The sequence below is a fragment of the Lygodium microphyllum genome, chromosome 17 (assembly GCF_053477565.2).
Source record: "Lygodium microphyllum isolate KBCC chromosome 17, Lygodium_microphyllum_v1.1.10, whole genome shotgun sequence".
NCBI lineage: Eukaryota > Viridiplantae > Streptophyta > Polypodiopsida > Schizaeales > Lygodiaceae > Lygodium > Lygodium microphyllum.
Genome location: NC_141151.1, coordinates 85,105,247 through 85,249,425, shown reverse-complemented (window position 1 = coordinate 85,249,425; position 144,179 = coordinate 85,105,247).

Below are 144,179 nucleotides of genomic sequence, written 5' to 3'. Positions count from 1 at the left end.
GGCATGGTATACTGCGGAATATAGTCTCGTAGAACTCTATGCATAGCATTCATCATATGAGCAACTGAGTTGATGGCACCTTGAGGCAAGGTACACATCCTCACAAGACCAATAGGTGTCCGCATAGTAGTAATATCCCTGCTTTCCAAGGCAAGCTGAAACTGATCATAACCTAAATACAAGTCACCTAGAGAATAGATGGCTCGTCCTGCAAAAGCCTCAGCAAACTCATCCACAACTGGACCTGTTCCCACATTCCTGATTGTCACTTTGTTCACGGGCTGCATATCCTGAATAAATCTCAAAGTACCATTCTTCTTTGGTATAGTAAACCACCTGTTAGAATAGGGCGTAGAAGAGGGTTCCAAAATCCCCATCTTAATCTTCTCATTCAGCAACTCTATCAGCTTTGGTAAGTGTGCCCTAGGCACAGGTATAGGACGTATATTCCATGGCACATGAGGGACAGTGAAGATGACCATAGGCGCAACCAATTTGGGACTAATGCAGCCAATTTCATGAGGAAAGAAAGCAAATGCCTTACCATGACGTCCAAGCATCTCTCTAAAACATTCTTTTTCCATTGGAAGCAAGAAATCATCATTTCCAATCTTCAATTCTGCAAGAGTTTTAGCTATAAATTTATGTCCAATATTTGCAAGATCTCTCAACATAGGCTGCTTCATAGCTTTTTCTATCTACTCATCACTACCAGGAGGAAGCGGCCCTACAACCGACTTAACCTTCTTATCAACTGTTTTATACTTCGTGTCAACCTTGGCATCAGTCAAGCACTCTTTTCTTTGTTGCAATTTCTGCAAATTTTCAGCAACTCTCAACTCTGTTGGCTGAAAGATTTCAGCCCTTTGCTCTATGGACTGCATGGGTGTAGCCTGAAACTCTGTATGCTGAAATTTTTCAGCATTAAACTCTGTTGGCTGAATGGATTCAGCCCTCGCCTCTATGGACTGCATGGGTGTAGCCTCATACTCCATATGCTGAATTTTTCCAGCATTTAACTCTGCTGGCTGAAAGGTTTCAGCCCTCTGCAACTCTGTAAGCTGATCAAGATCAGCCATAGATTCAATTTACTGCGTTTTCTCAGCCTCTAACTCTGTTTTCAGCATAAAATCAGAAATTTCCTGAAACATATCCAAGGTTTGCACATGTATGATCTTTAAACCCTTACATACATTAGTTTTCAGCATAGTTCCCATCTCAAACAATGTATCCGCATAAGACATCCCTTCATATAGCCCATCTACATGCTCTTCTGCTTGCAAAATACCTGCAATCTTCAACTCTTTCTCCTTACGACCAATGTACTGCCTGGCAGCTCTAGACAAATCTGAAATTTTTTGATAACTCACTGAGCTATCTGAAGAAAAACCAACTTTGGCTCCTTCTCGAGCTCCTTGCTAGACCGCCGTTGATCTTGGTCAGGATCTCTGAATTGGACCGCAATGTGGGAGGTATGGCCATCCAGCACAGGGGCGTAGCCATTGCCGATCTGCCCTGGGTGGTTCCATGCGGCCCACAGCCTGCCATTCTTAGCCTTTTCAAAAATATCCCCCTTTTCCTAGCTTTTTCCCTCTCCAATCTCAACATAGCAATCGTAAGGTTATTCTAAAAGTACCAAGTTTTTTATCTTTCCCTCCAACTTTCAAAATAGAAAGCCTTCTCTTTTACTACCTCAATGGTTTCTCCCATGAAACCATGGTATCAAATGCACCAATTTATAACCAACCTTTGAAATCAAATGTAGCAAAGGATTTCTGTTGTGATCCAATTAAAGCAAGGTCTATAAGTTCAACCATGGATGACATGAACCACAAGCATCAGAAAAATAGCACGATAGCATGATCTGATTCAATGCTTCAATGACCTTCGATGTCACAAAGCTCTCTAGTTCATCTCCCCCATCCGCCTCATTTGATTCCACGATTTCGTGCACTTTTCTTGGAGATCATCATTGAAATTATCAGCTTGATAATGTCCTTTGGCATCAGTTTTTCATATTTTTCTATCACACATACAACATGCATACAAACTGAAACACACACAAACACAAACACACAAGTGGAGTATGTACATTGGAGGCGGGTACTGAAAGGACGGATTATCTTAATGCATCAATCACACACAATGAATCACACGTGAAAATACTGATCACAAGCTTGATTCTCAACACTTTCCCTCAAGCTCAAGCTAGCTGTTGTACTCCAAGTAGCTTCCTGAAATGCACAAAATTCTCTTTACCAAGTGATTTGGTAAAGATATTTGCTACCTGGTCTTCTGTCTTCAAATGGAGTAGATCAATCTTTCCAGCAAGTACCATCTCCGTGATAAAATAACACAATATTAGTGAGTTTGGGAATCTCCCAATTCCCATTTTTTGAATACTAAAAAGGTGGCACCCGGTTAACATGCCCATAAGTTTCTCAAAACCATATGGTGTGACCTATCATTGGAAAGCGCTTGAAAAATGGAATCTATTGAGCTATAGAGCGCTCAATTTGGAGTTATAGTTTTCAAGTTATGACAAATCCAAAGATTTGACCACGTGTCCCAGCACAAATGCACAACAAAAATGGAGGTGTTTACAGCTCGGATGCACAGCAGCACGACACCGTTGACACGTTGTCGTATTGCTGCACATCTGAGGTGTGAAATCCACCAAAAAGTTGTGTGTGTGACATTTGTTACTTTGTACATATTTAGTTCTTGTGTTTGCATTTTGTTTTGCGTGGGCAGTATAGTAGAGAGAGAGGTCTTCTATTGCCTTTCCTTTCAGCTAGGGTTGCACCTGATAGATCCTCCTTCAAGAATGGTGGGCATGCGATGTCTTCTATGGCTTCAATTCCCGGGCGAAAAGAAGGAATGGATCTCCACATTTTACTCCCTTGGTAATTTTATCAAGTTGGGATGCTTTTCAAAATCAAGTGCTAAATACGTGCCCCTCTCCTTGTTAAAGAGCAAGTTGGAGATATGTGCAGATCTATGTGATGGATAAACAACTGCAATATGCTATTGGGAGATGTTATTGAAGGCAAAGGGCTATGTACTGGATAAAGATTTGTAAACATGGCATACCTTGAAGGCTAAAGACAGGTATTGAGATGGCATTTAAATGTCTATTCCTATTTTATAAGTTGCTAGTATTGCCATCAATGGTACCATGTTAGTTCAAGAGAAGGGGCTTATGGAAGATTTGGTTGTCTACAATATTCTGAGTGAGGAAGATAGTGGGTTTCCTCATGATCATTTTATTGATCTTGAATCTATCATGAGTAAGGTTTGGGGAACTCCCACAAGGCTTTTCAAATTTCCACAAGCCATCAAGCAGCACTTAGGTTTCAACAAAGGGCCTAGTTATTGCTTGTCATGCTTAGTCTCTTTAGTTGAACAGGTCATTGAAACATCGACATTGGCTAGTGGAATGGGGCTGGTGTCGAGAGCTACAGGCATTTCTATGTCAAAGCTGAAACAATCTGAACGAGAAAAATTAGTTCCCCTTGATGAGGAAGTTCACAAGAGGGTTGTTGGACAGGATCAGGTAAGTAGTGAAGGCAGTGGCAGATGCAATTCGGGGGCCGTTTCGCGAGACGACGGTGGTACAGAGCAGAGGAGATTGGAGTTCTCGCCTCCTGGCAGCAATGTTTTCTCCTCCGATTTTGTTGGGATTTCAGCAAACAGTTCGATGAGTTATCAAAAGACTTCTAAGTTGCCTAGAGCTGCCAGGCAGTACATATGTAGGAAGGAGAAAAATTTGAAAAATGCAAGAATTTTAGAGGATGATGAGCACATAGATGGGATGTACTATAGTATGATTTGTGCGGATACGATGATAGAGATGGAAAATATGCTAAAAACTGATATGCAGAGTTGTCACAGTAATGTATTAGTGCAATCCCTGGACATGTTTCATGAAATTGCAAATTTTGTGTCATAGATTGAGTCAGAGGCTGAGGTGGCTCAACAAAAAGTGTAGAGTGCTGAAGAAATTCAGCAAACAGAGTTTCTAGCTGATTATGATCAGCTTACAAAGACCCAGAGGGCTGAAAACTTTTAGCCAACAGAGTTTACTGCTGAAATATTTCAGCATCCAGAGTTTAGGGCTGTTTGTATGCAGTCCATAGAGCAGAGGGCTGAGGATATTCAGCCACCACTGAAGTGCAGAATTGCTGATTTACAGCATGATTTGGGTAATGCAGAAGAGCATAATGAAGCCAGGGTTGACACGAAATACAAGACTGTGGATAAAAAGGTAAAGCCGGTAGCTGTACCTCTTCCACCTGACAGTGATCAGCAAATAGAGAGGGCGGCCAAATAGCCAATTTTGAGGAATCCAGAGCATATAGGCCATAAATTTTCAGCAGAGACTCTTGCTGAATTGAAAATTGGAAATGGTGAATTCTTGCTACCCACAGAGAAGCAATGCTTTCAGGAGATGCTTGAGTGACATGGAAGAGGGTTTTCTTTTTTCCCGCATGAGATTGGATGTGTGAATCCAGATATTGTTGCTCCTATGGTGATCTTTACTATTCCTCATATTCCATGGAACCTCCAACCTATTCCAGTGCCTAAGGCACACCTGCCAAAGCTGATTGACTTGTTGAATGAGAAAATCAGGATGGGAATCCTAGAGCCTTCATCTGCACCATACTCAAATAGGTGGTTTACGGTTCCAAAGAAGAATGGTACTCTCCGATTTATACAGGATATGCAGCTAGTAAACAGAGTTACTATCAAGAATGTTGGTATAGGTCCAGTTGTGGATGAGTTTGCAGAAGCATTTGCTGGACGTGCCATCTATTCTTTAGGTGATTTATATTCGGGATATGATCAGTTTCAGCTGGCTTTGGAAAGCAGGGACATAAAGACTATGAGAACTCCTATTGGGCTTGTCAGGATGTGTACCTTGCCTCAAGGTGCCACTAATTTAGTTGCACATATGATGAATGCCATGCATAAGGTCCTTCGTGATTACATACCTCAGCTTACCATGCCTTTCTTGGATGATGTACCCATTAAGGGGTGTGCAGAAGAAGAGAAGAATGAGAGTCTAAATGAGCAGGGATGCAGATACTTTGTGGCTGATCATATTTCAGCTTGTGAGAAGATTTTGGCCAGGTTGGAAGAAGTGAACTTGACACTATCAGGGAAAAAATCTGTTTTTGGAGTAAATGAGGTTGTCATTGTTGGATATATGTGTGGATATTATGACAGGAAACCCTCACCTGATTGGAGCCTCAGTTGTGGTAGAGACAGATTGCTTGCCATTGATAGAGGTATGATTACGAGTTGCTCTACTCCGGATATAGCTATGCTGAGATGGATTGTATACATCAAGTCATTAAATCCAGAATTTAAACACATAGTAGGGAAGGATAATCCAGTGGCAGATATGCTGTCTAGAGCCACATATGATGATGAGGAGACTCTACTTGCAGAAGAGGATGATGCAGAAATTTTAGCCACTATGGTTGATCATGTTTGCCATGTCTATGATATTGTGGCTTTCATAGAAGAACTCTATGTTGGAGATTGGTTGCAGATTGGCAAGTACCTTAGTACACTAATCAAAAGAGATGAATGGACAGATGAAGAGTTCAAGAAGATCAGAAGAAAAGCCTATGGTTATTTTCTCAAGGACGGATTTCTTTGGAAGCATTCGAAGAAAAGAGGCGGATTACCTTTGCGGGTTGTCTGCGATAGAGAGACACAGTTACAGGTGATGAGGGAGTTTCATGAGAGTCCTTGGGCTGGTCATAGAGGAGTGTGGGCTACTTATGAGAAAATCAAGGAGAAATATTGGTGGAAAGGCATGTATAGAGATGTTTCTCACTTTGTAGAGACTTGCAGAGACTACCAGATGTATTCGGTAGTGCATCATCAAGATGAGCTTCATCCGACCTATCCGCTATGCATTCATTATAAGCGGGTAGTTGAATTGGTTACTATGCCTATGGTTCTATGGCAGATGAGATATATTGTTTTGGCTAGAGAGGATCTTACCAATCATGTTGAGGGCAGATCTTTGAGAAATTTTCTGCAGGTATGGCTGTGTGGGTAAGATCACTGCAGATCGCGGTGAATTGGATGCACATGAAGCTAGAGAGTTTTTCTCTCAACTAGGAATCAAGTTGGCTCTAACCACAGCATACAATCCAAAGGGAAATGGGAAGAGTGAAAGAGGGCATCCACCGAGATAGTGAAAGCATTAGCCAAAGCATGTAGAGGACGGATTGGAGAATGGCCGAGACTTCTATCATTTGCTTTGTGGGCTGATCGTACGACTCACAGTGTTACCACAGGATATATGACTGCAGAGTTGATGTATGGTCAGAAACCGGTTATGCCGACTGAGACTTGTGCTTTGACTTGGTCAGTTTTACATTGGCAGGAGGATTTGACGAGAGAGGAGCTCTTAGCTCTTCGGATTCGGTAGTTGGAGAGAAGACCAGAGGATATTCAGCTAGCTATTGACAGGTTGAAGGTTGTTGGACTAAGAAATAAGGACAAGTTTGAGAGCAGGCATCGCTTGCGGCCTAGAGCAATAGAAGAGGGAGACTGGGTATTAGTCTTTGATAGTAGCCTTGAAAATCAGCATATTGCACATCGGAAGATGGTGAAAAGATGGTTTGGACCGTACATAGTCAGACATGTCTTTGATAATGCAACATATGAGTTGACAGAATTGGATGAGAAAGTGCTTAGAGTGCCTATTGCACGAAAAAAATTCAAGATTTTCAAGAAAAGAGATGATGATGATTATGCATTGGAAGAATTTGTAAGAGAAGAGCAACGAGAAGAAACTCCAATAGAAGAGACAAATGATATGACAGATAATCTTGTTGATATACCGGAAATGCACAATGAAGATATTGATCTGTTTGTGGATCTTGATGATAATTATCATGGGTAGTTGGCCCATCCAGAGGATGTGCAGGATTAGAGGGGGTGGATGTCATATTGCTGCGCATCCGAGGTGTGAAATCCACCAAAAAGTTGTGTGTGTGACATTTGTTACTTTGTATATATTTAGTTGTTGTGTTTGCATTTTGTTTTGCGTGGGTAGTATAGTAGAGAGAGAGGTCTTCTGCTGCCTTTCCTTTCAGCTGGGGTTGCACCTGATAGATCCTCCTTCAACAATGGTGGGCATGCGATGTCTTCTATGGCTTCCAATTCCCGGGCGAAAAGAAGGAATGGATCTCCAAATTTTACTCCCTTGGTATTTTTATCAAGTTGGGATGCTTTTCAAAATCAAGTGCTAAATACGTGCCCTTCTCCTTGTTAAAGAGCAAGTTGGAGATATGTGCAGATCTATGTGATGGATAAACAACTGCAACATGCTATTGGGAGACGTTATTGAAGGCAAAGGGCTATGTACTGGATAAAGATTTGTAAACATGGCATACCTTGAAGGCTAAAGACAGGTATTGAGATGACATTTAAATGTCTATTCCTGTTTTATAAGTTGCTAGTATTGCCGTTAATGGTACCATGTTAGTTCAAGAGAAGGGGCTTATGGAAGATTTGGTTGTCTATAGTATTCTGAGTGAGGAAGATAGTGGGTTTTCTCATGATAATTTTATTGATCTTGAATCTATCATGAGTAAGGTTTGGGGAACTCCCACAAGGCTTTTCAAATTTCCACAAGCCATCAAGCAGCACTTGGGTTTCAACAAAGGGCCTAGTTATTGCTTGTCATGCTTAGTCTCTTTAGTTGAACAGGTCATTGAAACAGCGACATTGGGTAGTGGAATGGGGATGGTGTTGAGAGCTGCAGGCATTTCTGTGTCAAAGCTAAAACATTCTGAACGGCAAAAATTACTTCCCCTTGATGAGGAAGTTCACAAGAGGGTTATTGGACAGGATCAGGTAAGCAGTGAAAGCAGTGGCAGATGCAATTCGGAGGTCACGAGCTAGGCTTGCTGATCTGAACTATCCTATCACCAATTTTATGTTCATGGGACCCACTGGAGTGGGCAAAATAGAATTGAAAAAGCTTTCTGCGGATATAGTAAAGGGGCCGCTTTTCTGAGTGCAGTAAAATCATGCATGGGGGAAGAAAAAGCGGGGGGAAATTGAGAAGTTTTTGGGGAAGAAGAGGAAAAAGCCATGAGGACGAATGGGGCTCCCTTATCACTAAAAAAAAAACTCGTCTTCCGCAGGAATCAGTCCGTCGGGGGGAAAACCAGCATCATTACCAGATTCGTGTATGAAAAATTGGACAATACTTACCAAGCAACAATCAGCATTGACTTTTGTCATTGACTATGTATTTGGAAGGTCGCATTGCAGTGAGAGGAGTTCAATTGTCTGACATTGAAAAGAGTGCAGATCAAGTGCAAGAAAAATGGACCTTCTAAATGGTTTCTTCGTTCCCTTATCGAGTTTCAATTCCAACCCCGTCGATCGCTGGCACTGAGGTGATCGTGATACGTAGATGTTGAAGACAATGATGACAGAAAAGTATCTAACAACGAGAATGAGGGAAGAGAGAGAGTGAGAGAAAAGAAGGTGAAGCAGGGAAAATGCACTTTTGAATGTGGAGTCACAGTTGGGCGCCATAGTTAGACCTTCGAAGAAGAGAGGGAGAAAGCACAGAGAGAGAGTCATAGTTAAACCCAGCTGAAGAGGCTTCTGCAGCTGCAAACAATTCTATGAATTTGAATGTTGATGTTTCCTCCTTACTATCAAATACAGTTTTCAGAATTAATGAAATGCAACAAGAGACAGAACCAGCTCCTAAAGATGCACCTGAAAATAATCCTTTATGTACTACTGTGTATGTCGGATGGTTTTGTATCTTTCTACAGAGAAAGCTATTATTGAGATGACAGGAAAATGTCTTGGCAGCAGAGCAATTCGATGTAACTGGGCAACAAAAATTGGATGCCTGGACCTCGTCAAATGCAGTTTTCATGTAGCTCATTTAAAGCTATGGCTACTAGTTCTCTACTGGACTCCTTTTTGTGACCAAAACTTGAGATTTATTCCTCATACATAAAGTTCAGGTTTCTGAAAGAGGTCTATTAGAATATCAATATGTAGATTTATTGATTTTCTTACAATCTTGGCTCATGAAGACTTACGAGGACTTCCCAATTCTCATACTCTGCATGAGGGCTTTCTCCTCTTGTGTCCATTGATCAAATATGTGGCTAGTGGCTTGCACTCTTGCTTTGGTTCAACAGATTTACTCAGAGAGGGAGTGGTAGGTTGTACTTATGAAGATGATCAAATATTTCCAGCTATGAATTAAAACATTGATGGAAATTCTCTACTATTTCACACCCCGACTTATGCATTCAGTTGTTTGAAAAGAGTTCTACCAAAGGAGACTGTAGAGAAGGTTGAGGGCATATCAAAGGGACCAGAAGGACTTCAGTTTTTGAACAGCCAGTTTATAATTCAGATTTGTTTCTTTTATGAAGCTAAAGCTGTTGATGTTGAACAGGGTAGTAATTAAGTGTGATTAAGTGTGATCTCGCTTGATTGATCTTCTATCCTAAAGTTAGTCAAGGTCCTCTAGGGTCACAACTTTGCTTTCGAAACCCTTCGACAATGTCGCCAGTCCTCGTCTCCCCCACATGGGCTTTCATAGCAATAGAAGCTTCTTAGGAAGCTTCTATAGCTCTTAAGAAGCCCCCCCTCATATGGACTATTAAAGCCTCCCCCCCCCCCGGCCATACCAAAGTCCTCCTAACCCATACCTTAAATCCTCCGAACGGCTTATAGCCCCTTTTTCTCCCCATACCTTAAATCCTCCTAAGGGCTCTATAAGCCCTTTTTTTTTCCCCATACCATAAATCCTCCTAAGGGCTCTTTAGGTCCTTTTTTCCACAAAAGGATTCCCTATATCCTAAAGGGTCTTCTATACCCTTTTCCCCTCTTTTCCTGCGGACCTTCAAAAGGCCTTCCAAAGAGGTTTGATAAATTCCCTCCTCCCCGGGTTTTAAAACCCTTCTCCTAGGTTTTGCCCACCCCTGCAATCCAAAACCCTAAAAATCCTTTCTTGTGGCCTTTATCCAAAGCCCTATGACGGTTCTTATATCCCCTGGCCTTTGGGATTCTTCCAACTAATTTCGCGTGAATTCCACCTAAATCCCTTCCCCCAATTCACTAAGGGTGTTCGCGTTAGAAGGAGACGGACAAGATTGTAGCTTTGCGCCCAAGGCGAAAAGGCTGATTTCGAAATGGGTCCTTAGAAAGCCCAAGGCGCAACCATAGGAGGATCGTCTCCTAGCATCCACGTGGACATCTCACCACAAGTCCAGGTTTTCCTTTCTAAATTTTATTTTATGTTGTTATCGTGCGTGGATAATTTTTGGAGATAGGATGCATTTTTCATCTTAAATACTTTGGTTAATTTTGAAAGAATTAGCTCACGACAAAAGAGTTTGACCATTAGCATTTTTAATAAAACGAACAAATAAAGTGAGCAGGAGATTGATATGTGTTTCTAGCAAGTAGTTTTTGTGCATTTCAATGAACTGAACTTTGATTAATGTCCATATTTACGAAACGGAATTATGATAGTGCACTCTGTTTAGGCATGGAAGTATAAATTGCATGTCGCATTATTAGGACATATCTTCTTTGCAAATGAGGCATTATGGAAAGTGCTAATAACCCATAGGAAATTGCAAGGCATGAAATGATTCTTACATTGCATAACTCTAGTAAATTATCGTTTTTCAACTGCATAATTATTAGTAAGAGGCTGCTTGTTTTAGCATAAATCTTGTTCGCAAGTTATAGGATGATTGATCGGAATTAAGCTATAGTCTAACCTATGCTTGATCTTAAACCAAAAAGTTAGGGTTGAAAATCGACTTACACGTAGACAATAAGTCATGTGTTTATGGAAATGATAGTGTAATTATCTTCAAGAATTAAACAAGTTGGCTTAAACCTAAACACTTAAAAACCGCAAAGGGACTCATTTAGGAAGAGTTAATTCAATTCCAAAAAAGCTAACTAGGATTTAACACGTGACCTAGTCGCTCGTATAGTCACGGAATGTAGGGACATGAGTAGGACATTCTTGTGAGAAGTGATCTAGGGTTTTCCTAAGAATCTCTCGCTAGAAGGATGAAACTCGAAACCCTAGGACTGACAAGTCGGCCTAATGCCATCAGGAACAAACTATCTCGTGACTCCATTCGATGGATAAATAGTCCCATAGTTGATGTGACACTTGTGCAACAAGTGGTAGAGTCGCATGATCTTGTGATTTGATCACAAGGGAATGGCCAATTCCTCGGAATGAGATTGGCAGATTTTTACGCAAGTTATCTTGCAAGAGGATGAATAATCGTCCTAATATAGTATTTTCCTTGGGTAAAAGATAATTTCTTGGAAGCAAAAGACCAACTGATAAATTGAAATAATATTTGAACTTAAGGTATTGATCGAATAGGGTTAATAGGGTACGGCCCTAACCCAAGTTAGGGCATCTTACCAAGTCGCAAGTAATCCCAGATCGAGTGCCGGATGCATTCGGAAAGAAGGATTCACTCCTTAGCACTTGACCAACAATAACGACCAATGGAAATGATTGTGCTTGTTACAGATTTAAGAGCACTGTTTTTCTTTGTTTAATCAATGAATTAAAGGATAAATGGATAACTAATGCTTCAGGTTGAAGGCCTGAAGGTGAGAGGTAGCTTTAGTTACCCTCGAATGCCTGCATGACCCTAACCAAGGGGGTTGTTAACCATGCCGGGAAGGTGGACCGAACCCACCACGAAAGGTCTCTCCGTTAAGCGCTACTTGGAGCAAGAGGATGCTTGGGTGCTGGGGGGGATCTGGCGGTAAATCCCTCACCTTTCGGGCCCTACACAAGAGGCTAACATGACTCGAGATTGGATCTCGAGGCCCGCATACTAGTCTACGGGCGGAATCTTGGATTAGTGATCCCTGTGGATTGCTAGATAGCCTTCGGGCGGCGGATTGTGGATAAGCCTATGGGCTGGACTTTATGTATTTCAAAGATAAATATAATAACCTTTTAAAAAAGAACTTGTTTGACATTGCTTTTTTATGTCAAGTGATATTATTACGTGAAGGAACCAGTGCCTAACGGGATAATTAAGGAAGCTGATTGATACATGACCAACTAAATGTGTTAGGTAATTAAATAACTAAAACAACCTGAGGAAAGTGCGGTGGATGTGCCCATAGGTCTATCCTACGGATGGGTGGTCTCAGTTGGCCAAAAACTTTTCTCAAATCACGATGGACAGCCAGAAGATTGTCAAAGAACAGGAACAACAGATCATTGACCTAGAGTTGTAACGGATTCCGATTTACACTATTTTAGGGGAACGGAATGGGACTATTCCTTATGGCAGAGAGGTTGAGCTTTGCATCCCTCTCATTTCCCATTCTCCTTGAACCAAGTGCAGCATGAATCCGCTTCGGACCTGGCGTTTCTACGTAAAGTAGCTCGCTTGGGTTCGATGCTATTTGCCATTAGGAAATTACCAATAGGCAAAACCCTAATTCAGGTCGATCCTAAGTGGGAACGGCCGGAATACTTCTCCTACGTGGTAGACACGGATAGTCCTAGATTGCAAAACTCGTAACATTCCATGGGAGTGCCCGGGCGGAGCTTCCTAGACATCCTTTCCGATGGACTGCTAAGACGTGTCCTGAAGATAACAAGTGGACACATTACAAATCTTGCAGAGGGAATGCTGATTATGATATATGAGAGTAGCTTGGACTCTACTTTTCAAACCAAGTTTCGAGTTAGATGGGAAGGACCTTTTCTCATTATGCAGAAGTTTGGAAATAGCACTTACTTGCTACAAGATTTAGATGGGACTATTAAAAATAGTAGAATCAATGGGTTCTATCTAAAGAAATATATATATAGAATCCTATAACTCAAGGGGATGTAGGTAATGTACATAAAATAGGTTGCTTCTAGTTTATTGCTTTGTGGGGCAGGTTCAGTTTTTTGAAATATGGTATTGATCAGATGGTTGTAAATGATGGACAGCATATTCCACGTGTTCTTTGAAACCTATTAAAGGTATTTGCCAAGTTTGTGTTGAGATATCGAGCTCCACTCGTGATACGCCAGGGTGACCGTTGTGTATTTATGTCATCGACTTGTCAGTTGCAGACGCGGTTGGTACACCGCCCATGAATAATAGCTACATGATAGCTATCCTTATCTACTCTAGTTCGTGGCTCAGTTAGTATGCCACTTTAGTTAGTTGAGTTTGGTTTGAGACCCATATATAGGGTTCTTCTATTTCTTTGTACTTGAGTTCTTTTGGCTTCCACAACTAAGAAGAGGAAAATTGTTTTCAGCCTCCACCCTTGTGTGTATTCTCCCATTGTGCAAGCAAGAAAGCTACAAGTGAGACTCCTTCCTTCTCTCCCACAATCTTGACATGGTATCAGATCCTTGTTCGTGGTAAGGAGCTCAAGAAAGCAAGCCAAGCTCGCAGTGTTCTGGTAAGAGGAGCAATGTTGCTTTCATTTTCTGTTTTGGGAGCAGATCTTTGCAGGTAGCACAGCCGGAAAGTGCAGGAGTGCATTGTCTCAGGTTGAGACGCCCTTCGCGGTGAAGCAAGAGGGCAGTATATGCTACGGCGACCTTGTTTTTTTGATTTGAGGCCATTTCGGGGCCTGTTTTGGAGGCGGAAGTTTTCTGCACGCACTCAGGAAAAGGCCCAGTTTTATGCTATGCAGCCACTGTTCTACAGGTCGGTGAATAGTTACTGTAAAAATTGCATTGTATGCTTGTGGGCAGAGACATTGGGAGTTACAGAATCATCCCTGTTGCCTGTTGATGCAAAATCGTCACTAGGAAGTGACTGTGTGGTCAAATACCACTTTCGCCAGTTTTGCAGATTTTCCCTTGTGAGGGTGAAGCTGTGGTTTTTGCAGTGACAGAATTTTTTGCAGTCTTCTGTAATGGCATCTGATTCTCTTTCACAGATTGTCACTGAAAAGCTTGACAAGAACAACTTCCAAGCATGGAAGTTTAGAATGACGAATTTCCTTATGGGAAAAGGATATTGGGAATTTGTTGCAGGAAATGAAGAAGAACCAGTTCTTCCTGATGTTCCCAATCAACAGCAAATGCAGGCATTTAAAGCATGGCATGAGAGAGCCAGGAAAGTTATGTATTGGCTGTCTATCAGCATTTCAGACTCTATGATTGTGCATATTCAGGATGCAAGTACGCCAAAGGAGGCATGGGATACTTTGTCAAAAATGTATAGCACAAATACGCAAGCCAGGAAAATGCAGCTCAAGCAAGAGTTGCACAATGTGCAAAGAGAAAATATGAGCATCAACGACTACCATATGAAGGTGAAGAAGATTGCAGATGCACTTGCTTCCATTGGGTCACCAGTGGAAGATGATGATTTAGTTTCTGTGACCTTGAATGGTCTAGGAAAGGATTATGCACAGTTTCGGACATCCATTTCAGTTCGTGAAAGATTTCCTGATTTTGAGGAGTTGATTGCTCTTCTAATTTCTGAGGAACAGAGAAATGGTGGTGCATCTTCTTCAGGAGGAACTTCAAAAGAAGCTGTCTTCTACTCAAATGCTGGAAGAGGTAGAGGCAGAGGTAGAGGAGGCCGATTTGGAGGCCGTGGTAGAAATCAGAATATGTAGCAAACTCAAGAAAACCAGTCCTATGGAGGAGGACGTGGTAACTCTAGAGGCAGGGGGAGCCAAAGAGGTCGTGGTGGATGGCAAAGAGGTCAAAATGCAAACAGTAATGTTGAATGCTACTACTGTGGTAAAATGGGTCATATGGCTAAAGACTGCTATAAAAAGCAGAATGACATCATGAATGGAAAACTGCAACAAGGGAATTATGCATCTTCTAGTAGACAGGGTGATGACAGAAATGAGCATTTGTTCATGGTGCAGCACATGAACAATTCTGTGACAAGTGCAGAAGAAAGCAACGATGTGTGGTATGTTGACTCAGGTGCATCAAACCACATGACAGGTCATGCAGAATGGATGGAGGATGCAAGGAAAATGGAAAAACCAGGATTTGTGGAGACTGGTGATGATACTGCACATCCTATTGTGCAGATTGGAAAAATTCCCTTGTCTATGCAGGATGGGAAAAAGAAATACCTGTCCGATGTATTTCATGTCCCGAATATCACCAAGAATCTGGTTTCTGTCGGTCAAATGGTTGAACAGGGCTTGCAGGTCAGATTTAATCCTCATGGATGCTTTGTTGAGGATATGAAAAATAAAGGTCGCTTGATAGCAAAAGGAAAGAAGAAGGGCAGAATGTTTACGTTGGATGCAGACATGTCTGAATTGAGTGCAGCAATGTTTGCACATGGGACCGGTGTAGTTGCAGATATTGATATCTGGCATAAACGCATTGGTCATGTTAATGTACAGCGACTTAAATCAATGCAGGCCCAAAATATTATTGTAGGATTGCCAAAATTCAAGGTTGCAGAAATGCATAAGGTATGTGAAGCCTGTCAGTTTGGAAAACAGGCAAGGAAACCATTTCCTAGACATGTTCAAGAGAGTGAGAAGCCATTGGAATTAATCCACTCTGATGTGTGGACTACCAAAGCTGCATCTCTTGGAGGCTGTCATTATTTTGTCACTTTTATTGATGACTATAGCAGAAAAATTTGGGTGTATTTTATGAAAAAGAAAAGTGAAGTTTTTGGGCATTTCAAAACCCTTAAAGCTATGGCTGAAAAAGAAACAGGTCTGCAAATAAAATGCCTGAGGTCAGATGGAGGGGGAGAGTACCTCTCAAATGAGTTTGCAAAGTTCTTGCAGGAGCATGGCATAAAGCAGCAATATTCATGCAGTTATACCCCACAACAAAATGGAATTGCAGAAAGGAAAAACAGGCATATTGGAGAGGTATCTCGTGCCATGCTCAATGAAAAAGACTTGCCAGATTTTTATTGGGCTGAAGCAGTTGCTACAGCAGTCTACATAATGAACAGAACTCCCACTGCAGCAATACATGGAATGACTCCAGAGGAGAGGTATACTGGTAGGAAACCAGATATTTCTCATTTGAAAATTTTTGGTTGCATTGCCTATGTACATGTGCCAGATGAGCTGAGATCCAAGTTGGATCCAAAAGCTGAGAAGTGCATCCTTATTGGTTACTCTTTGCAGCAAAAAGGGTATAGATGCTATAACCCTTCTACTCGTAAGTTTACAGTGAGCAGAGATGTTGTTTTTGATGAGATGAGTAGCTGGTATAAACCAGTAAATGTGATTGATGATGTAGATGCACAAAATGGTAATGCTGCACAGAATTCACAGCAGCAGTCACAAAATATTAGTGGACCTGGAGCGTCCTCTAGCAGTGGTTCACATTCTTCGCCATGGACAGGCAGATTGAGATCAGGAGAATCTTCTCAAAGTAATGCAGATAGTGGTATGCAGGTATCACGAAAAGGAAAAGAGAAGGTTGATCAGCCCATGTTTGATGTGAATGCAGGTCACTCTTATGTGGATGGTGAATCCAGTGGCTCAGAACAGAGCATTGATGATGAGTTGGGTATTCCCTCTATTGTTACACCTGGAGTAAGGAAGACCAGGGATGTTTTGAGAGCACCTGGGAGTGAACCCACTTTGCGCAGGTCTACCAGAGTTAGGTATCCTGTGGATAGGCTGAAATATGATGGATTTACAGCCATTCACTATGCATATATGGTCAAGGTGATACAGGAACCAGAACCCACTTCTTTTGAGCAAGCCATGGGAAAAGAAAAATGGGAGAAAGCCATGGATGAAGAAATGGATGCCTTGGAAGCAAACGCTACATGGGAATTGGTACCTTTGCCTAAAGGTAAGAATGCAATTGGCTGTAAGTGGGTTTATAAGGTGAAGCACAATGCTGATGGTTCTGTGAACAGATATAAGGCAAGATTAGTAGTCAAGGCGTATGCACAAACATATGGCATTGACTATGAAGAAACATTCAGTCCGGTTGCAAGGATGGCAACCGTAAGAGCAGTCATTGCTATGGCTGTATCAAAGGGATGGTCTTTACATCAGATGGATGTAAAGAATGCCTTCTTGCATGGTGATTTGCAAGAAGAGGTCTATATGGAGCAGCCACCAGGTTATGTGCATGCTGTTCATCCTGAGTTTGTTTGCAGGTTGAAGAAAGCCTTGTATGGCTTGAAGCAAGCACCTAGAGCATGGTCTGACAAGATAGGACAGTATCTTGTCACTATTGGCTTTCAGATTTCCAAGGCAGATTTCTCACTTTATGTGAGAAAAACAGAGAAAGGTATTATGCTACTTGTCATTTATGTTGATGATTTGATTATGACAGGTGACAGTGATGAAGATATCCTTCATGTGAAAATGCTATTGAAGCAGAAGTTTGAGATGAAGGATTTGGGAGAGCTGCGTTATTTCTTGGGCATTGAGGTGATTAGATCACCAAGTGGGATACAGCTCTTGCAGAGGCAGTATGGATTGGACATGCTGTCCAAATATGGGATGACAGGCTGTAAGCCTATTTCAGTTCCTTTGGAGCAGAATGTGAAGCTGAGCGCAGATGCAGGTGAGCTTCTGGAAGACCCTACTATGTACAGGCGCATAGTAGGAAGCTTGATTTATATGACTATTACCAGGTCAGATTTGAGCTATGCTGTTGGATTGGTAAGTCAGTTTATGCAGGCTCCAAGGAAACCACATTTGGATGCGGCTAGACGCATACTCAGGTATGTGAAGTCCACATTGCAGTATGGACTATTTTATGAGACTGGGGTTCAGATACAGTTGCATGGATACACTGATGCTGATTGGGCTGGTAGTATTTCTGATAGACGATCTACCAGTGGATATGTGTTCTCTTTTGGGAGTGCTGCAGTCACTTGGAGCAGCAAGAAACAGCCTACAGTTGCCTTGTCGAGTACAGAGGCTGAGTACAGGGGTGCAGCAATGGCTGCATGTGAGGTAGCTTGGTTGCATAAGCTACTTTATGATATGCATCAGTCTACAGATGGGCCAGTTGTCATTTATTGTGACAACATGAGTAGTATACACTTGGCAAATAACCCAGTCTATCATGCTAGAACAAAGCACATTGAGGTGCATTATCACTATGTGCGAGAGAGGGTTTTACTAGGTCTTATTGATCTAGTTTATGTCAGCACAGAGGATCAGGTAGCTGACATATTCACGAAGGCATTGGGCGCAGAAAAGCTGCGCAAGTTCAAAGACCTGCTTGGTGTGCAGGAATTGGGATTGAGCTCGAGGGGGAGTGTTGAGATATCGAGCTCCACTCGTGATACGCCAGGGTGACCGTTGTGTATTTATGTCACCGACTTGTCAGTTGCAGATGCGGTTGGTACACCGCCCATGAATAATAGCTACATGATAGCTATCCTTATCTACTCTAGTTCGTGGCTCAGTTAGTATGCCACTTTAGTTAGTTGAGTTTGGTTTGAGACCCATATATAGGGTTCTTCTATTTCTTTGTACTTGAGTTCTTTTGGCTTCCACAACTAAGAAGAGGAAAACTGTTTTCAGCCTCCACCCTTGTGTGTATTCTCCCATTGTGCAAGCGAGAAAGCTACAAGTGAGACTCCTTCCTTCTCTCCCACAATCTTGATAGTTTGGTGTTGGTCCAAGCAAGAATGTGAAAGTTATGGTCTCTAGAAGGTCGATGTCTGAAGTAGACTGCATGCAGGTTTTTAGGACTGCAGAATATGCAAGCTGTTTGAGGGCAACAGATCAAAGAATTTGGCTCTGAGTTGTTCTAAACAGTTGTAGATTGGAAAGAGAGCTACAACTTTCCTTTTTGAAGCTTGGCAATCCAAGGTCTGGTTAGAAATTTATGAGTTGTTCTGTGTAGTGCTCTATGAAGCAAATTTTTAGGAAAATGAGTTTGTCTTTGTCAAATGTTTTGAAGCTTTCAATAAAGGTTTGTTCACATTTTATGTTCCAAACCAGGGGGTGGCTAATTATGGTGAGTGAAAATGAGCGATCGGGGACATGATGCTTCGTGAAGTCAAGTGGAGTAACACATACTAATATCATTGTTTTATCTTTCTAACACTTACCCGTAGTGGGAATCGTGTTGATAGATGGAAATCCCTAACTAGTACCATGCATGTTCGACACATGGTTGTGATATTGCAGTTTTGAGACACATGCTTCATGAAGGAAGAGAAGAAAATGTATTCTCGCTTCTAATTTTGAGTCCCCGAGTGGAATTTTACGTGGCAAGGGGCATGTTTTCCATCTAGCAATTAAGGGAAAGAAAGGGGCAACTTGAAAAATTAAGGGAAAAAGCAAAAACGTGAGTAGTTCTTTTTGGGGGGAAAAGAGAAGAGAAGTGTTCAACACAAGAGAATCAATTTGAGAGAGAGAGAGAGAGAGAGAGAGAGAGAGAAGAGAAGAAGAAGAAAATTGTAGCCTGAAGTTACTGAAGCTGTGGAGCAGGATGGTAGGGCTACAATCGATGGGCTAATGGGAGTTCTCAGTTTTCAGATGATGGTAGTAAGAGTCTTCCTTTTGTCTTGTTTTCTTCTACTACTTTGTGGGGGGCAAAGAGTTTGCATATGAGTTTTGGTGTATGGATATGAGAGAAAGACAGCATAGGGATGTTCTTCTTCATGATGAGAGTGATGTTTGTTAGTTGTTGAGTGAGGCTTCCCATTAGTAGAGAACAATGGAAGTGAAGGGCCTCTACATCTGAAAACTGGGTATGAGGCACGGAATATGTATTATGAGCAAGTGTTGAATGCAGGGTTTGAGTTAGTGGAAATCTGAAAGGATTTTCAACCAGGAAAATGAAGAATCAGAATTTGTAAATTTTGAAGCTCCAGTAACTCTTCATCAATGCAAGATTGTACTTTTGGAAGAGACAAGTTGTGTTTACTGTATAAAGCGTGTAGGAATTTAAGACTACAGAACTGTGCAAAGTTGTTTCAAGGCAATAGATCAAGGAATTCGACTCTGAGTTATTCTGAAGAATTGTAGATTCGAAAAAGAGCTACAACTTTACTTTTTGAATCTTGGCAATGCGAGGTCTGATTAGAAAGTTATGAATTGTTTTGTGTAACACTTTATGAGGCAATTTCTGTGCTCTATGAGGAAATATGTGAATTTAGCCACTTCTACAACACCAACTTGGTTTCCCATAGAAGTCATCATGATTATCCATTGATATATCAATGTAAACTCAGCTTTGATGCAGTAATGGAATGTCTATAGTAGTGAAATTCTTGAAGCGTTGAATGGGCACAAAAATTTGTTGTATAAAGCTTTGATTACCTATGTATTTGGTTTGTGTTTATGTGTGCTCTGAGGAAATAAGAACAGAGAGGGTCTACAACTGACACGCTTTGTGGAGTAGTTTGTTGCGTGGGGTTGCAATCCCTAAAAAATAGGAGTTGTGTGAATCTGAAAGTTCGTGTTGTCAAAGATTCTACCATGGGTGTTTCAGCTTCAGATTCTCTCTAAAAGTGGTAAAATCTAAGCTTGAAGGTTTGAACTGTTTAAGTGTTGAGTTGAAGTCTCAGTGAGGAGTGAGTGATTAGGAATTTCGGATCATGTGTTTAGTGGTGTCGTCTCGTGGGTTTTGTTGAGGTGAGATCCCTGCTCTTTATCCTGTGGTGTTGTCTTGGGGGTTGATAGAGGCCGACTACCCAATTCACCTACCAACATGAATGAGTTAGATGGCATGTAAACCAAATTTATTGTGTCATTGAGTAAACTCCTTGCATGAGCATCTTGGATATTGTGACATAGTGATAAAATAGGTCAATCCATTTGCTACTAAGTTTTTGACTTTAAAAAGTCAAAATGAGCCACACAAAGCATAGCAATGCTCTCTTTCACAACCTTGCAATCATTGACTTTGTTCTATTTATTTGTTCATGAAATTGTTTGAAATTGTTTGGATAACTTGCTTCTCCACTTTATAATCTTTGCATTTCTCCACAATGACTAGTTATGGCTCAAAGATAGCCTAGATAGCCTATCTATAACATTTGTATTTTCTGCAAGAAGAAATCCAACTCTTTGCAAGCTTTCTTTTGTTATCACTATTACCACGGTTCCCTAAGAAATCTTCCATGTTGCCGAAGCATCACTCAATGCTCCCATCATTGAGCTATCCACCATCTATGAGTGACCACTCTCCCAAAAACCATATAACTTTTCCTATTGTGCCATTAGAACTGTAACATCTCCTACCATTGAAGCATGGTGCAAGCATACATATAGTTGCATTCTTACCAAGTGGGTTAAGTAGTTTCCAATATCTAGCCTCTTTGGACTGTAGGAAACCAAAACATTTCACAACACTATGCACATCTATTTTTTGGATGTCCCAACATGTTGGATGGACCATGCTCCCTTTACATATCTTCAAGGCTATTGTTGATTCCACTTGTAAATTTTGCTCCCCTCCATCTCCTCTACACCCCATTGTTTTGTTAGTAGTCACTATTGAATAATGAGGTCTATGCTTGTTTGTTGGAAAAATCACTCATGGATCTAAATTAATCATTTTCCTTCTAACACTCCTTATCTCTTGTTATGGTTTGAACATCTCTGGTGTGCCTCTTAGAGCATTGCATTGCATGTGTTAGATCAATCAACTTTTGATTAAAGCCAGTTCCTTCTCTGGATAAAATGTTTTCTTTCAATCTTTGCAAGTTCTAAAGATCCTTCCTTCCATGAATGATTTATAATGTGTTCTTTGCAATATAGCCAATGCTAAGTCTATACTACGTGCCTCATACAATGAGACATACTTATAGTGTCCATGGACTACTCAGATGCTTGAGTTCTTACATTTTGATGAATTTGTTGTTGGCAAAGACCTTGCATTTTCATGCTACTACATGAATATTCCTCCACATGAAACCCTTATATCTGACCAGTGGAACCAACCCATTAGTCTAGGAAAATCTTCTCCTTTCTGTGAAGGGAGGTGAGCCCTGAAGAGGAAGCACGAGTGAGAGCAAGAGCTATGGTGGAAGGAGCAAGAGCAAGAGATAGACACATACAATGTGGAAACTCCAATAGTCACAATGTGTGACGGGCCTTCCCTTTATTCAAATGTCACTAAAAGAATAAAGAATGAAGTTACAGTGATGGGCACCCACTGCTTATAGTGTGCGAGAATGGGTACTGTTAGTGTAGTAATACACGGGCAGCTAGGCAAAGACTCCTTTACCCCCAATAACCTTCCACTTAAAGGTAAATCTGCCTCAGTGAGGAGTGAAAAAAAATAGAAAAGACAATACAACATATACATAGGTACAATAGGATGAGAAAAGATGTTATCTCATCCAATGTCTATCAACCTCCTAAGGAAGGCAAAGCGCTCTATAGAGAGGCTTTTCATGAGCAAGTTTTCAAGATTCTAGACAGTTGAGATCTTGACAAGGTCAATAGACCTATATTCACTAACCTCACGAGAATGAAGTGATACCTCACCTCAATGTGTTTCGTATTCGCATGGATGATCGACAGACTCATAGAATCCAAATGCAGTGTAGGGATAGCATATACAATACCAAGGTTAGCAACCAAATGAACCAACCAAATGGCCTCCTTTCAAGCCTTAGTGGCTGCAACATACTCGGCCTCTATAGTAGAAAGGGTTGTGTATCTCTACACCCTAGACATGCATGAAAAAACACCTCCAATACAATTGAACACGTAGCCAGAATTGGAATTCCTACTACCTGCATGTCTTGCATAGTCAGAGTCACTGTATCCCATGACTTCTATATCCTGACTACCATAACATATGCACATATCAGTAGTGTCGTTTAGGTATCTCATGATACCCTTCACGGCATCCCAATGCCTCTTGTTAGGTGTAGCCATATAACATGCCACAACACCAACTACAAATGCAATATTTGGATGGGTGGCTATCATGGCATACATAAGACTACCCACTACGGATGCATAGGGAATCTTGTCCATCTTAGCTCTCTTCTCATCTATCTACAGACAATTGACATGTGATACCTTCACATGAGAAGGCAATGGACAGCTAATAGGTGATGCGACCTGAAATGGGCCGGCACTGGCTATGGCACTAGCCGGACCTCATGATCATAACAGACAAACATACCCTCACGGCCTCGCGAACTAGGAGCATCAATCTAATGCTAAAGGACAAACTGCACTAAAGCCTAATCTATGTGTTTATAGTTTTGTAGTCCAACATTTCCCTTTCTATAAACTCCACAGCAGAGGGAGAACCCATACACATTGGCAATGCCATGATAATCACATACATGGGAGGCAACCTCTCGGTAGAAACACCACGGCCCCACTACAGCTCTCCTACATCATAGAGATTGGCTCCGTGATGCACTGCTCAACATATAAAACAAACGAAAAAACTCCACTCTTTCATTTCAAACCTGGAGATGATATCATGTTTCCTCACTAAATAATCCCCCAAGAACCGAATGTCTATCCTACAGCTTAGAATGCCTTTCCACACTCAACGTGGGTCATTTTCATTGAAAATAGGTGCTATGCATCTAGGTTTTTTATTCTGACACCATGGTTTCATGCACATGCAAAGTGAATGATCCTAAAGTGCTCAAACATCATTTTCAAATCAGCAACGTGCTTGTGCACAACCAGGCTTTCAATGCTTACTCACTAACGCATTGCGGTGATGTAAGAATAGCACCGAGATACCACTCGTGCTACTATCCTCTTAATAAAAATAACATGAACTCTATGTCATGGTATGCATCAGAAAATCAACAACAATCAGCATGCAAATCACACCATTCAAACATCCCAACCCCCTACGTTTAGGTATTGCTTTCGTTGCACAGGTGTAAAGGTTCATTTTGTCATATTTTGATGTATAAAAAGCGATAAATCACAAACTTTGACAAAGAGATAGGGCAAACTGAGGCTAAACCTCACGCTTTACCACTACCACACATCCACAAACAATTCTCATGTTTTTCATTATTTTTCCAAGACGTATTTCTAATTTTCCCCTTATTTTTTCCATTTTCTTGATTTATTTGGCCATAAAATATACTATTTTCTAATTTTTCTTATTCCACTCACTTCAATATACTAACATTCAATTTATCTTCCATATTTCCCCCATGGGAACACTTTTCTCTTGCCCGAAACGGAAAAACTACAATTTTCCACTTAAAAACCGCATTTCGGGTTTAGAAGAATTAAATAAAGCATGTAAATCATTGCAAAACCAAAATTTTCTGATGAACAACAATTACTCATAATGAAACAAGTCCACAAACAAATTTTCATCCAATAAGAACATAATTATCATCATAAACTATCAAAAATCCTCCATTTTCTTCATAAAAATGATCATACCGTGTTTTTATATAATCCGAGACACTTTGAATGGCTGCATAGCCAGCAAACAGAGCCTCCATTGCTCGCAATCCAATGCTATACTTCAATCTTCAGGATCTCCATCAATTTCCATCACCATTTCCTTTATTTTCCTTCATCGGTTCCTTCATCAAGATGGCACACATGAACAGCCCATAGAGAAGAGAGAGAGGGAGGAGAGAGAAAGACTAGAATCTATTCTTCCCATCCAGGCAGGCATTGCACGCATGAAGGGTGGCAAAATGATCAACCCATAGGAAGAAATCAAGGCCCAATGTCTGTTAGATGGGTTGTATTCAACTTGACAATCATGATGAGAGAGGAGGAGGTGCATTTTTCGCTGCGTGTTGTCACCATATCTCTTCTTCTCTCTCCACGATTTTCATGAAGGGGGAGGGGCGGGGTCCAAGGCTCCAAAGGGCACCCCTTTTGGTCCTCTCAAATGTCCACCTTTTCATATCTTGCCAATTTGTGGCCACTTTCTCGTCCTGACTCTGATTTGAGCTCTGAAAAATCTTGGGCGTCTGGCTTGACATCCCGCATTGAGTGGCAGCTCCTAACATCCCACATGGCAGTCGAAAAAATTATCAAAAATCCACAAGTGTCACTCGGGCACCTTTTAAAAGCCGTCTTTCACTTAGTGCTTAAAATCGTCCTAGGTGCAACCATCACCTTCGATGTTAAATATTTTTTTCCTAAATTTCAGATTTTTTGGCAAATTCTAGGCACATCCCGGGATCAAAACTCCGCTCTCATTGGAGACCACGGGATAGGGTGACTCAGCCCGTCGAATCCCACAACAGATCTGCACAAAACAACCAAAGGAAGAATAAAGCTGATACAGAATAAATACATACTAAAACACAACACAATACTCACCCTACCCCTTGACAAAACGAAGGCACGCTCCAACACGGCCAAACTAAAAAGAACTATCAAAGAGGTCGCCCTAAGTGGTGGTCTGAACTACCTACCTTACTAAGGACACCATAACCAGGAGCTCCTACTAGGCGAGGACTCCTATAGCCTGATAAAGAAGTATTGTCTTTTAGCACATTTATTCTTTTTGGTTTTTTTTTCACCATACTCGGGCATGTAAAAAGGAGGGAGCTGAGTGTAGTGACCCAAGGAGAACATGGCATCGGCCTTAGGTCCTATCTCGGTACCCAAGAACCTACCAAACCCTCGCAAGGAGACACTTAATCCTTTTTTGACACTCACTTTTATTTTCGCTCCAACCTTCCTTACTTTCTTCTTTTCCAGCAAGATGCCACCCCTAGAAAGACAATGCATCGACCCCGGGTCTGACTTGTCCCCAAGAACCTACTAGGCCTTCGCTAGGCGATGATCAACTGCTTATAAATTTTCATTTCTTTCCTTTTCTGTTTTTATAGAGATTAGAACTCCTTTTTACACACCTTTGTATATATTTATTTCCTTTGAGATATTCAGGGTTTTTTCCCTCTTTATCATCGTCATTATTATTTTTCTTCCGGCAGGCTTCTCTAACCGCCTCACAACTAACAAGAACTCCTAGAACGGCTGCCTAGTAGGCTAGCAGAACAGGGTCACTAGAACTACCTTCTAAAATAGGTCTTTCAATGCCTGGCAATGTCTTTACAGGAGGCAACGACTACTCAAACCTCCCTCAGACATATCTAACCTAAACCTGGGACTTCATGCCTTGGACTCCAGTCCCCAATAAGAAAAGAAAATCCCCTACAAGTATACAGACCCATATACCATAAAAACACGGTACTCATAAAGGAGAGATATCACCTGGATAGGGCCACGAGAAGCTTCCGTGCGACAAAGGCTCCTTCCAAGCTCTTCTTTGAACCTATCTAGCACAGGACTAACACAAGAAACCATTAACCGCACCTGTACTAAACAAACAACTGGCCCTCTTTGATGCCAGGAGGCATATTCCACGGTGGATTCCGTGAGGTTTTGCGATGGATTCTGTAAAATTTTATTACCAAGGCTCATACACAAGGTGGATTCTTTGTGCAAAAAGTCGATGGGGACGCCTATCCTTTTCAGGTGTTTTGTTAATTTAATGTGTAAGTGGATGATTCCATAGCAGGGAATTCTATAAAATACATATTTAAATTAATAAATGTTTATGAGTTTAGAGTGCGCACTCGTAATAAATTAAGGTTAGGATTGAGTTCTAACCAATTTATTTTTGTAGTTGAAGACTGCTAGGTATTCACTTTTATCGGTTTAACTGTATTATTTTCTAACAATTGTGAATGCTTCAGTAGATGTGTAGAGCAAGCAGCGGTGGCATTGGGAAGCATTGGAGGATAGCGTGTATTCAAATTGTCATCAATTTTTTATGGGTGTGTATCTTAGGCATGGTGTCCAAATTTTTGACGTGCTTATTTATTAAAGCGCTTGATATTTATTTATTACTTTTGTATGCGCATGGGCATATAATTTAAATATTTGTATTGGACATTGTATTTGGGTACCACCTGACTCCTTGGGCGCCCAATAGCTTTAATTCTTTAGTGGCACAAAAGCAATCACAAAAGCTAAAGCGTGCTAATTGTAAATTGGGCTATTTTTTGAGCTTGAAGATGAATAATATATAAAATACATGCTTTGTGGAGCGCTCACACAAGGCATGGGGGGAGATTGCATCCAATTAGTTTCTTGTTTCATGTCGTGCAAGCTTTCTTCTTTTTTTTTGTGCAAAAAGTAGAGTTCTTTTGTTCTTGGGGACCTTCTGACACTCACTATGCACGCATACGGCGTCCGATATGTGCACCAGTGGTATCATAACTAAGCTGAGATCAAGAGCTTCCAATCGCTTACCATCTCGTGCAAAGGCGAAGATCTTGGAATGATCGAGTTCTATAGTCATTCTCGTGGCAAACGGTCGATACTAGTGTGTTCCTGGCAGTCAAGAACCCCCTACTGTACACTCAGATCGCGAGGGACCAGCCTCTGTAGGCGGAGGACCATGCGGAAAGTTCCTTCATGAAGTCGTTGAGAACATATAAGAAATTTCATTCCTAGCTCTTCAAGCTTTCATAATAAGCTTATTAGGCTTCACAAGAAGCTTACTTAAAAGCTTCATAACCCAATTTAACCCGTTGGTGGAGGCATCATGTACTGCCTGTCGCTGAATCGGGCGAGAAGATACTGAGGTCCTCTAAATCCACGTTTACTTAGAGAAACTAAAACTCTAAGTTATCCAAGTCACTAAGGTCATAAGGTCATCTTCAATAACTATCATAAAGGCAATTCATATTCAGCAACTCACGAATCAGTCTACTACCCTTTGGAAGCCCCTGTTCACACCTGTGAACTGATAGAAGCAGATTTCAGCAATCAATTATCAACATGCAAACTATAGCAGTTTATATGCACAATTATTTTCTTGGAAGACGATTGTGACATCAAATTTCGCAATCATAAAGGAGAAATACTACAAAATGCAAACTTTTAAAAAAAAAATCAAGCCTCGTAAACCCGCCTTTGAGCTACACTCATCCCGCTAACAAGGTTTCAAGTGTGTGAGGTCTTTTGGAATTTTGCAGGATGACTAATCAAACCATGGAAGATTTTATGGCTGAAGGTGATCTACCCGAACCAACAATGGAGCAAAAGTTGGATTTGATTATGATGCAGCTTCAAGAGGAACGAAGAGCACGACAAGCTTTGCAAGCTCAATTGGCCAATATGCAACGATCTACCACCGAGATGGATGGCAACCTGAAGACCTTATACAACGTAGCATCGATGCAACACTTGAAGCCCAATCTATTAAAAAAAACAAAGATAAGTAAAAGAAACTTCAAATTTTGTACTTTCAATGGATCACGCGATGGAAAGACTGTACTTGCTTTTATCAGTCAATTTGATGATTATTTCCATGAAGAATCATACGCTGAGAAATACAAAATTAAATGTGTCACTAACCATTTAGTTGACCGAGCATCCTTATGGTGGACAGTGTTCCGCAAAAGCGTTGATTGTCCCACTACTTGGGAGATTTTCTAAAGGAAATTTTTGCAGAATTTTCTTCCTCCCCAATTCCACGAAAAAGCAGTAAAACAATGGGATCTTCTACAACAAAGGGACCGCGAACCTATTTCACAATATACCGAACGTTTCTAGAATGCTTTATTGTAATTACGAATGCTCGAAGATGTACCTAAAGCAACTCATAAACGCAAGTTTATATCTGGCCTACTTGGACATTTTTATGCGGAGGTCAATATGTTCAAGCCAACAACCCTTGAAGATGCAATTTCCTTGGCCCATGACACTAAAGACAAAATTCGCGGCGACCACAACAATTCTCAACTAATGGTAACTTTGGTTCCAAACAATTCAATTCAAAATTTTGAAGATTCAATCAAAGTCGTTTTCTTCCATCTTCATTTCGTAAATCTTGGACACGACCACCTGCCTTGCCATCAAATACAAATCCGAACCCTAAGCCATCTCTTCAGTCAAACCCCAACATTCCTAAACTTCGTACCATTACCAATAATGTATCTAAAGCAAAACCCATAGTTTGTTATAAATGTCATCAACCTGGACATCTAGCAGCCAATTGTCAATCCAAAAAGCCATCTGTTCATATCAATTACCTGGGAGCAATAGAAGATGAAGAACGTAAAGAGATGCCGGACTTTACGGAAGAAGATGACGACATTGCTACTACTTTGCCAGGTGTGCCAACTCCCCATTCCTTATTAACAATGAAATGTTTTGTGCATGGTAAAGAAAAGACTACTTTACATGATGATGGGAGCGCACATGACTTTATTTCTGCAAAATTGGTCAAAGAATTGAATTTACATACTGTTTCTACACATTATTGCATCAAGGCTACATTCCTAGGTATGAGATATAATGGAACACAAGAGGTGCGTAATTTAGAAATTAAAATTGGTGATTATGTTGAACAAAGAAATTTCTTAGTTGTACCTTTGCAGTCTAGTGACATTATCTTAGGAATGCCTTGGCGTCATCAATACAATCCTGATATAGATTATTCTATGCATTCAATTAAAATTTATTTTCAAGGAAAATAAATCACACTGCATGGTATGCACGCTTCCAATAATTTTCCATTGCTTACTCATACTCAGGCTAAACGTGCGTTACGTAAAAGTAGCAAATCCTATTTAATATGGGTGAATGAAATTCAAGCTAAAGGAAAAAATATGCATCCTAGGCATGCACAATTTCTTGCCTACTTCCAGGATTGTTTTGCTGCTGATTTACCTCCTAGATTACCACCTGCACGTCCTGAAGATCATAAGATAGATTTAATTCCTGGAACACAACCACCATGTAAAGCACCATATAGACATAACCAAATTGAACAGAAAGAAATTCAAAACCAAATAGACGAATTGCTTAACAGAGGATTAATTAGACCTAGTAGTTCTCCATTTGGTGCACCTGTCTTATTAGTAAAAAAAGAAAAATAATACCTATCACATGTGCATTGATTATCGTGCCCTAAATAAAATTATTGTTAAGAATAGATACCCGATTCCTAGGGTAGATGATGTTATGGATAAGCTATAAGGATCTGCCATATTCAGTAAGATAGATCTTAAATCTGGATATCATCAAGTAAGATTGGACAAATCTGATATATTCAAAACTGCATTTAGAACACAATTTGGACACTATGAATTTTTGGTTATGCCTTTCGGTTTAACTAATGCACCAGCCACATTCAGTCGTATGATGAATCGCATATTTTTGAAACATCAGCATTGTGTCATTGTTTTCTTTGATGACATATTAGTTTTCAGTAAAAATGAGAATGAGCATTATGAACATTTGTCTTTAGTTTTTAAGTTACTAAAAGACAATCAATTATATGCTAACCCTGAAAAGAGTGAATTCTTCCAAACAGAAATTGAATATCTAGGACATATTATTTCATCAGAAGGTATTAAAGTCGACCCTAAAAAGATAGAAGCAATTTTAAATTGGCCAATACCCAAAAATGTGCATGAATTATGTTCTTTTCTCGGTCTTGCTAGCTTTTACACAAAATTTGTGAGGAATTTCTCATTACTTGCATTACCTTTGACAAAAATCTTAAAGAAGGGTATCGTGTATAATTGGGTTGACAGTCAACAAAAGTCCTTTGATTTGCTGAAACATGCTTTAACTCATGCTCATGTATTACAATTACCTGAATTCAATAGACCATTCTTCTTAGTAGTTATTGACGCAAGTGGATCTAGAATAGGAGTAGTCCTTACGCAATATTCTCATCCCATAGCTTACTCTAGCTGCAAACTCAAACCATGTGAACTTATATATTCTACCTATGACAAGGAATTGTTAGTCGTAATACAAGCCTTACGTCAATGGAAACATTATTTAATGGGATCTGAATGCATGATCAAAACTGACCAACAAAGCATTAGACATCTCCTTAGTCAACCACAAATATCTGATCAACACATTAAATGGGATGCTTTTATTCAAAGTTTTCATCCCCTTATACAATATCAACCTGGAAAAGAGAATGTTGTTGCTGACAGATTTCAATGGATTTTATCATTGGTCTACCTAACACTAAAGCTAATCACGATATGATTTGGACTATTGTAGACAAGTTTAGCAAACAAGCATATTTTATTCCATGCAAGAAAACCTTAACTGCATCTCAAGCCGCTCAATTGTTTTTGAAAACTGTTTTCACTAACCATGGTTCCAAAACTCATTATTTTTTATTGTGATTCTAGATTCTGCAATAATTTTTGGATTACTTTGTTTGCTAACTTAGGAACAAAGATTGATTTTTCATCTGCATTTCATCCTGAAACAAATGGTCAAACAAAAGCTACTAACAGTACTATTTTAGATATTTTGCGTGCTTACACCATTTCAAAACCACATACATGGGATGCATATCTATATTTACTTCAATTTGCATATAATAACACACCACATACAGCTATAAAGAAAGCACCATTTGAAATTATTTATGGATATCGATTGCCTACACCTGTTACATCATTATCAAACAAAATTTAGATTGCTAATGATATTGCTAACATGGATGCTACTATTTTTTATGAAGTTAAAGATATAATTCCTAAAGCCCAGCAATCATACATAAAACAAGCAAACAAGAAAAGATAGGCTATGAATTTTAAAGTTGATGATTATGTTTGGTTAGGAATTGAAAAATACAAATTACAAAGTGTAGATAAACACCCCACTGTCAAATTAGCACCTAGATTTTATGGACCATTCAAGATCATACACAAAATCAATGACAATGCATTTAAACTAGAATTACCACAACATTGGAAAATCCACAACACCTTCCATATCAGTTTATTACGACCTTTTAGAGGACAATTACCTATACACCCTGTCTATAAAAACCCTCCTTTGCTAGACGATGAAACTGAAATCCTTGAGCTTGAAACTATTATAAATACTGACTTTATGACCACTAGAACTGGCCATAGATATTTGGTCAAGTTTAAAAACCATCCTGTTGAAGAGGCCCAATGGATGTACGCTAGAGACCTAAGTGCTTTCTCCACATTGTAAGCTCCACATTGAGCTAATGCAATTGAGGACAATTGCTATCTCACCCCGGGGGTATGATGCTAGGAGGCATATTCCACAGTGGATTCCATGAGGTTTTGCAATGGATTCCGTAAAATTTTATTACCGAGACTCATACACAAGGTGGATTCTTTGTGCGAAAAGTCGATGGGGATGCCTATCCTTTTCGGGCCTTTTGTTAATTTAATGTGTAGTGGGCGATTCCATAGCGGGTGATTCTGCAAAATACATATTTAAATTAATAAAAGTTTATGAGTTTAGGGTGCGCACTCGTAATAAATTAAGATTAGGGTTGAGTTCTAACCAATTTATTTTTGTAGCTGAAGACTGCTAGGTATTCACTTTTGTCTGTTTATTTGTATTATTTTTCTAACAATTGTGAATGCTTCAGTTGATGTGTAGAGCAAGTAGCGGTGGCATTGGGAAGCATTGGAGGATAGCATGTATTCAAATTATCATCAATTTTTTATGGGTGCGTATCTTAGGCATGGCGTCCATAGTGTATGCATAACATGTTATCTAATCAACCTATGGGTCTAGGATAACAATGGTAGATTGGTCTCAGGTACCCTTTGCATCACCCATATCAACCATTGCCTGCCATATATTGCATGCTCTGATAACATTCCCCACAAGCGACCAGGTCCTATCTCATTTTTGATAGCGATATCCAAACTAGGACCACAGTTGAAGAAAAGGTCTTCGTCATAATAAAAATTTGCCAGTGAATCCACAAACTGATTCCAGTAACGTGGAATCAGCTGAAAATACACTCTCTCAAACTCCTCAAGCAGGGTCATCGCAGTTCAATGATACATACAAAGGATGGGATTCCGCACTATGTATGTCCCATCTAGCTGATTCAGGATCAACTGGGAATCCCCTTTTACTAACAACCACTGAATACCACCTTTCTTAGCAATATGCAGTCCCATAATCAAGGCTTTATACTCCACCATATTGTTAGTGAACCCTACCCTGAGATAAGCAGCTAACTTCATCGTAACTCTACGTCGGGGATCTCGGATTACTACTCCAACACTCCCTTTTTTATTAGGGCCCCTAGACACTCCGTCAAAATATAATGTGTACGTCCACAATGGGTTTACAGAGCGTGCCATCATGAACTCCTCTATTTGTAATTATGATAGTCAAAATTTACCATGTTTAGAGGATGAACTAACGGCTTCGTCCCACCTTCTTCATTGAATTCAACAGGGATACTTGTCAATATTCGTAAGCAGTGATGGCAGAAGACTTTGATCTCCCACACAAAGGTTCCGTCTTCTTGCTCAATCACTTTGTATCCTTTGCTCCACCATATAAGTTTCTCCTAATGGTATCTCTGCTCTAGATATGGGTGCTCCAAATAAAGAATTAACTGCCCCATCAACCAGCTTTAAGCTCTTTTGCAGGTCTCAAATCAACCCTAGCATGGACCTGTAATGCATTTTCCCATTTAGCATACTCAGAAATAATAAGGTGTAACCTTATTAAGATTAACCTTATTTTTAAATTCTACTCCCTCTGCAGATCAACTAGTAAAGCCGTATACCTATTTTTCCCTATCCTGGCAATCTTGTAGGGGCCATCCCATCTAAGTTCCAGCTTCCCTGGAAGCAGCTCCCTACACGCATCGTAATACAAAACTAATTGCCCTTTTTTAAAGGTATACTTCTTTGCTTTAAGATCATGCAACTGCTTCATCTAACATTTAGCTACCTCCTGGTGTAATAAGCTCTGCAACTTCAATTCATCCAGTGGGCTATGGTCGTGAAACGTTCAAAGAGTGAATCCTCTTCTCCCAAAGAGTGGTTAATTGCAAACCGTATGGTTGGCAACTCAATTTCGAGGGGTAACACACACTATTTCCCATAAACTAATTTAAATGGAGTATGTCCAATAGCTCGCTTGAACGTTGTATTGTATGCCCATACTGCCACATACAACTTCCTGTCCCAGTCTCGTTTCTTCTCTGAGACTATTTTAGACAAGATACCCACAAGCTGCTTATTAGTACTTTCAACTTGCCCATTGGCTTGCGGATTATAGGGGGTCATTTTTTTATGCTTGATTTGCCAAGCTTCAGTCAGGATATTGATCACTTTATTTAAAAAGTGGGTTCCACGATCCGACACTAATTCCTTCAGTGGACCGAAACAACAAATAATTTGCTCTAAAAGAAAACTTGCAGTCTCTTTTGCATTGTCCTGCCTCATCACTCGCACTTCTAACCATTTTGTAAAATAATCAGTTGTTGCTACTATAATGTACCTCTTCTGAGTAGTAGACGACGGGTGATAGGACCCACAAAGTCAATGCCCCACTTCTCAAATGGAAGGATAGCCATGATAGGCGTAAGTGGGCATTTCCTGCTCTCTCTGCTGTCACGTCTTTGACAGGTATCACATCTCTTAACATACTCAAAGGAATCTTGGAAAATGGATGGCCACCAATATCCAGCTCTTAAAGCTTTTTATGCCGTCCAACAGTCCAGCGAAGTGTCCTCCACATGCAGAGTCATGTCACCCTTCCAAAATAAAAGAAACCTTGTCAGACATCACACATCGGTGATAGATATCATCAACACCCTGCCGATATAGTGTTCCTGCGATCAAGGAAAAATTCAAAGCCTGTTGTCCGATTTTCCTCTTTTTGAATTTTGATAAACCAGCTCTAGTATCTCCTATTGATAGATAATGCATGGAAATTTCTTATTGAAAATTTCCATATTCCCCAATATCAATTTTAAACATTTCTTCAATATCACTTCCTTCATCCAAAGTCTCTTTCGCCTCCCGAAAATCCACAAGGCATTCCACAATACCCTGCAACCTCGGTGGCTTACTCTTAATCTCATAATCAAACTCTTGCAAAGTGATTAACCACTTTGCTAGACGATCAGGTAGCTGCAGCTTGTTCGTAAGCAATCTAAGCCCTTCCGCCTTCGTATAGAAAACTACCTTCTCATAGAGGATGAAGTGCCTAAATTTTTTAGTCGCAAAGACCATCGCAAGGCACAACTTCTCCATATAGGTGTAGTTAATTTCTGATATGCCCAATTTTCGACTAGCAAAAGCTATCGGATGATACCACTTTTCCTCCTAGATTTGGGCTAAACAGCAAGCTGATACTATGACTGCTGAAAATATGTAAAATACCTCGTCTCTTTTAGGTGCTTTTAAAATGGGTGCTTTTACTAGCTCCTGTTTCACATCCTCAAAAGCTACCTTACAAGGGACCCTCCATACAAATAGACAGCTAAAGGATAATAAGTTCGTTAGTGGCAACGTCCTTTCTGCCAAGGCATTAATAAACCTCCGATAGTACCCTATCGACAGAAAGCTATGTATCTCTTTCAGAGTGTGTGGTGGACTCGTAGCGACTATAACCTTAATATTTTTTGGGTCAGTTGCGATCCCTACTGAATTGACCACGTGGCCCAGCAATAGCCCATAAGGCACTCCAAAGACACACTTCCGTGGGTTAAGAGCGATACAAAATTGTCTGCAGCGCTCAAAGCACTTTCTCAAAATAATCAACATCCTTTCCCTTACAGTGGCTACCCCCAGGTCATCAATAAGTACTTTCAACTCATCTGGGGAGATGTCACCAAAGGTCTTGTCTGTTGTTCGTTGCCATGATCCAGGTGCATTGCACAAACCAAAGGCCATCACATGGTACGAAAAAGTACCAAAGACAGTAATAAAAGTTGTTTTCAACTTGTCCTCTTCTGCAATTGCCATCTGATTGTAACCCGCAAAGCAATCCATAAACGAATATATTTCCCTACCCGCTAATTGATCCAAAATTTGGTCAATGAATGGCAATGGGTAGTAATCCTTAACCAACTGTTTATTCAGCTCTCTAAAATCTACACATAGTCAGATCTGGTTGTTTTTCTTGTTTCTGATGACAACTGGTGAACATCATTCTTTGTGCTGTATAGGGAAAATTAAACCAGCTTTCCATAACTTCTGTAACTCCTCAATAGCCCGTCCCTCAATTCAAAAGGCATATGCCATACTTTCTTACGCATAGGACGACTGCCTTCTTTTACAGGAATAGTATGAACAGCTAGGCTGGGAGGAATGCCTCTCAGCTCATCATAACTCCAAGCAAAGATATCGTGGAATTCTTGAATCAAGGACACATAGTCCTCCCTTTTTGCTGAACTAAGCATGGAACCTAATTTAATTGGCTGTGAATCATTGAGCGTGCCAAGGTCCAACTCAATCACATCTGCGTCTCTTATCCTATCTTGCGGATCTATCAACTCATTTAGAGTTATCTGATAAATATTCTCTATAGTGGACCCCTCTCTAGATTCGTCACTAGATGATGTCTCACTACCAGATGGATCATATGTTGTTTCTAATTCAGTAGAGGATAAAGGAGCTCTCTCACTCTGAGGAGACTCAGGGTAAGCATGACTTGTTGAGATATCGAGCTCCACTCGTGATACGCCAGGGTGACCGTTGTGCATTTATGTCACCGACGTGTTAGTTGCAGATGCGGTTGGTACACCGCCCATGAATAATAGCTACATGATAGCTATCCTTATCTACTCTAGTTCGTGGCTCAGTTAGTATGCCACCTTAGTTAGTTGAGTTTGGTTTGAGACCCATATAGAGGGTTCTTCTATTTCTTTGTACTTGAGTTCTTTTGGCTTACACAACTAAGAAGAGGAAAACTGTTTTCAGCCTCCACCCTTGTGTGTCTTCCCCCATTGTGCAAGCAAGAAAGCTTCAAGCGAGACTCCTTCCTTCTCTCCCACAATCTTGACATGGTATCAGAGCCTTGTTCATGGTAAGGAGCTCAAGAAAGCAAGCCAAGCTCGCGGTGTTCTGGTAAGAGGAGCAGTGTTGCTTTCATTTTCTGTTTTGGGAGCAGATCTCTGCAGGTAGCACAGCCGGAAATTGCAGGAGTGCACTGTCTCAGGTTGAGACGCCCTTCGCGGTGAAGCAAGAGGGCAGTATATGCTGCGGGCAAGAGCTTTAGCTCTCGGCGACCCTGTTTTTTTGATTTGAGGCCATTTCGGGGCCTGTTTTGGAGGCGGAAGTTTTCTGCACGCACTCAGGAAAAGGCTCAGTTTTATGCTGTTCAGCCACTGTTCTACAGGTCGGTGAAAAGTTACTGTAGAAATTGCATCGTATGCTTGTGCGCAGAGACATTGGGAGTTACAGAATCATCCTTGGTTTCTGTTTATGCAAAATCGTCACTAGGAAGTGACTGTGTGGTCAAATACCACTTTCGCCAATTTTGCAGATTTGCCCTTGTGAGGCTGAAGCTGTGTTCTTTGCAGTGACAGAACTTTTTGCAGTATTCTGTAATGGCGTCTGATTCTCTCTCACAGATTGTCACTGAAAAGCTTGACAAGAACAACTTCCAAGCATGGAAGTTTAGAATGACGAATTTCCTTATGGGAAAAGGATATTGGGAATTTGTTGCAGGAAATGAAGAAGAACCAGTTCTTCCTGATGTTCCAAATCAACAGCAAATGCAGGCATTCAAAGCATGGCATGAGAGAGCCAGGAAAGTTATGTACTGGCTGTCTATCAGCATTTCAGACTCTATGATTGTGCATATTCAGGATGCAAGTACGCCAAAGGAGGCATGGGATACTCTGTCAAAGATGTATAGCACAAATACGCAAGCCAGGAAAATGCAGCTCAAGCAAGAGTTGCATAATGTGCAGAGAGAAAATATGAGCATCAATGACTACCACATGAAGGTTAAGAAGATTGCAGATGCACTTGCTTCCATTGGGTCGCCAGTGGAAGATGATGATTTAGTTTCTGTGACCTTGAATGGTCTAGGAAAGGATTATGCACAGTTTCGGACATCCATTTCAGTTCGTGAAAGATTTCCTGACTTTGAGGAGTTGATTGCTCTTCTAATTTCTGAGGAGCAGAGAAATGGTGGTGCATCTTCTTCAGGAGGAACTTCAAAAGAAGCTGTCTTCTACTCAAATGCTGGAAGAGGTAGAGGCAGAGGTAGAGGAGGCCGATTTGGAGGCCGTGGTAGAAATCAGAATATGCAGCAAACTCAAGAAAACCAGTCCTATGGAGGAGGACGTGGTAACTCTAGAGGCAGGGGGAGCCAAAGAGGTCGTGGTGGATGGCAAAGAGGTCAAAATGCAAACAGTAATGTTGAATGCTACTACTGTGGTAAAATGGGTCATATGGCTAAAGACTGCTATAAAAAGCAGAATGACATCATGAATGGAAAACTGCAACAAGGGAATTATGCATCTTCTAGCAGACAGGGCGATGACAGAAATGAGCATTTGTTCATGGTGCAGCACATGAACAATTCTGTGACAAGTACAGAAGAAAGCAATGATGTATGGTATGTTGACTCAGGTGCATCAAACCACATGACAGGTCATGCAGAATGGATGGAGGATGCAAGGAAGATGGAAAAACCAGGATTTGTGGAGACTGGTGATGATACTGCACATCCTATTGTGCAGATTGGAAAAATTCCCTTGTCTATGCAGGATGGGAAAAAGAAATACCTGTCCGATGTATTTCATGTCCCGAATATCACCAAGAATCTGGTTTCTGTCGGTCAAATGGTTGAACAGGGCTTGCAGGTCAGATTTAATCCTCATGGATGCTTTGTTGAGGATATGAAAAATAAAGGTCGCTTGATAGCAAAAGGAAAGAAGAAGGGCAGAATGTTTACATTGGATGCAGACATGCCTGAATTGAGTGCAGCAATGTTTGCACATGGGACCGGTGTAGTTGCAGATATTGATATCTGGCATAAACGCATTGGTCATGTTAATGTACAGCGACTTAAATCAATGCAGGCCCAAAATATTGTTGCAGGATTGCCTAAGTTCAAGGTTGCAGAAATGCATAAGGTATGTGAAGCCTGTCAGTTTGGAAAACAGGCAAGGAAACCATTTCCTAGACATGTTCAAGAGAGTAAGAAGCCATTGGAATTAATCCACTCTGATGTGTGGACTACTAAAGCTGCATCTCTTGGAGGCTGTCATTATTTTGTCAGTTTTATTGATGACTATAGCAGAAAAGTTTGGGTGTATTTTATGAAAAAGAAAAGTGAAGTTTTTGGGCATTTCAAAACTCTTAAAGCTATGGTTGAAAAAGAAACAGGTCTGCAAGTAAAATGCCTAAGGTCAGATGGAGGGGGAGAGTACCTCTCAAATGAGTTTGCAAGGTTCCTGCAGGAGCATGGCATAAAGCAGCAATATTCATGCAGTCATACCCCACAGCAAAATGGAATTGCAGAAAGAAAAAACAGACATATTGGAGAGGTGTCTCGTGCCATGCTCAATGAAAAAGACCTGCCAGATTTTTATTGGGCTGAAGCAGTTGCTACAGCAGTCTACATAATGAACAGGACTCCCACTGCAGCAATACATGGAATGACTCCAGAGGAGAGATATACTGGTAGGAAACCAGATATTTCTCATTTGAAAATTTTTGGTTGCATTGCCTATGTACATGTGCCAGATGAGCTGAGATCCAAGTTGGATCCAAAAGCTGAGAAGTGCATCTTTATTGGTTACTCTCTGCAGCAAAAAGGGTATAGATGCTATAACCCTTCTACTCGTAAGTTTACAGTGAGCAGAGATGTTGTTTTTGATGAGATGAGTAGCTGGTATAAACCAGTAAATGTGATTGATGATGTAGATGCACAAAATGGTAATGCTGCACAGAATTCACAGCAGCAGTCACAAAACATTAGTGGACCTGGAGCGTCCTCTAGCAGTGGTTCACATTCTTCGCCATGGACAGGCAGATTGAGATCAGGAGAATCTTCTCAAAGCAATGCAGATAGTGGTATGCAGGTATCACGAAAAGGAAAAGAGAAGGTTGATCAGCCCATGTTTGATGTGAATGCAGGTCACTCTTATGTGGATGGTGAATCCAGTGGCTCAGAGCAGAGCATTGATGATGAGTTGGGTATTCCCTCTATTGTTACACCTGGAGTAAGGAAGACCAGGGATGTTTTGAGAGCACCTGGGAGTGAACCTACTTTGCGTAGGTCTACGAGAGCTAGGTATCCTGTGGATAGGCTGAAATATGATGGATTTACAGCCATTCACTATGCATATATGGTCAAAGTGATACAGGAACTAGAACCCACTTCTTTTGAGGAAGCCATGGGAAAAGAAAAATGGGAGAAAGCCATGGATGAAGAAATGGATGCCTTGGAAGCAAATGCTACATGGGAATTGGTACCTTTGCCTAAAGGTAAAAATGCAATTGGCTGTAAGTGGGTTTATAAGGTGAAGCACAATGCAGATGGTTCTGTGAACAGATACAAGGCAAGATTAGTAGTCAAGGGGTATGCACAAACATATGGCATTGACTATGAAGAAACATTCAGTCCGGTTGCAAGGATGGCAACCGTAAGAGCAGTCATTGCTATGGCTGCATCAAAGGAATGGTCTTTACATCAGATGGATGTAAAGAATGCCTTCTTGCATGGTGATTTGCAAGAAGAGGTATATATGGAGCAGCCACCAGGTTATGTGCATGCTGTTCATCCTGAGTTTGTTTGCAGGTTGAAGAAAGCCTTGTATGGCTTGAAGCAAGCACCTAGAGCATGGTCTGACAAGATAGGACAGTATCTTGTCACTATTGGCTTTCAGATTTCCAAGGCAGATTTCTCACTTTATGTGAGAAAAACAGAGAAAGGTATTATGCTACTTGTCATTTATGTTGATGATTTGATTATGACAGGTGATAGTGATGAAGATATCCTTCATGTGAAAATGCTATTGAAGCAGAAGTTTGAGATGAAGGATTTGGGAGAGCTGCGTTATTTCTTGGGCATTGAGGTGATTAGATCACCAAGTGGGATACAGCTCTTGCAGAGGCAGTATGGATTGGACATGCTGTCCAAATATGGGATGACAGGCTGTAAGCCTATTTCAGTTCCTTTGGAGCAGAATGTGAAGCTGAGCACAGATACATGTGAGCTTCTAGAAGACCCTACTATGTACAGACGCATAGTAGGAAGTTTGATTTATATGACTATTACCAGGCCAGATTTGAGCTATGCTGTTGGATTGGTAAGTCAGTTTATGCAGGCTCCAAGGAAACCACATTTGGATGCGGCTAGACGCATACTCAGGTATGTGAAGTCCACATTGCAGTATGGACTATTTTATGAGACTGGGATTCAGATACAGCTGCATGGATACACTGATGCTGATTGGGCTGGTAGTATTTCTGATAGACGATCTACCAGTGGATATGTGTTCTCTTTTGGGAGTGCTGCAGTCACTTGGAGCAGCAAGAAACAACCTACAGTTGCCTTGTCGAGCACAGAGGCTGAGTACAGGGGTGCAGCAATGGCTGCATGTGAGGTAGCTTGGTTACATAAGCTACTTTATGATATGCATCAGTCTACAGATGGGCCAGTTGTCATTTATTGTGACAACATGAGTAGTATACACTTGGCAAATAACCCAGTCTATCATGCTAGAACAAAGCACATTGAGGTGCATTATCACTATGTGCGAGAGAGGGTTTTACTAGGTCTTATTGATCTAGTTTATGTCAGCACAGAGGATCAGGTAGCTGACATATTCACGAAGGCATTGGGCGCAGAGAAGTTGCGCAAGTTCAGAGACCTGCTTGGTGTGCAGGAATTGGGATTGAGCTCGAGGGGGAGTGTTGAGATATCGAGCTCCACTCGTGATACGCCAGGGTGACCGTTGTGCATTTATGTCACCGACGTGTTAGTTGCAGATGCGGTTGGTACACCGCCCATGAATAATAGCTACATGATAGCTATCCTTATCTACTCTAGTTCGTGGCTCAGTTAGTATGCCACCTTAGTTAGTTGAGTTTGGTTTGAGACCCATATAGAGGGTTCTTCTATTTCTTTGTACTTGAGTTCTTTTGGCTTACACAACTAAGAAGAGGAAAACTGTTTTCAGCCTCCACCCTTGTGTGTCTTCCCCCATTGTGCAAGCAAGAAAGCTTCAAGCGAGACTCCTTCCTTCTCTCCCACAATCTTGACATGACTATTACTCGATTAGCACCTCTACCTAGAACCACTCGACCTGCAGGTATATTGACTTGATAGTCTGTTCGTAAGATCCAAGGCCTGCCTAGCAAAACTCGATAGCTAGGACGTCCTGTAAATCTTATCACCCTAAAGTCCAAGAAGCATTCTACACTTGCAACTGTAACATGGACTTTAGTAACGCAACCTTCTGGTTGCCTTAGACTATCATCAACCATTCTAAGAAGGGTGAAGCTATCTTTTTGGATACCTAGACCCAACCTCTCCATCAACTTTGAATTCATGATACTGACAGAGGACCCAGTGTCTATGATAGCATGCTCTACTCATATTCCATCCACATTTGCTGGAACCCTAGGGCAATTTTTTTCAGCATGATCAAACCAATCTTCCTCTACTCGTACTATGCCCAAAGGTTCTACAATATAAGCAATACGTAGGATCTTCTTGAATTCCTTGCATAATCCTGGAGATAATTTAATCAACTGTAAGAGGTTTACATCTGGTTTGACTTTGCAAAGAGGACTTGCTAAATCAAAATCATGATAGGTAGCCACAACTCTCTTTTCTCGCCAAACCATCCTTTCTTTTGGTCTCGGGACCGGCTTTGGTGCTTCTTTTTTAGATCTTGCCTTCTTTCTTGGCACTTTTTCATCCTTCTTAGGATCCACTTTCTTGTCAACAGGCCTTAGAGGTCCACCTTCCACGCCAGGATTTAGGAATTGCGTCCCTTTATCCCCTTGCTTAGGGTTTCCTTCGACCAGTTTTGTATTATCTCTATCACCCTCTTTAGCCTTTTGGCCTCTTGTCACGGCTCGTAAGTTAGAGGGTTCAGTGTCATTGACGCGTACAGCCTCAATAAGGCTACAATTTTAATCGATCACTTGAGATGAATGCGATGAATTTTTTTTTCCTAGTATGCTCATTATCTCAAAACATGATCCATTAAGTTGCAATAATTAATGTACACATTCTTTTCTCCCAATTTCTTTTCCCTAATACAATGAGATGCACCTGATTCATAAGAGATGTGTTTCCCATAGTTAAGGTCCCTTGGTTCGTGATCTCGTTGGTTGTGGTGGAAGTTTAAGTGTTTGGAGATATCTTTCGCTTAAGGGCCATCGTCCACAAGTTGATTTGAGAGATAAAGAAGGAGGAATGAATTTGAGATGGGAGAGCATAAGAGAAGATGGCCTAGTCGAAGACCAAGATAGGGAGAATTGAGCTAACTCTCTCTCTCGCAGCCTCTCGGGGTAACTCCTCTCTCTCTCTCTCTCTCTCAATCTCTTGAAGGGGTATCCTTCTACCTCCCTCTCTCTAGAATTGAGTACATCCTCCTTGCTTGATTGAAATTCTCAGCAAATTTAGTTGATTGAAATTTAATACACAATCTTTGTAGATTGAATTTCCATCATTGTATGATTGATAATTCAACCCTTTAAATTGTTTTTCATCATTGGCATGTCTCATTATTGATACATGTACGCTAGTGCATTGCAATTATTAACTGCAAGAAGTATGTGGTATGCAATGTGCAAGCAAGCACAAAGAGCCTAACTTTTCAAAAGTATTCTTTAGATTATTAATCACAATATAATATGCATGAAACACATGCATATTCAAATTGCCAAATGGTTGCAACAATTTTTATGATTATTTATGTAAATCTGCAAGCCGATGGGCAAGTGCAAGTTATAATGAAAGTAGAGGCTCTCATCAAAAATTTGCAAGGGCTCTAGTTCATTCTCATCCACTACAAGATATAGGCCTTATACTGACGTTAAAAGCGACGAAAATGTAAATAACAAAATTTGCCCCCATCGTCACAAAAAGCGTCGTTATTGGCAATGCCATAGAACAATCGGTATCAGCGTCCTTATTAGCATTGGTATCAGTGTCGCATTTGCGATGCTCATACCGATGCCATCAGTGTCGCATTTGCGACACTCATATTGATGCCAATAACGATGCCGATACCGACGCTCAGTGATACTAATAACGATGCCAATAATGATGCAAGCAATAAATTTGTGATGCTAAAAGCAACTGTAACAGGGAAAAAAAATGTTGTGGCAGGGCAGCAAGGTGCCCTGCCACATAGAGCACTGTGTGCTTTATTTGGGCCATACAAAATAGTTTATGCACTATGTACAATGCTCATGTAAACAAAAACAAAGTATACTGAAATCATAACACTGATACATAAAATAAATACATGATCGCATAATGAAAGTGACTAGTACAATCATGACAAGATATCCCTACTACATAGAAAATGTCTATATAGATTAGGCGACCAAAAAAGAAAGGTGTGTGAGCTCCAAAGATCCAAGGGCAAGCTACATATCCTCACCATCTGAAATCTCATCCCGCCACAAAGGAGCATCGAATGGATTTTGCAAAAAAAGAAACAACAACACATCAGTCCATCATACAATAATGCATTCTAATTAAACATGGTAACTACGGACAAGAAAGATGAGTGACTTACAGGGCTGCCGCATTTATACAATCGGTCGATCAATGCAGTGAGACCGTGCCTCTCTGCATATTGAGTCTCAAGGGCGATCGGATTGCGATTTATAATGGAGTGCTGCAAAGAAAATAAAATACTAACTGTTAGAAACATGATTGTCAGTACAAAGGATATTGCAAAAAAATAAACAAGCAAAACAAAAGAAAAACTTACAAAGTCCTCCAAATATGTCTTGTGGCCACCACTCCCAAGATGATGGACCACTCCGGCCTCTAGTCATGCCCTTTCCGTCTTGGGTTGCTGACTTCAATGTCCTGGAGAATCTGTAGCCTCCTTCCTCAGTCGGCGCCAGTCGTTTGCATCTAGCCACTCGGGCTCTGCAGCCCCACTCTTGAGTGCCTTGCGTGTACCCGATCGTCTGTGTGACATATATGCACGCATGCAGTCCATTATCCAGCCCGTAGAAAATCTATCTATTGAGGATGGAATTGGAAACTCCTTATGCAAGGATGCTACTATGTAGTCCTTGCTCCCCTCCAGTATGTTCTTCCAATGATCTAAGACGTTGCGTCGAAAAACTTGTTGGCACAACTCTCTCATGCGAGTCATCACCCTCCTCCCCTCATCATTCATGATGATGGCTCCTGACCTATCATCGACTAGATAGGCATATCCCCCTGGGGTATGCCTAAGATGGGTCCTCTCCCACCTGCATTCATGGTCCTGGGCATATCCAAGAGACCCCTGTGCATCCGGTGTACCAACCGGGATAATATCTGTTGGAGTGGCACCCATAGGGGTGCCACTTGCAGATGGCTAAGAAAAAGCCATAGTAACTAGAGTAGACGTCCCCACAGGTGTGACAAATCTTGGAGGTGACACAACTCCAGCAGAACGACGAGACGGAGACACTGCGTCCGTGCCTTCATAGCATCCACCTGAGCTTAAGCCGTGCTCCCTAGAACTGCCCATGAGAGCAAGGAGTCGCACTTATATCCCATGCCGACCGCAAGCTCACTGCCTCCCTATCTCTGCAGCATCCCCCTGACCTTGAAGCACTCCCTCCCTCTGGCCCAAGTCGGGAGGGTCAACCTCGTCTGCTCAAAGCTGAAGCATCTGATCACGCTGAAGTAGATCTAGCAAAGCGGCCTGACGATGTTTGAGATAGCTCCTAGTCTACCATGTCTCTAAATCTCGCGATCTAGTCTGGAGACATGCGCGTGAAGATATCCTGCAAATCCTCATCACTCATCCCTTGACTCATCCTGAAAATGTCACCTGCACATACAAAAAGTAATGTTAGTATAATCAATTTAAATCATACAAAGCACGGTAATATAAATTCTAAAAAAATGATCTCACTTAAAATGCATATATTATGTACCCTTATAAGCGATTGGTCAACGAATTGAGTAAGTGGATGCTCCAAGTATGAAGTACCATATGGTCCCATGTCAATCTCCTGACACAACTCTGCATACACTGAAAGGTTGATAGACATGTCACCACAAAAGGATGCGTCCACCTCGTTCTCAAAGAATTCTTGGACTCCTGTATTTCCATCATTGTTAGCCGATGCTGGCTCCAAGCTTTCGGTGGCCTCCACCCCTTGTAATATAAACCCCTCTATTTGCATATTGTCTTCATCTATACTCGGAACATTGCTTTGATCATATACTCTCTCACTTCAGGGAGCTCAAGGTATAACATAACACCATCGAGGTTGTCGGGGGTTTGTATAGAAGATTACATGTTCACAAACACATACAAGAGAGTTTAAACTATTGTGACATGAGCCATGTCATAATATAATTAACAAACAAATGAGTTCATGCACTTGTTCACAATGGGCTGGCAACACAAAGGTGTTGCGCAAATCTATTCATTTTTTTTTGGAATCTATTTCGAGAAATCGAGATGGACCTCGTCAAACTATTGCTCTAGCTCCTTCAAGTACCACTTTGAACCACTGCACATTGAATAGTATCATGGAGAAGCTACGGTAATCCACCGTAACAATACTTTGTAAGTTTCCAAAATACTCCATCTCGTCTATAACCGTGTTTGGATTCATTGCTCGTCGTTGGCTCTCCTGCTCAAATCTTGCCATGATACCACAGTCCATTGTGGAGAGCATGTTTTCAATATACTCCACGCGAAAATGCCATTCGTGCAACCACACTACACTATATATTTTGTACTATACATTGAAACACTCAAATTAGATGTCGCATATAAAATATAGATACGAAAAATCCTAAATACCTCATTACCTTTGGACTACATCCCCTCGAGAATTCCCACTCCTCCATTGAGACCTCTGTCCCTTCACAAGAAACTACGGTCAAAGCTCCATACAGCCATCATGTTGACATGAACCGCGGCATCTCCTCCATGCCCTCGGGATATCGAATCAGTTGATGATGAGTACTACGTCGAAATTTAGATCGCGCTTCCTCTCGATCTTGCCTAGCAATCTGGTACTTGGTGAGCTAGTCTCCATACAGGCATGGTGCAATATACAAAAGTGATTCACCTTCTCCTTCATTGTAGCATCCATTCTTTTTTCTACCCCATTTTCAACCACCACATCTCTAGTCATTCTATCATTGTCTTTTAGCAACCATATAATTTTGTTGTCTGGATCCACCATTGGTAGCCATTGTGAAATGTGCACTAGCACCTCAGACATCAACCAAACTTCAGCCATGCTACCTTCTGGCCGAGCTTGTTGTCGCACAAAGCCTTTCAGGGTTTTCATGAAGCACTCCAAGGAGAACATCCATCGCGTATGGACAGGTCGAGCAATCTCCACTTCATCTACAAGATGCACAAGAAGGTGGATTTGTATCGTGAGCATGCTGGTAGGTAAGTATTTCTCAAAGAGACAAATCGTCTCTACTGCTCCCCGCCTCGCGGATTCAATAGAGGACGTCTTAATCTCCTTCTGTGAGATCCATTGCACCAAAGTTGACAACATGTAAATGGCCCTGCGTATTTCTGGAGTAAGATATCCTGTGATCGCGATCGGTAATATAAATTGCCACAAATGAGAAAGCATTATGAACAATGGCTATACTCCAAATAGAAAAATGTGCACGTCAATTACAATCCATTTGTAGTACAAACCTAACATATCTTATGCCAGTCATGGGATTTTAGCCCTGATAATTGGTCGTCTTTATAAAATGTAGACCTAAGAGAACGCATCATACCCGTTGGAGTGCGGATAGACTTGACTACTTGCTTCACAATGCGCTCTTCTTTACTGGACAAAACCCAAGGAGTGTGAGGTAGTTGCACACAACCATCAGCACTCGACTGTGGCCACCAAAGCGCCTCCATCTTGCCTACCTCCTTCAAATCCATTCGTGCCCCTATAGTGTCTCTCTTTCCTATGATGTGGTCCCATAGCAAGATATCCACATTCTTGAAAATATGCATGGGATCCAACAAGTGGTTGACCTATAAGTGGCTCCAATATGACAACTCGTAGAAAATTGAGAACCACCACATTTCGTTTGGATGTGACTCCGCGTGGACCATTTTCAGCTCGTACCAGCTTGTGGCATTCATACACGTTGGAGGTCATCCGAGAAAACCTTCCCCGAGTTCATGACCCTCTGGCAAGAAAGCGGCGTGTTCTTGATATACCATCTTCTTCATGGTTTGTGACCTTCTAGAGTCTACTAAGTGTGGCCCGCACAATGGATATGCATGATAACCTGAGGTAACCAGACTTGTTCCGACACCATGACCCAGTGAAAATAAGCTTGAACGAGATAAAATATAGATATTACCAATGAGAATGGAAGCCGTTTTACCTGAGCACTCTCCGAATCCCAAGAAGTCATGCATCATCCATATGAGAATGTCTCGAATATTGGTAGACCGTTGATCATTACGCTTGCTCATATCTTGCACAGTGACCCTCTCCTCTCACAAAATCTTAAGCTCATCGACTAATGGATGAAGATATACGTCCATATTTTTGACTTTGTAGCGGCCAGAGACGAGTATAAGCTAAGGATAAGATGTCTTTACTTTGTAGAAAGTCATGGAGGGATATTGTAGTTTACAAGGACTATAGGCCACACACTGTAAGAAGTTGAGCATAGACCGAATGGTTCACGCCATCCATTGCAAGATAGAGCCGAAGATTCCTTTTTTTCTATGTTACGACAAACAATTTGTTTTTGTTATCATTTTTTTTTTCTTTCTTAAATTATTCTCCTCTCCTTCCATCTCTCTCTCTTTTTCTACATTACGACTACGACCATGACCACAACTACGACCACGACCACGACCATGACCATGACCATGACCATGACGACCATGACTACAACTACGGCCACAACCATGACCACAACCATGACTACGACTATGACCACGACCACGACCACCATGACCACGACGACCACGACTATGACTATGACCACGACTACGACTACGACTATGACCATGACCACGACTAAAACTACGACTATGATGACCACGACCATGACCATGACTACAATGACCATGACCATGACTATGACCATGACCATGACCATGACCACAACTACAACCACGATGACCACCACGACCACAACTACGACTACGAATACGACCACGACCACGACCACGACCACGACCACGACCACGACTACGACTACGACTGTGACAACCATGATGACGACCACGACCACGACCACGACCACCACGACCATGACTACAACCATGACTATGACCACAACTGCGACCACGACCATGACTACGACTATAACTACAACTACTTATATAGAGATGAAAAGAGAGACAAGAGTTAGGAAGAGAGTAAAGTTAGAGAAGAAGAGGAGAGAAATGAGAGAGGTAGAAATAGAAAGAGAGATAGAGAGAGGAAAGAGATAGGGGGAGATAGAAGGATTTAGGGAGAGTATAGGAAGAGAGAAAGAGGGAAGATTGAGGGAAAGAGAAGGGTTGAGAGAAGAGAGAGGAGAAAGAGAGAGAGATCTGACTAGAGCATTTCACACCCATAGTCAACACACCATGGAAAACACAAGCATAAATTGACATTGAATTATGGCAATAAAATCCACCACAAAACAATAGTTATAATACTTAAGGTAGGATTTCAAAGTCTTACTAATTTCAATCGGTCATGGATGCCATACTATGGGTAGGTCGCACTCGCTAAGAATAGAATTGGTGATTCACCTTATCTTCTCTCCATCATCAATAGAATTCTTCTTTACCATTTACAACTCACCCACCTTCTCTCCACACTATTGCACACTACAATCTCTATGAGGGCATGAGATTGGGATCTCCACAGATACCAAAGCATGATATCTAGCTTGATCGTTGCATATATACTACTACTACTCATGGAATAAACCTTAAAATAGTTATTATGCTCAAATATATGCTTGTTAGAGCAGAAATTTGTTCCTAAGACTATTCTAAGGAAGAAAGAGGGTTAATGATAAAAGAGTGTCCTTCCTTGCAAGCGACTTTATATTATATTTTTAAATTAAAATTGATAGTTGAGGATGAATTTCCTAAGAGATCTTGTGGTGATGCTATTTTAGTTTTGCGAAGCATATGAATGATGTTCTTTTAGTTTTTTGTATTTGTCTTTTTAAGAAGAGATTGATTTTTATGGAATATCCAAAGTTATTTTTGGATTTATGTTATGAAAAATGAATGTTTTTCTAACTAATAGGCTGATTGCTTTCGTTGTATACTTGCGTGGTGGAGGCTAGCACAAGCCCCATGTATGAGAGATCTCTTTGCAGGAAGAACATTATGCTAGGAGGCACAAGTGTGCTAGGGTTCTCTAGCAATATATTCCTTAGGTTTGTTGAGGAAGGCCTAGCCCCTACGAGCCTAGGATGCGCTTATTGTAAGGTCTTATTTCCTTTTCTCTCTTTCTCTCCCTCTCTCATTTCCTCTCCCTCCCTCACCCTCACCCTCTCTTTCTCTCTTTCCCTATTAGGTTTAATGATTTCTCTCTCTTTTTCTCTCTCGTCTCCCTCTCTCATTTCCTTTTCTCTCTTTCTCTCCCTCTCTCATTTCCTCTCCCTCCCTCACCCTCACCCTCTCTTTCCCTATTAGGTTTAATGATTTTTTTCTCTTTTCTCTCTCCTCTCCCTCTCTCATTTTTCTTCTCTCTCCTCTCCCTCTCTCATTTCCTCTCCCTCCCTCACCCTCACCCTCATCCTCTCTTTCTCTCTTTCCCTATTATGTTTAACATCTTTTCTCTCTTTTTCTCTCTCCTCTCAATCTCTTATTTTTTTCTCTCCTTTCTATCTCTCATTTCTTCTCCCTCCCTCTCCCTCTCTCATTCTCCTATGATGTTTAATGTCTCCCTCCCTCTCCCTCTCTCATTTCCTCTCCCTCCCCCTCTCTTTCTCTCTGCCTCCCTCTTCCTTTCCCATTTCCTCCCCCTCTCCCTCTCCCTCTCTTTCTCTCCCTCTCCCTCTCCCGCCCTCTCCCTCTCCCTCCCTCTCCCTCTCTCTCATTTTCCTATTATGTTTAATGTCTCCCTCTCTCTTCTTTTCCCATTCCTCCCCCTCTCCCTCTCCCTGTCTTTCTCACTCTCTCCCTCCCTCTCCCTCTCTCATTTCCTCCCTCTCCCGCCTCTCCCATTTCCTTCATCTCTCCCTCTCTTTCTGTCTCTCTCTCCCTCACTCTCCCTTGACTCTCTCATTTTCCTATTATGTTTAATGTCTCCCTCCCTCTCCCTCTCCCTCTCCTTCTCTCATTTCCTATTATGTTTAATGTCTCCCTCTCCCTCTCCCTCTCCCTCTCCCTCTCCCTCTCTCATTTCCTCTCCCTCCCTCTCCCTCCCCCTCTCTTTCTCTCTCCCTCCCTCTTCCTTTCCCATTTCCTCCCCCTCTCCCTCTCCCTCTCCCATTTCCTCCCCCTCCCTCTCCCATTTCCTCCCTCTCCTTCTCTTTCCTCTCCCTCTCTCAATATACAAAAATTATACAAAAAACAAGTAAAAGAGAGAGAGAATGCACTCTCCCTCCCTCTCTCTCTCTCATTTCCTCCCCCTCCCTTTCCCATTTCCTCCCTCTCCATCTCCCTCTCCGTCTCTTTCTTTGTCTCTCCCTCCCTCTCCCTCTCTCATTTCCTCCCCTTCCCCCTCCCTCTCCCTCTCTTTCTCTCTCATTTCCTTTCCCTCTCTCAATATACACAAATTAAACCCTAAACAAGTAAAAGAGAGAGAGAGAGAATGCACTCATCATAAAGACTCAAAAAAGGGTTTGACGGCTCCTCTTCATGACGGTGTCTCCTCTTCGCCCTCCGTACACCTCCTCCTCTTCTTTGTGAATGATGGCGATGGTAGCGATGGCTATGAGAAGCATTCTTTCTCTCTTTCCATCCCTCTAAGCAAAATGGTCGCTCTCTCTCTCTCTCTTTCTCTCTCCCTCTCGAAAACTTTCATGAATGCGTGAAATGAAACGTGCTCGGGTTTCGGCCCGCATTTTTTCTCTTTGGTTACCGTCACTATTTATCGTCGCTAATTGGCATCACTATGGCCTGATATCCTTGTACTGATCATAAAAAAAGCATGCTATAAGAGATGACTGGTCTTGCAATGAGGCCCTAAAGTGGGATGGATGTCCAAGAGGTATGGGAAAATCCTAACCCTAGAAATCATATATAAAAAGGATGAGAACAAATAAAACAGGCTATTCATGTGTGTGCAAGCTTTGTGTACTTGCCTTCCCACTTTCATTGTGAGAGAGTGAGTGAAGGTGACATTGAGAGATTGAAAGCAATAGAGTGAGAGTTTAAGGGTAAGGGACCTAGAGGGTGAAGCTCTAATCATCTTCTCTCCAAGCACTCTCTTTTCCCATACTTGTGCTTCTCATTTGCACATGGAGGTCGTAGAGTGTCATGAATCGCGTGGTGGGGGGACTTGCTCAAGATGCTACGCCGAACACACACAGAATGCACAAGGGGAAGCTCACTTAAGAGACAAGAAGAGAGATGGATGCCAAAACGTTTTCTTGCTGGTTTCTTCTTCTTCTTCTCCACACTTTACAATGTACACAAAGTATAGATAAGATACAACATAAAGGAAAGTGGCCTACTAAGTCAAACAATGCATAACCAACTACACTAGTTGACTAGCGCTATAACTATGCCAGCTATAAATAGATGTAACAACCTGAATATAGTAAGTAATGAGTCAGTGGCCATGTGAGAGTCATAATGGCCAATGACGTGCTAAGTGTAGATGTGTGGACCCATCTAACTAGGCGGTCCATCATTAATGTCTGTAGTTGTTGACCTTGTCATCTCAACACTCCCCCTCAAGCTCAACTACATCTTTGCAACTCCAAGTAAGCTTCGAAAGTACCTTCTCTCTCACAAAGTGGTACTATACCCCAGTATGTTTTGTCCTGGCATGGAACATAAGGTTCCTAGCCAAAAATGGACCTTCCACCTGCACTTCTAAATCAGCCAATAACTTTTGCAGCCATACTACCTCACATGCTGCAATAGCAGCACCTCTATACTTAGCCTCTATACTCGACAAAGCAACTATAGATTGCTTTTTGCTGCTCCAAGTAACTACTGCACTACCAAGAGAGAACATGTATCCGTTGGTAGATCTTCTATCAAACATACTACCAGCCCAATCTGCATTTGTGTATCCAAACACCTGTACATTTGTACCTGTCTCATAGAAAAGTCCATAATGTAATGTGGACTTCACATATCTCAATATGCATCTGACTACATCCAAATGTGGCTTTCTAGGTACTTGCATAAAGTGCCTCACAAGACCAACAACGTAGCTCAAGTATGGCCTTGTAATTGGTCATGTAGATCAAACTCCCCACTATCCTCCTGAACATAGTAGGGTCTTCTATCTCATCCCCAACATCAGCACTCAACTTTACATTCTGCTCCAATGGGACTGAAAGTGGTTTGTATGCTGTCATACCATACTTAGACAACATATCCAAGCCGTACTATCTTTGGGATAGCTATATACCATCATCACATCTGATCATCTCAATGCCAAGGAAGTACCTTAGCTCACCTAAATCCTTCATCTCGAACTTCTTCTTCAAAAAGTCCTTGACTTTAGCAATCCCACTATCACTATCACCTGTAATAATCAAGTCATCCACAAAGATGACTATGATGACTAAACCTGCATCTCCCTCTCTCACATAAAGTGAGTGATTAGCATCAAAAACATAAAAGCCAATATTGACAAGATACTCTCTGATCTTGTCAGACCATGCTCTAGGTGCTTGCTTGAGCCCATAGAGTGCCTTCTTCAACCTGCACACATATGTGGGATGCTCTAAATCTTCATAACCTGCTGGCTAATCCATATACACTTCTTCCTGCAAATCACCATGCAAGAAGGCATTCTTCACTTCCATTTTTTGCAACCTCTAACCTTTGGCTACTGCCAAAGCAATCACACATTTGACAGTTTTCATCCTAGCAACTGGACTGAAGGTTTCTTCATAATCTATGCCATATGTCTGGGCATAGACTTTTGCAACCAGCCTAGCTTTGTACCTACTAATAAAACCATATACATTGTGCTTAATCTTATAAACCCACTTACATCCAATACCTTTCTTGCCCTTTGGCAATGATATTAGATCCCAAGTCTTATTGGCCTCTAATGCAGCCATCTCCTCATCCATTGGTGCATCCCAATGAGCATGACCAACAGCCTCCTCAAAACATGTGGGTTCAACATCCTCAATCACTCTCACCATATAAGCATAATGGTGAGCTGTATAACCTTCAAAATCAAATCTTTTAATAGGGTATCTCACCTTGCTAGACCTGCGTACCACTGGATCACTCAATGGAGTCTTTGCATTGACGCGTGCTCTCTGCACTCCTGGAGTCCTCACTGAAGGAATGCCAAGCTCATCATCCAAGCTCTTTGAGCCACTGGAGTCTCCATCAAGAACTATATCAATGCTATCTAACCCTTTATTCTTTTCTTTGTCTTTACTTGTAGTGCTACTAGATGCACCTGAAGATGTAGAGCTACTCCTTAGTCTCCCAGACCAAGGACTACCAGATGATGTCTCTAGTCCACTAAGAGTACGTGATTCTTGCTTTTCAGCCTACACATTAGTGTCATGATCATGTTCATCATCCAATGCAACACCACTAGATGTATACCAACTGCTCATTTCATCAAAGATGACATCCCTGCTCACTCTGAACTTACATGTGATAGGGTTATAACAACGATACCCTTTTTGATCTAAAGAGTATCTAATAAAGACGCACCTTTCAACCTTTGGATCCAATTTCTTCCGCAACTCATCTGGCACATGAACATATGCAATACGGCCAATCACTTTCAAGTAATGTGAGACATCAGGCTTCTTACCTGTAAAACATTCTTTAGGGGTCATACCATGAACTGCAGTTGTGGGAGTTCTGTTCATAATATAAACAGTAGTATAAACAACCTCAGACAAAAATGCTTAGGCATATTCTTTTTAGCCATCAAGGCAAGTGCAACTTTTGTAATATGCCTATTTTTATTGTCTACAACCCCATTTTGTTGTGGGGTATACCTGCATGTGAACTGTCTCTTTATCCCATGAGACCTTAGAAAATCATTGAACTCATTCGAGAGGTACTCTCCCCCTCCATCTAACCTCAAGCACTTTACTTTCAAGCCTAATTCTCTTTCAACTGCAGCCTTGAAAGTTCTAAAGTTCTCAAACGCTTCACTCTTTTCCTTCATAAAATATACCCACAACTTTCTAGAACAATCATCAATGAATGTGAAAAACTATGAACTGCCTCCAAGAGATACATTTTGTGTAGGCCCCCAAATATCTGTATGCACAACATCAAGGATATTTCTGCTTACATCTCTGTCATATGAAAAGGGTTTTCTTGCCTACTTACGAAACTAACATGCTTCACATACCTTATGAATTCTGCAATTCTAAATGTGGGCAAACCTGTAACCAAGCCTTTGGACTGCATTAATTTCAGCCTTTGTATATTTTCATGTCCAATGCGTTTGTGCCAAATTTCAATATCTATAACAATACCTTTTCCTTTAGCATACATAGCAGCATTCATAGTAGGAATTCCAGCATCTAGAGTAAATATACATCTAACTCTACTTCCCTTTGCAACCAACCTGCAGTTGTCATTGAAGTTTTCTACAAAGCAGCCCTTTGCATTAAATCTGAATTGCAGCCCTTGCTCTACCATCTGACCGACTGACACCAAGTTCTTTTTAATAGATGGCACATGTAATACATCTAAAATACTCTTTGTCTTACCATCATGCAAGGACAAGGAAACTTTTTCAATGTGTGAAATTGGGTGGCCTGAATCATCACCCATCTGCACATAACCTGTTTTTTGCAAATCCTACATCTCTCCAAACCATTCTACATGGTTGGCCATATGATTGGATGCACCTGAACCAACATACCAAACATCATCATGTGTTCCCTTTCGTGTAACAGCATTCAGCATATGTTGCATAACAAATAGACGTTCATTTTTGTCTTCATTCTGTCGTGAAGACGATGCATAGTTTCCTTGCTGCAACTTACCACTACGAATATCATCTTTCTTAGCATAATATTGGGCTGCAATATGACCTATTTTGCCACAGTAGTGACACACAATACCAGAGTTGTTAGAACCTCTATTCTACCATCCACCTCTTCCTCTAAAGCTCCCCTTGCCTCTAAAGTTACCACGACCTCCTGAAACCTGCATATCGCCCAATTGCTGATTCAATCTATTTTGTTGGTTGTCGCTACCATGTCCTGTACCACGGCCTCTTGAAGAGGACCTGCCACATCCCGTTCCTGAACTAGAGTAGAAAGCTTGGACCTGTTCACCACTTTTTTCAAATGTCTCACTCTGCATGTTGATCTCTTCAGTGATCATAAGGGAGACCAACTCATCGAAATCTGAAAATGGCTTTCTGACATATAGGGAAGTTACAAAAGACTTCCAAGCCTTTTCATTGTTAAGTCCACCCAAGGTAAACAACACCAAATCATCATCATCGGGCATTTCATCAATTGCTGCCAAGGCATTTGCAATGCTCCTTACCTTCAGTGCATACTCATTGATAGACATCTTCCCTTTTTTTAATGTATTCAACTCTTGCTTGAGTTGAATCTTTCGTGCCTTTGTATTTACGAAAAACATACTTTCAAGTATGGTCCAAGCTACATATGAATTCTCTGCATTTCTAATATGTCCCAGCATATTATTGTCAATTATTGCAGATAGCCAATACATGACCTTTTTGTCTTTTACATTCCATTCCTTCCGTGCCTTTGTCTCTTCTGCAATTGGAGGATCACTCACCTCCGGCTCCTTTTCTTCACCTAAAACAAACTCGTAGAGGCCTTTTCCAATAAGGAAGTTCATGACATGGAACTTCCATGAAGGGTAGTTGTTCTTGTCGAGCTTCTCAATGATGGGGTTTAGGGTTTGAAAGCTACATATATGTTCCTTCACTATTTTTTCCTCATTCTCTGACAGCATCCAAGGTGCATGGGGTAGTCAATCTTTTCTCTGGGTCCAATGTGTGGCCAGGCTCGTCTCATGCAACCAATGTTACATAAATCCTCCCTTACATTGACTGAATCACGAACCCCTATCAAGTGATCCCATAATGTAGATACAACATTTTTGAATATGTGCATGGGGTCCAATAGGTGATTGATCTTGAGTTCAGTCCAATATGAAAGAAGAAAAAATATAGAGAACCTAACAAACAAACAATATATTATGTAAACAATTCATCATGCTATATACTTTAAAGTCAATCAAGAGAAATATACTTCTTACCGACTCATGCCGAGTGGAGGGTGGCTATCGGCATTAATCCATCTCTCCTTCCAATCTCGAATGGTTAGAGATTGTGGAGTCATTCCATTATTAGGGAGAACATATTTGGGATGGTCAATAGGAAGAAATCAATGATGATTGTCATAGATAACCTTCTTTAAACATGCCGGCCTGGAGAAAACTAGAGAGAGACCACAAATAGGACATGCATGATATCCTGATGTGGTTAAACTTAAACAAACAAGTTAATTAATAACATGCAATTGATTCAAGTCTTGAATTTCAAATATAGAGTTATATACATGTACCTAAACACTCTCCATATCCTGAAAAGTCATGCATGGTCCACAACAACATGGCCTTCAAAGTGAAATCTCTAGAGGACGCAGATGCACTTGTATCTTGCACCTAAATACCTTCCCATAACATTTCTAACTCTTCAATCAAAGGCTCTAAGTAAATGTCCATGTTTTTTACCTTGTGCTTTCTAGGAATCAGAAGGGACAACATTACATGTCCCTTTTTAATTGCCATGGATGGAGGAATATTATAGTTCACCAATACCACTGGCCATACATTGTATGATGTGCTTTTGATGCCAAATGGATTGATTCCATCCATACCTAAACCAAATCTCAAATTTATTGGCTCTTCTTTGAAAACAAGCCACAAATTATCTATATGTTGCCATGCCGGTGTATCTGCAGGGATCCTCCATTTTCCATCACTTGAATAATGACTAGCATGCCATGACATGAGCTTTCCAATAGACTTGAACATAAGTTGAATACGTGGAATAATAAAAAAATGTCGCAAAACCTTACGAGGCACATCCATTGACTTCATCTCCACTTTGTATCTTGATTCACCACAAACAGGACACTCTTGTGCGAACTCATGAATCCCACGAAATAAGACACAATAATTGACACATGCATGGATCTTGACATAATTGAGGCCTCCCAGGGATGTCAAGTAATGTCTTGCTTGCTCTCTCTTAGTTGGCAATTTGTTTCCTTTTGGAAGCATTTGTGATAATAACCTACATATATTTTTAAAAGTGAGTTAAAAAACCACCAACATATATTTGTGTCTGATTTCAAAATAGAACAATTAATATTATGATTCATAAGCCAAACTGAATTGATACCTACTTCAATAATGCATTCAAACCGACATTACTCCATCCATAATTGTTTGCAAGTTAAGTATCTCGAGGGACGCACGAAGAACGGAGTACGTACAACCTTCATACAAAGAATTAGATGACGCTACGTATAGTGGGTCATCTGGCTTCGTCGAGTGACCTTCTCCCTAAACCGGTTGTGAAAATAGATCGTGTACCATGTTGTCCAAAATCTCATCCTCTACAACTTGATGGGGCATTTCATGAGGGCTACTATCATGGTCATGAGTCTCCACTCTTCTTGAAGACTCTGCCTCCTCGCGTCGACATTTTGCAGCCTCTCAATGCTCGGGAGGGAGCATCTAAGGATGTGGCACCGCATCCTGCTCAACCACAAAAGGGAGTTGCATGCATGTTGATATATATTTTAAACATAGACTAGCAATCTTAGTGTTAAAAATAATGAATATTGGTGATTTTTGTCGGTCCCATTCTCCATACATACTGAGGTGTGACATTGCAACTTGACGTGCTCAAAAAATACACCCTCTATAATGATCACACATGCATTGAATTTTTCATCATAGCCATGCATCTCGATTATGAAGACGTAATGTTTCATCCTCACTTGAGGATGTGCTCGTTGATTCATCAGCATGCACTGTACTAGGTGATGACGACGACATGATTAAACCTAATTCATGACAACATCAAATTTGTTATTAATATGTTTACATAAAAACTTCAAGACGTATTAATTATTCTAAGATATTCAATTTTAAATACACAAAACTTATCATAAATTCATAAAATTTATGATAAAAACTTACTATCAAAACTTATCTTAAATACAAAAACTAATTATGATAAAAATGCAAGCACGCTAAATGCGCGTCTATATCTGCATCTATCTGTGTGTCTAAATACACGTCTACTAGCGCGTTTACGTAAAATTAGATGCGCATATACACGTAAAAATGGACGCAAATACCAAAATTCAAAAGATACAAGTGATTTCTTTTCAAACTGCGTATTTCTTGCATTTTTTGTGCATTCTAGAGCTTGAGTTCAGTCGACATGCAGTCTGTCTCCACTAGTCTCTTCATGACTCACCTCTTCTTTCACTTCAAAGAGGCAAGAAGGGAAATAAGACAGCTAAAGAGAAGAAAGCCAAGGAGAGGAAGAAAGAGAGAACAAAAGAGAGGATAATAAGAGGAACAAGAGGCAAAGAGAGGAGACAACAAGCGGCAAGCATCAAGGGAGAACAACTCACCAAGGAGAGGAAGAAGGGAAAGGAAGCAGCGCCACCACCCGTCCACACCAAAGACCCAAAGTGAGTCCTCTCTCTCTCTCTCTCTCTCTCTCTCTCTCTCTCTCTCTCTCTCTCTGTATTAGGATCTTTCTTTCTATGAGTTTAAAGGTTTTTTATAACAAAAAAATAATGACGGTCGTCAGCCTAAGAGCGGCCGACTTAGCGCATCTAACAACACGTATAGATTCCAAAGCAGATGCAGATATAGACGCGTAGCTGTGTTTGCTATTATCACGTCTGCAGTCGCGTCTCTAAGCGCGTCTATTATGAATGATCGACGCGAGTATACACGCACTGTGCTGCTCAGTTTTTTCCATGGTGGTACCGCATCTCTAAGCGCGTCTATTTTGCATACTAGATGCGAGAATAGACGCGCTCTGGTCAGAAAACAAAGGATTTGACTTCGGGGAAGCGTCTAAGAGCACGTCTATTCTATATCTTAGACGCAAATATACACGCGTCAGCTCTGATAAAAAAAACAAGCTTTTATTTCTGGAATTGTACAAACATGTTACACAATAGTATAGTTTACACAATATTACAGTTTAGCAAATTTGTCTTATTCTTATGTTTTGTTTGCAAATGTTGCATCCTGGTTCATCTAGCAATGACCCAGATTTGGAGCGCATGAATGATACATTGGTCTTGTTTAGCAAAGGGGTCAATGCTTTTTTTGGAGGTTTTCGTAGTAAGGAAGACTTCATGGGAGAGATGACTAGACACCTTGGCCGCTCTCCCACAGTAGACGAGGTGTTCAGTGTCATGTCTAGAACGCATGTGACGTCTTTGTCTGACACTGCTTCCCAAACACCAAATGTCCAAACCCCACTTGCAAGTACTCCACGTGCAGCGCCTGTACATGCATCGGCTGAACTATGGGATTGTCGCATTACAGATTGGACGGTAGAGAGTTGTGGGAGGCAGAGTTTGTAAGTATATTTTTATTTTTAGTTTTTTAAAATTTGTATTTTTAAAAATTCTTTATATAATTTATTCTAATACATTCTTTCTCATAATTGTTTGTATATCATAATTATTTTGCAGACTACTATCGTTGGTAGGAGACCTACTCCTAGAGAGGTAGGTTACCATCGAGGCCATAACCACGCAACCACATAGCTTCACTTCTATGAGGAGGGTCTCATCACTGAGGAGCAATACAACCAAGCTACGAGGATTCGATAGCCAAAGGAGGTATGTTTTTCTTACTTTCCTATTAATTATAACTTTTTCTTTGCAATTGTACGTAAGAAACCTTGATCTTTTGTGTGTGTAGGCGAACCCCGATGTGGAGCATAGCAAGGAGGGGGATAGCGACACCAATAGTGATGGTGGTGCTAGCAAAAATGTTTCTTCTTCAGATTGGTAGAGGAGCACCATACCTCCTCTATGGCCTACTGCTTGTGGCCATGCTTTAGGTCGCAAGCACTTAAACTCCCCATGTAAATGTGTTTTATATATAATGAATACATGGTTTTTTGTTTTCAATTCTCATGCCTTTGTATCCATTGTGTTTTTTCCAAATACACAATTTGATGTATGGAAGGGGGGAAAAAAACCAGAGAGCATATGCTCTCTGGTTTTTTTTTCCAATTCTGTGCTTCGCATCTATTTGCGGTCTAGTTTGCAGAAAATGTGCATCTATACTCACGTCTAAAATGCAGAGTACATGCGCCCATAGACGCGCTATATAATTCAAATTAATAAAAAGAAATTAAATATATATTTTTTTTAAATGATATTTTTGGTTTTGTGGTTGCGTCTACTGGTGCACGTAAAAGCGAATCTATGCACGTGTCTATATGCCCGTCAAATCTTTCAAGTAGACATGCTTTTAGATGCACAAAATAAATTAAATAAATAATTTAGACTGGCTTATAGACGTGCCCATAAGATTTTCTCTCAATTCAAAAATCATGTCTAAGAGCGCGTCTAAGAGGCCTTTTTGTTGTAGTGACTGTTCTTTGCCATTATCACAAAACTAATACCAAACAGTAAGGAAATCTTTTGCAACCCTCAACCTGTAGTGCACAGTAATACACCAAACAACCTTTTTCACTGTCTGCTCAACAATACATACAATCTACAACCAGTTTGCAAATAAACCTTGTGTTTATTTGCTGGTAAACACTTTTGAACTTACAAATCTGAATTCTGTAACCTGTGCACTTGTATACGGCAGACAGCTGAAATTACAGAATTGCTGTCCGCAACCTTACGAGTCTAAAACACGGCCTGAAATGACCTCAGATAGCCAAAATAGCAGCGGAAGAGCCCTAAAGGGCATATCTGCAAAATACATAGTGCTCTTCGTGCACACCAAATCTCACTGCAATCTGAGATTTTTACTCTACCCTGCTTCCGGTGCCTCCATAGGCATTGTCCAAGAGAAGAAGTAGAGAATGGAAAAGCTTCTTACCCCCTGCTTGCTTGCTCGAATCCTTGGATCCTCTGCTTTGCTTTAGCCTTCAAAACCAGCCTCAATCAATGGTGCAACTTTGATACCATGTCACGAATCGTGTGGTGGGGGGACTTGCTCAAGATGCTATGCCAAACATACATAGAATGCACAAGGAGAAGCTCACTCAAGAGACAAGAAGAGAGATGGAGGCCAAAACGTTTTCCTGTTGGTTTCTTCTTCTTCTTCCACACACTTTACAATGTACAAAAAGTATAGATAAGATACAACTTAAAGGAAAGTAGCCTACTAAGTCAAACAATGCATAATCAACTACACTAGTCAACTGGCACTATAACTATGCCAGTTGTAAATAGGTGTAATAACCTGAATATAATAAGTAATGAGTCAGTGGCCATGTGAAAGTCATAATGACCACCGACATGCTAAGTATAGACGTGTGGACCCATCTAACCAGGCGGTCCATCATTAATTTCCGCATATGTTGAGCTTGCCATCTCAACATAGAGGGTTGAGAGTCCAAGGAGTACTCACTTGGATTGTGGAGTGTGTAAAGTGTATCCTTCATGGGATTGAAGGAACGGCATGCCACTCACTATAAACGAATGCTTATATTTTTTGTGTGAGAGACTATGTGAGAGGTAATTTTTTTATTCTCATATGTCAAAGCTCTTGAAGGAGTAAGAGTGTGTCCAATGTCCCACTATGTTGAGCCCATGGAGAACAATGTTTTGGTTCCATTGGCCAGAACAAAGGGGCACATTGACCACCAGGTTGCTCACATGTGTTGCATTATTGTCAAATAGGGGACATAGTGATTGTGATTAACAATTTATGATTTTTTTTGGGGTTGTAAAATGTTAGAAAAAGAAGAACAAGATATAAAAGAGAAAGAAACTAAGATGCAAGTGTTGATAAGTGTACTACAATGTAGGTAGATACATACGTGTATGCTCACATACACATTGTGTGATTGGATGCACACAGATGCACATGTGTGAGGTTGGAAACACACAAATGTACACATGTGTAGTTGAATGCACACCTAGATACACGATTGCATATAGAGGCACATGGATACACTATGGTGTATGGGTATAATGTAAGGTCATGGATGCAGGATGGGTGTCCAAGGGTGTTTCGATGTAGAATGCATGAGCATGCCTCTTTTCATTTTCCTCCTCCCCTTGATTCTCTCCTCTAATGGGATGGTACTAGGGTAAGTTAAGAGGAGAGTGTGCACACACACAATACATGTAGTGGGTATATTCCACTAGGACTTTATGGAATGTAAGTATCCTTTGTATCTATGGATGGTATGCGTGTGCTTTGTGTGTCATTTTTACTCCTTTCTCCCTCCCCTTACCCCCCTCCCCCCTTGTGAATAGGGTAGTGCTAGGGTTGAGATTGAAGCTAAGCAACCATAGGCACCCCATGAGTGGAGTGCATGTAAGTTGTGACATGCCTACCTAGTGTCACTAATGTATATGATGTGTCTATACATGTGCGTTAAGGATTTGCATGTATTATGCGCGGTGTGTGTGCTATGGATAGTGTATATGTATGTGTGTGTGAATTTAATGTGCTATGCCAATGGAGTGTATGGGTACTGTGTGTGGGATTAGTATATAGTGCATGTGTGTGTGTGTGATTTTAATGTGTTATACGCGTGGAATGCATGTGTGGTGTGTATGGGATTAGTGTGTACTGAATGTGTGTGTGTCTATGTGAATTTAATGTGCTATGCATGTGGAGTGCATGCATGGTGGGAATTAAGTGTGGGTGTGCATGCAAACAGGGTGCATGTGTGAGTGTACATGGAGTGGATATGGGTGTCTTAGTTGTGTGCAAGTGCCTATGTTTTAGTGTGTGTGGTAAGGGGATGGGGATGTGTTTCAGTGCATGTGTGTATTTATATGTGCATGGGGGAAGTGCATGTGGTGTTGGTACGAGAAGCTACGGCATTGTTGGATGGTGTGGTGGGACATGGTCCCAAACTCTATGTGTCAATATTGCTAGAGGCCTATTGGTGGTGGAGGTGGGCGGCTGGTCCAAGCAGTGGCCACTGATGACCTACAAGAAGAAAGTGGCAATAGCGGGACAGGGTAGCCACCACAAGGTGTGTTAGGTGGATGGTGAGTAGGTGCAGTGGGATGGGTTTGTTGGAAGTGTGGGTGGGGTGCATAAAGCATGAGGGATGTAGGGTAGTACCATAGTTAATGGCAAGGGAAAGAGGTAACTGTTGTCAGCTTGCAGGTGGTACTATATCTTGTAGAGGAGAATGAAAGGGTTGCGGGGGAGGAGAGTGGACATGGAAACGTGGCGGGTGAATGGGGGGGGTGGCCTTGGAAGAGAGGGAGGGATAGAGTGTGGCACTAGATGAAGGAAAATGATGGGGGGCTTAGTGGCAGGATTGGCGAGGATGGGAGAAGCGGTCTATGTGTGCCAGTCTAGGACTAACTCCTTAGCGGGATCTTAACGCAGACTTTTCTATCAAGCTAGTTAGTGTCTGCCGCACTAAGACTTCGGGGTCTTAACACAGCTTATGCTATCAAGCTGGCAAGGTTTACCCATCTAGACTTAGTTCTTTTATTATTTTTGCATTCTAGTCCACCCTCGACTCAATTACATTTGAGGAGTGGAGGCTTCATAGTCCTAACTTGAGGTGGCTTGGTGCTTTTGGCTTTGCATGACAAGCTTTGTAGGCACTATACGCGAGAACGGTGATCAAGAACAAGTCTCACTCACAACCCAATAATGAGATCTTAAGGTGTGCCGGTTGGGGAAATTGACTTTGTTAGATGCACAACACAACACAACACACAATGCCTCTCGTAGCTCAAAACAACTTAAAACCCAAATGCGGGTAGAGCATCACTCCAACACAAATTCTGAAAACACCAACAATTCGAAGACAAAACCAAGTGAATTGCATTCTCGTACCTTGACAACCTTTAGCTGATCTCCTCTCTCACAAGGTACAATTGTAATCAAGGGGGAAGGCCCCTTAGACTCTTCTCACACCTCCTTTTATAGTTTCCCATCCACACTCATGTTCTTATGCTTTTTGCTTTTGGGTTTTTGCTTTCTTAAAATGCTTAAGGCTTGTAATGCTTTTTTTTTCTCCTTATAGCATTTAAATTCTAAGTCGTTAAGGCCAAAAGCCTTAAAACTTAAAATTAAGCTAATAGCTTAATAGCTTTAAAGGTGAATAAGCTTTTTTTAAAAATCGTTGATCTTTTTGGCCCGCGATTTGCGCCATCATCTCAAGTCGATTCTGGTACCGAGAATCATGTATGTGGACAAACAAAACTTTAGTATTTCCGGCCCTTGGGCCTCTACTTGATCATGTATACTGAAGTCCTTTAGGTGGTCGAGCAACCAAAGAATGAGCTGCAATAGCCATGGTTGGTGAGACATATGCACCGATGCCTATGATACTTGAGGATGTACCACCAGGAGCACCGACTGTGTTCAGTGATTCATCAACATGTGTCATTGAAGTGTCCTCTGAGGAACAGGTGCTATAGCTGCTCCTCTCATACTACCCTTGGGCCTCTACTTGATCATGTATACTGAAGTCCTTTAGGTGGTTGAGCAACCAAAGAATGAGCTGCAATAGCCATGGTTGGTGAGACATATGCACCGATGCCTATGATACTTGAGGATGTACCACCAGGAGCACCGACTGTGTTCAGTGATTCATTAACATGTGTCGTTGAAGTGTCCTCTGAGGAACAGGCGCTATAGCTGCTCCTCTCATACTGCCCTTGGGCCTCTACTTGATCATGTATACTGAAGTCCTTTAGGTGGTCAAGCAAGCAAAGAATGAGCTGCAATAGCCATGGTTGGTGAGACATATGCACCAATGCCTATGATACTTGAGGATGTACCACCAGGAGCACCGACTGTGTTCAGTGATGGACTAGCATTACCAGCACTGCTTACAAAGATGACACCATATTTGTTCACAACTTCATTTGCAAGCTCGACAAGTTGTCCATAATCAGGACAAGATGTTGGCTCACCATAGTGCATATTGATGAGATGGCATTTATTCTCTATAACTGCTATCAATGCACGAACAAGGCCAGTCCCTGTTTTCATAGACTCCAATCTTGAATCTCCTATTTTGCAAGAGATAAGTTGTGCCCTTGGAGCAACCCCACAAAGTAAAGGTTCCTCTACATGATATGCTATAGTAATCCTTCTGCTCAATCCTGTAATTGGTAAGAGGGGTAAAAATTTGCCAACTTTATTTCCCCCAATTCAGCCATCTCTTGTGTATCGAGGGCTACTGTCCACACATCTCTTTGCAGAACTCCCCTTAAATGGTTATGTTTTCCTTGTCCACAGCTTTCAACATTGGTGGCAAAAGCTCCTTGATTGTATATTGTCGCTCTACATCATATTTACTATGAGAAATGATGAAACACATTGCTTTATGAAACTTTGAAACTACATCCTCGCAGAACTTTTCTGTAGAAGAGTCCTCTTGTTTTGACTACTCAATCTCCCTCTCCCTTGAAGCTTCAGATAGTAGCACTGCTACTAAGAAGACCCATAGTAGTATAGATGTGTATATTTACTGTATGCCTTTGATAAATAATTGAGAACATGTGAAGAATTTTTCTTTGAATTGTTTGCTCAAGTCATGGAGAACTAAATGGGGCCTCACTTCTTTTTCAAAAATGACCTAGCATAAAAGGAATACCAGATGACCTTGTCAAGATTCAACCTGAAGCTTTTCAGTAATCATCTTAATGTCCTTCATAAAATCTGTCAATACTCTTTAATAGTTTTCCTCCTGCTATCGATTTCATGCATAATGACCTAGCAAAAATATGTTATGAAAAAGAACTTCATGCCCGATCAAACTTGATTTGAGAAATTTTCAATGTAGGATCCGTGATATGCGACCAATCAATCAATGCTCATACGAAAATTATGTATGCACTGAAGAAATTGTGCCTAGCCCATTTAGATGTGCTTGTGCATCATGCATAATGCAAACAAAGTTTCTTGATTATTTAAATCCTTAATCTCACCTCTCAATGCTTAGCAAGAAAAGATGTCATACTCCGCTCCACCCAAATTTTCACAATCACTCTAGAAAATGATGGTCCTTAAGAACAACCCATCTCACAATTGGTGGCATCCTTTACGACCCTCTGACTCACCCAACCACCTTACACACTCATCCAAAGGTTCCTAACTTTGTGATGAACATCCCAAATATCGTGCATGCAAGAAACGTGCATGCTCAATGATAGGTGTTCTCTCATGTGTGCGTGCAACTAGGATTTATTGCATATAGCTGCAGTGGACCTCATGCCGTGCTAGTGCTCAATGATGGTGCGAAATGTGCATAAACCCAACCCATGGCATAGAAGTATTTGGGGAGAGGACCACTGAGTGCAGTGCATCAACAAGTGCAATGTGAAGTTCTCGTGAACCCATAATCCATGTGATGTGCAAGAGTCTCAACAAGAAAACAAACCTTGTCCTACAATGTTCAACAACTACTAGCAAACTCCAGCTTCAACCTGTCCAAAAAAATACCAAGCTCGACCAAGGCTATCAAGTTTCATACTCATCAAATCAAATAAAATGACAAAAACAAATCCTAAGCTAAAAAAACACAAGAAATTCAATTATGAAACGACGACACAAACTATCATGCAAACAACTAAGGTAACAAAAAACAAACCTAGCTATAGTTTGACTAGGGGTTTTTAGTTTTTAGAAAAATGTTTGACAACGCGATCCCAAGTTGTCGTGATGTTGGGGTCAAGGCGTGGTGGTGCGGTTGTTGCCATGTTGTGCCATGCCTTAAGAGAGGTAGTCCATTGAGTTGTTCCTTGTTGCAGTGAGCCTCCCTTTCTTCGTGCCATTGCCTTGCACCTTGGGGTCTTGAATCTCTTGGTTAATTTACCAAGACGCTTCACCCTCATCGCCAAGTCAAGTACTTGGGCTATTTTCTTTGGCCTCTTTGCTGGATCTTTCTTGCTTGCTTTGTACTTAGACGAGCTGGTTGGCTTAGATTGCCTTCTCGCATGGAAGGTGCAGTCTTGGTGCATGGCACCTCTTTGGCTCTTCTGAGCCTAATTTGGAGTTGAGGTTCCTGGCGGGTAATGGACTAAGTCATCACACTTAGACCAAATTTTTGTTTGCAGAAGTAGAGGTATCCTTGAAGTTCTTAGGGTGACACCCATCTGTGTGGTGCTTGGTGTGTCATGGATCCATAGAATCAAGATGATAACTCCTTGCAATGCTTGTGGCCTGAGTGTCAAGATCTCAATCTTTGTTAGCATTGAGTATGGTCCCAATTGGGTTCCATAGGCAAAAGGCATTCACCTTAAGAGTGAGTTGGCTCAACTAGCAAGGTTTGCTTCCATGGCACTAAGTTACCTTTGCTGGACCATATTGCGAGCACTCCCTCATGCTCTCCCTTCTTAGAGGCCTTTTCCTCTAACTCCTTCTTTCCAAGCTCATAAGGGTTTGCCTCTTTGGGCTCAAAGGCGTAGCCGATGACTCCATTGTGCTGAAGTGCACTTGGTTCCTACTTTGATCCGATTTGGCTGGGATGGGATGTGGCCTTAAAGAAAAAGATGGGGTTGCTTCATCCTTAGCCATGAGTTGAGTTTTTGGGGGTTTTGGAGGCATCTTCATTCTCATATCTCATCTTGGCTCTATTGTCCTGCCTCTATTTCTTGGCGTTTGGTTTTGCCTTCTTCTTTGTCTCATTATCTTTCTCTTCCTTCTCCATCTTTTACTCTTTCTTGTTCTTCTTGTCTTCTATCTTTTCTTGCTTGTCTTGCTCTAGCATATCTTCTTCCTTTGGCTTTCTAGCTCTCCATATTTGTTCCTTCAACTTGTTTTCTTTGTCTTTTTCTTCTTGCTCAATCTTTTTTCTAAATTTCTTCTTCTTGTTTTCTTCTTCTTGTTTTCTCCTATCATGGTCTAGCTTCTCTTCTTCTTCTAGCTTCTTCCTAGCTAACTCTACTTGTTCTTCTATCTCACTTCTTCTATTTTTTTGTCTCATCTTTTCCTTGATCTTCTCTATGGCTCCATCTAACAAATCTCTTTCTTCTTCTTTCCTATCATCTTCCTCTATTTCATCCCATATTTTCATGATTCTCTCCTTCAACTCTTTTCCTAGCCTATCATCCTTGAACTATGAGGGTTTAGTTGATTCTTGTTGTTGGGACCGAGGTATTCCAAGATCTAGGCTGAGCTCATCCTCCCCCTCTTCTTCTTTCTTCTCTTCTAACTCCTCTCTCTTTTCTTTTTCTTCACCTATATCATCATCTAAAGTAGAAGTGTTGGTTCAATGTAGTGGATGCCCTGCCCCAGGTACTTTTGCCCTTCCATTCTCATATTCTAATTCTATCTCTTTATGTTCTTCTTCATCAGAGGCATCCCGTGCCTCACAAAAGGACGCCAACTTGGCCTCACCCTCAATATGAATGGGTAGAGGTGTTCCAAGATCAGGATCGAGCTCATCCTCCCCCTTCTCTTTTTCTATCAGTAGTTCTTCAACCAACTAGGCTGCAACTTGTGGATACAGTAGTTCATCCCTCTGACATGTGCACCTTGCTTTCTCTTCTTTTCTGTATCCTAACTCCATCATAATAGTTTCTACCTTTTAATTCACATCTATTTTCCACCATTCTCCCTTCACATAATATTCCATCATTTCTTCCTCTTTTGGGACTTCTTTGGTTTGTCATTCTTCAAGATAAGGATAGCCATTGTAGAGGTATTCTCCTTCTGGGTGGTAGTTGATGGGAATATCTTTAGAGTAGTATTATCCATCTTCTTGAGGAGGGTATTCATGGCCAAAGTATTGATCTTCAGTGTAGCCTTTTGTCTAGTAGTCTTCCTGGTAGTAGTCAGGGTAGTAGTCGAGGTAGTAGCCATTAGCTTCTTCTTGGGGGCGAGGTATTCCAAGATCAATGCCAAGCTCATCCTCCCCCTTGTCTTCATCTTCATCTTTGTTTGACCATATTTCTTCTTCTTCTTTCACCTATTTTTGCTTCTCTTGGCTCTTTGGTTCTTCTTTGGTTGGCTTTGCTCCATTATTTAGCTCTTGAACTCTTTCAGCCCACATCTGCTTCAAGTATGATTTTTCGGCCCTCGATTTGGCTTCTTCAAATCTAGAGGCAGTCTCCTAGTCCCACCTCAGCATGATTTTCTCTTATAACTCTGTATCGAGGTCTCATGCCATCTTCACTTTCCATAGTCTAGCTCTCTCTCGCACCATGATCAATTGGTAGTCAACCTCTTCCAAGTCTTCATCCAGCTCTTTAGCTTTCTCTTCAAGATCATCACGCACATCTACTCCTTGTTGGGACTTCCTATGATGGTCTTCTTTGTTTGCTTAATTATTTTGAACCATAGCTCTTTCTTGTATGTGATTTTGAGCTAGTGACACAGCTCATCTTCCTCTTCAAAGAAAGTGTCCTCCCACAGCCTCAGCTCTTTCCAAGACATTTTGAATGGTATGCCATGTGTTCCTATCACACCACGGCTCCCTTTCAACTTTTTTGGCACATCAGGTTCTCTTCCAATTTTCAATAGAAAACTTGCACGAGGGAGGACATCACGTCGTGTCGTGTCATGTCACATCATGTCATGTTGGCGGGGTCGTGTTATGTTGTGTCATGTCGAGGTCGTGTCGCGTCATGTCATGTCGGGGTCGTCACGTTGCATTGCATGATGTGTTACTGTAGGATCTCCTTCACGTTCATGAACCTGCTGCTCCCCTTTCGAGCTAGTATGCTCTGTGCTAGAGTTGCTCTGATACCAAGTGTTACAGACCTTCATGGGACTTCATGGTAAAACCTGTCATGAGGCACAAAAAGGCATAGTGGAATGGCACACAAAATATATCAATAAGAAATCTTTGTATTCATGATATCGAAAGATATACCATTGAGGCACATCTCAGGACTACACCCTCATGACACTGCACATATGAGGGTTCACCACACTAAGTATAAGGAATCACACATACAGTGGAAACCAAGCTGAGCTCAAAGCCACAACTACTCCCGATATAGGTGTTTCTAGCTCCTACATTTGGTATAGCTACAAAGCCCATAGCCTTAGAGGGGGGCGCCCTTAGAAACCCTAGTTTTGGTTTTTTTAAAAGTGGATTCAAACCCACCCGTCTTCTCTTCTTTTTTTTCTTCTTCTTCTTCCTCCTCCTCCTCTTTCCTCTCTTCTTTTACTTCTCTTTCTTTTCTTTTTCTTCTCCCTCTTTTCCTCTTTTTCTTCTCCCATTCATTTTATTTTAAAAAACTATTTCTTCTTCTTCTTCTTTATTTCATCTTCCACTTACTTTATCTTACGTGCATCCTTCACCCTACATAGTGCATTCGTGTATTCATTTGCATCCCTAGTTTGCACAATTTAGTGCATCCTCGTGTGCGCTCAACCGCAAAGTGTGCATTCATGTGCATCTAACCATAAAAAATGCATCTAACCACACACAACCCATTTGTGTACCATGTATCCACATGTGTATCCATACACCTATAGACTACATCACAATCACATTATAGATTTCCATGTGCATGCGTTCAACCTAGTAGATCCATATGTGCATCTGATTGTACATGTGTCCATCCACATGTGTCCGACTACACATAGTGCATTAGCCCGCACACAAGTGTGCATCCACCAATTGTGTACATCAATTGATATACATATGTGTTTACACATGAGTTTGTAGCAATGGTGAATGTTCTAGCCATGAGGCAGCGTATTGTATAGTGAAGGCTTCCTAGACCAAATGTTGCCTACCCACAATACACTCGAACTATTAACAAGACCTCCCCCATTTCGACAACCATTTCGCAGTTCTGTCTCCATTAGATCCTCAAACAATTGGCCAATGGAAAAAAATTAATCCTTTAGGAATACCTTGACCCTCGCTCCCATACCCGCCTAGTGATGCCCAAGTTCATTACATAGAGAAACCCACCAAAGAAGAGGAATACACAAGTCTCTTTGTCTCGTATGACAAAGAAGGGTATCCAATCCCTATGGATTATTGGCGAGTGTCTATTATGATGTTAGGATGAGGCCGCGAGCAATAAGGGATATCTCTATTAGAGATCCTATTGCATGCTAGACTCGTGGGCAACTAGGCCATGTGTCAACATGGTGGCCACAAAGGCACGGGCAAGCAAAAGGGAGTGAGGTAGATCAATGCTACCTGGAATGTAGAATTTCACATATGTATTCTTCCTGCCCACAATGCAAGGCCATTATGCCCTCAGTCCCCTTAAGCTTGTTTGCAGTGGAGATAATTAAAGAGATGAATCTATTCCCATTCTTGTCCATGCCATCACTTATGCTCAAAGAAAAGTAGGAGAAATTAATCTCATGAGGCTAATGGCCTTGATGACTGGATAAGTTATTGGCAAGAAGAGTATTAAGAAGGATATAGAATAGTTTCGACTATGTCTGCTATTTACAGGTGTACATGTTATAGATTTCAAATCTATAATGTTCAGGTATTTGTTGGTGTGTAGACACAAAAGGAATTTGCATAGAGATTGCAGATTGTAGTTATTATTGTGCAATCACTCAAAAAGGCTATGTGTTTAGTTGTGGTATATCTAGTATCTTCTTGCTTGTAGATTGCAGGTTTTGGCAAGGTTCTCTATTTTGCTAAAATGCCTAATAACTTCAACCAGATTGTTAGTAAGAAGCTTGATAAGAACAATTACCCTGCATGGAAGTGTAGGATGATAAATTTCTTGAAGGGCAAAGGTGTTTGGAATTACATTGAAGAAGACATGACAGTAGCACCTGAAGTTCCTACACAAAATTCTACTGTAGAACAATTAAAGACTAAGAAAGATTGGGAGCATACACAGAGTAAAGTCATGTATTGTGACTGTCTGTCTATGATACAAGTAGCATGATGGGCTATTTGTAGGAATTGGAAACCCAACTATTGCATGGAAGAATTTGGAAAGGCTATTTGAAGTAAATACAAAGGCCAGAAAGTTGCAGCTCAAGTCAGAGTTGAACCAAGTGAAAAGAGAGAATGTGTGCATTAATGATTATGCCTTGAAGATCAAGAATATTGTGGAAGCTCTTGGATTTATTAGTGTGGTGGTTGATGATGATGATGTTGTGCATGCATACTTAGATGGACTTGGCAATGAATACAAGAGCTTCATGTCATCTATGAACACATGATATTCATGATTTTGCAGACTTGATTTCTATGATGATCCTTGAGGAGAAGGACCTTGGCTTGGATTCCTCTTCTAACACTATATTAGGAAATTTGAAAATTCTCATATAGTTTGGGAATTTTCAATATAGTTAATATTTGTCCACATCATCAAATTTTGTTCCCTTACTTCAAAGTTTACTCTACCCTAATTATTATATAGGTTGTCTTTCCAAGTCCTACTTTGAAGCATAGATTAAGATTTAGCCACATGGCCAAATCTTTACCCCCTTATTTAAAAGTGGAACTTGGGAGATTCCTGAATTCTCTAATATAGTGTTTTCTTCTCAAAGCAAGAATAAGTCTGAACAGGTGTTTTCTCTACTAGCAAAGGTAGAGGTTGTGGCATAGGCCAAGGTGGTGGTTGTGGTCAAGGTTATGATGCATAACAAAATAGAGGAGAGCAACCCTAAGGAAGGGGGAGTCAAAGAGAATAAGTTACAGATTCTAATAGGCTGCAGAGTTTTGGTGATAACAAAGAATACAAGCACTGTGGTGAAAAAGGTCATATTTCTAAATATTTCTTCAGAAACAAGGTTGAAATTAGAAATATAAAAAACCAACAAGGTAACTATGCTTCCAATAGCAGAAACAATGATGAGAAAAGTGAACACTTATTTGTTATGCAACACTTTATGAAGACTATGATTGTTGATGGTTCATCAAGGAATTGTGTATGTTATGTAGATTCAAGTGCCTCTCACCACATGACTTCTGGTTTAGAGAGATATGTAGTCTAGAGTCTCTAGCTATATGGAGAGAGGGAATAATACAGCTCACCCCATTACTCATGTTGGAAATATTCCTTTGAGTATGTAGGATGGCAAAACTAAGTACTTGTCTAATGTATTGCATGTATCAAATATGAAAAAAGGTGCAAGGCCAGCTTTTGCAATAGGCTCAAAAGTCAGTAGGAAAGAATAATCCCTATTGATCAACGGGATGTACTAAACAAGAGGAGATGTACGGGGTGCCATTCAGATAGTGAACACACAACACAACTCAGAACAAAATGGATGCCTGCAAAACTAGCAGAAAAGATCAAAGATAAGATATCAACCAAGGTTTTAAAACGAGACTCGACCGACTATCCCCAACCAAGGCACATCCTAGAAAAAAAATTGACATGACCTTCAGACAAATCCAACTGAAAGCTTCATGCTATGCAAGACAAACAAGCACCCTGAATCCCCGTATTAGGTAGCAAAGAGAACTATAGATCGTACCCATAATTGTGTCATAGCAACCAAACCATAATACAACAACAACCCACTCATAACATGGCCAGAACTTCAATAAGAAATTACAACTCGAAAGACTGCACGTGCCCATTCCACGAATCATATTTATTGAAAAGGGAAATAAGTACAAAGAGGGGAATGATTTTAGTGAAGGGTTCATTTTAATAAATTATTAAAAATGGGTGAAATTTTATTAGGTTGTAAACCTTAGAAAAGAAAATGGTAGTTCATTTTTAAATTGTTATTTATAATTTAGTAAGGTGAAATTGTACTTTTAACGAATCCCAGATTCCATTGTCAAGAATCGTGTGGTGGGGGGACTTGCTTGAGCTACTATGCCAAATACACACTGTATACACAAGAGGAAGCTCACACAAGAACACAAGAAGAGAGATGGAGGCCAAAATGTTTTCTTGCTGATTTCTTATTCTTCTTCCACACTCTATACAATGTACCAAAAGTATAGATAACATACAACATAAAGGAAAGCAGACTACTAAGTCAAACAGTACAAAACAGCCTAAACTAATCGACTAGCGCTATGTCTTTTATAGGTAGGTATAGCAAACTAGATATAATAAGTGATAAGTCAGTGGCCATGTGAGTATCATAATGATCACCAACGTGCTAAGTGTAGACGTGCGGACCCATCTAACCAGGCGGTCCATCATCAATATCCACACGTGTTGAGCTTGCCATCTCAAAAGCCCCCCTCAAGCACAACTCTATCTCTACAGCTCCAAGTAAGCTTCGGAACTTTTGAAGCTTCTCTATACCCAATGCCTTTGTGAAAATGTTAGCTATTTGATCCTATGTGCTGACATATACCAATTCAATCTCTCCTGCAAGTACCTTCTCTCTCACAAAGTGGTAGTGCATCTCAACGTGTTTTGTCCTAGCATGGAACATTGGATTCCTAGCTAGCTCTATGATGCTCATGTTGTCATAATGAATGAGAGCTAGACCATCTCCCTGAACGTCCAAATCACCTAATAACTTTTGCAGCCATCCCACCTCACATGCTACCATAGCGGCAGCTCTATACTCAGCCTCTGTGCTCGATAGAGAAATTGTAGGTTGCTTTTTGCTGTTCCATGTAACTGCTACACTACCAAGGGAAAACATGAATCCACTTGTAGATCTTCTGTCTGACATGCTACCAGCCCAATCTGCATCTGTATATCTAAAGACCTGTACATCCTTACATGTCTCATTAAAAATTCCATAATGTAAAGTAAACTTCACATACCTCAATATACGTCTAACTACATCCAAATGAGGCTTTCTAGGCATCTACATAAACTGACTTACAAGAACAACAACATAGCTCAAGTCTGGACTTGTGATAGTCATGTAAATCAAACTCCCTACTATCCTCCTGAACATAGTAGAGTCTTCTATCTCATCCTCAACATCAGCACTCAACTTCACATTTTACTCCAATGGTACTAAAAGAGGCTTACATGTAGACATACCATATTTGGATAATATATTATCCAAGCCATACTACCTTTGGGATAGCTATATACCATTATCACATCCAATCGCCTCAATACCAAGAAAGTATCTCAGCTCACCCAAATCCTTCATCTCAAACTTCTTCTTCAAGAAGTCCTTAACTTCACCAATTCCACTATCACTGTCACCTATAATAATCAAGACATCCACATAAATGACTATGATGACCAAATCTACATCTCCCTTTCTCACATAAAGTGAGTGATCAGCATCAGAAATACAAAATCCAATATTGACAAGATACTCTCCAATCTTGTCAGACCATGCTCTAGATGCTTGTTTCAGCCCATAGAGCACATTCTTCAACTTGCACACACATGTGGGATGCTCTAAATCCTCATAACCTGCTAGTTGCTCCATATACACTTCTTCTTGCAATTTACCATGCAAGAAGGCATGCTTAACATCCATTTACTACAAGCTCCAACCTTTGGCTGCTGCCAAGGCAATCACACATCTAACAGTTGTCATCCTAGAAACTGGACTGAATGTCTCTTCATAATCTATGCCATATGTTTGAGCATAGCCTTTTGCAACTAGTCTAGCCTTATACCTGCTAATAGAACCATCTGCATTGTGCTTGACTTTCTAAACCCACTTACATCCAATAGCTTTCTTACCCTTATGCAAGGGTACCAAATCCCAAGTCTTATTGGCTTCTAATGCAGCCATCTCCTCATCCATTACTGCATCCCACTGAGCATGACCAACAACATCCTCAAAACAAGTGGCCTCAATGTCCTCAACTACCTCCACCATATAATCATAATGGTGAGTTGCATAACCTTCAAAACCAAATCTTTTAAGAGGGTATCTTACCCTGCTAGATCTACATACCACTGGATCACTCAATGGAGCCTTTACATTACTATGAGCTCTCTGTACACCTCATGTCCTGACTAAAGGAGTACCAAGCTCATCATCCAAACTCTCTAAACCACTAGAATCTCCATCAAATCCCAAATGATTGGTAGATGCATCATTAACATCCAACACTTTCTTCTTTCCTTTGTCCTTCCCTGCCACACTTATAGATCCACTTGAAGATGTGGGGTTACTCCTTAGTCTCCCAGACCAAGGGCTCCCTATAGGTGTAGTACCAAATGATGTTTTTGGTCCACTAAGACTCCGTGATTCTGGCTTTTCTTTTTGCATATAGTTATCCTGATCATTATCATCATATAATACATCACTAGCAGGCGCATACCAATTGCCCATCTCATCAAAGATAACATCCCTACTCACTCTGAACTCACTTGTGACAGGGTTATAACAACGATACCCTTTTTGCTCTAAAGAGTATCCAATAAAAATACATTTTTCTTCCTTTGGATCAAGCTTCTTATGTAGCTCATCTGGCACATGAACATATACAACACATCCAAATACCTTCAAGTGTGATACATCGGACTTCTTGCTAGTAAAGCATTCATCAGGAGTCATCCCATGAATTGCAGCTATGGGAGTTTTGTTCATAATATAGAAAACAATATGGAAAGCTTTAGAACAAAAATGTTTGCACAAATTATTTTAAGCCATTAATGCCAGTGCGATTCCTGCAATATGCCTATTTTTCCTTTCTGCAACTCCATTTTGCTGTGGGATATACTTGCAAGTAAATTACATCTTTATCCCATGAGTCCTCAAGAAGCCAGTAAACTCATTAGAGAGGTACTCTCCCCCTCCATATGATATCAAGAACTTCACTTTCAAGCCTATTTTTCTTTCAACAGTTTCCTTGAAAGATTTAAAGTGCTCAAATACATCACTCTTTTCCTTCATGAAGTATACCCATAGCTTCCTTGAACAATCATCAATAAATGTGACTAAGTATTTGCTACCACCAAGAGATACATTCTGTGTAGGCCCCCAAACATCTGTATGTACTACGTCAAGTATATTTCTACTCACTTCTCTATCATGTGAGAAGGGTTGTCTTGCCTGCTTACAAAACTGGCATGCTTCACATACTTTATGCAATTCTACAACTCTAAAAGAAGGCAACCCTGTAACCAATCCTCTGGATTGCATTAATTTCACTCTTTGCACATTTGCATGTCCAATACGTTCATACCATATTTCAATATTTGAAACTACTGCTTTTCCTTTAGCATACATAGCACCATCCATTGTAGGAATTCTAGCATCTAAAGTGAACATGTGGCCAACTCCATGTGGGAGCTTTCGCTCAACCGCCAAGACCCACGGACCGCTTATTGTTTCAAGTGTTCCAAGCGAGATCTAATGGCTATCTCTCACCTAGCCGACACACCTTCGGATTCTACGAGTGTAGTGAGCTTACCTTGGTGTCGATATGAGTTGCCTCCTCTCTCCCACACACCGGTAGCTCCACGATCCTAGATGCTAGCTCAAGCATCCTCAAGCCACCTCCACCTCCAAGCTCCATCCTCCATAGCCGTACATGCAAGAAGAGAGAAGGGAAGAGAAGAAGAGAAGAGGAGATGGTGAAGAGCTTCACCCTCTTAATCCCTCTCACACACACACTCACTCCCTCACACTCTCACACTCCCTCTCTCAAGGGCACACACAAGCAAGAAGGTGAGAAGGAGAGAAGAAGAAGAAGACTCCTTTTGCCACATACCAAAGAATGATCTCTTATTCACTTTTTGAAATTTATATATACAAACCCTAAAATCCCATGGGCACCCATCCCTTTTTAACATGACCGGTCATTGTGGCAAGGTCATTTTTCTGTTTCCCCCTTCTAGCCTTGTGCCCCTAGCCTACACCCATCTAATATTTTACAATTGGCAGAAGAGGGAGCTTGACGCTCTTCTACAATAATTTTCTGAGTTTTTTGAGGTGCCTTTTCTTTTAAGGTTATGCTTTTTGCCCCGATTCATCTTTAGAGACCGCGTGCATGTCTTTGCTCTTTTCCCATCTTCCTTTTGCTTTTTCCTCCATTTTTCCACCATCTCGACTTAAGGTTAACATTACCCCCTCCTAAATGGGTGCCAGTACCATGGCACTTTGGCGTGGGGGTAAGGGTGAGGGCCACATGCAGACTAAGGTACTTGTGGAAGCTCAAGAATGATGTTTGTCGGAGCAGCTCACTGGATTGCATGGGTGGACGAGGGCCTCCGAAGTTGGTGGTTAGGCGTTTTTGGTGTACCTGAAGAAGAAGGTGCAATGCTCTACCTAAGGGGAGTGTGGTCGTCAGCATGTTGGTGCAGTGTGCTCGTGCTACTGGAATGGGGAGGTGGGTTTAACCGCAGACGAGCCCGGGTGATGTCCCACACTTGAGGATCCCATTTTTGCCAAGCGGGTGTGGTGCCAGTGGCTTAGGGTGACATGTCTAACCATAGGTGAGTGTTACCTCCCTAGGTGTGTCCTGCCATTGATGTTCCCTAAGTATGATGTGGGGGATCAAAAAGGGCTAGGGGGTTAGGAGCAGAGCTAGCCAACGAAAGCCACCAGACACGCCTAATTTAAGGACCCCTAGGTGCAATGATGGTGCGTTTCTTTGCTTCATTTCTTGTCTTTTCTTTTCTGTTCTTTTTTTTAAAATACATTTAGGGATAGTATTACATCCGGAGCAGGACAGCCAAGTCTAATTCTCATCGTTAGAATGAGAGGGGGAAGGAGGGTGGATGGATTTATGTAAAAATTTGTGGCTTTGCATGTACCCTTTCAGGTTCATGCGGACGTGGAGAGAGGTGGTGGATAGGAAGGGGTGATTACACCTAGCGAATTGGCTGTTGCTCATATCCTCTAGGAGAGCTAGGCAAAAGGAAGGTTGTAGGCTAGCTCTCATCATTAAGTGGGTCATAGAATAGCTATCAATAGCATTAGGATCAAAAAAGAGGGGAGGCAAGCCCTTTTCTTACGGTGCTAGATCTTGCTTAAGTAGGAGCTTAAGGAGCCTAAGGTAATTACAGGTGGTTATGAAAGCGGGATATGGACATGAGGAGAACTCAGCAAGGAAGCGCGTCACGGAGGCGGGTAGGCTTCTTAGATCAAAAAGTAGAGCATCCTCAAAGGAGGTGGCGGTGGAATTGTAGATGACAGGGAAGTCATGCCTCCCATGGAGGGTGGCGATAAAATCCATGCCTACCCTATGGGGATACGCCATGAACATGGGGTCGTTCCGCTCGTAGAGTAGGGTGTTACAAAATGCCATCTAGGTGAGCATGTTGGTATTACATATTCACCTTCTCTAGAGGGGTTGGCAGTCATAGCCCCTTATTGCGTGTGGCACTTCATATACTTTGTCTTGTCAAAATTCAGGCTCCTCCGTGCCCCAACGGGTGTTTCTATCGATGGCTTGCTGGCCCATGATGAGGTTGCGCAGCCCTTGCTGAACACTATAACAATGCAAATGTTGCCTATTGTGAGGTGGATGCGCTGCGATGCGTATTCAACATTGCAGTGGGTCTGCTTTTTGAAGGTTCACCCCAGCAGTGACTCTATGCCTACATTTTTAGCATTTGGCAACACGTAAAAAATCATTGGAACAGTCTCAGACTTGATAGAAACGGTTGCTCTACACTTGCCGAGTAATGCATAGGAATGGGCCCCATATGGGCTTAATTTTGCAGTGGTGGGTTGAAGTTGTGGTTGGCCAAGTTGAGTCCAATGATCATAGGTCAAGAAGTTGAAGTCTACTCCCTCGTCGATCAAGGCGGTGAAAGCACATGTTTGTTTTTCCGTGACCGTGATATGGAGGCATGCGGGCTCCACCGATTCCTCATCCTCATCGTCGATTTCAGTGATTGTCGCTACTCGTACTTTGACAGGCGGTTCTAACATTGGTGGCTCATGCAAAGGATGCGTAGGGGGGTAGTACTTCTTGACGCGACTACCATTGAAGAAGCCTATCCCTTCACCATTTAGGGTCTCAAGTTCGACATTGCCCGTTTGGTTGATCGCACGAACTTTGAGGGGTCCAAGACCTCTAAATTTCATTTTTTGCTTATGCCCCTTAACTGAGTAGAGGAGCACTAGGTCACCCTTCTTGAACTCGCGCTGCTTGACGTACTGGTCAAACCAGCTCTTGCGTCGAGCTTTCTCACAGATCAGTGCATGGGTGGCGAGAAGACGTCTCCGAGAGGCATTCGAGCTCAACCAGTCCTTGCGTCCATGCCTCCTTCCCTTCCCATCGCTCTTAAAGCGCTATTCTTAGGCTAGGAATGAATAACTCTAATGGTAGAATCGCTTCTATTCCATATGTTAGTCTAAAGGGGGTTTGACCGACAACCGTTTTATAAGCGGTTTGGTAAGCCCACAGAGCTTCCATCAACTTGTTGTCCCAGTCGCTGCATGAAGCAGAGACAACCTTGGTTAGGACATTGACAAGAATCTTATTCGTTGATTTGGCCTGGCTGTTTGCCTAAGGGTAGTATGGCGAGGATTTGTGATGGATGATGAGGAAGGTGGACAGGAGATGCGCAATCACTTCATTGATGAAGTGCATGCCTTGGTCACTGACCAGTTAGATGGGGCAACCGAATTGTGAAATTACTTGCTCACATAAGAACTTAGCCATCGTTCTAGCATCGTTTTTTCATGTGGCTCGTGCTTCTGCCCATTTAGTGAGGTAATCCGTGGCCACAATGATGTACTTAGTCTGCAAATATTGTGCCGTAGGACTGATGGGCCCAATGAAATCAATTCTCCATTTTTCGAAGGGTTGTCAAGCAATAACTAGGGTTAATTCCATTTGATCTTTGCAAGTTGGGACCTTCGTCCCCCGCTGTTGGCACTCGTCACAGTGCTTGACGAATCGTGCTGCGTCACGGAAAAGTGTGGGCCACCACAGTTGAGACTGCAACACTTTTCATGCGGTCATGTCTCCGCTAAAGTTCCCCCCAGCAATGCCGTTGTGCACTTCTCAGAGCACATCATGCATCTCATATTCGCACACGCATCTGTGCAACAATCCGTCTTGCCCCAGCCTATAGAGTTGGCGTGTAATCAGCTGATAGGGCTCGATCTTAAGGACTAATTGCCTAAGTAGGGCTTTTTCTATTGGTCAATCAGGCAGTCCATGCTCAAGCACTTGAGCTATGTCATCTGCCCAATACGGCGTTAGATCAGCCTTAAATAGATCTCTCGCTGGAAATGTTAAACAGATGGGCGTCGGGCAATTCATCAATGACACCTTGTCCAGCGGCTTTTCCGGTGGGAATCCGCAACATGTGATCAGCCATGTAATGCTGTTTTCCCTTCTGTACCACTACGGAGAAGTCAAACTCTAAAAGCAGAAGGAGCCATTGAGCTATGCATCTTGTAGCACAAGGTTTCTTTACTAGATAAAACAAGGCTTGATGGTCCACAAAGAAGGTGAAGGGCGTGGCCAAAAGGTAATGCTGAGATTTCTTCACTCTGAATACCATGGCTAATCCCTCCCTTTCCGTTGTCGAGTAATTCATTTCTGTCTCAGTGAGTTGTCTGCTAGCAAAGCTCATTGGATAGTCTAAATTTTGTTCGCCAGGCTGGCAGAACACTGCCCCCATGGCAAACTTAGAAGCATTGATATGCATGTGGAAGGTGATGGTCCAATCTGGGGCTCGTAGGATTGGTGTTGTGGTTAGAGCCTTCTTCAACTCTTTGTATGTCCGTTGGCATGCTTCAGTCCATTCAAAGACAATAAGCATCTTGCACAATGGTCTGATGATCAACGCATAATTGAGCACAAACCGTCGATAGTATCCCGTATGGCCTAGGAAGCATTGAACTCCCTTGTAGTTGGTTGGGGCTACAAGGTCAACAATGACCCTGACCTTCGAGAAGTCAATGGTAATGCCGTTATTCGACACCACATGCCCTAGGATGCATCCATGCTTCACCCAAAACTGGCATTTTAAGGGGTTCAAGGGGAGATGGTATAAACGACATTACTTGAAGACTGCTCAGAGTTTGTCTAAGTGTTCTAGGTTGAGTGGACATAGAGGTCGTCGACAAAGACTTCTAACTCCTTGTGAAGCATGTCCTTAAAGATGGTGCACAAGAGGCGCTCGAAAGTGGCAAGGGAATTAGTCAACCCAAAGGGCATGACTATATAAGCAAAGACACCCCACTCAGTGGCGAAGGCAGTTGTCTATAGGATGCACTTGCACCTGATTGTACCCTGAGAAGCCATCCAAAAAACTGTACTCAGTGGCGAAGGCAGTCTTATGCCTGTCTGCAGGATGCACTTGCACTTGATTGTACCCTGAGAAGCCATCCAAAAAATTGTAGGCTTCCTTGCTTGCCACTCTCTCAAGCATGTGCTTGGTGTACGGCAATGGATAGTTGTCCCTCTTGGTGGCAATGTTTACCTTCTTGTAATTGATGCAGAAGGTGAGAAGGAGAGAAGAAGAAGAAGACTCCTTTTGCCACACACCAAAGAATTATCTCTTATTCACTTTTTGAACTTTATATATACAAATCCTAAAATCCCATGGGCACCCATCCCTTTTTTACATGACCGGCCATTGTGGCAAGGTACTTTTTCCGTTTCCCTCTTCTAGCCTTGTGCCCCTAGCCTACACCCATCTAATATTTTACCAATTGGCATAGGAGGGAGCGTGGCGCTTTTTTACAAGAATTTTCTAAGTTTTTTGAGGCGCCTTTTCTTTTAAGGTTGTGCTTTTTTCCCCGGTTCATCTTTAGAGGCCGCCTGCATGTCTTTGCTCTTTTCCCATCTTCCTTTTGCTTTTTCCTCCATTTTTCCGCCATCTCGACTTGGGGTTAACACTCTACTTCCTTTTGCAATCAACCTACACTTAATGGAGAGGACACACCCATCACATTGCATATCATGATCTACGCGCAGACAAAGCAGGCTGACATATCACTGCCTGCACCCAACAACTTAGATGTAGTCTCAATCGGAAAGAAAAGTCGTAGGCAAAGGAGAAAGAAAGCTAACCCAAAGGGCACACTAAAAATGGAGAGTGCCACAACGCCTACCAGAAAAAAGGTGACAAATTCAGAAAAAAAATCCTCAACAAAGACAACTGAGAAGGGGAGTGCAAAGGTCAGGGAATACCCCAACCCAAAGCGCCAACTGAAGGCCATCAAAAAGGTTAAGGAGTGGATGAAAGAAGCCTAGGAGCACCTGAAGGATGTTGAGCCCATATTGGAAGATGAGATCGATGATCTTTCAAGTGTAAGCACACCAGCCTCACCTCCACGACCAAAGTCAAGGAACGCGACCGTATATTACAAGTAGTGTTCCTTAAACAAAGCCTACACACTACGGGCAAGCAAACTAGTTAGGGCCATTGACCAAGAAATGCAAAGTTAGGAGAGAGACAAATAACTAACGACCTCCTCACCACACTAGTGACCACCCAGGTGACTCTAAGCCTAGGAGATATGCTTACACAGTATCCAACACTATGGCAAGGACTAAAGCAGTGGATTGAAGGACCAATGGAGTAAGGGACAACTGATCCCCACAATCATGACACGGCAACTCAAATACCCAATCTGATGTTGCACTCAATGCCCAAGTCCTTGCATGTCCATGCTTTTTGGAAAGGCACCCAAATGCATGTAGCCTTACTGGTCCTAACTCTAGGAGACACCAGGAGAAAGAGAATTGTAAACATAGAAGCAGTAGACTATGACATCATGTTAGGCCGGCCCTAGATGTGCAATGCACGGGTCATAGAAGACTAGGGTAATAGTCTAATCATTTTATGCAATCAAATAGAGGTAGTAAAAGTAGAGATGGATACATGGAAGACTAGATCAGTCAACCTTGATGCCATCTCCACCATGCTGAAGGGTGATATGCATGTTAGAAAATCTTACGGGTATCCTCAGAATTGTAGATGAGCGAGATTGGATGCACATGCTTGCCATGATAGATATGCCACTCTCAAACATTGACGCATATGAGCAACCTGCTAGGATACCTAATAAGACCAAAAATGCACCCTTAGTGTCAATCTGTATGATGGCCAAAAGCTCGAATGGACAATCACACCCCGTTAAACTCCATGTCCTAAAGTAATAACCGTGAAATCCTAGAGATCCTAGAATATTTGACAAGCAAGCTAGCTGGCAATCTAGCTACTAACCTTAAACCTCTCCAAGATCTCGTGGACGAACCTAAGTGGCACTGGAGTGCATGACTTAAACTTAATGTATAATTGGATCTTAGTCACCGACGAGAAGGAAAGGCCATGTAAGACCTAAGAGATGATGAGCAGTCAGAGGAGGATGGTTCTAGTGAAGAATACAAGGATTGTTGTTCCTTCGCTTGATGGAAGTGAAGGAGAGATGTATACAGTGGAATATGAATTGAGGGAAGGATGATAGAGAAAATTTGAGCTCACTCCGACCCGCATAGGAAGAGTTCCTTTAGAATCGAGACAGGAGTCATGCACATGGATTGTGATCGAGCCTGGCTGAAGCACATAAGGAAAATTGACTATGAACAAGTAGGCATTGCCCAATCAAGTGCTTCACAAGTGCTTAGGATAGAGTCACCGTCCAAACTATGACCACCAAGTGAGAATCCCTCTTCTAGCGAAGACGAAGAGTTTGATTTTGAGTCGGAGGTAAGTTGAGATAGTGATCCTGAGGTGCCACAACCACCTAATACCAGACGTATCAAAGGGGAATTTCTATTCCACCTAAGGCACCGAAGGTTGATGGAAGAATGACACAAGCAACCTGGGGATATGCAGGCTCAAGAGTAAAGGAAGCTGCAAGACATGTCAAAGTGATTTATTACGTTTAAGAAAGACGATAGGGTAGTGATCTTGCTAGGAGCCAAACAACAAGGCCAAGCAAGTGAACTAATAGAAGGACCAACCAAATTCAAGGAGGTTAATCTAGTTAAGGAAGGGGAGACATCTCCACCTATCTTTATTGCTAGTGACTTGAGCGAGGAAGAGGAGTCAAGTCTCATTCCTCTCTTGCAAGAGTATAAGGATGTCTTTGCTTGGTCCCTCGATGGGGGCTGAAAGGGATACATGCAAGTGTCGTAACTCATAATATCCCCATGACCCTTGACGCAATGCCAGTTAAGCAATGACTGTACCCTATGAATCCCAAGCATACTTACGCTGTCAAGGAAAAATTTGATAAGCTGCTAAGGGCAGGATTCATTTACGAGATTGAGCATAAGGACTAGGTCTCACCCATAGTGATCATATTGAAGAAGAATGGAAATATCAGAGTGTGTGTCAACTACAAGAAGGTAAACATTACTACCAAAATCAACTACAAGAAGGTAAATGTTGCTACCAAAAGAGACAATTATCCATTGCCATACACTGAATACATGCTCGAGAGAGTAGCGAAAAAAGAGGCCTACAGTTTTTTTAATGGCTTCTCAGGATACAATCAAATGCAAGTGCACCCTAATGATAGGCGTAAGACTGCCTTCACCACAGAGTGAGGTGCCTTCGCCTACATAGTCATGCCTTTTGGGTTGACTAATGCACCTGCTACTTTTCATAGGCTCATGTGTGTAATATTCAAGGACATGCTTAGGAAAGAGTTAAAGGTCTTCATTGACGATTTATGTGTTCACTCCAACTGGAAGGAACACTTACACAAACTCTAAGTAATCTTTGAACAATGCCGACTATATTGTCTTTCATTGAGTACCTTAAAGTGCAAGTTCTGGGTAAAGCACAAATGCATCCTAGGGCACGTGGTGTCCAAGAGCGGCATTGCCACTAACTTCTTGAAAGTCAAGATTATTGTCGATCTTCCACCCCCAACTAATTACAAGGGAGTTTAGTGCTTCCTTGGCCATACAGGCTAGACCCTTCTACTAGCTGTTGATAATAGTTGAATGGACTTAGGAATACCAACACGCATATGAGGAATTGAAAAAGTCTCTAACCACCAAACCAATCTTAAGGGCCCCAGATTGGAGCATAATCTTCCATGTTCATATCAATGTTTCAAAATTCACAGTTGGAGCCATGTTGTGCCAGCCTGGTGACCATAAGCTAGACCATCTAGTGAGTTTTGCAGCAGACAACTCACGGATACATAAATGAATTACTCCACAAAGGAATGAGAGGGATTAGCCATGGTGTTTGCCGTAACAAAATTTTGGCATTATCTTCTGGCTACGTCCTTTATTTTCTTTGTTGCTCTCACTCTATCATTGAGTATTTGTTCAAGTGGAAGAGTTTACCACTTGAGAAAGCTTTTTGGAGACTAGATTCTATTTTGGAAGAGTTCCCTATCTACGGGATGCATTATTGGTTGAGACATAGTTGAGAGATGGATTTTAAGAGTCGATTTTGAGACATGCTTGAAGCATTTGAGACTTTTTTTTGAGTAAGAAGTGCTCGAGAAGCGCCAAAGACCAAATTTTCATGAAAAATCAAATGGTGGCAAATGGCTGAGCTGGAGTTTTCCTAGATGCATTTCAATGTTAGGAATCCAATTCAAGTCTCGGTTCATCGATCGGAGGTTGTTTGACCCCCAATTTTCATGAAGTGCTCGAGAAGCGCCAAAGACCAAATTTTCATGAAAAATCAAATGGTGGCGGATGGCTGAGCTAGAGTTTTCCTAGATGCATTTCAATGTTAGGAATCCAATGCAAGTCTCGGTTTGTCAATCGGAGGTTGTTTGACCCCCCATTTAATCCCTACAAGGTTTGGTGTTATAAAGCAGCTATTGTATCTGAGAGCGAGAAAGTGCATGACGGGTCCTAGATTTATAGATTTTGACGTCATGAAGCCATCCATCTAGACGGATCTCAAATCCATTTGTTTGTCTACTCAAAACTAAAATATCCACTTGGGGACAGTGTGAACATGCCAAAGATGAATTGATTATTTTAAAAATTAATAACCTTAGGCTTTAAAGAATCCCAAAATAATGAAAAAAATTTCAAACAAGAGGTGGAGGGAAAATTTTTTGTGCCCCCTCAAAATCTGCCCAAAGCCTCTCCTATCCTCAACATTCTAGAGAGAGAGAGAGAGAGAGAGAGAGAGAGAGAGAGAGAGAGAGAGAGAGAGAGAGAGAGAGAGAGAGAGAGATCCTCAAGAGAGAAGGGGGAGGGTTGTGATGATGAATCCGAACAAAATGATGATGTTGGAGCGATGGAGGACATAGATCGGGCTGAGAGAGTGCATTAGCGGCAAAGAAGAAGTACTAGCAGCCTCTGTCTATGACATACAAGCCTCGAAATCATGGTTTCTATGTGTAAGTGAGCGGTTCTTTTGTTTTATGGAAAATGATTGAAGAAAGTGCTTGATTCTATTTATTGTTGATTTTCCATGTTGCATTCTCTCTAAAATATGAAAGAAAATTAGAAAATACAATGGTATCATAACTTCCAACAAAACACGCAAACCCGTAAGTTGTGATTTTTATGGAAATAATAGAATTTGGGGTTTTTTAAAAGTGTTTTAGGGTCATATGGGAAAAAAAAGGATATGAAAATAATGTTGAGTGTCCTTGATCAGTATGAACTCATAATTATCAAATATCTCGTTTTTAGGAAGAAATAAATGGAGAAAAATAGAGAAAATAAGGAAAAAATTAGTTTGTTAGTCTAAAGAATTAGAGAAAAATACATTTCATGTTTGTGAGCATATAACAAGGTTGAACCGCATGAGGATTAAGACTTATTCAAGAAGATTTTCTATGTTATAGTGTGGTTTGATCGATTTTTATATGAAAATTCACATAAAAATGACCACTAAACCTACCCAACGAATGTAAAACCTTACCAATAGATGGAAAGAGGGTTTGTAAAAGTGGTTAATTAGTGAAAATGATTAAAATTATGATTTATTTGTCTATGCACAACATATAGGATGTATTATCATTTGAAATAAGGAGACTAGTAGCACGAAGAAATTCGATGCTAATATATAAGAGTAGAGATTGTTTCGTGTGTTCTTTATGATGGTAGAGTAGCGCATTGAGGGGCCAATCTCTCGGTGTAGGAGAGGTGTAGTGGGGCCACATCATTCCGCTAGAGGGGTGCCTCCTTTATGTTTGTGTTACGTGGTATATTATACCAAGATGTATGGGATCTCCCTCTGAGGAGTAGGGAAGGGAAATTGTTGGACTACGTTCCATTACAAACACAAAATTTATAGTAGTGATTAGGGTAGTGTGCCCCCGAACGCTCGTGGCCACGAAGCCATGTGGGGTTGTCTTGTGAGTGTTATAGAGGCTCGGCTAGTGCCTATAGCCAGTGTCAGGCCCGTTTTAGGTCCCGACAGGTGGTGCCTATAGCCAGTGTCGGGCCCATTTTAGGTCCCGACAGGTGGTGCGTTTGTCGGGATCCACTAATAAGTGGCGATTTTTGAACTTTGGTAAGAAAGGTACTTAAAATTTATAACCTTGTCCATTAGAAATGTACTAAAGTATCTATAAAATGGGTTTTGTCTAGGGTTTCAAACACTTGGCTTGCCCTATTCAAAATCTCCTAATAGATTTAATTAATTACGTAGAAGGTGAAAATAAACTAACTTTTGTAGATACAAATGGTACTAATAAACATCACCTGAAGCTGGGTACCAATCTTCCAGAAGAGGATCTGTTGGTCCTTCATGATCTACTAAAGGAGAACTTGAATATCTTTGCTTGGTTGTATAAAGATATAAAGGGGATTGATCCCACGGTGTGTTAGCATCACATTAACCTAGAGCTCGATGCCAAACCTGTAAGGCAAAGATAGAGGCATATAAATCCAAATTACTCAGCCCTCATGAAAACATAGTTATTGAAGCTCCTTGAATCTAAGTTTATCTATCCAATGGCCAATATTGAATCTGGTAGTACCTAAGAAAAATGGAAAGCTATGAGTATGTGTGGTCTTTTGCAACCTAAATTCCAAGACAAAGAAGGATCATTTTCCTATCCCTTTCACAGACCAACTATTAGTTACAGTGGCAAAATATGAGCTCTATTCTCTATTGGATGGATTCAGTGGATACAACCAAGTCCAGATAGCAGAAGATCAATCCAAAACAACATTCACAATAGAATGGGAAACTTATGCTTATATAGTGATGGTGTTTGGGCTATGTACGCCCCTGCTACATTTCAAAGAGTGATGATGGCTACATTCCAAAATCATCTACATGATTTCATTGAGGTATATCTAGATGACTTCTATGTCTATAGCCTAATCCGTAAGCATTGGGGACACCTGGAGTAGTGCTTTGATTAATGCCATGAGTATAGGATCTCTCTCAACCTTGACAAATGTATCTTTAGAGTCTCTTTAGGGGTTCTTCTAGGCCGCATTGTCTCTGCACAAGGGATAGCACAACAGACCCCACCAAGATTAAGAAGGTTCACTACAAGGGAATAGGGATATAATGATAGATGTTTCTGATACGAATTAGTATGTCGCTATTTGCACAGGTAGTGATGAAAATAGTGATGCTACTCTGAGAAAAAAAAGTGGCCAAAAACTCAAGCACGGTATTTTTTTGCATAGATTTTGAGAGAGAGAGAGAGAAAGAGAGAGCGAAAGAGAGAGCGAAAGAGATCGTGGCTTTGGGAGGGAGAGAAAGAGAGAGCAAAAGAGATCGTGGCTTTGGGAGGGAGAGGGAGAGAAAGAGAGAGAAAGGGAGATTCTCATTGCCACCACCGCCCTACTGCTACCACCATTTGCGAAGAAGAGGGAGAAGTGCACGAGATAAGCAGGGAGGTTACTGCAAGATGTAGCAAGAATTGTAACTCAAGGAAGAACTGAAGGAGCTTTATCTACTACAGGCTTCAAGCATTTTCGCTGAATGACCAAGGGAGGAGGATAATCTAGATTCTCGATATCAATAGGTTCTGACTCTTCTGAAGGTGCTGGAGGAGGTACTAGATCAGATGGAGGAGGTGGTAGCACACCCTTCTTTAAGCCTGAATATGTCAAGAAAGCATACATGTGGGATCCACTTTTGTGAGTAGGTAAGTGCTCCAATCAATAGCTACTCCTTTTGACACCATCTTGGAAATTCCAAAGAGCTCTTTGGAGAAGTAATGGGATGGTGTTTTGGTAGGCATAAACCTGTCTTGGAGAAACTGGTAGACCAACCTCCACATAGGATCAGTGATCATGGAAAAGGAAACTCCTAAAGTGTTGATCACTTTCTTGACATCCAAAATTTCCTTGGTCTACTTCTATAACAACTTCAAAATCTCATCATTAGAGAATAGCTGGCGAGCTGTAACAAAGGGCTCTCCTTTGTAGAAAAGAGACAAAGCCTTTCCTAACCCTCGGGGTGTCAATGTCATGGAAGCACCATGGACCAATCCCAACTTCTTGCTGTATGAGGCAAGGAACTCATCACACATGGATGGATCTTCTGGAATGAAGGGGAAGGAGGCAACCACGAAAGTCGCGAGTCCTGCTGATGCCAGGAGGCATATTCCACTGCCAGGAGGCATATTCCACGGTGGATTCCGTGAGGTTTTACGGTGGATTCCGTAAACTTAGATGACCGGGGCTCATACACAAAGAGGATTCTTTGTGCGAGAAGTTGATGGGGACGCCTGTCCTTTTCGGGCGTTTCATTAATTTAGTGTGTACATGGGTGATTCCATAGCGGGTGATTCCGCAAAATGTATATTAAATTAATAAACGTTTATGAGTTTAGATTGCGCACTCGTAATAAATTAAGGTTAGGATTTATTTCTAACCAGTTGATTTATTTATGTAGCTGAAGACTGCTAGGTATTCACTTTTGTCGGTTTAATTGTATTATTTTACTAACGATTGTGAATGCTTTAGTTGATGTGTAGAGATAGCAGCAGTGGCGGAGGAAAGCATTGGAGTCTAGCGAGTATTCGACTTTTGGATTATATTTTGATAGGCGCCACGCCTATATTTTGTTATGTCTATTGAGACATCGATTATTGATTATTATTTTGTATGCGCCTATGCGCACGGATATGTTATTTCTATTTGGACATTGAGATTGGGCGTGCCAGACTCTATGGGCACCGTCCATTAGCTTTATTTTCCTATTTTTGTAGAAAGCAAACTCAAAAGCTAAAAGCTTGTCATATTTTTGTAAATTGGGCTATTGTTGAGCATAAAGATTGAAATATACATAAAATACATGCTTTGTGAAGCACTCACACAAGGCATGGGGGAGATTGAACCCAATTTGTCTCTTGCCTCTTGTCGTGCATGCTTTTACATGGTTTTTTGTGCAAAAAGGTAGAGTTCATTATTCTTGGGGACCTTCCGGGATTCACTACGTGAGCATACTGCGACCGATCTGCGCACCAGTGGTATCAGAGCGGAGCAAAGATCAAGAGCTTCCAATCGCTACCAATCTCGGGCGAAGGCGGAGCTTCAGGAACGAACGGGCTCTACAGTCATTCTCATCGCGAACCGTCGATACAGGCAGACTTCTGGCGATCAAGAACCCCTGTTTCTACTGTCAGATCGCGAAGGACCAGGCTCTGCAGGCGGAGGACCACGTATTCATCTCCTTCATCAAGTCGTTGAAAACAGAGATAAGCTCTCCTCATAATCAAGTTAATTACTATATCAAAGCTTAATCTTAAGCTTAGGAGCTTCAAATTCCATAAATCCTCATCGTTGTATAAGAGGATGCCTCCGATTTTTTCGCACGAGAAAAAAACGGCCCCCCCTCTCCACGATATTTGACGTCGCCTGTAGTCCATTAAGCTATTAAGCTTAATCTCTTTAATCAACTAAAGCTTAAAGCTTTCTGCAAGTCACACAGGGCAGACAAGTTGAAAAAATTCGGGTCCTGCACCGCAAAAATCAAGTTCAGTAAGTCAAGTGGAATCAAGTTCTGTAAGTTCTGCAAGTCGGCCTAAGTTCAGCAAGTCAACAACTCTGCAAGTCTGCTAAGTGATGGACCAAAAAACGGGCCGGCACTGGCTCATGCACTAGCCGGACCTCGTCACTACGCACAAGACAACCCCTCGGCCTCGCGGCCAGGAGCGCCTATCAAAATCTCTGCCTTCCTAAACATTGCGTTTGTCATACGTTGTAGTCCAACTGATCCTAACCCAATATTACTCCTCAGAGGGAGTCCCTTTCACATAGCCAAAAGGCTTGAATCACATATACATGGGGTTCCTCCTACGGCTGAATGTCATCAACCCTCTGCGACTCTCCTACACCTTGGGGATTGGCCCCTCAATGTGTCACTCAACATATAGACATTTCGCACAAACGTCGCTCAAGGTACCAAATAAGCGCGTCCAGGAATGTACCATTGTCCTTACTTGATTTCCCCTTTAGGATCCCACGACTAGCCTACAGCATGGGTATCTCACTACCTCTCAGCGTAGGTCATGTCCTCATAAACCAATTGTAATGCATGTCCAGGAGCTGATCACTGATACTTTTAAATTCTTTTTCATGCTCCATGCATTTGGTGGATGCCTAGTGCTCAAACATTTAGCAAAATAGTATCGTGCATAAGTGCAAAAAACATCCATTTCATGGTTTCTTTCTAACGATTGTATGCTTCGTTGCATGGGCCTAGCACCGAGGTGATCCTCGTGCTACTAAGCTCAGAGCTTAAGTTTAATTATCCTCCATCCTAAATGCTATGCATAGAAGTCAGCAACTTTTCCATCATTTCACACGGCATTTAGACATATTTCAACTTCTCTACCCTTCCCCGTTAAAATAGTGCATCATTGGATAGGTTTATAGGGTATTTTGACATCATTTTATGTGAAAAAAACGGAAAAAGACACACTAGAACAAGAAGGTGGGGTTGAACTGAGAAAAATCCTCATGCTTCGGTCCCCACAAACATTCACAAACATTGCTCTTATTTATCCTTATTTTTCGGAACCCAAAATGTATTTTTCCCCTATTTTTTAGGGTTTTTTCACCATTTTCTTGTATTTTCCCTTATTTGTATGCATTATTTAATTACTGAAAATTCAAAACAGGTTATGGGCTGTGGCCCTTAGTTCCTTCTTGCAGAAAAATGAAAGTTTAGTTGGTATTCCTATTCACTTTCCCATTTTTATGACAAAAGCCCTCATTTTCCCTTGTTTTTTCATGTTTTACGTGTTTTAACATATTATTTTGAACCACAAAATGCATATTTTTCTGATTTTTTTATTATGCCCAGCAAGAACCCATAGAAAACAGCAACATGAACAATTTTTATCCCACATGAACAACATTTCATCAATCAAAAGCCATAAAATCTCAAATTTCCTTTGAAAATTTTGAATTACCGCTTATTTGCGTGTTTCAGGTTTCATGTCCATGGCTGTAGATTTGGAAATCAACAGCACTTCATTTCCAGCACAATCACCAATCACCATTTCCAGCCCGTGGAGCAATCCGATCCATGCCGGACAAGCCTCCATCATTCTTTCTTCTTCCTTCTTCTTCCCACATGAATTCCCCCTTAGAAGAGAGAGAGGGAGGAGAGAGAAAGACTGAAATCAGAGATCTTCAAAGAGGGCATCATTGCACGAGCGAAGGGCGGCGATAGAGTCAGGATTCAGAGGGAAATGAATGCCCATGATCATTGGGGGGGTTGTTTGCAGGCTGGAGATGGAGGCATCAACATCATGGCGCATTTTTCGGCCGCCTGATGGCGCCTCCATCCTCACGATTTTTTCTCCTCCTAATGCATGAAACTTTCATGCTACATTAAAATTGGGCTCCCAAGGGTCACTTGCCCATTTGGCCAAACTTTGGTCCACCTTTTCGTATCTTGACCGGTTTCTTGGCCATTTCCCCATCTGGACTCGAAATCGAGCTCTGAAAAATCCTGGGCGTCCGGCTTAGCATCCCGCATTAGCCAGTAGCTCTTGTCAACCCGCACGACTGTCTGAAAAATTATGAAAAATCAACAAGTGTCGCTCGGGCGCCTTTAAAGCACTTTGGCGCTTAAAATCGTCCTAGATCGAGCCGCCGCCTTTGACGGTGAATATTTTTCCCTTTATTCATAATTTTTAGTTATTTTTAAGCACTTCTCGTCACCTAAATTCTGCTCTCATTGGCGACCACGGGATAGGGCGACTCAGCCCGTCGAATCCACGAACATGTCTGCACATAAACAACCAAAGAAGCATCAAACTGATACAAAACAAATATATAATAAAACTCAGCACAATGCTCCCCCTACCCCTGGACAGAACCAAGGCATGACATCCACAAGGAATAGGCCTAGCATCATCTAATAGAAGATCTGAAGTGAGTCACTAACCAGCTGCTCCAACACAGCCAAACTAAAAAGAATTGTCAAAGAGGTTGCCCTAAGTGGTAGTCTGCACTACTTACCAACTAAAGACAACACAACTAGGAGCTCCTACAAGGCGAGGACTCCTATAGCCTGATCAAAGAGTATTTTCTTTCAGTACATTTCTTTTGTGAGGATTTTTATTGGATGAACATACTTGGGCATGTAAAAAGGAGGGAGCTGAGCGTAGTGACCCAAGGAGAACAGGGCATCGGCCTCAGGACCTGTCTTGGCACCTAAGAACCTACCAAGCCCTCGCAAGGCGACACGTAATCCTTTTCTACCGCTCACTTTTATTTTCGCTCCAACCGTCCTTGTTTTGTCATTTTTTTTCCAGCAAGAAGCCACCCCTACGAAGACAAGGTATCGGCCCCGGGTCTGATTCGTCCCCAGGAACCTACCAAGCCTTTGCAAGGCAACGAGCAACTGCCTATTCATTTCCATTTCTTTTCTTTTCTTTGATAGGGGTTAGAACCCCTTTTTACACACCTTCGTATTTATAGTCATCTTTTAGGATATTCAGGATTTCTTGGCATCATTATGATTATCTTTTGGCAGGCTTCTCTAACTGCCTCACTACTAACAAGAACTCCTAGAACGGCTGCCTAGAAAGCTAGCAGAATAGGGCCACTAGGACTTCCTTCGAAAACAGGGCTTTCAATGTCTAACAATGTCGTTGCAGGAGGCAATGACTACTCCAACCTCCCTCAAACATACTTAGCCTAAACTTGGGACTTCATGCCTTGGTTGCTGGTCCCCAACAAAAATATATCCCGTGGACAAGTACAGATACACACAGAACATGAAAGAAAAGTACTCGTAAAGGAGAAATATCACCTGGATTGGCCACAAGAAGCTTCCATCGCAGCAAAGGCTCCTCCAGGCTCCACTAACATTCACGAACACGAAACCTGTCCAGCACAACACTAAAACAAAAACCCGATTAAACGCACCCGCACTAGACAGGGAAATGGCCCTCTTGGCCTAATGAAATCAGACATGACTTTGCTACAAAACTGAATCGGCCCTCTTGGCCTAATGAAATCAAACAATACTATGCATAACATCCTCCTGGAAACAACTATGATAAACATCAAAGCATACTATTCCCAGGGGAACAAAGGCTCGTAGCCCTAAACTAGATGCATTAGATTATGACCTATCCCTCCTGCGTATATCGCAAGAGGTGTTCGCATCACATGTCGTCTAACCAGTCTGTGGGTCCAAGATAATAAAGGCAGATGAGTCTCGCTTACCCTCTGCATCACCCAGATCAACCATCGTCTGCCAAAGAGGGCATGTTCAGAAAGCATACCCCACAAGCGACCAGGTCCTATCTCATCGTCAATAGATATATCGGGACAAGGGCCACAATTAAAGAAGAGGTCCTCTTCATACGCGAAATTAGCCAATGAATCGGCAAACTGATTCCAATTTCGTGAAATCAGCTGAAAAGACACTCTATCGAATTCGTCTAGCAGGGCCATGGCAGTATGATGGTACATGCAAAGGATGGGGTTTCGTACCATGTACGTCCCATTGAGTTGATTTAAAACCAACTGAGAGTCCCCTTTCACCAACAACTGGCGGATACCACCCTTCTTTGCAATATTCAAACCCATAATCAGGGCTTTGTATTCTGCCATGTTATTGGTAAAATTCACCCTGAGATAAACAGCTAACTTCATGACAATGCGTCGTCGGGGGTCTCGGATGACAACTCCTACACTTCCTTTTTTGCATGGACCCCTGGACGCCCCATCAAAGTACAAGGTGTACGTCCATAAAGGGTTTACATATCCCGCCATCCAGAACTCTACTCATAATTATGGTAATCGAAATTCAGCATATTCAACGGGTGGACTGTAGGCTCCATCCCTCCATCATCATTGAATTCAACAGGGATACTCGTCAAAATTTGTAGGCAGTGATGGCAGAAGACCTTGATCTCCCAAATAAATGTCCCGCCTTCTTGCTCAATCACCTTGTATCCTTTGCTCCACCAAATGAGCTTTCCCTGATGATACCTCTGTTCTAAATATGGGTGTTCTAAATAAGGGATCAGACGACCCATCAACCTCTATCACGATTTCCTTGCAGATGTTTGATCGATCTCGCCTAGACCTGCAAGGCAGTCATAGCATTAGTGCAGTCAGAAATAATAAGGTTTAATCTTATTAAGATTAACCTTATTTTTAAATTCTGTCCCCTCAAGGTCAGCTAACAAGACTGTGGATTTATTCTTTCCTATCCTAACAATCCTATAGGGCCCATCCCATTTGGGTTTTAGCTTGCCTAGAAATAATTCACGTCGTGCGTCATAATACAGAACAAGCTGTCCTTTCTTGAAGGTGTATTTCTTGGCTTTGAGGTCGTGTAGCTGCTTCATTCGGCGCTTCGCCACTTCTTGGTGCAATAAGCTCTGTAGCTTAAGCTCATCTAAATGTGCTAGTGTCGTTAGGCGCTCAAAAAGTGCGTCTTCATCACTCAAAGAATGATTGATGGCAAACCGAATAGTCGGCAGCTCAATCTCTAAAGGCAAGACACACTCCTCCCCATATACTAACTTGAACGGGGTATGGCCAGTGGCTCATTTGAAAGTCGTATTATAGGCCCACACTGCCACGGATAACTTTTTATCCCAATCTCGTTTCTTTTCCGACACGATTTTGGACAGGATGCCCACAAGCTGCTTGTTGGTGCTTTCAACTTGCCCATTGGCTTGCGGATTATATGGGGTTGTCTTGTTATGCTTGATGTGCCACAACTCTGTCAAACCTTTGATCACCTTATTCAGGAAATGGGTTCCGCGGTCCGACACTAATTCTTTCGGTAGACCAAACCGGCATATTATCTGCTCTAAAAGGAAACTAGCAGTTTCTTTAGCATCATCTTTCCTTGTTGCACGTGCGTCTGACCACTTTGTGAAGTAGTCAGTTGCGACAATGATGTACCTCTTTTGCGTAGTCGACGACGGAGTAATAGGACCCACAAAGTCTATTCCCCACTTCTCAAATGGAAGTATCGCCATAATAGGGGTGAGTGGTCGTTTCCTATTCTCTCGACTATCATGCCGTTGGCAAATATCTCATCGCTTAACATACGCAAACGCATCCTGGAAGATGGCAGGCCACCAATAACCTGGTCTTAAAGCCTGTTGTGCTGTAAGCCGTCCAGCAAAATGGCCACCGCAAGCAGAATCATGGCACTCTTCCAAAATGAATGGCACCTCGTCAGGCATCACACACCGGCGATAGATATCATCAACCCCTTGCCGATATAATGTACCTGCGATCAAAGCAAAATTTAACGCTTGCTGCTTAATTTTCCTTCTCTCAGCTTTAGATAATTCGGATCCCGCCTCTCCCGTTGACAAATAATGCGTTATTGCAGCGTACCAGGAGGGAATAGATGTCGTATCTATTTTAAATAACAACTCCACGTCACTACCTTCAGCCACAGATTCTTTCGGCTCCCCAAAGTCCACTAGACATTCCACGATGCCCTGCAACCTTGGTGGCTTACTCTTGATTTCATAATCAAATTCCTGCAAAGTGATTAACCACTTTGCTAAACGATCAGGCGGCTGTAACTTATTCATCAATAGTTGAAGTCCCTCCGCCTTTGTAAAAAGCACGACTTTCTCATAGAGAATGTAATGCCTGAATTTCTTGGTCCCAAAGACCATCGCTAGACACAATTTCTCCATGTAAGTATAATTGATTTCGGATACCCCTAGCTTCCGACTAGCAAAAGCAATCGGGTGGTACCACTTCTCTTCCCAAATTTGGGCTAAACAGCAGCTAATACTATACATCGTGGCTGCTGAAAATATATAGAACACCTCACCTCTTTTAGGTGCTTTTAAAATGGGCGCTCTTGCTAGCTCTTGTTTCACATCCTCGAATGCTACCTTACAAGGGTCACCCCATACAAACGAACAGCTAAAGGACAATAAATTTGTAAGCGGCAACGTTCTTTCTGCTAAGGCGTTGATGAATCTACGGTAGTAACCAACCGAAGACAGAAAGCTATGCACCTCCTTCGGAATGCGTGGTGGACCCATGGCAACTATAACTTCAACCTTCTCGGGGTCTGTCGCAATCCCTACTGAACTGACCACATGACCCAGCAATAGCCCATAAGGTACTCCAAAAACACACTTCCTTGGATTTAGGGCGATGCAGAATTGTCTACAGCGCTCAAAGCATTTTCTTAAAATGATCAACTGCCTTCCTCTCACGGTGGCAGCCCCTAAGTCATCAATAAACACCTTCAACTCTTCAGGGGATATGTCACCGAATGTCTTATCTGTTGTTCGTTGCCACGAACCAGGCGCATTGCATAAACCAAAGGCCATCACATGGTACGCAAAAGTACCAAATACAGTAATGAAAGTTGTTTTCAACTTGTCCTCTTCTGCAATTGCCATTTGGTTATATCCTGCAAAGCAATTCATAAACAAATATATCTCCCTACCCGCTAATTGATCCAAAATCTGGTCAATAAATGGCAACGGGTAGTAGTCCTTAACTGTCTGCTTATTCAGCTCCCTAAAGTCTACACATGATCGGATTTGATTATTCTTCTTCTTTCTAATCACAACTGGCGAACACCATTCCGTGTGTTGCACAGGAAAAATCAAACCCGCTTTTCGTAGCTTCTATAACTCTTCAAACAGGCCGTCCCTCAGTTCAAAAGGCATACGCCTTACTTTCTGCCGTACAGGACGACTGCCCTCTTTCAACGGAATTGTATGAACAGCAAGACTAGGAGGGATGCCTCTCAACTCATCATAAATCTAGGCAAAGATATCACGGAATTCCTGGATCAAGGCCACATAGTCCTCCCTTTCTGCTGAACTGAGCATAGAACCTAATTTGATTGGCCGCGAATCATCAAGCGTACCAAGGTCTAGCTCGATAACATCTGCATCTCTTATACGATCTTTGCCCTCTATCGGCTCGTTCAAAGTGATCTTATAGATGTCCTCTGTGGTGGATCCCTCTTTAGAATCATCACTCGATGATGTCTCACTGGCAGATAAATCTTCTAATGTCTCCAATTCTGTAGAAGATAGAGGAGCTCTCTCACTCTGCGGGGACTCAGGATAAGCATCAACCACCACACGCTGGGCACCTCTGCCGAATATTAGCCGACCGGCGGGTATATCCACTTGGCAATCCGCTTGCAAGATCCAAGGTCGTCCAAGTAATACTTGATAACTTGGGCGACCTGCAAAACGAATCACCCTAAAGTCCAACAGGCATTCTACATTTGCAACAATGACATGGACCTTAGTAATGCAGCCTTCCGGCTGTCTCAAACTATCATCTGCCATTCTAAGAATTGTGGAGGTATCTTTCTGAATCGCAAGACCCAACCTTTCCATCAGTTCAGAACTCATAATGTTAACAGATGATCCCGTGTCGACAATGGCATAATCTACTAATATCCCATCGACATAGGCTGCAACCCTTGGGCAATGCTTCTCAGCATGCTCAAACCAGTCATCACCAACTCGCGCAATACCCAAAGGTTCTACAATATACCCGGTACGTAGGATCTTTCTAAATTCCTTGCGTACTCCTGGGGAAAGCTTAATAAGCTGTAAGAGGTTCACATCCGGCTTGACTTCGCAAAGAGAGCTCGCCAAATCGAATTCATGATAGTTTGATAGAGCTCGCTTTTCACGCCAAACCATCTGCTCTTTAGGTCGCTGAACTGGCTTTATTGCCTCTTTCTTAACTTTCACCTTCTTCTTTGGTGGTTCCTTATCGGCTTTACTTTCTACGGGCTTCAAAGGTCCCCCTTCCATGGCAAGATCCAAAACTTGCGTTCCTTTGTCGCCTTGTTTAGGGTTTCCGTTGACAGGCTTATCCTTGTCGGCTTCTCTACCCTTTTGACCTCTTGTAAGAACAGCTCGTAAATTAGAGGTTTCAGCATCGTTAACACGTACAGCCTCAATCAAACTAACCCCACTACCACTTGGTAGCTCCTCCACTGTAGTCTTTGGTCGTTGAAGTATTTGTTTAGGCCCATCTTCTCGCTGGGAATCACTTCCTTGGGTGCGATGATTAACAGGCCCTGGTTGCCGACTTCCTCGCTGGAGGGAACTGATCTTACTCCAGCAAGTAGCTGCTAAATGGCCAGATTTTCCACAAATGTCGCACTTAACATTTGGGCAATTTCTTGGATAGTGCTGCCCACCACACCATTTGCAACTAAACCTCGAAGGTACACCCTCCTCTGGGTATCTACTTCCTATCAAATTTTGTTGTTTTTTAAGGAAGTTGACATCAACGGCTATTTGCCGATACTGCTCCGTAATCATGTCGGTATAATGCTTCATCATGTCCTTAACCTCGCCAAGAACATTGGAAGAACTCGACTCATAGCCTTGGTCATTACCATGTCGTTCCATCGTCCTAACAATTCGATTAGGCACTGGTTGTTGAGCCACAGGCATGGTGTTAGAATTGACCGCCTGGCCTCCACCACTTGAAGCCATTTGACTACCCGTAGGCATCGACATGCTAGGGGGAGCTGGTAATAAAGGGACATTCTATATCATGTTCCCTCTCCCATTAGGGTTAGCCATCGCTATCCCTTGGCAGTAGTGCCATTGACACATTATTTCCCAATACTAAACCCATGTTCGAATTGCCTCGAGAAGCATAGGCTGCTTGTAGTCGGGATTCCACCTCTTGTGCTCGTGTAATGGCAGTATCTATATCCCCCAAGGGGACACTACTCAACTGCAACTGGATATTAAAGTCCAAACCATGAAGGAAATATTGCAATTGGGCAGCTGCGGGGATAGGAATAGAGGTGTCCAACTTACGGAAAACCTCTTTTATCTTCTTCGCATAAGCACGAATATCCTCTTGTGGTTCTTGACGGGTCACGTTGAGTACACGCAACCAATATTGCCCACCCCTTTCAGGGGCAAACTCCCTTCGAAAAGCTCCATAAAATGCATCAATGTTCAATATGGTTCCGGCTTCTAAACCATGATACCATATAGCGGCTCTTCCTTTGAGAGTCATGTTGAAGAACATCATTAAATGTCCTTCTTCTTGGATGCGACAATTAAACATCAGCTTTTGAAACTCCCTAATGTGAAGTTCCGCATCTTCCTCAACTAGCCCATTAAAAATGGGTAGCGGGTAACCTAGAGCCGGCAAATCCGTCGTTCCTGCTGGAATTGCAATAGCTTGCGCCATGACGAGGATTGGATTTGCACTAGGAATAGGGGACGGTGGGGTTACACCTCCCGTACTTGATGTAGACTGGCTTATCGAAGGAAGGGGAGCACTAGAGCTTCCACCTTCTCCTAACTTACTGCTTGTGGTACTAAGACCACTAGATCCACTCCCTCGTAAGGGTTCAGCACCGCTACGCTTAGGGGAATATCTCCTAAAAATTTCAGCACGTCGCCTAGCTCTTTCGTCTCTTTCTTGCTTTTGGATTTCTGCTAGACGATGCTTATCAATAAATAACGGATCAATCTCAGTATCCTTTGGCATAAACTGCTAGTTGGTCCCTAAACAACCAGGATTCGAGAACCGCCACTTTTAAGCGGCTCCCGGCAGACGCACCACTGATGGACCAAAAAACGGGCCGGCACTGGCTCATGCACTAGCCGGACCTCGTCACTACGCACAAGACAACCCCTCGGCCTCGCGGCTAGGAGCGCCTATCAAAATCTCTGCCTTCCTAAACATTGCGTTTGTCATACGTTGTAGTCCAACTAATCCTAACCCAATATTACTCCTTAGAGGGAGTCCCTTTCATATAGCCAAAAGGCTCGAATCACATACACATGGGGTTCCTCCTACGGCTGAATGCCGTCAACCCTCTGCGACTCTCCTACACCTTGGGGATTGGCCCCTCAATGCGTCGCTCAACATATAGACATTTCGCACAAACGTCGCTCAAGGTACCAAATAAGCGCGTCCAGGAATGTACCATTGTCCTTACTTGATTTCCCCTTTAGGATCCCACGACTAGCCTACAGCATGGGTATCTCACTACCTCTCAACGTAGGTCATGTCCTCATAAACCAATTGCAATGCATGTCCAGGAGCTGATCACTGATACTTTTAAATTCTTTTTCATGCTCCATGCATTTGGTGGATGCCTAGTGCTCAAACATTTAGCAAAATAGTATCGTGCACAAGTGCAAAAAACATCCCTTTCATGGTTTCTTTCTAACGATTGTATGCTTCGTTGCATGGGCCTAGCACCGAGATGATCCTCGTGCTACTAAGCTCAAAGCTTAAGTTTAATTATCCTCCGTCCTAAATGCTATGCATAGAAATCAGCAACTTTTCCATCATTTCACACGGCATTTAGACATATTTCAACTTCTCTACCCTTCCCCGTTTAAATAGTGCATCATTGGATAGGTTTATAGGGTATTTTGACATCATTTTATGTGAAAAAAACGGAAAAAGACACACTAGAACAAGAAGGTGGGGTTGAACTGAGGCAAATCCTCATGCTTCGATCCCCACAAACATTCACAAACATTGCTCTTATTTATCCTTATTTTTCAGAACCCAAAATGTATTTTTTCCCTATTTTTTAGGGTTTTTTCACCATTTTCTTGTATTTTTCCTTATTTGTATGCATTATTTAATTACTAAAAATTCAAAACAGGTTATGGGCTGTGGCCCTTAGTTCCTTCTTGCAGAAAAATGAAAGTTTAGTTGGTGTTCCTATTCACTTTCCCATTTTTATGACAAAAACCCTCATTTTCCCTTGTTTTTTCATGTTTTACGTGTTTTAACATATTATTTTGAACCACAAAATGCATATTTTTCTGATTTTTTGATTATGCCCAGCAAGAACCCATAGAAAACAACAACATGAACAATTTTTATCCCACATGAACAACATTTCATCAATCAAAAGCCATAAAATCTCAAATTTCCTTTGAAAATTTTGAATTACCGCTTATTTGCGTGTTTCGGGTTTCATGTCCATGGCTGTAGATTTGGAAATCAGCAGCACTTCATGTCCAGCACAATCACCAATCACCATTTCCAGCCCGTGGAGCAATCCGATCCATGCCGGACAAGCCTCCATCATTCTTTCTTCTTCCTTCTTCTTCCCACATGAATTCCCCCTTAGAAGAGAGAGAGGGAGGAGAGAGAAAGACTGAAATCAGAGATCTTCAAAGAGGGCATCATTGCGTGAGCGAAGGGCGGCGATAGAGTCAGGATTCAGAGGGAAATGAATGCCCATGATCATTGGGGGGGGTTGTTTGCAGGCTGGAGATGGAGGCATCAACATCATGGTGCATTTTTCGGCCGCCTGATGGCGCCTCCATCCTCACAATTTTTTCTCCTCCTAATGCATGAAACTTTCATGCTACATTAAAATTGGGCTCCCAAGGGTCACTTGCCCATTTGGCCAAACTTTGGTCCACCTTTTCGTATCTTGACCGGTTTCTTGGCCATTTCCCCGTCCGGACTCGGAATCGAGCTCTGAAAAATCCTGGGCGTCCGGCTTAGCATCCCGCATTGGCCAGTAGCTCTTGTCAACCCGCACAACTGTCTGAAAAATTATGAAAAATCAACAAGTGTCGCTCGGGCGCCTTTAAAGCACTTTGGCGCTTAAAATCATCCTAGATCGAGCCGCCGCCTTTGACGGTGAATATTTTTCCCTTGATATTCATAATTTTTAGCTATTTTTAAGCACTTCCCGTCACCTAAATTCCGCTCTCACTAAGTCTGCAACTCTGCAAGTCAGACTAGTCAACTGGAATCAGAACTGACTAGTGCTTAAAACTCCTAGAAGACTTGTTCGTATGCAAAAACTCTGAACTGGAAAGTTGTTCGTGGCAAGGTGTTCTACCTATCTACAAGTTCGTTGAAGTACTTTCACCAAACGGATACAGAAATATTGCAGATTTTCTGAAAACTGAGAAAGAAATACCCAAAAATACATAGCCTTGTAACCCCGAATTTGAGCTACGCTCATCTCGCTAACCTGATTTTGAGTGAGAAAGGTTTATTCAGTTTTACAGGATGACTACCCCACATATGGATGATCCTATGACTGAAGACGACCTACCTGAGCCTACCATGGAACAAAAGCTGGATCTAATCATGCTACAATTGGAAGAAGAGCGAAGGGCTAGGCAAGCATTGCAAGCGCAATTGACAAAACTACAAAGAGTGTCTACCGACAAAGAAGAACCTCAAGCTGAAGATTTGATTCGCCGTACCATCGACGCCACTCTTGAAGCACAAACCATTCGCAAGGAATCCAAGATAAGTAAACGAAGTTTCAAGTTTCGCACTTTCAATGGCATACGAGAAGGAAAGACTGTTTTATCATTCATTAGCCAGTTTGATGACTATTTCCATGAGGAAACTTATCCCGAAAAAGATAAAATCAAGTGTGTTACTAATCATCTGATAGACAGAGCATCACTATGGTGGAATGTAGTCCGCAAGAGCATAGAATGTCTTGCTACTTGGGAAGATTTCAAGAAGAAGTTCATGCAGAATTTCCTTCCACCGCAATTTCATGAGAAGGCTATCAAGCAATGGGATTTACTTCAACAACGAGATCGTGAGCCTATTCCACAGTACACAGAGCGTTTTTGGAATACACTCCTACAGCTACGCATGCTTGAAGACGTACCAGAGACGACACATAAGCGGAAGTATATGTCTGGACTTCTTGGACATTACTACGCTGAAGTGAACATGTTCAAGCCTGCTACCCTTGAAGACGCCATCTCCTTAGCTCACGACACTGAAGATAAGTTACGCGGAAGAGACAGACAACCACAGCAATTCCAAGCCAACGGTAATTATGGATCTAAACAATTCAATTCCAATTTTAGAAGGTTTAATCCAAGTCGTTTCTCATCACCATCTTTCCGCAAGAATTGGCCTAAACCACCTGCATTACCATCCAATGTCAATCCAAATCCTAAGCCTATTCCACAAGCAAATCCAAATGTACCCAGACTTCCAGCCATTGCAAATAATGTAACCAAAGCCAAGCCAATAGTATGCTATAAGTGTCACCAGCCAGGGCATCTCGCAGCAAATTGTCATTCAAAGAAACCACCAGCACATATCAACTACCTTGGAGCCATGGACGAAGACGAGCATGAGGATATGCCGGATTTCACTGAAGATGAGGACGATCCTACTACTACTTCCGACACTTTACCAGGTATGCCTACTTCACATTCATTGTTGACTATGAAATGTATGGTGCATGGAAAGGAAAGAACTATTTTGCATGATGACGGTAGTACCCATGACTTTATTTCAGCAAAATTGATAAAGGAATTGAAATTACATACAGTACCTACGCATTATCGCATAAAAGCTGCATTTTTAGGCACTAGGTACAATGGCACACAAGAAGTACAAAATTTAGAGATTCAAATTGGTCCATACATTGAAAGAAGAAATTTCTTAGTTGTCCCATTACAATCAAGCGACATTATTTTAGGAATGCCTTGGAGACACCAGCATAATCCAAATATAGATTATTCCACGCACACAATGAATATTAATTTTCAAGGAAAACCTATTACATTATATGGTATGCATGCATCTAATATTTTTCCACTGCTTTCGCATACTCAAGCAAAACGTGCATTACGCAAGAATACTAAATCATATCTCATTTGGGTGAATGAATTGCACGCAAAGGAAAATCATATGCACCCTAGGCATAAGGAATTTCTTGCATATTTTAAGGACTGTTTTGCAGAAGACCTACCACCAGGTTTACCACCTTCACGTCCAGAAGACCATAAGATTGATTTAATTCCTGGCACACAACCACCTTGCAAAGCACCATATAGGCACAATCAAATAGAGCAAAAAGAAATCCAGAGTCAAGTTGAAGAATTACTAAATAGAGGCTTAATTCGACCTAGCAGTTCTCCATTCGGTGCACCTGTACTCTTAGTCAAGAAAAAGAATAATACCTATCGTATGTGTATTGACTACCGAGCATTAAATAAGATCACTGTAAAGAATAGGTATCCTATACCTAGAGTTGATGACCTTATGGACAAACTGCAAGGATCTTCTATATTTAGTAAAATTGACCTTAAGTCTGGATATCATCAAGTGAGGCTAGATAAATCCGACATATTTAAGACTGCATTCAGAACACAGTTTGGCCATTACGAATTCTTAGTCATGCCATTCGGATTAACTAATGCACCTGCTACTTTCAGTAGAATGATGAACCGTATCTTTTTGAAATATCAATATTGTGTGATTGTTTTCTTTGATGATATTTTGGTGTTTAGTCAAAGTGAAAAAGAGCATTATGAGCATTTATCATTAGTTTTTCAATTACTGAAAGAAAATCAATTGTTTGCAAATCCTGAAAAGAGTGAATTCTTTAAGACAGAAATAGAATATTTAGGTCATATTGTATCAAAAGAAGGAATTAAAGTTGACCCTAAGAAAATTGATGCAATATTGCATTGGCGTGTTCCTAAAAATGTACATGAATTACGCTCATTCCTTGGTCTTGCTAGTTTCTATAGGAAGTTTGTACGTAATTTTTCATTACTTGCTTTACCATTAACCAAACTTCTTAAGAAAGGAATTGTTTATCAATGGACTGAAACTCAGCAGAAATCCTTTGATTTACTGAAATGTGCATTAACTAATGCCCCTGTTCTACAATTGCCTAACTTTAACAGACCATTCTTTCTAGTTGTGATCGATGCTAGCGGATCAAGAATAGGAGCCGTACTAATGCAAGACAACCATCCAATAGCATATTCTAGTTCTAAGCTGAAACCCTCTGAGCTGAAATATTCCACTTATGACAAAGAACTATTAGCAGTTGTACAAGCATTAAAACAGTGGAAGCATTATTTAATGGGTTCAGAATTCATGATAAAGACCGACCAGCAAAGCATTAGACATCTACTTAGCCAACCCCAAATTTCTCACCGTCATATCAAATGGGCTTCCTTCATTCAAACTTTTCATCCTATCATTCAATACCAACCTGGAAAAGAAAATGTAGTTGCTGATGCATTGAGTAGAAGACCTGCAATTCATAATATTTCTATCACATCTTTTGATTCTTTGATTGCTATGAAAGATACATATCACCAGGATATTACTTTTCATTCTGATTGGCAAAAATTAGTTCAAAATAATTTCATTCCTATTGATTCATTGTCATATAATGATGGATTTATGTTTTTTGAAAAGAGACTGTGTGTTACTATTCCATTCCGATCTTTTGTTTTGAATGAAATTCATTGTCCCCCATATCAAGGTCATAGAGGTATCATTTCTACATTACGCATGTTAACTGAAGATTTTTATTGGCCGCATATGGATGCAGATGTATCTAATTTCGTTTCTGAATGTTTGATTTGTCAAAGAATAAAGAGACATCATGGTAAACAGTATGGATTACTAATGCCTTTGTCTATTCCATCTAAACCTTGGGAACATATATCTATGGATTTCATTACTGGTTTACCAAATACTAAATCTAACCATGACATGATTTGGACAATTGTAGATAGATTTAGTAAGCAAGCATATTTATTGCATGTAAGAAAACTTTAACAACATCACAAGCAGCACAGTTATTTTTGAAAACTGTTTTTACTAACCATGGATTGCCAAAAGTGATTATTTCAGATCGTGATTCTAGATTTTGTAATAATTTTTGGATCACACTGTTTGCAAATCTAGGCACAAAGATTGATTTCTCATCTGCATTTCATCCAGAAACAAATGGACAAACAGAAGCCACAAATAGTACCATTCTAGATCTTTTACGTGCATATACTATCTCTAAACCTCAGACATGGGATACTCATTTGCATTTATTACAGTTTGCATATAACAATACACCGCACACATCTACAAAGAAAGCACCTTTTGAAGTCATTTATGGATATAGATTATCTACACCTGTTGCATCTTTGTCTAATAGAATTCAGAGTGCTGATGATATTGCTACTATGCATAACAGTATTTTTGATGAGGTTAAGGATATGATTGCTAAAGCCCAACAATCATATACCAAACAAGCCAACAAGAAAAGACAAGCCATGAATTTCAAAGTTGATGATTATGTTTGGCTTAGAATAGAAAAGTGTAGACTGCAAAGTGTAGATAGACACCCAGTTGTCAAATTAGCTCCTAGATTCTATGGACCATTTAGAATCGTTCATAAGATTAATGATAATGCATTCAAGTTAGAATTGCCATCTCATTGGAAAATTCACAATACATTTCATATTAGTTTATTGAGACCATTTAGAGGCCAATTACCTATCCACCCTGTTTATGAAAACCCACCTTTATTAGAAGAAGAGACTGAAATACTTGAACCAGAAGCCATCATAGACACTGACTACTTGACCACTAGAACTGGCCGAAGGTATTCTAGATATCTAGTAAAATTCAAGAACCATCCTGTAGAGGAAGCACAATGGATGCACGCTAGAGACTTAAATGCTTTCCCCACTCTGCTAGCTCCACATTGAGCTAATAGCAATTGAGGTCAATTGCTATCCCACCCCGGGGGTATGATGCCAGGAGGCATATTCCACTGCCAGGAGGCATATTCCACGATGGATTCCGTGAGGTTTTACGGTGGATTCTGTAAACTTAGATGACCGGGGCTCATACACAAAGAGGATTCTTTGTGCGAGAAGTTGATGGGGACGCCTGTCCTTTTCGGGCGTTTCATTAATTTAGTGTGTACATGGGTGATTCCATAGCGGGTGATTCCGCAAAATGCATATTAAATTAATAAACGTTTATGAGTTTAGAGTGCGCACTCGTAATAAATTAAGGTTAGGATTTATTTCTAACCAGTTGATTTATTTATGTAGCTGAAGACTGCTAGGTATTCACTTTTGTCGGTTTAATTGTATTATTTTACTAACGATTGTGAATGCTTCAGTTGATGTGTAGAGATAGCAGCAGTGGCGGAGGAAAGCATTGGAGTCTAGCGAGTATTCGACTTTTGGATTATATTTTGATAGGCGCCACGCCTATATTTTGTTATGTCTATTGAGACATCGATTATTGATTATTATTTTGTATGCGCCTATGCGCACGGATATGTTATTTCTATTTGGACATTGAGATTGGGCGTGCCAGACTCTATGGGCACCGTCCATTAGCTTTATTTTCCTATTTTTGTAGAAAGCAAACTCAAAAGCTAAAAGCTTGTCATATTTTTGTAAATTGGGCTATTATTGAGCATGAAGATTGAAATATACATAAAATACATCCTTTGTGAAGCGCTCACACAAGGCATGGGGGAGATTGAACCCAATTTGTCTCTTGCCTCTTGTCGTGCATGCTTTTACATGGTTTTTTCTGCAAAAAGGTAGAGTTCATTGTTCTTGGGGACCTTCCGGGATTCACTACGTGAGCATACTGCGACCGATCTGCGCACCACCTGCTTTCTCTATAGGCTCAAAAGTGAGTAGATAAGAGTAATCCCTACTAACCAATGGGACATACTGGATAGAAGGAGGAGCATGAGGCGCCATTCAGATGGAAAACACACACACCACAACACAGACAGTCACAAAGAATGCCTGCAGAACAACCAAAAGGCTATAAAAAAGGAATCAATACAAAAGAAGGACACTCATACAGACATAAACATAACTAACCCATTTACCACCCCAAACAATACACATCCTAGAAAAAATTCGGCATGACCTCTGCACATATGCAACCGATAACTTCATGCGATGCAACAAACAGGCACCCAAATCCCCGTATCAGGCAAGAAAGAAAGAACTACACACCGCACCCATAATCGTAACACATAGATAAATCAGACTACCAGAAAAATGTACATCAAGACTTGACCATAACCTGGACCATCAGTGTCAACTAAAAGACTGTTACGCACCCATCCCACGAAGCGGGTTTATTAAAAAGAGGAAAAAAGTGCAGTGAGGGAATTATTTTAATGAAGGGTTCATTTTAAGAAATTATTAACAATGGGTGACAATTTATTAGGTTATAAACCTTAATAAGAAAACAACGGTTCCTTCTTAAAAATTTTAATTACAATTTATTAAGATGAAACGGTGCTTAAGCGCAACCTGGACTACGATTCCCAAATTGGGTCTCTAAATGCAAATTCCTTAATTAAAAGTTAATAGTGATGTGGAGCGCTTTTTTGCCAGCGCGTGCTTTTTCGTGACGGCTGGTTCATTTTTATTACAAATTAAGGTGCCTCTTAAGCGCACGTAGCGCGTGCAAAGTGAACGGTTGGTTGATTTTAAAATTATTAAATTTTATGTTTAGCGCGAATGCGCGTGGAAAATGTGGGTGAATAAATTGATTATTTTAGTAATTAATTGTGGTTAAGGGGGTAATGAAAATAAAGAAAGCTCACAAAATAAATACCTGGTAGGGGTGTGTATGCAATGGCCTGAAGGCGCACAGAGGAGTCCCCCAAAACCAATGAATCCAGTCAAACAAAATCAAAGACCACTGATGACTGAACAAAAAAGAAAACACCTTAGTAGATTTGTTGATTTTTAATGTATTTTTAATTTTGTGTGTTGTATTGTGTTTGTGTTATATTTTAGGTGAATGTATTTTGTTTTTATAGTATGTTTTGGTTTATTTGTTTTTTTGTTTTTTTAAAAAAAATTGGTTATGATTTGTGGTTTGTTTTTGTTTTGGTTTGTGTTTTTTGTTTTTTTTTTAAAAAATAATAATAATGATGATGAAATCAAGATATATAGCACATGAATATGTGATGAAGGAAAAAAAATTAAAATTTTAGCCTTTGAGAAAATGTCCACAATTTATGTAATTAAAATTAGGGTTTTTTTTCTTTTTTCAAAGAATATTTGTGCCTTGTATGAAAATATTTTGAAGTGAGAAAGTAGTGGAAAAAGAAAAGGGGGGTGGGTGGAGTTTTTGGGAATTTTTTTGAATTTATTTCTAAATTTTTACTAATTTTTGAAATGAATTTTATCCATTTTTCATGCAATTTTGAATGAATTTTCAAATTTTTAATTTTTTATAATTTTTTTTGTTTAAATTTACACCTGAAAAATATTCCAAAAAATGGCAAAAATATGAGGAAATTTTTAGCATTTTTTGGTATTTTTTTGAAATTAAATAATTTTTTTAATTAACTAAATCAATTAAATTATGTAAATCAGGTTAGTTGGGTAAGTAAGGTCAAGTGAGGTCAATTAAGTGAGGTTAGTCTAGGTAGGTCAGTTAAGTCGGGGTAAGTCAAGTCTGGGCTAGTTAGATTAGTCACGGTTGATTAGGTTAATGTGAGTTAGTCTAGGTTAGTTAGGTCAATTAGGTTAGTATAGGGTTAGTTAGTCAATGAAGTTAGTTAGTCAAGTCCTAACTAACCAGGGTTAGACTAACTAACCTAGGGTTAGGTAGTGAGGTTGATAACTAACCATAGTATAGTTAGTAGGGGTGGAAACTAACTAGTGGTCAATTAATTGGGGTCAACAACTAACCCTAGGTTAGGTTAGTGGGGCGTGGAACTAACCTGAGTTAGGTTAGGTGAGACCTAACTACAGTTAGGTTAGTAGGAACTAAACCTAGTTAGGTTAGTTGTGACCTAACTACAGTTAGGTTAGTAGGGACTAACCCTAGTTAGGTTAGTTAACTCTAAGTAGGTTAGTTTTAACTTAAGTTAGGTTAGTTTAACCAAAATTAGGTTAGTTTTAACCAAAGTTAGGTTAGGGTTAACCAAAGTGAGGTTAGTTGCCAACCTGGCAGTGAGGTGGTGGGGGAGAAGAAGAGGGAGGAGGAGGAGGGGGAGGAGGAGGAGGAGGAGGTGGGGGCCGGTGGCGGCGCGGTGGAGGGGGAGGCCGTCTGAGGGAGAGGCGGCGGCGCGCAGCATGAGGCAGCAGGAGGGCGGTCGGAGGCGATAGGAGGAGCAGGCGAGCAGCGGCTGAGGCAGCACGAGGGCGGTCGGAGGCGATAGGAGGAGCATGCGGGAGGCAGCAGGAGGGTGGCTGGAGGTGATAGGAGGAGCAAGGGAGAGAGAGTAGGGGGAGTCCAGTGGCAGCCGAAATGATGGCGGCCGAGGAGGGCGCACGCCGAGGAAGGAGAGGAGGTGGAGTCCAGTGGTGGCGACGGCAGCGGGTGTTGTGAGACAGGAGGCGGAGACGGCCCAGGGAGGGAGAGAAGAAGGAGGAGAAGGAGGGAGAAGAAGAAGTGGAAGGAGAAGAAGAAGGAGGGGGAGGAGAAGAAGAAGCATGAGAGGAAGGAAGAAGGGGAGGAGGAAGGGGAAGGAAGAGGAGGAGGAGAGGAGAGAAGAGGAAGGAGAAGGAGAGGAGGAGAGGAAGGGACGCGTCGCGGACGACAGGCACGTAGGTGGTTTTTTCTTTTCTTTTCTTCTTCTTTTTCTTTTTTTTCTTTTCTTTTGTGATTTTGGTGTGTTTTTTTTTCTTCTTCTTTTTGTTTTTCTTAGTTTTTTTTAGTTTTTTTTTGTAATACTTGGTTTTCTTTTTGTTCTTTTGTTTTTTTTTGTTTGTTGTAAATTGTGTGTGTATATTTATTTTTTTGTTTTAAATAATTAAAAAAGAAAAATAAAAGAAATAATAAAATAGAAGAACACATCCCCGGCCCGTGCGCATGCATGGGCAAGGGTAAAAAAATTTACAATGATGGGGTCAAACGGGCAGGGACGGGGCGCACGAGCCACGGATGCCACGGGGCATCCTGAGGCGCGTAAAACAAAAAACAAGCGTGTTCATGCGCGAGACGAGAAACGTGGTTAATAGGAAAAATGAAGAAAAATTAATAAAATCCAAACCATTTGTCGGATCAAAAATTCATAAAAAGGAAAAATGGGCAAGGAGACGAGAGGAAATTTTTGGAAACATGCAACATGGATTTTGGGACAAAATCAATGTGTTCACATGGAAAAAACGCAAACAAAAACCCAAACATACATACGCGCATTAATATCGGAAAATTTGCGCATCGGAATGAAGTACGGAAAGAAGGAAAAATGTGTAGAATAATGATTCCAACAACCCTATTGCGAGAAAACACAGTTCCGATCGAGATAGGATGCGTTCGTATGGAAAAAACCCCAAAAAATGAGCTGGAAAATGGACTCAAAAATTAATACGAGAAAAATTGTGTGTTGGAATAGAGGATAGTAAAAAGGAAAAATGTATGGAAAAAAGGGATTCACAGGACTAGCACATCAAAACTCAGTGTGAGGAAAATTAAGAAGGGTTCACATGGACAAAACACGAAAAATGCATTTAAAAATGCTCGGAAAAATTAATAACTAAAAATCCAAAAATCGAAAAATGGGGGAGGAAAAAGGAAAAAATGGGGGAAAGACTGGTAGGACACGGCTGTCAAATCAAACTAGAATTTCGGTGAAAATAGGGCAGTTCACATGGAAAATTGTGAAAAATAAGCACAAAAAAGGGCCCAAACTCGCAAAAATTAATAACGGATGAACCGTGCATCAAAATGACATGGAGTAAAAAGGAAAAATGTCAGGGGAAGGGGTAGGTCAGGGTTGACACATCAGATCAGGGTTCTGAAGCAATAAAGACACGTTCACATGGAAAACCCTCCCATTTACGGGAATTACTTCAAAAATTAATAACTTGAGAATCGTCTGTCGGAACAGGGGTTGATAAAAAGGAATAATAGGCAATTGGAAGGGACGAAGAGGGTTGTAAGGTTGGATTGATCTTTCAGTGAATGTAAGATCTATTCGTATAAAAGAGGCGCAAAACCCAGAATAAGGGCAAACGGTCAAGGAACAACCTCGAGGACAAGGTAAAATAGAATGTAAGGGTAAGGAAGGGACCCCATCAGGGTGAAATGAAATCACGGCATAGATGCATGATTAGAACAGGGTGTATGCATGGGGGTATGTAACATAGACGCGCAGGGACGCGTCCCCACACTTAAGACCTTAGCAGGAAAGGTTAAACCAAACTTCACGGACTTGGTACCTCACATCAGACCAACCACGATGTCCCCACACTCAAAACATGACCAGTACTTAGAAACAGAAGGTGTAGGGTTAGAAAAGTTATAGCATATTTCCAATTGATCATCCTATAACAGGCAAACAAGATTCATGCTACTAGGATTTAGGGTTTTATGTTTAAACATGCAGCCTTTTTCTACTGTCATTTCCAAATGAATTTGTCGTATGCAAAACTTACACAATCTTTCATTGATTTGAGTTTTTAGGTCACTTGCCTAGAGTTAAATCTTCCTCATGCAGCCCTAGCAATTTCCTACGGTTGCTAGTAACTTTCCTTAAGAATCATCTCGAAAAAGATGTTCAATAATGCGATAAGTGGTTTATTCCTTCCATGCTTAATCAAAGTGTACTATCATCATTCCTTTTTGTAAAAAATGGACATTAATTAATCTAATTTCATTTCCTTGCAATGCATAAAAACCACTTGCTAGAAATCTTATGCTCACTTTATTTTGTTCGTTTTATTGAAAAAAAATACTAATGACCGAATCCCTCAATGGTGAGCAATTAGCCAAAAATATTTTCAATCGAAAAAACATGCATCCTCATTCCTCAAATGATCCATGCATAATTGAAATATTACGAAGTTAATTAAATTTAGGAAGAAGAACCTAGACTTGTGGTGAAATGTCCACATGGATGTTAGGAGACGATCCTCCTACGGTTGCGCCTTGTGCTTTCTTAGGAGCCATCACGAATGCGGCCTTTTCACCTTGGATTCAGGTTTATGATGCTGGCCGTCTCCTTTGCACGTGAAACTCCCTTTGTGATTCCACCGTCCTTCAGAATCGAACCTTAGAAATGGAACTTATGAATTGTCCCTTCCTTTCGTAGAAGCACCGAGGGTGCAAACTGTCTTCACAGAAAAGGAGGAAAAGAAAATAGCTTTGTGGTGTGAAAAAGGGGGGAAAGAGGGTGTTTTTCGAAGGCCAATTGAAAGGGGGTTCTAAGGGACCCCGAGGTTAAGATGAACCTTAGCAATTTAAAAAAAGGCTTAAAGAACCCTTTTTTTTTGGGGAGGAACACACGGGAAGGGTTTTAAATCCCAGGGAGGGTGGAAAAGAGTTTATAAAAGCCTTCAAAAGGAAGGCTTAATAAAGCCACGGGAAGAGGAGGCTTTGGATTCCGAGGGGGGGGGATAGCTGTTGGTGGAAAGGGATGGGGGGAAAAGGCGTGTAAAAAGACCTTAAAAAAGGATATTTCCGTGGAGGGGGGAAGAAATCCACGGGAATGGGGTTTAAATCCCGGGGAGGGGATAGTTTAGGATGCACAGCTTGGTGGACAAAAAGGGGGGGAAAGGGGAGTATGAGAACCACAATAGGGCTTTGGATTCCGAGGTGGGGGTTTATCAAGCCCGCATGAACAAGGGCTAGGAGGAAGCCCACAAGGAAGAAATGGGGTGGGGGTATAATATGAAAGGGGGCTTAGGAAGCCCCCTTGGAAGCTTCAAGAAGCTTCCAAAGAGCTTCTGCCCACATGGAGAGCCCATGTGGTGTGAGAAGAATTGACTAAGGGCTTACAGGCGACAGCTGGCGGTTCAATGGCGACAGGGGTGATTCCTAATGGTGACGATACAGCTTTGGCAACTACGACTCTCTCCTCCCCTTCAATAGCGGGGCGAAGCTGTAGAATCCTCACGATCTCTCTCTCGATGGCAGTGTTAGCAACCTCACGGCCCCCTTTTCGGGGTCAAAAACATGACTCGAAACACTAAGAACCTGTTCCATGCTTCATAATTTCGCAAGACAACATCGAAAGTAAGGAAATGTTCTGAACAACAACATTTTCTTTACTTCTTCTTATTAAGATTTCTACAAAAACAATTCCTTCGTTGGTTCGCTCTGATACCAACTGTAACGTGTCCACCTGTTCCCTTCAGGACACGTCTTAGCAGTCCATCGGAAAGGAGATCTAGAAAGCTCTGCACGGCACTCCCATGATATGTCAAGGGGTTTGCGATCTAGGACTTTCCATGTCTACCACATAGCGGAAGTATTCTGGCCGTTCCCACTTAGGACCGACCTGAATCAGGGTGTTCCCTAATGGTCATTTCCTAAACAGCAACTAGCGTCGAACCCCGAGTGAACTATTTTACGCAGAAATGCCAGGGCCGAAGCAGATTCCAAGTGCACTTCGTTCAAGGAGAATGGGAAACTAGAGGGATGCAAGGCTCAACCTCTCTGCCATAAGGCATAGTCCCATTTCGTTCCCCTAAAACAACATAAATCTGGGATTATTATCACCTAGACTCTAGGTTAGCGCCCTTGCTATTCATTTCCTTTGAAACGATCTCCTTGCTGTCCATTATGATTGAGAAAAGTTCCTGACCATCCGGGACCACCCATCCGTAGGACAGACCCATGGCCACATACACCGCACTTTCCTCACGTTGTTTTAGTTGTCTAATTACCTACCATATTTAGTTGGATATGCATCAAGCAGCTTCCTTACTTAGCCTGTTAGGCACCGATTCCTTCACGTAATCATAGCACTTAACATAGAAAAACAGTGTCAAACAAGTTCCATTTCAACAGTTTATCATATTTATCTTTGGAATACATTTATAAAGTCCAGCCCGTAGGCTTATCCATAATTCGCTCGAAGGCTATCCAACAATCAACAGGGATTACTAATCCAAGATTCCACCTGTAGACTAGTATGCGGGCCTCGAGATCCAATCCCGAGTCACGTTGGCCTCTTGTTAAGGGCCCGGAAGGCGAGGGATTTACGGCCAGAGCCTCCCCTGGCACCCAAGCGTCCTCTTGCTCCAAGTAGCGCTCAACGGAGAGACCTCTTGCAATGAGTTCGGTCCACCTTCCCGGCGTGGCTAACAACCCCCTTGGTTAGGGTTAGGCAGACAGCCGGGGGTAATTGAGCTGCGACTCCCTTCAGGCCTTCAACCTGAAGCATTACATATCTTTTCATCCTTTAGTTCCTTGTGCAAACAAAGCTACCACTGCTCTTTAAACTGATACAAGCACAATCATTTCCAATGGTCGTTATTTTGGCCAACTGCTAAGGAGTGAATCCTTTTCTCCAAATGCATCCAACATTCGATTCTAGGGTCAATTGCGACTTGGAAAGATCCCCAAGGTTTTGTTTGATAACGCGTATGCCCTTGGGTTAGGGCCGTACCCTATTAACCCAACTTAACCAATACCTTAAGTTCTATTAACAAAAAGTATGTTACTCCAAATTATTGATTGGTCCTTTGCTTCCAAGCAAATTTCTAATCCCCTTATCTTGGTCACTTTTCCCAAGAAAGGTATTATATCAGGACGACTACTCATCCTCTTGCAAGATAAACTTGTGCAAGAATCTGCCAATCTCATTCTGAGAAATTGGCCATTCCCTTGTGATCAAATCACAAGATCATGCGACTCTGCAACTTGTTGCACAAGTGTCGCATCTAATCCATGGGACTATTTCACCCATTGAACGGTGTCTTCTAATCACAGAATGATGATTGGATAAGAACAGGGTTTAGGGTGTCTTCATATCCAATACATTTCCAATTGCACTAGGCCGATTCCGTTGGTCCTTGGGGTCCAACTCTATCCGAGTTTCATCTTTTTAGTGAGTGATCCTTAGGGTAGAAAACCCTAGATCGTTTCCTACAAGTATATCCTATTGTCCCTACATTCTATGAATGTGGGTAGGTCTTTAGGGTATGAGAGTTTTTAACTTGGCAATAAGTGCAACTAGGTCACGTCCTCAAAGTGCTAAACCCTAGTAAGCCCTTGGGATATGTTGCCTTGATTTAACCATTCCTAAGCGAGTACTTTGCGGTTTAGGTGTTTAGGATAAAACAATTTACTTGTCTATTCATGAAGATATTGTCTTAACAAAGAGGGAAAAAAAACTAGTAGTATTACATCATAATTCATGTAAGCATGCGATAAATTTCCTCTAGATTTGCAATCCCTAACTTTTCTTGTTAAGACCAAGGCGTATGTTAAGTTACGTCATAATTTCTATTGATCCTTCTAGAACATGTATTCAAGACTCATGCCACTAAGCTTTTAGGGTTTTATGTTAAAATGAACCATGCAGCCTTTCCCTAAATTCATTTCTGAATGAAATATTCGTACGCTAAATGAGCATTACACAACCTTTCCTAACTACTTGCGTAGTTGATTGAGATTTATGTCAATTGACTAGAGTTTAACCTACTTCATGCAGCCCTAGAATCATTTCCATGCCTTGCAAATTCCTTCGGTTGTTAGAAATCTTCTTTAACGAAGCATTGCGAAGAAAGAGATGTCTAATAATGAGACATGTGATTTAATCTTTCCATGCATAATCGAAGTGTACTATAATAATTTCAACTTTGTAATGATGGTCATTAGTTGATCTAGATTCGTTACTTTGCGATGCATAAAAACAATTTCCTAAGAATGCATAGACATCTTATCTTCTTCTTTCATTCGTTTCTTTGAGAAATACAAATGACCGATTCTTCAATTGTAAGCTATTTCCTTTAAGATAGCCAATGTTTTTCAATCACAAAAGTGCATCTTACTTCCATGAATTAACCATGCATAATTTCAATATTACGACGTAAATCAAAAATAGGAAGAAACCCTGGACTTGTGGGCTCGGTGAAATGTCCACATGAATGTTAGGTGATGATCCTCCTACGGTTGCGCCTTGTGCCTTTTTAGGGGCCATTGTGAATTCGACCTTCTTGCCTTGGCCGCAGACTTATGATCTTGGCCCTTCTCCCTCTCACGTGCAATTCCCTTTGAGATACGGCCTCCTTGACCGATGCACCATCTTGCGGAATTGGGCTTTGGAAGTGGGAACTTATGAACTTCTCCTTCTTTTCATAGAAGTTACGGGGATAAGGATCTTTGTGGAGAAGGAGTGTGGGGGCAAAATTAGGGAATGGGTTTATGGGGGAATTCAAGTGGAAAGTGCTTTGTAGCTCTCTCTCCTTCAAAACCTTGGAAAGGAATATTAGGGAACTAATGGGAAGACCTTATAGGCTTCCACTACGAAGCTTAAGGGGGAAAAGAAATTTGGGCTTTCGAAGGGTTCAAAAGGGAAGGGCCTTTTAATCGGCTAGAAAAATAGGCTTGTGGGAGTTGCAATAGGAAGGATGGTTTTAAATCCAGAGGGTAGAGTGGACCTTAAGAGTTCCAATGGAAAAGGGGGTTTAAAACCTGCTAATATGGCTTTAAAGGACTTGTGTGGGAATCCACGAGAAGGAGAAATAACCGGGAAAAAAGAAGGATTTTGGGGGATCGAAGGGGAAAGGGCTTAATTCCCAAGGATGCAAGGGGAAAGGGCTTAATTTTCGAGGATGCAAGGGGAAAGGGCCTAATTACGGAGGATTGAAGGGGAAAGGGGGCTTAAATCTGGGGGGTGTAAAGACGCTTGAGAAGGGGAAATGAAAAAGGGGGCTTAGAGATCCCCCTTAGCAGGTTCTTGAAAGCTTCTAAGGCTTCTGGCTACAGCAGTATGTGGCATGGAGGGAAGAGGATGGGAGCTTGATGGCGGCCACGATCTTCAGGCGGTAGCAAATGGAGATGGCACTGGCGGCGTACCCAGGCTTTAGGCGGCAGCAGCTGGCCCAGCACGTACTTCTCACCTCCCTCCTTCAACCTCACGACTCTCTCCTCATGCACAAATTTCCTCCGCTTTCCTCCCTCTTCACCCCTTAGAGGGGGTTTATATAGGATAAAGGGGGGAATGGGCTACCTCCCCCACGTGGCCCTTGCATACATTCTCTTCTTCCACCTCTACAATTTCCCATTATAGCTCCATCCTCTTCCCTTAGCCATGCTTCGACTCGGGAGAAGAGGATTAAAAAAATTTGTAATAAATCTAACAATTATCCTCTTGACCTCCTCCCAAGAGGAGATTCACATGTAGATATGCAGGTTTTTTTAAAACCTTGGTCTCGATTTTTGCCAGTGGAGGGTCATGTTGTGTACAACATAAAGATCGCACCATCCATATCTTCAATGCCGGCATTTTCATTTGCATGAGTCTCACACAACTAATAATATTTTCCAACAAAAATATTACATTCTCTCCCCCTTGGAGGAATCGAGATGTCCTCATCTCGAGATAAACTGGGGATATTCATTATACTCTAGAAGGTAGTTGGAGTGTTAGTAAGTCACGCTCACATTTTGACAATCTATAGAGTGGCCTATTGACTAGCTTTGAACGAGGCTCCAAATCAATAAGGTGATCCACTACTCTCTTAGGAAATAATGAAGTGTAGAATATTACACGGCGCAACGAACAGAATCTGAGAAAGAGATAGAGAGTACACAATAGATAAGAGGAGAATCAGTAAATTCTTTAACTCCAAACAACTGATACAAAGATGGCTCTGTCCACCCGTGCGCTTCCACTATGTGAAGCTTAGATGGTGATCTAGACAGAAGATAGGTGAAGAGCTTAAGGCTAGCTGGAACAACAGCTCTGACTGGGTGAAAGATGAGTGAGTGATGTGGCTGCGAAGGGGTTTAGCTTTTATAGCCCGCGAAGGTCGTTAGGTCGGCCTGCTGACCCGACCTACCATATGTGGTGCGCAGATCGGTCGCAGTATGCTCACGTAGTGAATCCCGGAAGGTCCCCAAGAACAATGAACTCTACCTTTTTGCACAAAAAACCTTGTAAAAGCATGCACGACAAGAGGCAAGAGACAAATTGGGTTCAATCTCCCCCATGCCTTGTGTGAGCGCTTCACAAAGCATGTATTTTATATATATTTCAATATTCATGCTCAATAATAGCCCAATTTACAAAAATATGACAAGCTTTTAGCTTTTGAGTTTGCTTTCTACAAAAATAGGAAAATAAAGCTAATGGACGGTGCCCATTGAGTCTGGCACGCCCAATCTCAATGTCCAAATAGAAATAACATATCCGTGCACATAGGCGCATACAAAATAATAATCAATAATCGATGTCTCAATAGACATAACAAAATATAGGCGTGGCGCCTATCAAAATATAATCCAAAAGTCGAATACTCACTAGACTCCAATGCTTTCCTCCGCCACTGCTGCTATCTCTACACATCAACTGAAGCATTCACAATCGTTAGTAAAATAATACAATTAAACCGACAAAAGTGAATACCTAGCAGTCTTCAGCTACATAAATAAATCAACTGGTTAGAAATAAATCCTAACCTTAATTTATTACGAGTGCGCACTCTAAACTCATAAACGTTTATTAATTTAATATGCATTTTGCGGAATCACCCGCTATGGAATCACCCATGTACACACTAAATTAATGAAACGCCCGAAAAGGACAGGCATCCCCATCAACTTCTCACACAAAGAATCCTCTTTGTGTATGAGCCCCGGTCATCTAAGTTTACGGAATCCACCGTAAAACCTCACGGAATCCACCGTGGAATATGCCTCCTGGCAGTGGAATATGCCTCCTGGCATCATACCCCCGGGGTGGGATAGCAATTGACCTCAATTGCTATTAGCTCAATGTGGAGCTAACAGAGTGGGGAAAGCATTTAAGTCTCTAGCGTGCATCCATTGTGCTTCCTCTACAGGATGGTTCTTGAATTTTACTTGATATCTAGAATACCTTCGGCCAGTTCTAGTGGTCAAGTAGTCAGTGTCTATGATGGCTTCTGGTTCAAGTATTTCAGTCTCTTCTTCTAATAAAGGTGGGTTTTCATAAACAGGGTGGATAGGTAATTGGCCTCTAAATGGTCTCAATAAACTAATATGAAATGTATTGTGAATTTTCCAATGAGATGGCAATTCTAACTTGAATGCATTATCATTAATCTTATGAACGATTCTAAATGGTCCATAGAATCTAGGAGCTAATTTGACAACTGGGTGTCTATCTACACTTTGCAGTCTACGCTTTTCTATTCTAAGCCAAACATAATCATCAACTTTGAAATTCATGGCTTGTCTTTTCTTGTTGGCTTGTTTGGTATATGATTGTTGGGCTTTAGCAATCATATCCTTAACCTCATCAAAAATACTGTTATGCATAGTAGCAATATCATCAGCACTCTGAATTCTATTAGACAAAGATGCAACAGGTGTAGATAATCTATATCCATAAATGACTTCAAAAGGTGCTTTCTTTGTAGATGTGTGCGGTGTATTGTTATATGCAAACTGTAATAAATGCAAATGAGTATCCCATGTCTGAGGTTTAGAGATAGTATATGCACGTAAAAGATCTAGAATGGTACTATTTGTGGCTTCTGTTTGTCCATTTGTTTCTGGATGAAATGCAGATGAGAAATCAATCTTTGTGCCTAGATTTGCAAACAGTGTGATCCAAAAATTATTACAAAATCTAGAATCACGATCTGAAATAATCACTTTTGGCAATCCATGGTTAGTAAAAACAGTTTTCAAAAATAACTCTGCTGCTTGTGATGCTGTTAAAGTTTTCTTACATGCAATGAAATATGCTTGCTTACTAAATCTATCTACAATTGTCCAAATCATGTCATGGTTAGATTTAGTATTTGGTAAACCAGTAATGAAATCCATAGATATATGTTCCCAAGGTTTAGATGGAATAGACAAAGGCATTAGTAATCCATACTGTTTACCATGATGTCTCTTTATTCTTTGACAAATCAAACATTCAGAAACGAAATTAGATACATCTACATCCATATGCGGCCAATAAAAATCTTCAGTTAACATGCGTAATGTAGAAATGATACCTCTATGACCTTGATATGGGGGACAATGAATTTCATTCAAAACAAAAGATCGGAATGGAATAGTAACACACAGTCTCTTTTCAAAAAACATAAATCCATCATTATATGACAATGAATCAACAGGAATGAAATTATTTTGAACTAATTTTTGCCAATCAGAATGAAAAGTAATATCCTGGTGATATGTATCTTTCATAGCAATCAAAGAATCAAAAGATATGATAGAAATATTATGAATTGCAGGTCTTCTACTCAATGCATCAGCAACTACATTTTCTTTTCCAGGTTGGTATTGAATGATAGGATGAAAGGTTTGAATGAAGGAAGCCCATTTGATATGACGGTGAGAAATTTGGGGTTGGCTAAGTAGATGTCTAATGCTTTGCTGGTCGGTCTTTATCATGAATTCTGAACCCATTAAATAATGCTTCCAGTGTTTTAATGCTTGTACAACTGCTAATAGTTCTTTGTCATAAGTGGAATATTTCAGCTCAGAGGGTTTCAGCTTAGAACTAGAATATGCTATTGGATGGTTGTCTTGCATTAGTACGGCTCCTATTCCTGATCCGCTAGCATCGGTCACAACTAGAAAGAATGGTCTGTTAAAGTCAGGCAATTGTAGAATAGGGGCATTAGTTAATGCACATTTCAGTAAATCAAAGGATTTCTGCTGAGTTTCAGTCCATTGATAAACAATTCCTTTCTTAAGAAGTTTGGTTAATGGTAAAGCAAGTAATGAAAAATTACGTACAAACTTCCTATAGAAACTAGCAAGACCAAGGAATGAGCGTAATTCATGTACATTTTTAGGAACAGGCCAATGCAATATTGCATCAATTTTCTTAGGGTCAACTTTAATTCCTTCTTTTGATACAATATGACCTAAATATTCTATTTCTGTCTTAAAAAATTCACTCTTTTCAGGATTTGCAAACAATTGATTTTCTTTCAGTAATTGAAAAACTAATGATAAATGCTCATAATGCTCTTTTTCACTTTGACTAAACACCAAAATATCATCAAAGAAAACAATCACACAATATTGATATTTCAAAAAGATACGGTTCATCATTCTACTGAAAGTAGCAGGTGCATTAGTTAATCCGAATGGCATGACTAAGAATTCGTAATGGCCAAACTGTGTTCTGAATGCAGTCTTAAATATGTCGGATTTATCTAGCCTCACCTGATGATATCCAGACTTAAGGTCAATTTTACTAAATATAGAAGATCCTTGCAGTTTGTCCATAAGGTCATCAACTCTAGGTATAGGATACCTATTCTTTACAGTGATCTTATTTAATGCTCGGTAGTCAATACACATACGATAGGTATTATTCTTTTTCTTGACTAAGAGTACAGGTGCACCGAATGGAGAACTGCTAGGTCGAATTAAGCCTCTATTTAGTAATTCTTCAACTTGACTCTGGATTTCTTTTTGCTCTATTTGATTGTGCCTATATGGTGCTTTGCAAGGTGGTTGTGTGCCAGGAATTAAATCAATCTTATGGTCTTCTGGACGTGAAGGTGGTAAACCTGGTGGTAGGTCTTCTGCAAAACAGTCCTTAAAATATGCAAGAAATTCCTTATGCCTAGGGTGCATATGATTTTCCTTTGCGTGCAATTCATTCACCCAAATGAGATATGATTTAGTATTCTTGCGTAATGCACGTTTTGCTTGAGTATGCGAAAGCAGTGGAAAAATATTAGATGCATGCATACCATATAATGTAATAGGTTTTCCTTGAAAATTAATATTCATTGTGTGCGTGGAATAATCTATATTTGGATTATGCTGGTGTCTCCAAGGCATTCCTAAAATAATGTCGCTTGATTGTAATGGGACAACTAAGAAATTTCTTCTTTCAATGTATGGACCAATTTGAATCTCTAAATTTTGTACTTCTTGTGTGCCATTGTACCTAGTGCCTAAAAATGCAGCTTTTATGCGATAATGCGTAGGTACTGTATGTAATTTCAATTCCTTTACCAATTTTGCTGAAATAAAGTCATGGGTACTACCGTCATCATGCAAAATAGTTCTTTCCTTTCCATGCACCATACATTTAATAGTCAACAATGAATGTGAAGTAGGCATACCTGGTAAAGTGTCGGAAGTAGTAGTAGGATCGTCCTCATCTTCAGTGAAATCCGGTATATCCTCATGCTCGTCTTCGTCCATGGCTCCAAGGTAGTTGATATGTGCTGGTGGTTTCTTTGAATGACAATTTGCTGCGAGATGCCCTGGCTGGTGACACTTATAGCATACTATTGGCTTGGCTTTGGTTACATTATTTGCAATGGCTGGAAGTCTGGGTACATTTGGATTTGCTTGTGGAATAGGCTTAGGATTTGGATTGACATTGGATGGTAATGCAGGTGGTTTAGGCCAATTCTTATGGAAAGATGGTGATGAGAAACGACTTGGATTAAACCTTCTAAAATTGGAATTGAATTGTTTAGATCCATAATTACCGTTGGCTTGGAATTGCTGTGGTCGTTTGTCTCTTCCGCGTAACTTATCTTCAGTGTCGTGAGCTAAGGAGATGGCGTCTTCAAGGGTAGCAGGCTTGAACATGTTCACTTCAGCGTAGTAATGTCCAAGAAGTCCAGACATATACTTCCGCTTATGTGTCGTCTCTGGTACGTCTTCAAGCATGCGTAGCTGTAGGAGTGTATTCCAAAAACGCTCTGTGTACTGTGGAATAGGCTCACGATCTCGTTGTTGAAGTAAATCCCATTGCTTGATAGCCTTCTCATGAAATTGCGGTGGAAGGAAATTCTGCATGAACTTCTTCTTGAAATCTTTCCAAGTAGTAGGACATTCTATGCTCTTGTGGACTACAGTCCACCATAGTGATGCTCTGTCTATCAGATGATTAGTAACACACTTGATTTTATCTTTTTCGGGATAAGTTTCCTCATGGAAATAGTCATCAAACTGGCTAATGAATGATAAAACAGTCTTTCCTTCTCGTATGCCATTGAAAGTGCGAAACTTGAAACTTCGTTTACTTATCTTGGATTCCTTGCGAATGGTTTGTGCTTCAAGAGTGGCGTCGATGGTACGGCGAATCAAATCTTCAGCTTGAGGTTCTTCTTTGTCGGTAGACACTCTTTGTAGTTTTGTCAATTGCGCTTGCAATGCTTGCCTAGCCCTTCGCTCTTCTTCCAATTGTAGCATGATTAGATCCAGCTTTTGTTCCATGGTAGGCTCAGGTAGGTCGTCTTCAGTCATAGGATCATCCATATGTGGGGTAGTCATCTTGTAAAACTGAATAAACCTTTCTCACTCAAAATCAAGTTAGCGGGATGAGCGTAGCTCAAATTCGGGGTTACAAGGCTATGTATTTTTGGGTATTTCTTTCTCAGTTTTCAGAAAATCTACAATATTTCTGTATCCATTTGCTGAAAGTACTTCAACAAACTTGTAGATAGGTAGAACACCTTGCCATGAACAACTTTCCAGTTCAGAGTTTTTGCATACGAACAAGTCTTCTAGGAGTTTTAAGCACTAGTCAGTTCTGATTCCAGTTGACTAGTCTGACTTGCAGAGTTGCAGACTTAGCAGACTTGCAGAGTTGTTGACTTGCTCAACTTAGGCCGACTTGCAGAACTTACAGAACTTGATTCCACTTGACTTACTGAACTTGATTTTTGCGGTGCAGGACCCGGAGTTTATCAACTTGTCTGCCTTGTGTGACTTGCAGAAAGCTTTAAGCTTTAGTTGATTAAAGAGATTAAGCTTAATAGCTTAATGGACTACAGGCAACGTCAAATTTCGTGGAGAGGGGGGGCCGTTTTTTTCTCGCGCGGAAAAATCGGAGGCATCCTCTTATACAACGATGAGGATTTATGGAATTTGAAGCTCCTAAGCTTAAGATTAAGCTTTGATATAGTAATTAACTTGATTATGAGGAGAGCTTATCTCTGTTTTCAACGACTTGATGAAGGAGATGAATACGTGGTCCTCCGCCTGCAGAGCCTGGTCCTTCGTGATCTGACAGTAGAAACAGGGGTTCTTGATCGCCAGAAGTCTGCCTGTATCGACGATTCATGATGAGATTGACTGCAGAGCCCGTTCGTTCCTGGAGCTCCGCCTTCGCCCGAGATTGGTAGCGATTGGAAGCTCTTGATCTTTGCTCCGCTCTGATACCACTGGTGCACAGATCGGTCGCAGTATGCTCACGTAGTGAATCCCGGAAGGTCCCCAAGAACAATGAGCTCTAACCTTTTGCACAAAAAACCATGTAAAAGCATGCACGACAAGAGGCAAGAGACAAATTGGGTTCAATCTCCCCCATGCCTTGTGTGAGCGCTTCACGAAGCATGTATTTTATGTATATTTCAATCTTCATGCTCAATAATAGCCCAATTTACAAAAATATGACAAGCTTTTAGCTTTTGAGTTTGCTTTCTACAAAAATAGGAAAATAAAGCTAATGGACGGTGCCCATAGAGTCTGGCACGCCCAATCTCAATGTCCAAATAGAAATAACATATCCGTGCGCATAGGCGCATACAAAATAATAATCAATAATCGATGTCTCAATAGACATAACAAAATATAGGTGTGGCGCCTATCAAAATATAATCCAAAAGTCGAATACTCGCTAGACTCCAATGCTTTCCTCCGCCACTGCTGCTATCTCTACACATCAACTGAAGCATTCACAATCGTTAGTAAAATAATACAATTAAACCGACAAAAGTGAATACCTAGCAGTCTTCAGCTACATAAATAAATCAACTGGTTAGAAATAAATCCTAACCTTAATTTATTACGAGTGCACACTCTAAACTCAAAAACGTTTATTAATTTAATATGCATTTTGCGAAATCACCCGCTATGGAATCACCCATGTACACACTAAATTAATGAAACGCCCGAAAAGGACAGGCGTCCCCATCAACTTCTCGCACAAAGAATCCTCTTTGTGTATGAGCCCCGGTCATCTAAGTTTACGGAATCCACCGTAAAACCTCACGGAATCCACCGTGGAATATGCCTCCTGGCATCACCATATGAGCCTCCACTAGTCGGCCAGGGAATATTCCATGGAATATCCCTGGACCCCCCAATAGGGGCCCCTTTTAACTCCCTTACACCGCAACTCGATGCAATGTGCCTCGAGTTGCTACCAGCTTAACCACTCCGTCTAACCCAAAGATTAGACCCACAATGGTCACCTTTTTGCCATCTGGTCACATAGACCTCATCTGATATACAAGTTAGGACTCCACCAATGTCCAGGCTCACACTTGGCTTCTCCTCATAATGGGGGCCTTACAACTTTGAGCACCATGGATCATTGGTAGCACCTAATGAGGGTGGGGCATTGATCATATCTAACATGAAGTAGGTAATTCAAACAAGTTCTTGTATTCCTCAAGTAGTGTTTTCAAAGCTAAATTCTCTATTGAATTCTTGGACTGATCCTCTACCTCTTTATTTAGGTGTAAAACAAAATCTTGGGAGCACTTCTTGTACTCCTTGAGTTGTTTAATGGTGATAAGTTGAAAATCCCATTTGCTAGGATTCCCTGTAGATAGATAGGCTTCCCATCAATGGTGGCAAAATCCATTTGCAACTATGAGAAATCCATAGAAAATTTTCTAAAAGTCATCAGCTAATTACAACCAAGCATAATATCTATAGGTCTCATTTCCAAAGTAATTAGGTTTACCTGTACCTCATAATTTTTAGCTAACTATATGGAAACCTTTCAACACATTTGAGTGCTGATTTTCTCTTCACCATTAGCTACTTGTACTCTTATGGTTGATGTAAATCAGTGGGAAAATAGTGTAACCTATCCAAACTATGTGTATTGCCACTATCTATCAAGATAAACACATCCTTTTCACGAATGGTACCCTTCATACAAAGTGTATTAGGGCTCTTTGAACCTATCCAAGCATCCATGGAAATAGAAAAGGGAGTAGTGGTAGCAAGAGGTAAATATGTCCCACCAGGATCAAAAGGAATATGCCCACCAAAGTAAAATGAAATGTTTCATTTTGTGAGTTTTAAGCTCTTTGTTAAGAGCTTATAAGCTCTTAATCAAATTATCTAGTTCATGCCTTTTTCTTTCACACTTCCGGCAAATGGTTTTTGCGCTTTTGGAGGGGCAAACAACATCGGATTCAAGATCCGTCTAGACGGGTGGTTCCATGGCATCAAAATCTACAAATCTGGGGCCCGTCACACTCTTCTCAATTTCCAGATCGAGTAGCTGCTTCACAACCCCAAACCTTGCGAGGATTAAATGGGGGATCAAACGACCTCGGAATTGAGATCTGAGACTTGCGTTGGATTGTTTTGAATCTAGGAAAACTCCAGCTCAGCCATCCACCACCATTTGATTTCCCATGAAAATTAGCATTAGCGCTTTAGGGACTTGCAGCTTAAAATCGTACTGATTGCCGCCGCCGCCGCCTTCGACAAAGTCTATTTTTCCCCTGGTATTCATAATTTTTGGCTATTTTTAAGCACTTCTCAGCATCAAAAATCATCTTCCATTGGCGACCACGGGATAGGGCGACTCAGCTCGCCGAATCCCATGAAGAGATCTACACGTAAACAACAAAAAGGAGCATCAAGCTGATACAAAAAATACACAACACAACACATCATAGCTCATACCCTACCCCTTGACAAAACCAAGGCATGAAATCCACAAGGAGTAGACCTAGCATAATCTGAAAGAAAGTCTGAAGTCAGTCACTAACCAACTGCTCCAAGATAGCCAAGCTAAAAAGAATTATCAAAGAGGTCGCCCTAAGTGGTGGTTGAACTACCCACCTAACTAAGGACAGCTCAACCAGGAGGTCCTACTAGGCGAGAACTCCTATAGCCTGATCAAGAAATAGTTTCTTTTAGCACGTTTCTTCTTTTAGCATCTTATGTTTCCATACTCGTGCGTGTAAAAAGGAGGGAGCTGAGCGTAGTGACCCAAGGAGGAGAACACGGCATCGACCTCAAGTCATGTCTCGATACCCAAAAACCTACCAAGCCCTCGCAAGGCGACACTGAATCCTTTTCTAATGCTCACTTTTATTTTCACTCCAATCTTCTTTTTTTCTTTATTTTTCTGCTAGATGCCACCCCTAAGAAGACAAGGCATCGGCCCCGGGTCATGTCTCATCCCTAGGAACCTACCAGGCCTTCACAAGGCGATAAACAACAGCTCAATGATTTTTCTTTCTTTCCTTTCTAACAGGAACTTCTAAAACGGCCACCTAGCAGGTCAGCAAAATAGGGTCACTAGAACTCCCATCTAAAACAGGTCTCTCAACGCCTGACAATGCCTTGTAGGAGGCAATGACTACTCAAACCTCCCCCAGACCTATAGAGCCTAAAGCTAGGACTTCATGCCTTGATTTCCGGTCCCCAACAAGAAAGAAAATCCCCTTCAAGTACACAGATACATATAACGTGAAAGAAGAGGCACTCGCAAAGGAGAGATATCACCTGGATAGGGCCACGAGAAGCTTCCACGTGACAAAGGCTCCTTCCAAGCACTTCTTTGAACCTGTCTAGCACAGGACAAGAACAAGAAACCATTAGCTACATCCGTACTAAATAGACAACTAGCCCTCTTGGCCTAAAGAAATAAAGCATTTCACTGCAAAGTAACTGGCCCCATTAGGGCCAAAAACGTTTCAAAAATGACACTTGTAAGAAAATGATTAAGTTACTAATTAGTTGAGGTTTTAAAATAATGAACCCTCCAAATTTGGCCATTCAGACGTGATTAATGAGAGAATTTATTATTCATTTAAGAGGTTAGCCATTGAATGCCTAAGGATGTTAACTCATGCCAGAGGTCACTTTTCAGCCATTATTCTTTCTTTTTGAATGTTCTACTATCATGTTTCCCACCAAAATCACACTTCTTTTTTCGTCTGCATTCATTTGAATCATCGTTCTCTCCTCTTCACTTTGTTTCTTAGTTCTTAAAGCAGATTTTACTCTGTCGTAAAATTTCTCACAAAAATCACGTCCGGTTCTTACCAGCAGCGTGCATTGGTCTCCCTTCGTCTCCTTTCACAAAATCTTGAGAAGATGATCAACAATCAAAAGAATCTCTACATAGAGGATCAATACCACTTACTTTGCCGATTGAGCTATAGAGATATGGTCCTCCATGGACCTGAGACGAGATCATCTCGTTAGTTTTCAGCAGAGCCAACTAGGTTGGGACATCCAAGCCGCATCTTTACTTCGACCCCTAAGACATCCATTCTGTAAGATTTTGTTTCAACTAAATCCAAGCGTTTTCTTCAATCTCTTCAATTTGATTCATAAGAAAATGAGTAAAAGAGTCCCATGGTGTTGATGCAAATTGGTAGGGATAGATATACTAAGGATAATCCTTAAGCTAATAGAATAGAAAAATTCCATAAGTTTATTAGGCTTTGAAATTTTTTTATAATTTTTTAAGTTTTTTTTGAGCTCGTTTGCTATTTTAAAACTATTTTTTAGCAAAAAATGCCTAAAATTGACCCAAAAAATCACAAAAAAATCACCCAAAAATAGCATATCCAATACGGCACAAAAATGGGATGTTCAAGGACCCATTTTCGTGCCATATTAGATATGCTATTTTTGGGTGATTTTTTGGTGATTTTTTGGGGTCATTTTTAGGTCATTTTTTGCTTAAAAAATAGTTTTAAAATAGCAAACCAGCTCAAAAGATTTTAATATGATTAGCAGAATAAGGTACCGAGGATGATGTTTGTAAGAGAAAATTCGATGAACTTGGACATGTTAATTATAAGAGAATGGGTGAGGTGTATGGGCAAATGGTTATCAATGTTTCTTGCACTTCTGAGGAAGAGGACTATCTTAGCATATCTCATGAGGACAAGTCCATGCTAGTTGTAAAAAGGATATTTAATTGTTAGATTCTGTAGTTTATTATTGCATAAGGTAAGGCATTTTGACTCTAAAAATTTTTAGTATATAGAATAATTGTGCTATTGATTGTAAATAACACGCCTTTATTTTTGCTATTAGCTTTAGGACATTGATTGCATCTCTTAGCCAATAAATCTCTAAAATTATGTGTATTGTTGATCCACTATTATCAATGGAAATTTTTTCAAGATTTGGTTCAAATATAACAATGTCTTTCAAAGCTTTTGATTCCATCACAACTACCATTTTTTTTAAAATTACATCGGATACACTCACCAGAGAAATTGTCCTCATGAACTCTCTAAGTGGTATCCATGGCCAAGGAAGAATGTGGGTTGAATGGAATACTGCTTGCTTTTTGGTTAATTATTTATTTTATTTGATTGTCTATTTTAGTTAGATGTTTCCATTTGTAGTGCTGGCAGGCTCGTGACTACCTTCTTGGACACTACATATGAGGATATTGTTGATCCTAGAAAACCATATAACTCTCTCTAACAAGAAGTACCATCGCAAAGTCACAAAGTCATACATATACTTGTGGAAAGAGAGTGCTTTTCAAATGTCTGCAAGACAATAGATTCAAAGATACTCAAGATAGATGGAGTGAATGTAAGTCTCTTTCCTATTGTTGGTTTTTTTAGGGACCCTTTTTTAGTTTACCAACTTGTTACATTTTTTCTCGTAGTGCTAAGATTACCCTAACTCATATATGCGGTGGATAAGGGAGCAATGTATTGAGTTGATTTTGGATAGGGTAATCACACTAGTTGATTCCGATTCCCCTCCGCAAAGCCACGAAACATGCATAATAAAAGAACCCACAATCTGATGAGCATAAATAATGTCTGTGAACACCTTATGAATCGCATGAAAGGTTCCACTTAAGCTTTCCATAGGTTGTCATTCCGTACTTGTTGATAGAAATATATCTACAACCAAGAATTCATTATTAGTACTTGCTTAAATGAAAAAAAAAAACGTTATCAACTCAAGTCTTACAATGTGTTTGCTGCAAAACACGCTCGTTTGGAGGCAAGTGGATATTCTTCGCCATGTAAACATGTTGCAGTTTGATAAACCACCCTTCATGCATAATTTTGAAAGAAATGATATGTCCCTTCCAGTGATGTTTAATATCCTCTCGTTTTTTTCTTTTCACCTTGTGAGAGTCCTTGCAAGAGGGCAGCATGGCAACCTAATCGTTTATACTAAAGATCTTTGGCTCCCAATTTTCATCAACTCTGTGGCTATAGACAGTGCAAGAGTTTACTAAACGAGAAGAGCGCCTTCTAGATGCCATACTTAAATTAAATTTGTAGAGAAAGAAGCTCATCGAGAAAGATGAATGAACTAAAAAGTAGAGAAAGAAGTTCACTGAGAAAGGTGAATGAACTAAAAATGAATATTAAGAAGACTAATGAAAATATATTGGGCACCAAAAAGTTCTCGACTTTCAAAAAAATCATCGTTAACTTCATAGCAACTTTATTATGTCATTTGTCAGATTTTATAAGTAAATAAGGACTTCGGGACTACCAAAACATGTCAGACATTGGAGATTTTGGCTAAAAAGGAGGAGAGAATCACGAAGTGGACTCTACTATCTCCAAAAAAGAGGAGACAAGAATACCATATTCTTGCACACATGGCAAACTCTCTTTGGCCCTTTTCTTAATCCCGTGATTCACAAAAGTGCATTTTTTTGAAGCGTTTTCGGCCCTAATGTCTTGGCCTAAAATGGATAGTTTATTCTAATCCATGCAATATATGATCTCCTTGGCATATATAGCACATCCTGTCAAACTAATCAGGATAGCATAAAATAGGAGGACTAGCCTCATGCTACTCATGTGAGTCAGCTAAAAGATTGATCTACGCTCTTTGTAGATCCACTAGCCCAAGTCTTTCTACTGATATCTCATTAATAATGGCCATCTCTTCTTGGGTACTATCAGCTGAATGAATGACATTATTAGGTTTATATATCTCATCCCCTTGGTCTTCATTCAAACGGATCCCTTGTCCCAACTCTCCAGCAACTCCTCCTATAGGGAGAATCATGGATTTTGGATCATTCAACTCTTCTCTAATTGGACCATTACATATGTCAATGATACGATCCAAAACTAGACAGATTTTCAAGCCTAGACCCATCACATAGATGCATCTCAGGGTGGCGGTCCTTATTGTCAAATGCTGCATTATGGCCTTTAGTTGCATCCTCTTGGGAATCCATCAAAGCATATTCACATGCAATTCCTGGCCCTTCATCTGACACACCAACAGTACTTTTCGGGATTTTGGGCCTCCAAACCCATCTCATATTCCTTTTCATATTCTCAGACTGCCTCATCTGCCCACATTGGTCCAATGGACTCACTGTGGATTTATCACCATTACCAAATGGCCTCACAACCTTATGGCTTCTATTTAGTACAGGTAGACCTTTGGCATGCCGCATCTTCTCTACACGAGATGTCTTTACTTGCCTTTTTCCACTCTGCAACAACTGCTTAGCCATAGGAACCATGCTTTTACTAAAAGGAATAGCATCTACTCAAAAGCATGATTCATGTATAAATTGGAAAGGTCTCTCAAGAGCCTTACTAGGAGCACAACTAGAACCACTCATAGAATGCTCATCTAAGCTAGTAGACCTAATGGTTCTATCAATTCCACCGTCGCAACTACCTCTCATGGAAGTGTTGCAAGCCTTGATAGGACTTACTAGGCTTGGAATCGTTTTATCCCCAGGGGGTATATTATCCCTACTATTGCCATTTTCTGCTTGGAGATTTTGGCTACCAAGGTTCCTTTTATAGGCTACCTTCGTATCAACAAGTGAGTTGTTTCCCTGTAGAAATGGTTGAAAGCTAGGATGCACTTGTACTAGGCAGGGAAAACTCCAAAAGTTTTCCCAACATCTCCCTCATGATCAATGACATGCATCTTTGCTTCCCTTAACGACTTATGATTCCACAGTCCCACTTGGATTTGCATGTTAATCTCTAAGCCACTCAAAAAGAGCTCACATAGCACATCACGTGGCAAAGCAATGCAGTAGCTCTTCTTGGCCAAAGCCTCAGAATATCATCAAAGGATCTAGCATATTCTTTAATAGAAGGATAGGACTCTTGCCTAATCTGCATGAGCTTCCCTAAAACTTGGGTCATAGGCACCTTCTTCTCATATTCATCTAAAAATCGATCACTCAACTCCTCAAAGGATTTAATAGACCCCCTTGAGAGCCTCTAGTACTATTTTCTAGCCTCTCCCTTTAGGGTACTTGAGAATACGAGCATCGGATGAATATCATTGAACCCACTTGCAAGGCAAGTTAGGCCGTATTCTCATAAATGCACCATCAAATCCTCATTAACCAGCCCATGAAACACTCGGAGATCCCTATAAGGAGGAGGGTATTTAGTCCTTTCTGTAATATTTCTGCTCAATTGCAATCAACAGTATAAAGTAAAACTATGAAACTTGTTTATGGTAGTTTATATAAATTTTCTTATTATGTTCCAACCATCTTAATCAAGATCTTACCACAACTTTTCTATATTGCATTGTTGCAAGTAAATCAGAAGGCATGCGATGCTTTTTCTCTAGTACTTCAATCAATATTTTTATAGCTCTATACCAAAAAGGCAATAAAATTTAGAGTAATTACAAAAAATATCAAAATATTTAGAGTACTTGCAAAAAAAGATCAAAATATCAAGGAGACCCTAGATTATATAACTTACAACTTGGCATTTCCATGGCTTCCTTTCATAGAGCGTATAACTCGAGGGAAGCCACTACAACAAAAGCACGCTGCATAACAATGGCTCCCAAGAAGATGCAAGGTGCACCCGTGGGAGGTTCTTCCCCGAACTTACATGTGGACCTCACCGTGGATCCACAAGCCCAGGTTTTTCGAATTTAATCCTACATATAAGAAATGCTTTGAACATGCTTAATTCCATAGGGAGAATGCATTTTACGCTTATTGTTAATGCATGTGGTAGTGATAAAGGTACATTTGATAAATTATCTCTTTGAACGATAGACAAGGGTTGGTGCATGTCATGCAATTGAATCGTTTGCATTTCCAGAGTTGTTCGTCTTAGGAGATTAGCTGCATGTTGCTATTTTAGTGCATTTCCAAAGTAATGAGTCTAACCGCCTATTGCTTAGGGCAAAGGGATGAAATTGTTAAGTGCATTTTTGACTAGACATGGAAAGACTAAGCGTATGTCACCTTTTAGGCAATATCTTCCTTGTAATGATTTGCATGAGGAAAAGTCATTAACACCCATAGGATTTTATCCAAAAAGGAATTTCAGAGCACGGAAATGAATCTATGGATTTGCATGTGGCATATGCTTGTAAAATGAAATAAGTCAACACTAGTCCTACAATATTCACTTTGCATGAACTTCATTAACTACGTTGTAGTTAGGAAAGGGTTGCATGTTGCATATTCGTCGTGTGTAAATTTCATTTCATCGAATTGCATTTAGAAAAGATTGCATGGCTTATCAAAGTATGAAACTCAATTGCCTAGACAAAAGGCTGTAGGCATGATTCTTTGATGTAAGTCCTAGTAGGTCCTATGAAAGTTATTATGCAAATTATCATGCATCTTGACTTTAGTAAGAAAAGATAGGGTGATTGTGGGTCTTGTGGTGCGTAGAAGAAATGAATCACATGTTTACATGTATTGTGATATTTTGCAACTATTTTTCCCCTTTAGATCAAGTTTATCATCTCTAGGAAAGGGCCATTCCTATCGCATGAGAAGTAGAACAGTTTACCCAAATCACTTGTAATATTATAAATGTTAGGGATTCGTATAGGCATGACTAGTCGATTTGATAAACACCTGAAGTATTAGCTAGGGCTTGGCACGTCAGAAATGTAGCATAGTGTAGTACTTGGATGCCAAGTCGAAGCCCTCAAGCCCAAAGGTCCTACCCACATTCACAAAATGTTGGGTCAAGTGGATGCTCATGCAAACAACAATCTAGGGTTTCTACCCTAAGGATTGTTTGACCTAATGCTAAAACTCGGATTGAGTTTGGAAACCCTAGGACCGAACGATGTCGGCCTAGTACAATTAAGGTTGGGTTGGGTAAGGAGACACCCTAAACCCTGCATACTGTCTAAACAAAAGTCCTTATCCAGGAAATGCCATTCAATGGGTGAAATGATCCCATGAGTTAAGAGCGACACTTGTGCAACAAATTGCAACATCGCGCAGCCTTGTGGTTTAGTCACAAGATAGATTTGCCATTCCTTAGATTAAGGTTGGTAGGTTCTAGTGCAAGTATAACTTGCAAGAGGATGAGTAGTCATCCTGTTACATCAACTTCTTGGGGTAATTTGCCAAGATAAGGGAAGTTATGTAATTGCTTGGTAAGCAAAAGATCAATCAAGTTAGAGCGACATGATCGCCAGGATTTACAGTTAATTTATGAAACCTAAGGTGTTGGTTAAGTTGGGTTAACAGGGTATGACCCTAACCCAAGGACAAAAGGGTGAACAAACAAACCCTTGGGGATCTTGCCAAGTCGCAATTGATCTTGGATCGAATGTGTTGGATGCATTCAGAGATAAGGATTCACTCCTTAGCAGTTGGCCAAATAAAACGACCACTGGATTGTTTGTGCTTGTATAAGTTAGGAGCACTGTTTGCATTGTTTGCTCAAGGAATTAAGGATGGAAAGATAACTAATGCTTCAAGTTGAAGGCTTGAAGGGAGAGGCAGCATCAGTTACCCCTGAATGTCTGCCTGACCCTAACCAAGGGGGTTGTAAGCCACACCGGGAATGTAGACCGAACCCGCCGCAAGAGATCTCTTCATTGGGCGCTAATTGGAGTAGGAGGACGCTTGGGTACCAAGGGGGCTCTGGCCGTAAATCCCTTGCCTTCTGGGCCTTGGACAAAAGGCCAACATGACTCGAGATTGGATCTTGAGGCCTGCATACTAGTCTACAGGTAGAATCTTGGATTAGTAATCCCTGTGGATTGCTGGATAGCCTTCGATTGGGATTATGGATTGCCTTCGAGTGGATTATGGATTAGCCTACGGGCTGGATTTTATGGATGTATTCCGAAGATAAGTAAGATAACCTATTAAAAAGAAACTTGTTTGGCGCTATTTTTCTATGTCAATTGCTAAGATTACGTGAAGGAATCACTGTCTAACTGGCTAATTAAGAAAACTGTTTTATGTGTGTCTAACTAAATGTGGTAGGTAATTAAACAACTAAAGCAACCTTGAGGAAAGTGCAGTGGATATGGCCATGGGTCCGTCCTACGGATGGGTGGTCCCGGTTGGCCGGGAACTTTTCTCAACAAAATAGACAGTAGGGAACTTCGCTCGAAGGAAACAAACAACAAGGAACATTGACCTAGAATCTAGGTTACTAGAACCCGATTTATGTTGTTTTAGGGGAACAGAATGGGACTATGCCTTATGGGCAGGGAGATCAAGCTTTGCATCCCTCTCATTTTCCATTCTCCTTGAACCAAGTGCAGCATGAATTCGCTTCAACCCTGATGTTTCTGCATAAAGTAGTTCGCCTGGGGTTCAATGCTAGTTACCCTCATTTAGGTCGGTCCTAAGTGGAAATGGTCGGAATACTTTCACTACGTGGCAGACTCGAGAAGTCCAAGATTGCAAACCCCGTAACATTCCATGGGAGTGCCGAGTGGAGCTTTCTAGACTCTCTTCCCGATGGACTGCTAAGACGTGTCCTGAAAAGAAACAGGTGGACACGTTACAGTTGGTATTAGAGAAAACCAACGAAGGATCTGTCTTTATAAGAAAACTTAATAAGATGAAGTAAAGAAAATGTTGCTGTTAGGAACATTTCCTTACTTATCGATGCTATCTTGCAAAGTTATGAAGAATGGAACAGATTCATGGTGTTCTAGGTCATATTTATGACCGCGATGCGGGCTTCAGATTATCGAAAAAGGATCAATATGATGAATATCCTAGACCGCATTTACAATCCATCGCCTCTATACGTGGAACAGAGATGGACGGGTGATTCAGGAATATATTACATAGCTGCCCCCACTGGTTTGCGTACCTTCAAACCAACCTAAAGAGAATCAAGTGGCTGGAGGACCTGAAGATCGTGAAGCTGTTCATTTTTGTTGAGGCTCACGTAAATGTAACCTTGCATGTTGGAGGTCGGAAGGTCAAGCTGAACACATATGTGTACGAGGAAGTGACCCGCATAATCCCCGCTGATAGGATCAAGGTGTTGGGATGCTACGAGAAGAATGGGTACCAAAGGAAAGGATACCCTAATCTTCCAATGACTTATCGATTCCTGAAGATCCATGACCCAAATCCATACTACTACCCACGTCCCATAGCTGAATGTAACACAACCTTATTCTCCCCGAACTAATGTATCAGCTTGCTCTACCAACCCAAGAAATATTGTACCCCGAAAGGGCTATGCCCATATTAATGAAATAAGACTTCTTTTTATCAATGATTTTCTTGACTATGAGTATTGATAAAAAGTTAAGTGGTTAAGTTTCTTGGCTAAAAGCTGAATTGGGTATGAAATATAATAGTAACGTTTAGCGAGTTGTTAACGTTAAGAATCTCATGCCCAGGCACAACCCTAGGTTCAGATTCTTAGTCCAACCCCTACACCAAGTACGGCCGTGATTCAAGAGAAGAAGTTTCTTCTCAAGCAGATCAAGCCACCAGAATTTGACGAGAAAGGAAGGATTGTCCAAGCTAATGCTGAGATTTGGATCGAGTCCATGGAAGATTACTTTGAAGCGGCCGAAACTGCACCTGCCAACTAGGCAATGCTCACCTAGCTGAAGCTCACCAGCGAAGCCAAACTTTGGTGGAAGCAATGGTGCAGAAACCAAGGAATCTCGGAAGCGTCTGTTACCTAGGAAAAGCTCAAAAAAGCTGTGCAAGGAAGTTACTTACCACTTGCATACCACACGCAGAAGATGAATGAGTTCTATGAGCTGAAACAACTTGGTCTAACCCTTGACGCATATACTCAAAGTTTGTCTCTCTTTTAAAGTATGCGCCATAAATGGATATGACACAATAGGTGTCGAAGTTTTGTGCTAGATTAAACCCACCTGTAAATACCCGCCTTGAATCAATGTGCCCCAACAGATCTTCAAGATGCACTCATTCGAACTGCGCCCATAATTCAGGAGGTGCAGGCCAGGCCAAGAAGTAACAAGACTTGGTCTTATAATGATCCGAACAAAGGAGTATATAGGTCCCAAGCAAAGAGAGTTCAAGGTCAAAACTGGGGACAAAGGAAGAAAGCAAGGACCAACAATGTCAATAACTTTGTTCCTACCCAAGGTAATGGCCGCAATCTCCGTTGCTTCCATTGCAACAAGCTCGATCATTTCAAAAGGCAATGTCCCAAACTTGGCAGAGGACAACGTCAAGGACCATTCCAAGGAACTGCCCATGGTCAAGGAGCTGCCACCTGGGGTAGAGGAAGAACCGCCTGTGTTGCCAACAGGGAAGTGTGCGATGAAGAAGACCGGACCATGGAAGTAGACTTTGAGAGGGCAATAGTCCATGCCGCCCTTCACAAGAAAGGCCCGAATCGCTAGTTTTTTATGATTCAGACACCATCAGACTATCAAGGTAAAGGCTTCAAAACCTTGATTGATTGTGGCAGTACGCATTCCTTTATCTCACCAGCTTGTGCAAAAAGATTAGGAATAGCCACAATAGAAGCACCTACCTTGCTTGTGGAATTAGCAAATGGTCGTGAGGTCACTTGTACGAGGCAAACTGCTAAGGTGGAATTCTTTTTGGGAGCAAAGTCGCAGATTCAGGGTCATGAACCTAGGTATCCATGAGTGTTTGCTCGGGATGGATTGGCTTAAACCTAATGATGCCCACATTCATTGTGGAAAGGGCCAAGTTTCCTTTCGAAAATCTAAAGGGGAATGGGTCACAACTCAAGGAGAGGCTGGGATGCCAAAAATTCAATTGGCCAAAGCATCTCAAATTATAAAGGGAGTTAGAAAGGGACTACCTGTCTACTTGATTAAGCTTAATAAGCTAGATCAAAATCAGAAGTCTAGTGAAGAACCTTCATGGCTAAAGGAGTACACAGACGTATTTCCTGAAGAGTTGACAGAACTTCCACCTCAAAGGGAAGTTGATCATGAAATTAAGCTAGTGCCGGGAGCTGTGCCAATTGCAAAGAGACCTTATAGAATGTCCATCCCGAAAGTGATTGAGTTGAAGGAGCAACTCAAGCAACTGTTAGATGAGGGATACATTCGTGCTAGCAGTTCGCCATGGGGAGCTCCAGTGATGTTTCAGAAGAAGAAAGATGGAATGCTTCAGGTGTGTATTGATTACACAAGATTGAATCAATCAACCATTAAGAACAAGTACCCTATTCCTAGAATAGATAAAATTCTTGACCGTCTTCAAGGTGCGAAGATCTTCTCCAAGATTGACCTCAGGTCTGGATACTATCAGATAAGGATCAAGGAAGAAGATATCCCAAAGACGGCATTCAACACAAGATATGGACACTTTGAGTTCCTAGTCATGTCATTCAGGTTGACAAATGCACCTGCCACCTTCAACAAGTTAATGCAAGATATCTTTAGGCCATATCTTGATGACTTCATACTTGTCTTCTTCGACAATACCTTAGTCTACTCCAAACAGGAAGAAGATCATGACCCTAGCTTCGCATTGTCCTTGAGAAAATGAGGGCACACAAGCTTTATGCCAAGATGAAGAAGTGTACATTCTTAAAATGTTAGATTGAATATCTAGGATTCATTGTGTCAGCGGAAGGAATCTCAGTGGATTCGAGAGATGTTCTAGAATGGCCAATACCAACAACTGTCAAAGAAATAGGCAGTTTTCTTGGTTTGACAGGGTGGTACAGGGTCTTTATAAAAAACTATGCTTTGATTGCAACACTTCTGACGGATCTACTGAAGAAGCAAACATCGATTGCATGGTCAACAATCTAGCTTTGATAGACTAAAGCAAAGTTTAGTATCAGCACCTATCCTGAAACTTTTAGACCTTAGTAAGGAGTTTGAAGTAGTAACTGACACTAGCACACTTGCCTTAGGATGTGTGCTTATGCAAGAAGGTCGTCCTGTAGCATACTCTTCAAGAAAATTGAAGAGCCATGAGAATAATTATGCTACCCATGACCTAGAGCTGTTAGCTGTCATCCATGCTCTCAAGCCTTGGAGACACTACCTACTGGATAACAAGTTTACCCTAGTGATGGATCATAAAAGTCTCAAGTGGATCTTTACCCAGAATGAACTCAACATGAGGCAACGTCGATGGATGGAAGTACTGGAGGAGTATGATTTTGAAATCAAATACTGGCCTGGAAAGGAGAATGTAGTTGCCAATGCACTCAGTTGCAAGGCATTCCTTAATTCTCTAATCTTGCAGGATCTATCAACAGCTAGATCTCTAGCCACAAAGGTTTCCATGCAAAACAACCCAATGAAGATGCTAAGGGAGATCCCTATCAAGGATCAAGACCCGAAGCTACAGGCTAAGTATCAAGAATTCTCTATCAATAGTGGACTTCTCTGCTGTAGAACAAGATTATGTATACCGGCAAGCCAATCACTCAAGAAAAAGATACTTTGGGAAGCTCATGATTCCCCTTTCTCACGACATCTTGGCTTTGCCAAGACCCTCAATGCATTCAGAAAGATCTACTATCGGGAGAGGCTTAAGGGTGACGTTCTCAAATATGTCACTGAGTGTTTGTCTTGTCAACGTATCAGCACTGGGCCATTAAAATCCTCATATTCATGATCTAACTCTAGTGGCTTGGGGTCTCCAACCTCTTCCATTTCCACCTTTACTAGTGTAGAAAGGTTAACATCATCCATGCTATCCCTTTCTGCCAACTCACAAAGTGGTCTAGGGAGTCCTATGCTACGCAATAAGGAGTCTACTCCATCGCTTGATGTTGGTGTTTTAGTAATTTTGTCCTCATTTGCTATTGTTTCCCTAGAATCGGAGGTAGGTCCTAATAGAACCTTCCTTTTTTATAAGGGTTTTCCACATATGTAGATATCGTCCAATGCTTTATGGATCTGCAAAATTGTGATTTGGAACCCAATTGCATCAGGCCCTAGCATCGGAGGTATCTCCTGCTCATAGGCATATATTACTTTGACTAATGGCATCACAGTCTTTTCTTTCAAAAACTTATCGCTTTTGAGGATCACAAACGACTA